Source organism: Heteronotia binoei, chromosome 12 (genome assembly GCF_032191835.1).
Source record: "Heteronotia binoei isolate CCM8104 ecotype False Entrance Well chromosome 12, APGP_CSIRO_Hbin_v1, whole genome shotgun sequence".
Taxonomy (NCBI): domain Eukaryota; kingdom Metazoa; phylum Chordata; class Lepidosauria; order Squamata; family Gekkonidae; genus Heteronotia; species Heteronotia binoei.
Window position 1 is genome coordinate 51,562,015 of NC_083234.1, and position 144,179 is coordinate 51,706,193.

Here is a 144,179-nt window from a genome sequence, read left to right on the forward strand (position 1 = left end):
GAATTCCTTCTTACTCTGGAGTCTTGTCTTTATCTTGTCACGTTTCTCCTTAGGGGATTCTCCCGCCGGAGATTCCTGAACCTCATCTGGTTGTTCGCCCCCTGACTCCGATCCACTCCGTTCCACATATTGGGTCCAAAATTCTTCCATCTTTGCCTCAGTAGTGATGTTGTACCTCTTCGCTTGAAATGTAAAAAAGAGGCCTTGTGGAAATAACCATCTAAACTGAATTTCATGCTTGATTAGCCATGTGGACAATTTCTTGAATTTAAACCTCCTCTGTCTTACACTCCAGGGTATCTCTTTCAAAATTTTTATTTTGTTTCCCTTCCAATTAATTTCACACTCTCTAGTTTTTCTCAGAACTCTTTCTGTTGTTTCTGATCGCAAAAGTTTAACTTGGACCTCCCTGGGGAGTTTAAACTTCCTTATGTAGCTTGATGAGACTCTTTTGGCCCATAAGATGTCTCTTGGACCTTCTTCTAGTAATTCTTCCTCATCCACTGTTAAAATATCCATTATTTTACTGGGTAGGTCTTCATCCCTCTCTTCAGGTATATTTTGAAACCGCAGAATTGTTGCTGCTTTCTCCATTTCCAATTTCATCAGACGGTCTTCCATCTCCACCAACTCTGTTTGGTTCCTTCTAGCTATGTCTCTTGTCTGTTTGTTCCATTCTTCCACTCTGTCTACTTTAGCGGTTAATTCATGTACTTGTTGCGTATTGGCCAGTACTTGTTTTTGAAATTCTACCAGCTGATCATTTGTCTTCTTTATCTCGCCCATCAGATCTGTTCTTAGTTCGTCCATTGTTTCATGGCTTTTCTTAAATCCAGCTGTGACGCTCTTCTGCAATTTCTCTAGTGCATCTTGGGTGGCAGCGCCTGGAGTCATTTTACTTCCCCCCGGCGATGGGGTTCCTTGCTGATATTTTTTAATCTTTGTTTCTGTCATTTACAACCTTGCTAAGCCAAATCTAATGGCTTGCTTCCTTCTCAGTTTACTCTTCACCCCAACCTACCAATTTCTGCTTGGAATAGCCTATAACAATTCAATATTCATAAAACCAATCCCTTCAATTTAAGATAAATCAACTCCACCCGTTAATTCACCCTTCAAAAATCAGTATTTCAGTTCATAAAGTGTATATCAAATTTCTCAATTAATTACATATCAATTAATGCTTAAAAGGCTCTAAACATTCAATAAAAAATGAGATTTCCCAATAATCAATTAATCCACCAGCTTATTATAGTTTGACAATAGTCAAATACAGTTTCACAAGCACTTGTACCAATATGCCATTATACAGACAGGCTCTTTAAAAAGTTTATTTAAAGTCTTATCTGCTCCTTGTCTGCTGCTTCCTCTTCTTTCTTCCTTCTTCCCTTGCTTCTTCTCTTCTGGCTTCTGTGTCTCTGTCTCTCAAGTCCTATTATTCTATGAGTCTGGATCCAATTAAAAAGTAATCCCTATTAGTTCAATTATGATCAGTTTCTGTTATACTGAGTTTGTTTGTATTCAGCTCCTGTTATGTTCAATGCCAAGCCCAGAGTACAGGTGAACTAGCTGTTCTAGAAGAGACCATAGAAGATAAGAAAATCCGGGAAAAAAGCCAACACCAAGCAAAACAAAACCTCCACCAAAGCTTCTCTCTGCTCCTGCTGATTATCAACCCAGACACAGACACAACACCCGGCTCTTCGGTAAAGTGCGGCCGCGTCAAATGCCGCTAAGAACCGCCTCTTTACCCTTTCAATTCTTCCACCCGAACACCCAATACAAGTAGAAAAAAAAAATAAAAAATAAAGATAAGCAGAAAAAGAAAAAATATAATCCAACGACCACCGACCACCACTAGATCTTGCCAGCACCAACACCAAGACTGTAGATAGGGGGGGGGAATTTCTTCAGCCCGGGGAAGCAAGTTTCTCTGCCCCTTGCCTTCCTAAGAGACAGCTAGATCCCGTCCGCCATTAACACTCCTTCCAAAATGCCTCCCCCGGGCCAACAACGGTCCAAAACCTCTTCTTCCCTCCACGCTCCTACTTCTTAACTTTTAAACCCCTTCCACCGACTCCGCTCACCCGATCAGGCTTCTGCTCAGCTCCACCGCTTTGGTTTCCGTTTTTTGTCCTCAGCCGGCTCCCGAGGCTCGCGCCGCCACTCACCCCCTCTCTCCACCGCTTTTCTTCACAGCCTCACTTCCGCGTCTCTCGGATCCCCGGCCCGAAGACCTCTCCTCAAGCTCAAGCTCTTTATAGCTACCTGGGAGGAGGGACCCACTCTCGAGCAGTCTTTTGGGTACAGCTGTTAGAAGCCTCGCTCCCCCTCCACTCTCCTTCACTCCGGTGGCACAGTTTAGCGCCGAAGCGTTGAGGGGTAACGGCCAGGAGGAACCGGCGTCTGGTGGGGAACCTCCGCTCCCCCCCGACAACCAGAAGCCCTCCGACTCCGGAGCGTCCCCTGACAGCTCCGATAGGGGTGTCTCCCGTCCGGGAAACCCCCTCTGTCACCCCCCAAACAGAGTTCCTTCTCGAGCTCGAGTAAGGAGCTCCGCTTCACTCCGCCATCTTCCGGAAGTCTCCCGATCCACATGTGATTCTGAAGTCACTTGCGCCTTTTCTGAGCACCATTCCTCGAGGGGCCCCATACTTTCAGATAAGTGGGCAAGGCCCTTGTGTAGTGGGCCTTGTGGTTGGCAGATGGTTTTCACCTTGAACTTACTGCCACTGAAGTACAGGTGAGCTGCAGGCCTCCCTGAGGTGGAGGCCTCATGCCAGAAATGGAAGTAAACATGGCTCTTTTGGATGACAGTAATTGTGATCACTGACTTATGCATGCTTTTGTGTGTGTTTGGTTGGCTCCAATAAAAGGTGTGACATTGCTTTTAGGTTTGGGATCTTTCTTGGGACCAACAAGACTATTTGTAATCCCGTATTTGGTTTAGAGAGCCAGTTTGGTGTAGTGGTTAAGTGTGTGGACTCTTATCTGGGCGAACCAGGTTTATTCCCCACCCCTCCACTTGCAGCTGCTGGAATGGCCTTTGATTAGCCATAGCTATCGCAGGAGTTGTCCTTGAAAGGGCAGCTGCTGTGAGAGCCCTCTCAGCCCCACCTCTCTCACAGGATGTCTGTTGTGAGGGGAGAAGATATAGGCAGGGTATAAATCTGCAGTCATCTTATTATTATTATCCACCATCACCTCCAGTTTTTTCTCTGAAGTGCTAATTTCAGCCAGCTTATTTCCCTTCCTCCCCACTGGTTCTGTCCAATATTTATAAAATATTTTCATCCTGCCATTTCCCCCTATCAAGGGGAGGCTCAAAACATGTTCACCTGCAACATTTTTATCCTGATTACCATCTTATTAACTAACATTGAATCTTTAGCCTATTCTCTAATTGGGGTTCTTCAACCCATGGGTTGGGACCCAGAGATGGGACATGGAGTCCCAGTTGCTGGGTTGCAAGCAGCTATGCAGCCTCTACTTTTTTTTCAGGAAGGACCTGCTGGTGGTTTGCATGCATCGAAAGAAGGTGCCAGGTCTCCTCTTCTTCCATGCATGTATAGAGGCACAAGCTAAGGAGTTGAGATCGCTTGCTGATTAAGCATGTTCCTTTGCAGCTCTGGCCCTTGGCTTGTTCCTCACAAAGGCAAACCTTCTGGTGTCCAAGGCTTGCTTGTTCTCTTGTACACAGACCTGGTCTTAATCCCAGTGAGCTCATAACTTTGGCTTCCCTCTTTCTGTCATATTACTCTGTCGTGTGCTTACAGCCCAGTGGATCTTATGCTCAGTGGTTCTTTGGTCTGGAAAGGCTGAAGCACACAGCTCTCTTAGTTGCAATCCCTTCCAGTTTAGATTCAGATGGGTAGCCATGTTTGTCTGAAGCAGAACAACAAAGTTGGAGCCCAGTGGCATCTTTAAAACCAACAACATTTTATACAAGATATAAGCTTCTGTGTGTAAGCACACTTCTTCCAATTTACTCATAGATGATACTGGTAGTGCACCTGAGCACTATGAAATGCTATTTCATAGGTCAGGCCCAACATGTTATCATTTCCTGAAAAATCACTGAATGAAAAATGACTACTTAAAGCAAACCATAGCTAATGGCAGCTTGATTTAAAATATTTTCACTTTTAAAAGGCCCAATGAGTTCAGTGGAGCATATCTTGCTGGCAAATATGTCTAGGTTTAAGGCTTTAGTTGTACGGTAGATGGCACTTTTGTTCAAAGTTGCTTTCCTGAAATTAAACACCTTGTATGAGGCAGAGACTGAAAGAATGTGGTGCATTCTGCCATGGACATAAAACAGGCCTGTCAAGGAGCAATATCAGAGAGGCATGCATTACTTCAACTTCTTGGGTGGAAGACCAGGCTATATGTCATTAATGTCCTTGTGATTCAGGGTGGTTAGCTGGAAAAATGGGAGGTTCAGTGGGAACTGATGTTCAGGCCAAGTGAAGCAAGCAGCTGCTTTGATTCTGAGGTTTAACAACTGCATATAGTGTGGCCAGTGACAAAGAGCCCCAGTCAATCCCCACTTTCTATACAAGGCTAGATCAAGACGTTTTGATGCTTGTAAATCCAGCAGTGCAGTCCAAAAAAATCCAATAGTACAATCCAAGGCAGAGTCAATTCTAAATCAGTTTATGACAGTGGGCATACAGGTAAGTAACTGTTTAGGATTGCATTGTAAAGGGATAGTGAAAAGGGATAGGTTGAAAGAATTACCTATACTTACCATGAGATATGAATTTACCAGGCTCATTAGTGTGATCAGAATGGACTTGATACCTCAAACATCCAGCTAAACTGGAACAAATGAAAAAAACATTTCCATCAATAGAATGGGGTAGTAGAACAGGTAGTAGAAAAGACTATGCCATTACTAAATGGCACAAAGAAGATCTATCAAAGAAAGAAATTAGCAAACTACAGTTTGCTTCTGGAGGGCTAAATCCAGTCCTTAATTTCTAACATGATGGATATTGGAGATTGTCACGCCTTCAGACCTGGGAGCTCTTCTGTCAAGATATGGGGGGATGGCCTTGGTGATAGACTTCTGTGTTCCTGCAAAAGCTGTTTTGGTGGGTAGGGGCAAAAAGTCCTTGAAGCAGTTTCATGGAAGTTCTAGTTAAAAGAAGATTCCTGGAAAGACTTTCCTTTGCCTGAAATCTTGGAGACCTAGGCAGAGAAGAAAATTATTGTCAAGATAGCTGTTAGGGGAATTAGGAGTACAGGAGCCTTTCCTGCAACTCCCATTCCCAAAAGGTTCAAAAGAGAGGGAGAGAAACAGGCAGGGACCCTAATTGCATTCAAGAGAGACACAGTTCTAGAGAATCTTGTATTTATTGAACTTCAAAGCCATAATGCAGAAACCTTCAAATGTATAACATTCTAATATGCAGCATATGGAATTAATCAAATACCTAAATAGAACGCACTGTAGTTCTATAGACGATATGTCCCGGTGGTTCTGTCAAGACTAATAAAGAGGGTGGTTGGCCCAGAACAACAACAGACACAGAAATCACCAACAATAAATAACTTTTGCAACCATAGAAGCCAATAGCTGTCAATTTGGCCTGTGACAAACATCTGACGCATTTAACAAATTCCATCCCCTCATACAGCAAGTATGAACTTTGCCTGTAGTTATCTATAAGGGCAGAAAGACCCAGATTATGAGCACCACTCCAAGTGACTATCTATATTGTATCCGTTGGTCGAGATGCTCCAGACATGTAGTATGTCAAGGATATCTCAGAAGCTGGGTAATCTATATTTAGGCTTAGAGACTGGCACAATGGACTTGGGAAAATATAAACTGTTTTCTAAGGCAGAGTGCATCAGAGAATCCACTCTTGCTTGGAAAAATACAACACTTAATTAGACTGCAAAGCCTTGTGGGATGTTCAGCCAAAGAACTAACGGACTAGAAGCCAGAGCTAATTTCACATGGCTAAGGGAAAACAGGACCCAGTCTCACTTTCTAAATTTCCTGACAATAGCCCAGGCTAGCCTGACCTCATCCAGATTTCAGAAGCTAAGTAGGGTTGGCCATGGTTAATATTTAGCTAGGAAACCACCAAGGAAATCCAGGGTTGCTATGCAGAGGCAGGCAATGGCAAACCACCCCAGAATGCCTCTTGCCTTGAAAAACCCCATGAAAGCTCACCATTGGTTGGCTGCAACTTGACAGCAAATAAATACAATGGGCTTACTATCGGGCAGCTTCATTTTGCATGGCATGGCAAAAAGAGGATCTGGCATGGATAAACCTGTTTATCCCTAAGCCAGCCTTGTCTTTCTGTCTTCCTCTAGGCAAGCAATGAGCTGATACCAAAAGTGTGATACATTACTGTGCCGGGGGGGGGGGGGGGCGGGACACTGCAAAAGCATCATGGGTGTACAAAATTCCTTTTAAGTCCTATTATCATAGCAAGTACTTTGTTTTGCTCTAGCCTGGGCCCCATGATAGAAGCTTTAAATGCTGCCCAGCGCGTAGCTTTAGATCATGCAATAATAATAAAGAACAGATGGTTTCCTTGGTTAACTGTACAGGTGTAGTTACAGTGGGATGACTTGGAAGATGAGTTGAAAAATCAAATGCAGCATGTGGTGGTTGTACCGTGTTAGAATATGGCCAATCACAAGGCACTTTCCCTACTGATGGAACGATAACCTACTTGTGCCTCCCACCATGGCTGATGTGATTGTGCTTTTGTCTGTTGTAGTCATACTCTGACCTGATTGCTTTTATTCCTGCTTGGGGCAGGATTATAGGTTATGTGTAAATTTTTCTGAATATGAGCCATTTGGGGTGGCTTTTGCCACCAAGAAAACAGCAAAGGAGGAAATTAAGTTTCCCTCCTTTTCCCATGGCATTCTCTTAAGCAATCCCAAAGGCTGCATTTGCAAAGAAAATGATCATTTAAAATAAATACCAAAGGAACCTCTCCAGAATTTGTGCTCTGCTCTTCGTCATCACAAGAACATCTGTTACGTCTTTGTTTTTTAAAATTTTTAATCTGAATTTATAACATGCTTACAACAATAAAATCAGGAAACAACAGAACATGGCCTTTTCTACAAAAAGACTAATCTTTGGCTTTATCATAAATTACAATGAAATCCTTATTGTTATGCTTGTATTATCTGCAGTACAATACATTGTGGCAATATTAGTTTTTGTTCATTGTCTCTTGTCTCTACTGGACAAAAGGGAATATGAGATGACATAAAAATGGTGAAATTGACTGCACTGGGAATCCCGCTGGCATCCAACAGTGTTACATTAAGACTGAGATGACTTGGAGAACTTGTCACTTTCTTAATGAAGCTTATACAGATGTATTTAATGTGTAAATTAACTTTGTCTTTTTCTGTATTATGTAATACAGCTGAACTATAATTTTGTTTTAAATACAAATACATATCAATTGTCCTAAATTTATAGGGCTTTATATTCTTTTACTGATTCTGCATTTGATACTTAAAGCAAATTTTCTAAGAAAATCTGAGGTGTAACCGAATTCTCTGTACTTTTCTATTTTTATTCATATCTGTTATAATGATTTCTCAGATTTTATTACACCAGCATGCAATGTTAAGTGATTATCTGCCTAAACCCCATTCAGTCTGGTGTCACTGAAAGTTCGGTTGCTGCAGTAACAATATGATGAGTTCTTACTTCATTAGAAGGATCGACATTCTTTATGGCAGGTGTAGGGTCTGCATGAGTTGAACTGGGGTAGAGGATAAAGAACAACCCTTCAGACCTCTTCGTTGCAGAGATATAAGGGGTGTGTCTTTTCCTTATCTCTGCAAGGAATAGTGGCATCCAGTTGTAGGTGACTTACAGTGACCCTGGAAAGTTAAGTCAAGGCGTGAACAATGGTGATTTGCCATTGCCTGCCTCTTTCTAGCAAATGTACACTTCCTTGGTGGTCTCGCATCCAAGTAATAGCCTGGGCAGATTCTGCTCAGCTTCTGAGTGTTGGCAGGATTGTGCTATCCTCGGCCTTCCAAGTCAGGAAAAGGCTAGAAAGCTGCCTATTTTTGCTAGTTTCAGAGGGTATCCCTGTTGGTCTGCAGCAAACAGATTTCAGACTAGTAGTCATCTATGAGGAAGGGAACTTTGACTCTGAAAAGCTTATTCCCTGAAACTCTTGTCAGTCTCCAAAGTGCTACTCGACTCAAACTAATTATTTTCTAGGAATTCACAGATAGCAGGTAGTAGAATTACACCATTATAATGTTACAGTGCAGGGGTGGCCAAACTATGGCTTGGGAGCCACATGTACATATTGTGTGGCTCTCAAAGCCCTCACCACCCTGTCAGCCAGCCTGGAAAAGATATTTCTCTCTTTAAATAACTTCGCCAAGCCAAGCAAGCCAGCAGCTTGGAGAATACATTTAAAGTTAACGTTGCTTTCTTTCCATCTCTAGCTCCCTTCCCCATTTATTTGCCTGCCTGCTGCCTTCCTCCGTTCCCTCCAGCTCTCAAATATCTGACGTTTATGTCTTATAACTCTCAAACGTGTGATGTTTATTCTATGTGGCTCTTACATTAAGCAAGTTTAGCCACCCTTGTTATAGTGCCACATACCCATCTAGCAGCTGACAGTTCTGGAAAACCAACCCCCCCAAAGGGGCAGTCGGGAGAGGACCGCTGCAGTGGGAAAATTCAGCGACGATACTTGCCATGTTACAAAGAAGTTTTTACTGGAACACTCAAAGCTTGGCTGACTCCCTATTTGCAGGCAATTCCAGCACCCCACCCTCTTGCACGTGTGAATGGAGCCCAAGAAGCGCGCCTGTTCCCTACCAGTTTCTCGTTCACATGTACCAAAGTGCCACGCGCTGGGAGCAGTAGTGCCTGCCACACACTGGAGTTGTGCCTTTTCCACCCCCCTCCCCAACCCGTTCTCCGACCTGAGCGCGTGGAGGCCCGGACCGCGCCCCTGTCCCTCCCAGGCTCTCGTGCGCGCTCGCCAGCCCCTGCCCGTCACCGAGTGGGAGGGCGCTGGAGCGGGCTGGCTGGGGCTGCAGGCGGAACCTCCAGAACAAAGAGGCGGCGGCAAGAGCAGCGTGCTCCTCAGGGCCCTGCAACCGCCCGCTCCCTGCCTCCCTTGCCTTGCCTTGCCTTTCTTCTTGGACTCTTCTCTTTAGGACAGCCCACCGGCCCCCCTCCCCGCAGTCTCGCAGAGCGCGTTCGGGACGCCTCTTCCGCGGCCCCCTTCCCGGCGGCCGTCCGTCAATGGCTCTTTGTGTCTTGTGAAAGGGGCGGGGGCGCCCAGGGGAATCTCCACGCGCTTCCCGAGAGCGATCGGCCGGGGGAAGTTCGGGGGAGGTGAGAGCGCGTGTCGACAAAGTGATCTGGGGCGTGCTTCGGCTTGGAAACGGCGAGGGATTTGTCTCCTGCTGAAGAGTCGGGCTTTAAAGTTTGCAGCCAATGTGGGAAGAGGCCGCCTTCCTTCTGGGCGAGTTGCACGCTCTTCTTTGAGGGCTGAAGGGGCTGTGGCTGGTCGTGGAGGGAGTGTGGCTGGAGGGATCCGCGCTCATTCATGTTGGGTTTGCAGTTCTTCCTGGTTTGGCCCCTTGCTAGTTTGGGACTGTCTGTCCTGAGTGGAGACTTGCACTGAACCGCCTATTTCAGATTCACCCTGTCCGAAGTTGTTTTTGTACCCGGGATGGTTTCTTCTGGGGGCGACATCTCGGACCTCAGTTGTCCTCAAGACCCAGCTGGTTGGGAGGGCGGCTCCCAGAGAAGAGGGCAAATATTAGCAGGAGAAGGCAGATGAAATTCAGCAGGAAGAGCACAATAGAGCAGTTAAGTCTTTGTATCTCAGAGCAAGCTGGACTCCTGAAGTGACCAAAAGTTATTTTTAAAGCTGTTGATTTTTCTCCCTTTCCTTCTAAAGAGGCTGCAAAGTCTCACATTGAAACTGACAGTACAATATTTAAGGACCTCTATGTGCTTTGCCAAGGCAGAGTCATGAAGAAGATCCAGTTTCTGTCACCACTGAAGGACACCTGCCACTACCCAGACTACAATGAGATGCTAAGCAAGTCCAATGGTGACTTTCCCACAGTGATGCGGGGTGATAGAGGTGGCATCGGGTCCCATGCTTCCACCCAGCCCCGGAAGAAACGGAAGCCTTGCAGGGTCTGCATCCCATGCCTGAGGAAAGAAAATTGTGGAACTTGCACCCATTGTGTGAACCGAAGGACCAGCCACCAGGTCTGCAAGATGAGAAAGTGTGAGGTCTTGAAGAAGAAGAAGAAGAAGAAGTCTGGGGGCATAAACCAGGTAAATGTCCCTTCATTCTGAATGTAAAATGCTAGCAAGAGATAAGTGCTGGTTTACATCCAACAGTTTCTATTACAACTTCAACTTGCAATGAACTATATTAATCTATTGAATCACTTAATCAGAGAGTTGACTCCAGAATCCTATGCAGTCTCAGAGATTATTCTGATGGTTGCGCACAGCCTGAGAACTGAGTTCTCAGCATCCTCTTTGATAGTGCTGAAAGGTGTGAGGAACACAGTGGAAGAAAATGCAGAGGTTCCTTAGGAATTTCCACAACATTCTCAAGTGCCGATTTCAGTGTTTAAAGGATGCAGTGTTTAAATAGCAAAAAACCCCTGAGTAGTTGTTCACAAGAGAACAGAATTTGAGAGACTCCCCTTTGTGCCCCTGCTTGCAGTCCTGTGGGTACACCTCTCAGATTGCGCTCTGTCTCATCAGTGTTCATAACAATGTGTAGTTGTCTAATCAGATGTGTAAGTTGCTCCTGCAGTGGGACTGCCAAAAGGGCAGTTATCAAAGAAAAGTTCAGCTTTGTGTCTAACTGCCACAGTAATCAATGCAGACATCTAGAAAACATCTATCTCCGCTTTTTGGACAGGTATTGAAGTACATAGCTTATGTGCTTTGAAAGATTCCTAGGATAAGGTTGGCATTGATCTGCAATGGTATGGTCTCGCTGCAGAGATCTTCAGCCACATGAACTGGTGTGTGGATGCGTGCTTAATGATGTACCTGTACCTATGTAGGGTGAAGATTGTATCCAGTGCAGCCTTATGTCAGGTGCTTTGGTCATGCATGCTTATACCCAATATCTCATTGCTTCATGACTCATTTCTGAGCTATGAGTCATCAAATGACATCTTGCTTGCTCAGAAGTAATACAACCCTTCCGGGACTTTGCAGTCCAGACTGCACGTGGGGGCAAGCATGAAGGGAAAATAAATCAATGCATGTAGAGGGCCGTCTCAAAGGGGTGAATGTAAATGGGCACTGGCCAGTACAGTGCATTGGTAAGGAAGTGGCCAAAATGGTCCCTCCTAGCTTATGTTTTGAGCCCCCTAGAGAAAAATGCCATCAGACATATTTCCTCAGTTATGTATTTGTTAAAGTTAAGTCTTCTGTTTGATACTGTTGTTCTCCATGGGTCATGAGGATTTGATGTGAGGGAGAATTTAGATGTGTGATCTTGTATCTATATTTGGGAGTGTATTTAAAAGGGCTGTTCTGTGTGTTTTTACTGAACACATTGATTACCCCTGAATATATGGACATGCCATTGAAAAGCATTATGTTTGAGGTGATCCAAGAAGAAATGTAAGTTATTTTTGGCACTGGTTGATTTGTGATGGTGAATTCTCACAAGTCATCACTTGATGCTTCAGTCAGGGCAAGATGAACACACTCTTCTGAATCAAATGTAGGAGTCATGCCTGCCAACATCTTATTGGCAGGCAGAATTGACAATAATGAGCAAAACCACTGCCATTGGTGTTAAAAGGATTGTGCCAGAGTAGTCTGTATCCCGTGTGCAGATGATTTGTACATCCTTGAACATTGGCACATGTTATGTGCAACATGGTCCTTGTAGGGAAAGGCTGCAATTAAAGGGCTGGAATCCAGGCACCCAGAAATTGTACATTGAAGGGATCACCAATATTTGGAGAGCCAGTTTGGTGTAGTGGTTAAGTGTGCGGACTCTTATCTGGGAGAACCGGGTTTGATTCCCCACTCCTCCACTTGCACCTGCTAGCATGGCCTTGGGTCAGCCATAGCTCTGGCAGAGGTTGTCCTTGAAAGGGCAGCTGCTCTGAGAGCCCTCTCCAGCCCCACCCACCTCACAGGGTGTCTGTTGTGGGGGAGGAAGGTAAAGGAGATTGTGAACTGCTCTGAGACTCTTCGGAGTGGAGGGCGGGATATAAATCCAATATCTTCTATCTTCTATTTAAACAGTGTGTTTACCAGCATAGTAGCTGGTGCTGCTCCAGCAACCTTACCAGTAAGAAAGGTCTGAAGTATTCTGTCCACGTGGATTGCTGTTTTGTTGTGGTTAACAACCAGGCAGGCCATGTCTGACCCACTGGGAGGTGTGCCACATGCATGACATAATAACAACCAGTATGGATAAAAGACTTTGAGATTTTCTTTTATTGGTATTGGAGCCACAGCAGGAACAGCTATAGCCACATGGCTGATAAACTTCATGTTTAAAGGGATCTCCAAAAGGACACACATCTCTGATCTAAACCTGGTAGCCCTACTAATTGCACATGCAGTAGCTTCCAGTAGCAAGCTTTTGTGCAACTGAGAAAGTGTACTATCCTCCCTCAAGGGGTGGCTGTTAATTGTATTTCATTAAAAGGTAATGCCTCTTCCACTTCTGTAGGCATCAAATGCATTTGTACAGACTCCTCCCCTTTGGTACCAAAGGAACTGCTAGTGGCGGCAAGATTTGGGGAAATATATCGTCAGTTCTTCTAGTAACTGGCAGCAAAGTGGAAGGAAGTCACTTAGCGGGTATGCCAGAGGCCTATGGACATGTGGGAGTGGACACATTGGGCAACTTGTCCTTTAGTGCATTCTGGAAGACAAAGTGTAGCCATAGTGCATGCACAGAGAGGTGGTGCACAGGGGATAGAGTTGTAGTCCAGGCTGTCAGCACACTATCTGGATTATTTTGTCGTTGCAGTCATGAATTCATTATCTGCCTTCTTTTGAAGCCTTCAGCTTCTGCAAAGGGGTTTTTTTTTGTGTGACTTAGAATCATAGAGTCGGAAGGAACCTCTAGGGTCATCTAGTCCAATCCCCTGCACAATGCAGGAAACTCACAAACACCTCCCACAAAATTCACAGATCTTCAGTGCTGTCAGATGGCCATTGAGCCTCTGTTTAAAAACCTCCAAGGAAGGAGAGCCCACCTGACTTCTCAGTGAAAGGTCTCTATAGGATGATCCTAGAATTAAATAACTTTATTTGAAATGTGTATACTACTGTAGGCTAGAAGGTTGCAAGTGCTACCCCTTTTGACAAACTGGAGGACGGTGTTTACGTTCCTTTAGCATATGCAGGAAGATGGTAGGCAGAAGGGGAGTTATTCACACGGTGGCAGTGTCTGCCACAATGCGCTCACTAAAGCCAAGGAAATCTTTTGTTGAAAGCAGGGTTAATTTAGTTTGATTGTGCTTCAGTTTCCTTGACCTTGCAGCCATAATACCTTACCTGTGGTTTATTCAGGTCCTTCCCCCTGTTAGTAACCTGTGGAGACTTCATTCTTCCTTTGGTGCAGAATTTCACAGAATTCTGAAAGGTGAGACCACCCTTTTGTTTAAAAAATCTGAATTAGAATTAGGCATGCTTCACTTTTACCACCAAAGAGATTTGCTTTAAGTATTGTCTTACAAACTACCTGTCTGCAGAGGAGACTAGCTCTAATGTTTCTGTGTAAGTCACTCTTCTGCATGTGTTTCCAGCAAGCCCAGAACAGAGGTTCATGCAGAGATGCAATACTCATTCTTCTCTGCATTAATTTGTCCACTTAAAGAGTTGGATCCTATGATCTGTCCACAGAAAGCATTTTCCCGTATCTACCCCCCCCCCCCCCCCAGTAGTCTTTTCTGACTCCAGGAAAGTTTGTTACCAAGATGGAACCTGTGTGCGGTGATAACCAAGCAGGACTGGAGGAAACAGTGGTGAGGACCAAAGGAACAGGGGAATCTCCCTCTTGCTTTTTTTTGCCAGTATAGTTTCATTGATGGGAGTGTCCTTCTCAGTCTCCAGACTCTTCACCCCACCTCTTTTTCTACATCTTGCTGCTTGTCTCACTCTTGCAGATTTTTTTCCTTCCCTCCTCCTCACTGGTTCCCTTACCTTCCAGCTCCCATGATATTTCCTTCCCTCCCCTTTGCTCTTCTTGATATGGCTTATATCTGACAATCCAAAATGCCACCTGAAGCCTTCTATGCATGTGTACATAATGACAGTTGTTAGTGTGGTTTTTTTTAAGCCCTGCCAGCCAAAACCAACATTTTCCTGCAAACCTGGGCTTTCTCCTGGGTTTTTGGGAACATATCCCTTAGCCTACAGTGCCCCCTACCATGGATCTGGGGGACTGAGATACTTATGGCTATAAAATATATACTGAAAATATACATGGAGATGGAGTAAACTCAGTTAGTTTGTTGTGTTAATGAACTACCTGCTGAACATAATAGACAATCATTCTGCATAGCTGCCCCATGCAGGTCTCTTGAAAGGTTGTATATAAATCCTCTGTGTCAATTAATTAATTAGCAGCCCAGTTCTGGCTATTTTGACTTGGGGTAGCGCTCTCCATGGTCCCAAGATAAGCCTTTTCCAGCCTTGGTTCCCTTTAACTGGAAATGCTGGGGACTGAACTTTGGGCCTTCTAGATGTCAAGCTGGAACTCTGTCAGGGAGCTGTGAGCCCTTGAGAAGCTGAAGTTAACAAATTTATGAAAAGTAGTATAATAAGGCACAAGTAGTATATATAGCATTGTACCATATTATGGTATATCAGTGTGGAAATGTACATACCTGGAGTGTTAAATTACTTGACTCTTTGCTTAGGTAGAGAATCTTGCATGCATAGCCATCCAGTCATATTACAAGGACTATGTATTTTTATACTTGAAGTTAAAATAAAAAAACAGAATAATTCAAGAAAAATAATTTTAAAAGTTAAAAAAAAAACCCTCATAACTCACTAGGATTTTGTCCTTTCCAAAGATAGAGACTTCTCTGTTTGTACTTTCTGTCATGTAAGCCACAGTTGCTGGCCTTCTTGTCAGTTAGTGACTAATTTTCCAGTTTCTGCATGTTTGTGTAGCTGGGGGAAAGTAGTTGCCAGGAGGAATGTTTGACTCATGCTGTTCACCGTGGAAGGAGGGTAGGAGGAAGGAACCTCGTTTCTCAGGGTTTCTTCACATGTCATGGTTGCAGTGGGTGCATACTGCAGACCCATATTGTGTTGGCAAGCAACATCTATGGACATGTATGCCACAAGTTGAGTCGTGTGAGTGAGTGGTGCTCACAGCATGTATGCAGCCTCTCAGGTATTGGTGTGGTTTTGCCTTTGTTTATTTATTGAGGAAACTATAGAGATCTTCTTGAGGTGACCAAAAAAATCAAAACAATAAAGCAGTAGCATAAAAACCACTGTACAGATGCTCTTCCAACAGGTGAATGTACTTGTCTGAAGCAAAGTGTGTTTTCCAAATCTCTGGGTAGCTCTTTCCCCTCCTGAATTAGAACTGAAGACAAGCCTTATTCCAAAGAAGGTTCACTTTTAGAGCCAAAAACACTTCCTCCTCTTATTCCTGAGGAAGTTTGTATTTGGAATTGAAAAATCATTCCCCCTGAGAGGAGCTCCCTTTTTGTGTTTCACTGTAAAATGAAGCTGCCGGGACCTCTAGGAGTATATTAGTGTGGTTTGTCCACCAATTCTACTTCTAACCAGGGCTTTATTTGAGCAGGAACTCACTGGAATGCAGTTCCAGCTGGCTTGTCATCAAGGGGTGTGGCCTAATATGCAAATGAGTTCCTGCTGGATTTTTTCTGCAAGAAAAGCCCTGCTTCTAGCCATCCTTGATTGGGGGTGGGGAAATGCCCTGTGATGTTTGTTTGGCATGGTATATGTGAAATGATGCACATGATTTCAGAGCACTGCCGACACATCATCCTATACTTACTAAGCATACCAGCTCACTCATCAAAAATATGCTTAGATCACCACCTACACTGTCGATTTCCAAATCCACCCACACAGCAGCAGCAGCAGGTCTGTGAGCAGGTCAGCACTTGCTTTTACATGCTCACTCATGAGGGGACGGCACCAGAAACTTCTTTTTCTGTGTTCCTGTTTTCTTTTTCTCACTTTTCACTTTCCTTTTGACTTCCGTTTTTTGATCTCTCTGCAGTCAAAGACCGTCAAAGGCATTTGGAGCCTGAGGTAGGACCTCCACATCCAATCCCCCATTGGGGAAAAACATAATAATAAACTAAATATTTTACAATTTGCTGCCCTTTAATGGCTTTTTTCTTTATAATTTGCTTGTCAGATTCTTTGCTTTGATTTTATGTCACTCATCCTGTTTTTTCTTAACTCTGACATTTAAAACTTATTTTCATAAATGACTGCTTAAAACAGAATTTCTGGGGTTTTGCTAGATGATGATGATAATTGGTGCCAGGGCTTTTTTTGCGCAGAAATGCACAGGAACACAGTTCCGGCTGGCTTGGTGCCAGGGTATGTGGCCTCATATGCAAATGAGTCCCTGCTGAGTTTTTTCGACAAAAAAACCCTGTGCAAAGCACTGGTGACATCAGGGTGTGTGGCCTAATATGCAAATGAGTCCCTGCTGGACTTTGTCTATACAGAAAGCCCTGATTGGTGCTATATGTGTGGATATTAGTATTGTTTTTATGCATTATTCTTCTGGTTTGATGTTGATTCTTCCACAAGACAGCTTGGAAACCAGTTTGAGTTGATGGCGGGCAAGACAGAAATATTGAGCACTCTATCTCCTATCACTTTCCTTATACTTTAGAGCAGGGGTGTCAAACATGTGGCCTGTGGGCTGGATCAGGCCCCTGAAGGGCTTGTATCAGGCCCGCGAGCAACACACTGTTGTCTGCTTTCCTCTCCCTCTCTTACTTTCTTCTGCATCATAGCTTGCTTTGCCAGGCTTGTTCAGTCAAGCTACAGAGCAAAGCCTTTATTTTCTCCATTGGCTGACCAGCACATGAAGCATCTTATGTACGAAAGCTTGCAATGCACAGCCATTTAATGTTTTTCTCTGGGTCTCAGGCTCAAAGCATTGACCATGAAATTTCTGTAATGAATGCCAGTAAATCAAAAGTAGGTTTGCAACTTACAGATACACACCTGAACAAAACCTGAACAGCACTCTCAAGATTGGTACAGCAAAGACATTGTCTCCAAATTTTGATGCAATAATTCGGATCAAGAGGTGTCAGTTACCAGAGATTGTTAAATAAACAAAATATTGCAAAAGTGCTAATATTTTAAGCATATCTTTTAAGTTAAAAAAAATTAATTGTGTTTATGTAGTGCAGAGTGGTAAAGCTGCAGTACTGCAGTCGCAGCTCTCTGCTCACGACCTGAATTCGATCCTGGTGGAAGCTGGGTTCAGGTAGCTGGCTCAAGGTTGATTAAGCCTTCCATCCTTCTGAGATTGGTAAAATGAGTACCAGCTTGCTGGGAGGAAAGTGTAGATGACTGAGGACGGCCATGGCAAACCACCCTGTTAAAAGTCTGCCGTGAAAACGTCGTGATGCGACATCACCCCAGAGTTGGAAACAACTGGTGCTTGCGCAGGGGACTACATTTTCCTTTTCTTTTTTTAATATCCTTTATAAAGTTTATATCTCTGCTACCTGGCATTACATTTTATGACACACATGGCCCGGCCTGACAAGGTCTCATTTATGTCTGATCCAGCCCTCATAACAAATGTGTTCAACACCCCTGCTTTAGAGCATTCAGGCTTCTGCCTCCCCGTACACTTAAGCAATTCAAACTTGCCAGTGTTTCTGTATTGGTTTTCAACCTCAGTAGCTTTGGGGGCAAAGAAAGCATATGCGTTTCCCTGTCTGAGTTTAACCCCACTCTCTCTTGAGGTGAGGGGGGATCTGTCTCAGGAGCTCAGAGGTATGAAGTGGCTGAGAAGTAGATAAGGCCTCCGGTTTCCTCTGAAATCTGCCTCCAAAACATTGTGGGACTTTAGTTGTCAAGATATGATCCTGTTGTGGATCTTGAACTGGTAGTCTAAACGAGGGCAGATGGGGATTCACCCATATGTAAGGATTTAGTTCTTGATCATTGTGCAAGGTTCTCAGAGGTCGTTTTTGCACTCACCTTCCGCCGGCGCGACCCCCCTCTTCACTGCGCATGATCTGCGTGGATTTCGCACTAAACGCTGCGGAGCAGCCAGAAAAGCCGGAAGCTCCCGTCGCAAAAGCCGCGCAAACGCCAAACTGCTTTTTGGCGGTTTCGGTTTGAGCGGCTTTTGCGCCGGGAGCTTCCGGCTTTTCTGGCTGCTCTGCAGCGTTTCGTGCGAAATCCACGCAGCGTTTAGTGCGAAATCCACGCAGTTCCTGCGCGGTGAAGAGGGGGGTCGCGCCGGCGGAAGGTGAGTGCGAAAACGACCAGAGTCTTGAATTTTATTCATTTAGATATTTATACTCTGTTTCTTTCCCCTTCATCTAAGTTGGTGTTTATGTCTAATTGTTTGCATAGTATTTATTTATTAGATTTCATTCTTCCCTTCCTCCAAAGAGCACTGGACAGTGGACATGGTCAAGTCTAACCATTTTATCTTTACAACAGCCCTGTGAAGTAGTTCAGGTTGAGAAAGGGTGATTGGCTCAAGGTCTCCCAGTAAACTTCCATGGCAGAATGAGATTTGAGTTTAATAGCACCCTAGAGAGTATAACCTTTCAAGAGGCAAGCATCCTTCATCAGGTATCTGATGAAGGGAGCTTTGACTCTCAAACGCTTATACCTAGAAAATCTTGTCCATCTCTAAGATGCTGCTGCTGAACTTGAATCTAGTTCTTCTGCTGCAGACCAATACAGCTATCTTCCTGAAACTATCTTCATGGTGGTTGGAGGAGTTCAATCCATATCTCCCTAGGCTAAAAAAAATACATAACATTGGCTGTCATTTAAATGGCTTATGTTTAATTCTTTGCCTTTGAAGATACAAATCATGGCCCTGACCTGAATAGTCCAGGTGAGCCCGATCTTGTCAGATCTTGGAATCTAAGCAGGGCTGACCCTGCAAGTAATCTGATGGGAGACCTCCAATGGAACACCAGGGCCAGGATGCAGAGGCAGGCAACTCAGCCAGCCAGCCGCCTGTCTGAAATGTCCAGGCCCCACTAAGGGTCACCAGAAATCAGCCATGGTTCACAGGCACATGCATGCACGTGCGCACACCCAAATACAATTTTTTTTAAAAGAGAGAAATTATGGTAAAATCAAATGTATAGGTTTATTAGGGAATGAGGCATTTAGGGCTCTCAAACCTGTATCTCTGGTGGATGCGTCTAGAGCTTTATGTTCCTCTCCGTGAAGCTCTTTCCTGTCTACTCTATATCTGTTAACTTTTTGTGCTTCCAGGGTTAAACTTCCTTAAGTGCATATTGAAAAAGCCTCATGAGATTTATAATAAGCAGCAATAATTGTAATTTTGCCTTTGCCACTCTCCATCTCTGGCTTCATGCCATGATCTAAACCAGGGCTGTAGCCAGGATATGGAAGGTTGGGGGACCTCTAAATTTTTCAGGGGGGGCACTCAGCAGCCTCACCCCATAGCCTTTCCTCCCACACCCTTCAAATCAAAGTACTGCCCGGCACCCACCCCACACACAATTTGGGCGATGGGGAAAGGAAGGGAGCAGCAAATGAGAGCGCCACTCAAATAGAGGATGGGGCTGGCAGCAGAAGCAGTCCCCAGCCTCTCCCTGCGAGTTAAAGTGCCCTGCCTGCTATTTGAGTGGCAGGGAAGGAAGGGCAGCGGGGATGAGAGCTCTTCTCTTTCCTCCCTGCCACTCTCGTCGCTGCTGCCCTCCCTTCCCTATCATCCAAATCCTGCGCTGGGTGGGTGGCAGAAGCAGCCCCCAGCCTTTGGCCTCAGCCTTTTAACTGGCATAAGAACATAAGAGAAGCCATGCTGGATCAGGCGGGTCTGGGCCAGCCTGCAAGGCAGAGGTGGGGGGGTGCTCCCAGGAGGCAGGAAAGGAAGCTCCGCAGTGCCAGCCACCTGGCCGGGAGGACTAGGAGGAGTCCCCAGGGAACTGGAGAGTCTCCCAGGCAGTGGGAGGTGGACTCGACCCCTCCCAGGTTTGCAAAGCCCCCTCTCCCTGTGTTCCACCCAGCCCAGGGAGCGGAGGAGAGCCAGTGACTGGCTGCATTGTCACCCAGGACGGAAAAGAGAGCAAAAAAGTCGACCCCCTCCGCTCCCTAGTCTGGGGCGGCTCAAGCGCCTTTTCACCTGCCCTCTGCCCAGAGCCATTCCTCCCCCACCCCTCTACACACCCGCTTCTAAGCAGCAGAGGGGCTGGCTGCCTCTGGGCTCTGGCTGGCAAAAGCCATGTCCAGTGCCCTCCCCGTCCTCCGGGCAGCGTCTGGTGGAATCCGCAGGCCCAGCGGCCACTGTGCACCCAAGAGGCAACTGCCGCAGGTGGGGGTGGCCCTGATTGAGGCTAGCAGCAGCGCAAACCCCAGGCGCAAGGGGGGCCTGGGCAATTCGGATCACTCTGGCCCAAGGCCAAGCCCAGCCAGGCTGATCGGTGCATCGCAGCAAGCGGTGGGGCTCCAACTTGTAAAGCCATTCATGCAGCAGCCCCGCGCGATTGGGTACTTGGCACTTCCCCGCCGACAAGGACCAGCCGGCAGAAGCATTCCCAGCCTTCCACGCATTTAAAGGGCCCGATGATTAACTGATTAACTGATTAACTTTAACCGGCAGCGGAGGCTGAGGGCTGCTTCTGCCGCCCACCCCGCACAGGTTTTGGATGACAGGCAAGGGAGAGCGGCAGGAAGGCGACCAGAGGCCTCAGGGGCTGGTGGAGGGCCCAAAGTCAGGGGGCCTCACCCAGAAGTCCGGGGGCTGTGCCCCCACAGACCCCCTTGTAGCTACGGGCCTGATCTAAACTGGCTTTTCTCCAGGTTGAAGTGCTGTAGTTGGCAGAAGTCCCTCTTCCCTGTTCAGATGCTTCCTGCTATGCCTGTTTTTGGGTTTTGTTTTTTTTTAAAATCAGCCTCTCTGGAAGTAGTGAGGCACTTTGTCCTCTTTATTTGGCTAGCATGTACCTGACAGGTTGCCTCTACTTTTCTGTAATTTAATTCTGTGGCTGAATCATTCCCTTTCCTTACCGCCTCCTGTGTACACAGATTGATACAGTTAAGGGTACCCACAATTGTCTCTTCCTGCTGCTTAGCACGCAGAGGGGCTGCATAAGAAGAAAAACGCCTTGGTCAAGGTTATGTGTTTTTCCTAAAGCAATTATTAATTTAGGGCCAGGATGGCTGTACATATTGTACATAGAGATGTGGAGGCGAGGGGGGGGGGATAATGGGAAAATGGGGGGGGGCAGTTTTTTTTCTCTGAGGCCTTTGTTTTCATTTTTTTTCTGGTAGAAATTGGTGGGAGTATTGAAATAAACTCCTATGAAGTATTTTCTCTTTTCAAATGAATGAAATGCTTTTAAAGACAAGGTGGTCATGCTATAGACATATACATAGGGTTGCCAGGTCCCCTTGTCGCTCTGGTGGAGGAATTTGCAGGGGCTTTCCAGGGGTGGGCGGGGAAGTTGCATGATGTGAGGATGTCCCCAGGAAGTGATGTCATCTGTTCGGCAATGCCAGGGGTGACACTCTGAGTTTTGGGTGAAACTCTATGGTAAACTTGCCCTCAAACCATAAAGTTTTGACCCAAAACCAGAGTGCCCTCATGTGACATCCCCAACGTGATGATGTCACTTCCAGGTCACTCTTTAGGGGAGGGTTTCTCCATTGGCTAGCTGGTCTGTGGTGGAGAGAAGCCCCCAAAATGGAAGGATCCTCCACCCAGATGTGGGGGCTGGGAACTGTATATTCAGTATGTCACAGAAGTGAGTACACCCCCTCACATTTTGCAAATATTTAAGTATATCTTTTCATGTGACAGCACTGAAGAAATTACACTTGACTACAATGTAAAGTAGTGAGTCTACAGCTTGTATAACAATGTAAATGTGCTATCCCCTCAAAATTTTGCAACACACAGCCATTAATGTCTAAATTGCTGGCAACAAAAGTGAGTACACCCCTAAGTGATAATGTCCAAATGGGGCCCAAAGTGTCAATATTTTGTGTGGCCACCATTATTTTCCAGCACTGCCTTAACCCTCTTGGGCATAGAGTTCACCAGAGCTTCACAGGTTGCCACTGGAGTCCTCTTCCATTCCTCCATGACAACGTCACGTAGCTGGTGGATGTTAGAGACCTTGTGTACCTCCACTTTCCGTTTCAGGATGCCCCACAGATGCTCAATAGGGTTTAGGTCTGGAGACATGCTTGGCCAGTCCATTACCTTTACCCTCAGCTTCTTTAGCAAGGCAGTGGTCGTTTTGGAGGTGTGTTTGGGGTCGTTATCATGTTGGAATACTGCCCTGCGGCCCAGTCTCCTAAGGTAGTTATAACTTTTACATTTTGTAATCATGTCAGCTATTGCAGTTTGTGTTGTTAAAGAGGGGTGGAGCACTTTGGGTTGATGGGAGCGGCCAGTCACAGGGGGAAGTTGCTGTTGCACATCACAGCTAGGGGAAGGGAAGGGCAGCTCGGGAAAGCCCCATTGACCTGTCCTGGCCTGCCCCCTGACTGAGACCACAGTGATGACAGGCATACAGTTGCTGTCAGTTGTTGTTTCTGCTGGTCAGCATGTCCCATGACCAACCCCTCCCCAACCCCCCCCCCCCCCAATATTCTGAGTCTGCCTGCTGCAGTGGCTTGCCCCCCACCAAAGATTCATGGCACCCCAATGATCACCTGCCCCCTCAAGGTTTCTTGCACAGATGCCTTGCATGATACAAGTGGGGAATGGAATCTAGGTCTCCCAGGTCCAGTTTCATGCTCTAACTGGCGTGAGTAAGTTGGCTTATTCACCTGGACCCTCCCCTTTCATGCAGATACTTGCAAGGTGAGCAAGGGAACCTGCATTTGTGGCTGGGTCCCTGCAATGTATGGCATAGGAGTAAGTCAGCTCCCAGAGTGCTTTTACTCCCCCTCCTAGGATTTCTCTACCGGTATTGAATATGTTTCAGTTCCCCCCCCCCCCCATTTCCATTTTTCCCTGGGAAAAAAATGCTCCCTGCTTCAAAATTTCTGGAAATTTTACATATGTTGTTGTCGATAGCACAAGTGACATGTACATATGTTCCATAAGCATCAAATGAGAAAGGGTGGCTGTGTTTGCACCTGTCAGCATCAGTGAACCTGTTGATCTTTGGTGACTGGAACTTGTTAACTCTTGATGGATTTTTGTGTTACATCTCTTCTTTTACTGTGGTTTCTTGGAATGTGTTTCCCTTGTGCCAAGGGCAAGTTGGGCCCCCAGACCTACCAAAAATCTTCTGCTAGCTGAAGCTGGTTGTTTATTTCAGACAAACTTACAAAAACATCTGGTTAGCCTCTATTTGAAATAAAATGCTAGAATAATCAGACGTGTTTTTACAGAGCAGCACTAGGTATTGGTGGGACAACAAATCCCAGCACCCAGTCACTCTCTTGTGCTATTTTATTTTAGTAGAGAGTGTTTGTCAAAGTGTTGCTGTTTTCATTCAACCCTTCAAACAACTCCTCAACTCAGTTTTCAAAGAGCATCTTTGCAGCGTGCCCAGGATCCTTGCTGTCCACGTCTCTCTCCCCCATAGTCAACAGATTCCTATAAAGAGCTATCACCCACTTCTCCCCACCCACTATGCCACTGACGTCCATGACTGTTTGTGAGTGATGCTCAGCTCAAGAAAGTGCGAATGTAGTTACCATGCCGACAGTAATGGTATTTTCAAATGGGCTAAAATTGCTTTCTGGCAAATTCATATTGGTACAGATCCTGGGTGTGTCATGAAATCCGTCACCCCAGTCAGTTTATGGAGGCTGAGTGTGAGAGAAAATAAAACTTCTGGGGCATGCTTTACTTTATGTTATTTTATTATTACTATACTATATTGATGCATATGGCACTTTATAGAGCAGCTTAAGCAAAAGGACAGTTCCCTTTCCCTAGAAGGTTTCAGTCTATGTTTTGGCAGAGGGAGGCAACAGAGGAAAGGGAAAAAAGGTAGACACAAGGATGAAAATGAATGAATGTGAGCAAATATTCATGTATGTATAAGCATCCTTATTATTTTCTTTGTCTCCTGTTGTGGATTAAGTTATGTAGCTCTAAAGAAGTGTAATTTGGATGCAAAAAGAAATGTTTCATAGATGCACAGGCAGGGAAATTTCCAAGTCTGCCACTGCCCTAGCGGGCCACTGGTGGCCAGGAATAGTAGCCCTAGATGCTGTTTGTCTTGCACCCTTCAGCAGCTGCATTGCTTGATGCCAGTTCAGCAGCTGCCTCCTGCACCACTGCCACTGATGGGGGAGGGGAATGGGTGGGCTGGTGCTTATCATTGGTGCCACTGGCTGGCACTGAGCTGAGCAGACCCGGAGGTGCTGCTTTGTAGGCTCCTGGGCCGTTTTAACTTTCCAGTCCACCACTGTTCATAGGTCCAGAATCCTAGGGACAGTAGTGTTCCAATGTAGAGGGAGGCATGAAATCCCATATTACTAGATTGTCCAGAAAACATCAGTGTATATTTGAAGTGTGTGGAGGGGGGGAGTCACAAGTCAGGTCCAGAAAATGTTTCCTGTGTTATCAATAAATGTGTGTTCATATTTATTGGAAGTGGAATATATCCTCCTCTGATATGCAAATGGTTAGGGCTTTTTTGAGCAGGAACCCACAAGAACGCAGTTCTGACTGGCTTGGTGTCAGGAGGTGTGGCCTAATATGCAAATGAGTTTCTGCTGGGCTTTTTTCACAAAAAAGTCCTGTGCAAAACAATGGTGATGTCAGGGGCTGTGGCCTAATATGCAAAAGAGTTCCTGCTGGGCTTTTTCTACAAAAAAGCCCTGCAAACTGTTATTTTTATTGTATGACTAATGGTTTTCTTAGGTAGCTTCATTTCCAACAGCTATTAGGTGCTTATTTATGGAAAGTTGGAATTGCTTCCATATGCAACAGCATCCATGTTCCTTTGTAACTGAGCTATCATAGTGCTATAGCAATTATTCCCAACTGGATTTAGGGGCAAATGGCTGCTGTAGCGTGGTGATAGTGCAATATCCAATGATATGTGGATGGACCCCTTAAATCCAGAAGACTAATGTAAAATTCTGTTTTAAAGGCCAGTGCCTTCCAGGAGGGTGAGACCAAGCTGCTCACATAGTACAGTTCTAAACAAAGTGTCTATGAGCCTAGAAGGGTGTAACTCAGTTTAAGATTGCACTGTCCAAAATGGGAAGTCTGTTTCTAGAAAAGATTTGCTACTTCATTTCTAGAAAATTGTATGCTTCACACAAAACCAGACATTTAACATAACAGCTGTTTAAACTTTAGATCTTTCTACCCCTTTGCCTTTTAACTCGACTAGTTCAACATCCTTTTTATAACATATGGGTTTTTAAAAATTAGGGTTTTTTCCCCTTCAGTTGCTTGAGTCTGCAAAAGAGTTCGTATAACTCAAAAATTTGCTTCTAGCAATTTATCTGTTAATGGTTCACTTGCCCTGCATCTTTTGTTCAGCTGGACAACAAGGCTATAAAAGATGGGGGCTTAGGCTTTGATTTCTGGATCACATGACTCTTTCAGTGTTGTCTTGAGTGTTGTTTAAATACAAGGTGGGGGAGATTGTTAAATGCAAAATGTTTCTGTGGCTAATGGGAAAGATTTTCAGTTGTGGGTGTGTTTGAGGCAGGCAGGGGCCAGAGACCTCTGCAATAGAAAAGGGGAATGGACTTTTGTTCTGGAGGTCACTCTTGATTAGAGGGGAAAAGGTGAATGGTCACTGCTTTATTTTTTCCCCAAAGGTTCACAGCAGGGGTGGGGGGATAGTCAGTGTGGGATACTAGTATTCCCTGACCCATGAAAACCAATTCCCCTCCCCCTTTACTCTTCTTCCAGTGAGACTTTCTCATTCGCTTGCTTTGAGAAGCTGGTGAATGACAAATCAGTCACTCAGCTAAAAGATTCTTTCTTTGCTTAGTGGGTGATGGTTGTTGGCCAGTTGGATCTGTGAATACTATCATTGCATTTTGCTGCTATTGTATGTGGCTTGTGTGTGTGTGTGTTTTAAAAACATAACCAGGTCTGCTAGAATATCATTCTTGAGATAGATGATAATGGTCAAGTGCTATTGTTTCTGCTGTTGTTCAGATACCAAGGGGGCAAAGAGATTTGCTGTTAGTTGGTAGCAGCAAAATAAAACAGAAGTTCAGTGGTGTCTTGGAGACTAATAATTTATTTCAGCAAGATTGAAAGTAGTCTGGTTTATGCTAGAAAAATGCTATTAGTTTTGAAGATGCCACGGAAATCTTGTATTATTTTGGTTCTGGTGACAAAACATCTCATAACAATTAAGCCAGTAATTTAAAAAATGGTGGTGGCAGCTAAAAATCCAAATACCATTTACTGGTTCATGTCTTGGGCAGGCAATGAAAAATGAACTTAGTGCCTGGTGAACAGAGAATGGAAGGATATTCCAAAATTGGGGTTCTGCACTCAGGGAGAGGTCGTGGTTCAGCAGTAGAACATCTGCTTGGTATACAGAAGATTCCAGGTTCAACCCCTGGCATCTCTACTGAAAAGGATCAGGTAGAAGTGACATGAAAGACCTGTCTTGCAGCCTGAAGAGCTGCTGCCACTCAGAATAGACCGTACTGGCCTTGATAGACCAGTGCTCTGATGTGGTATTAAAAAGTCCAATCTCATGTGGCTACCTGCCTGCCTCACTTCTGAAGATGTGTGTGTGGGGGGGGTGACAAAACAAGGTATGCAGTGAAAAGGTAATACATTCACAGGCTCAAACAGGAAATGTCAATTCTTCAGGTATTTTGGTTTTACAGTGTTTAATTTTAAGGACGAAAATTAGCACTTTGAATTGGGCCTTGCCATGAGTAGAAAGTTATTTGAACCTCTTGAAATACTTGTGCAATATGTTGCCTGCAGTGAATGCCTGACAGCCATTCAGCTGTGGCATTCAGGACTAGCTGAAATTCCCAGCAGGTGCATGTGGAAAAGTAGGGGATTAAACCCGTTTCTCCCAGATAAGAGTCTGTGCACTTAACCTCTATACCAAACTGGCCCTCTATTTGCTCAAATGGAATACTAGGTCTTGTTTTCTAGTTACACCACCCCAAAAGAGGGTGTTGTCTTACATTTGCATACGTTAGTGAATTGTTGTGGGTGTGTATATAACATTTTCAAGGGGGTCATCCTACCTCTGCTAGGAAAACCAAAGAGGAGTAAGAAAGGGTTTTTTTCTGATCTTTCACTGGCCTTCCATACAGTTGACTAGTATCTTTCTGGATTGGTTGGTTTCATTAGGCGTGGGGGCATCACGCTCCAGTGATCTGGTTGACTGGTGCTGGGACAGCATTGTTTTGCCCCATGGCATTTATAATATAGGGTTTTGACAAGTTCAGTTTGCTCCTCCATATTGTTTAACATCTACATGGAGCCACTCAAAGAGGTCATCCTGACTTGTAAGATTAAATGCCATCAGTATGTAGATTGTATTCAGTTTTCTCTCCTTTCCGTCTCATTCAGGTGAGGCAGTGGATGTTCTGAGCAGCTGCGTATCTGTTTATTTAATTGCCTGCAGCTCCTAAGTATACCAAGGAGGCATCAGGGTTATATAAATGGGCAACTTCTACACAGCAAGGATTCTCCATGTTGCTTTCATTTTGAGGTGAATGCCGAAGCACATGCATTGGCCATAGAAATTCTACAAAGAATTTTTTTGCATACTTTTCTCCATCAGTGCATCATGGCCACCATTTTCCCTGCATTTTTCCTACTGTGCTATTGGAGGGCTTTTTGAGGGCTCTTAAAACAATATGGTAATCGCTATAACACTATACTGATTAGATTCCTTTAAAGCCATCAAAAAGCCTTTTGCTAGCGTGGCCATAAAAATGGCAGCCATAAAGAGCTGACAGCAGGAAAATGGTGCCAATGCAGACAGGATCTTTGCAGAGCAAGAAAATGGATATCTTTCTATCCTTGTGCTATGATAACATGCATGCTGTGGTCTTCCCAAAAAGGTTGGAGCAACACAGGTTTGGGAAGGAGCTATGGGGAAAGGATTATTAGAGTATGATTAGAGCTTTATTTTGTGTAGGTGCCCTTTTTGTTATAGAGTTATAAGGAGAAATGTGCAATCTGCACATTTCCTTTTATCATTCTGCAAAGAAAAGGGCTGAAGGTTTATTTTTTTTAAAAAAAATAACAGCTGTGGACTAGTAGCTTATTATAATGATATATTGCCACATTATGATACTGTCGGGGGAATTAGGAGTGCAGGAGCCTTTCCTAGGACTCCCATCTCCATGAGGTTCAATGGGGGGGGAAAGAAACTGGCAGGGACTCCAGTTGCATCCAAATGAAAGAGAGACAATGGTTCCAAAGAATCTGTATTTATTGTTCAACCCCATAATGCAGAAACTTTCAGATATATAGCATATTCTAGTAGGCATCATACAGAATTAATCCAACACCCAAATTAGAGTGCACTCTAATTATATAGGATAGAGATATATCCCAGTTGTCTGGCAAGACTCACAAAGGGGAGGGAGGTTGGCATACAACTGTGAATAAATGGAAACTCAGACATTAAATACCTTTTGCCATCTATAGAATCCAGTGTAGCTGTCAATTAGGCTTGTGACGAACATCTGACACTAGGGTTGCCAAGTCCACTTCAAGAAATATCTGGGGACTTTGGGGGTGGAGCCAGGAGCAAGGTTGTGACAAGCATAATTGAACTCCAAAGGGAATTCTGGCCATCATATTTAAAGGGACTGCACATCTTTTAAATGCCTTTCCTCCATTGGAGATAATGAAGGATAGGGGCACCTTTTTGGGGGGCTCATAGAATTGGACCCTCTGGTCCAATCCTTTTGAAACTTGGAAGATATTTTGGGGAGAGGTACTGCAAATTTGGTGCCTCTACCTCAAAAAACAGCCTCCTAGAGCCCCAGATACCTGTAGATCAATTCTCCATTATACCCTATAGGACTCGGATTCCATAGGGAATAATGGAGTGCCCAGCAGACATTCCCCCCTTCTCCAGTTTCTGATGACCCTGAAGCAGGGGGAGGGCCTCCAAACCGGGGGATCCTCTGCCCCCACCTGGGGATTGGCAATGCTATCTGACACACCTGACAAAATTCAGCCCCTCATATATGGCAAGCATGAACTGTGCTTGCAATTCTGTGAGGCAAGAAGCCCCAGACTATTATGGCACCTCCTCAAATTGTGATCTATATGTTATCAGTGGGTCAGAAGGCTTCACTCTCTCTGCATCAAGGAGGAATCGTCAAACCACATACCTTGATATCTAGATGTTTAGGCTTTGAGGCTGTTATTCTGGACTCTGGGAGTGTAAACCATTCTTTTAGGGCAGAGTGCATTAGCAAGTTAGTACTAGTTTACAAGATTATGTCATCAGCTGTGCTGCAAAGCCTTGTGCAGGACCGGATCTACATGTTTTTTGAGGGGGGGCAAAATTAAAAAATGGCGCCCCCTTATGGGCCATTCTATCTTACAGTCCCATAGAATATAATGGACTCCATACGCAATTTGGCACCTCCCTTCCTTCGGTGCCCGGGGCAAGCACCCTCCTCTGCCCCTCCCTAGATCCGGCCCTGGCCTTGTGGGATGCTAACCCAAAGAACTGATAGAATAGAGGCCAGAGCTAATTCAAAATGGCTAAGAGAGAACAGGACCCTGTCTCGCTATAAATTCTCTTACAGATACTATCTAGCAATTCTGTATTATTTTTTTTTTAAACTATCCAGAAGAGGGAAGAAATGGTAACTGTTGGGGGCTGAGACAAGGAAAGCGTTGGGGAAACTGCTATGTGGTTGTTCTGTTGTCCCAGGCTGATTCCGCATTAGCCTTTGCTCGGCTCCGGCGCTGTCTTTCCCCCGGAGCAGATGTTGGTTTCTGCATATCTTGACCCAGGGCGGCAGTTTGACCCATCTCCGAAGCGGTGTTGTCTCACATTTAGGAGATCAGCAAAATGCAAGAAGTTTATTTTTGATGCGGTTTCGGGGCTCGAAATTTATGTGCGGAACTCATACCAATGCGCTGTCAAACTTCTCGCATCGGTAGAACACACCCACATAACTCCATGCCCATGATTCCGCCCAGTTATTTTGTCATACTTCCTTAATTTTACTCCCTTTTAAAATTATCCAATATTTTCCTGAAATAGAGTAATTTTTAAAAAAACAAATCATGTTTCGTGTTACAACGTGAAAAATATATAACGATGTAACGTGATTTTCTTTTACTGACTACATCCCTTGCTTCCACCCGCCCCCATTCTTTATGGTATTCCATGTGATTTTGATAATGTGTCATTGCATTGTGATTACTTTCTTCCCCCCTCCAATAAAAATCACTCCTGACTATTATAATTTTTTTTTCAATAAGATTGTTACAATGCAACTAAATAAATAGCGATGTTACATGAACTACTTTAAAGATGTGCGATTCCCACCTTTATCGATCCCCCCCCCCCCCCCCGTATGGCCTCAAACGGGAACGGGAATTTGATTATGTTTATAGGTTTATATTTTTGATAGGTTGGGGAAACTTTCTCCCTTAACCCCTCTGCATAAATCTCCCCCCACCCCCCATCTTCATGCATCTGTTTGTAATTTGTTATAGCTTTTAATGGAAAACTGTGTGCTTAACATTCAGCGTGTGTGGATAAAAATGGTGGATCACCGACTCAGATTTCCCGGGGCTTAGATAACCTGCCAATGGTGTGACTTTGCCAGTATTATGCCTTTGATGAATGAATGAATGAATTAATTAATTAATGAATGAATGAATGAATGAATGAAAAGCCTAGAGTTCCACAGAGAATGACTCAACCAACAACAAAAAACTGGAAAAATAATGAAAAATTAATGGAAAATACTTCAAAATTGTAATAGAGAATTCAACTTCACACACTTTCACATATCATTACATATAACAGCATATTATTAAAAATGCAAAGTATAAAGTACAAGGAATAAATATTCAAAAGTGCTGGCAGTTAGTCCATATCCAGTTTGAAATCCTTGAAAACTTTTGCTTAAAGTGCCAGTGTCCAATGTGTTGCAATTGCAGATAATTCTTGTTCTTCAGCAAAGAATTTATGATGTTAAGACGTTGCTTTAAACTTCCTTTCTTTAAAGGCGTTTATTATATAGTGGAAGGTTTTCTCTGGAGCTGGTGTCACAGGAATGTGGTATGCTGGAAGTTGATAAGTGGAACACGTCTCTCAGATGAAGATATCTGAAACAGTGTTACAAGCTTTACTGTTAGAGGCTTATGACCTTCCACTATATAATAAATGTCTTTAAACAAAGGAAGTTTAAAGCAACGTCTTAACATCATAAATTCTTTGCTGAAGAACAAGAATTATCTGCAATTGCAACACATTGGACACTGGCACTTTAAGTAATAGTTTTCAAGGATTACAAACTGGATATGGACTAACTGCAAGCACTTTTGAATATTTATTCCTTGTACTTTATACTTTGCATTTTTGATAATATGCTGTTATATGTAATGATATGTGAAAGTGTGTGAAGTTGAAGTGTTTAATTCTCTATTACAATTTTGAAGTATTTTTCATTATTTTTTTGTTATTTTTCCACAATTTTTTGTTGTTGGTTGAGTATTATGCCTTTGGCATTACATTGTAACGCAAACAAAGACAATCGCGTTGTAACGTGAATGCGCATGCGTGTTAAAAAAAAAAAGGGAAACGTATGAGGGAGGGGGAAATTGCTACGATTGTGGGGGAAACTCCGGGAGCAGCAGTAATGCGGAATCAGAACACTCGGAACAGATTGGGAATTGAATCCGGGAAAAATCTTTTCGTGTGGAATCGGGAAATCACACCTGCATGGAACAACCTTGGAGCGAAAGGGAGGCAAACGCCAACTGCAGAATCAGCCCCAGTGACAGCTTCATAGAGAAGCAGCTCCATGCAGAAGCAGCCTAAGCCTTTAAACAACATTTGCATTTAATGTTTAAGCAGCATTGTTGGTTGTTAAAAGTGCTTCATATTCTCTTAGTAAGGAACAGGGAGAAAATAGTATGGTTAATTTTTAGTCCACTAATGTTGGTGTAGAAACCTGAAATTGTTTTGTGGGCTTGTTACATTTGTGACCTTGTAACTTTTGTAAGACTTCTTCAACTGCATCAGACATAGATCCTATCTTAGGGTTGCCAATCCCCAGATGGGGGCAGGGGATCCCCCAGTTTTGAAGCCCTCCCCCCCCCTCCCCGCTTCAGGGTCATCAGAAAGCGAGGGAGGGGAATGTCTGCTGGAAACTCTATTATTCCCTGTGGAGACATTGCCATAGAAAATACTGGAGAATTGATCCACAGGTATCTGGGGCTCAGGAGGGCGTCTTTTGAGTTAGAGACGCCAAATGTTTACTATAGAATCCAGTGCCTCTCCCCAAAGTATTCTCCAAGGTTCAAAAGGATTGAACCAGGGGATCCAATTCCATGAGCACCAAAAGAAGGTGCCCCTATCCTTCATTATTTCCTATGGAAGGAAGGCATTTAAAAGGTGTGTGGTCCCTTTAAATGAGATGTCCAGAACTCCCTTTCGAGTTCAATTATGCTTGTTACACCCTGACTCCTGGCTCCACCCCCAATGTCTCCTGGCCCTACCCCCAAAGTCCCCAGATATTTCTTGAATTGGACTTGGCAACCCTATCCCATCTTTAGGGCCCCCTCCCCCCCACCAGCCAGAAATTTCATGGTGAGGGAACATGAGTCCACTGAAGGAAGACTAGAGTTGTCAGGTCACCATAATTCAAATTCCAAACCCTGAGATTCAATAGGTAGGGTCTGATGATGTCATGGAAGAGGGGGGGGGGCTGATGATGTCGCATTGAGTAGTTGTAATACCAGCAGCATTCCCAACACCCCTAAATGCATAATCTGTGTGTAATCACAGTCATGCCACTTTGAAGAGATAGGCTATTTAAAACAAAAATAAGTATTAAATGAAAATTAACTACATGCTAAATGTAAAACAGAACTTTTGCTGCTAGCTATTGCCTTCCATCTTCAGTTTACATGTGTAGGAGCTGGCATAAGCAGGCATGCGTAGAACTCTTAACTATATATATATGAAGAAAGAAGGTAAATCAACAAAGGACTCATAGTGCAATCATAAACAAATTACTTTCCTCTGGATCACTGATGTACTCTGTGTGTGTGTGTATGTGTGTTTTCATAAGAGGTGTTGAAGAGCATAAGACTACACAGCAGGATTCAAAACTGTTCTGGAAAAATTGGGAGGTTGGGGGAGATAACAATTAATCAGTGCCTTAATTACTAAAATGAGAAATACTTAAGTCATACCTGCCTGCAAATAATTCCCTCCAAGGTAGAAATCAATATATGTAGTGCTCAGTGTGACCCTATGTATAGATATTTAAATCTAGAGATTGGAAAAATGAACAGACAAGACAGATCTTTCTACAAATGCAAGAAAAGCCCCAGGTTTGCAGAAAAGTCTGAAATATAAAAAAGTCGGTTAATATCCTTCCCCCTCAAATAATAGAAACAGCACACGTGCCTTTAAGAAACTGATGATCTCTGAGACCTCAGTGGCCATTGTGGGGGTTGATTGGTAACCACAACAATATTGTCAGCCTTCAACCCTTGGGTTCTGTCAGTAAAAGGCAGGAGGATGACCTTTTCCAGGGCTATTTTGACCTCCCAGTCCATGCCTACTCACCTCCCTCCTGCCCTGGAGGGAGGACTCATGGGGCCAGGCCTGGCAGCAACTACCAGGCAACTTGCTAGCATGCAGTTTGCACAACTCATGCAAGTGCAGTGGCAGGTACAACTTAATACAACCTTGGCCCAGTGGCAACCACACATAACTTGTGTGACTTGGCTGGGCCTGACAGTGGCCACCACACAACTAACTTAAACCACTTGCTACCACATGACCTGTGGAATTTGGCCAGACTTCTCCCAGAAAGAGACTGCCGAAAGGAAAAAAGGGAGGAAAGCTGATAGCAGTAAGGTGTAGTGACTAGAGTGTCAGATAACGTCTGGGACATCCTGGTTCTAACCCCACCTCTGCCATGGAAGCTTGCTGGGTAACCTTGCAGCTGTCACTCTGTCTCAGCCTGATCTACCTCACAGGGTTGTTGTGAGGATAAAATGGAGACAAGGAGAATGAAGTAAGCTAATTCAGGTCCCCAGTGGGGAGAAAGGTGGGGTGTACATGACATTAATAAATTAAGCTTAAATCTCAGAGGGGGAGATAAAAGAAAGGCTGGTTGGTGAATGGGAATAAGAAAAGGAAGCAGAGAAAGGAGAGAGGATGGGGGCTGCCAGGAGAAAAGACAAAACAGCACCAGGAAGAGGATACAAGGGAATTGTGAGTTCTGCACTTGTTATCATACAATATCAAGTAGATATAGGGCTGCCAGGTCCCCTAATCTGGCAGGGGGATTTCGGGGGTGTTCTGGATACTCAAATCCATAGAGTTTGCCCAACTACTATAGTGTCCCAATGCAATGCTCCCAGCATGATGACATCACCCAGAAGTGATATCATCATGCTGGGGCTCTCTCTCACACAGTGATGTCCCTGTTTGGGCATGGGGTTTCCAGTTGACTGGCGGCAGTCCAAAGCTCCTAAAAGCAAGGGAACCCCCTCTGGCACCTGGGGGCTGACAACCCTATATGGATATGGTTACCATGTAGAGAGGGAAAATGGTGGAGTGTTTATAGTCTCTACATTCAAAAAAGTAACTACTTTTGCTATAAATTTATTTACATCCTTCCCAGAACCTATTTTTATATAGTGAGAGCTAAGGAATTTGAGACTGCAATAATATTATGACCCCCTCTACCCTTTGGTCTTCCGTAGTAAAATGCTTTTTCTGTCAGATATTAGTATTTAGGGGGATTGCCCAATCAATCTGAATACATGGTGTATCAATTTGGTTACATATTATGTATTATTATATACTTCCTGTGTGTAACTCTGCCATACGCTAAATAAATGTCAGCAAAAGTTCTGGAACGTAAACTTGCCTGAGCACTCAGGTAAGAATTAAGGTGGGAATTCCAAGGTGGGGAATGACACATAAAGAAGGTAAACTAAAATTCTCCTTCAATAAAAGTGGAACTTTGCAATTTACCTAAATTATAAGATTTGGCCATTGATGTGCATAATTTAATCTGCTGTCACTAATCATTCCTAAAGGCAAAGACTGATCTAGGGCACTTAAATTTTTTTTTTCTGGGCAGTGAGAGAAATCCTACAGATTCCTTCCCAGGCTTCAGAGATGTTAACAGACATTGCCCGGTCATCCACTTTTGTAGCTTGTCTTATCAACCACAAGAACTAGAAACATGGTTCTTTTAAAAAAGAAAGAAAAAGAAACCTGAGGTTTTCTGAATGCCAATTTCTGTGGTCAGCATCAGGGTATGATGTAGTGGCTGAAGAACACTGAGCTATGAACTGTGGGAGCCAGTGTGGTAGTGTGGTTACAGTGTCATACCATGAGTGGGGAGACTTGCATTTGAATCCCCACTCAGCTGTGAAGCTGACTGGCTGATATTAGGCCAGTTATTTTTTTCTTAGCCTAACCTGTTGTGAGGATAAAATGAAGGAGAGGGGAGCTATGTATATTGTCTCTGGAGGAAGGGCAGGATAAAAATATGATTGAATTAAAAAGCCCCTGATATGAATCTTCTCCTTCAGTATAAAGACTAGATCCACACGTGGAGGATCCCAAGTAGGAACTCCCTACATTTAAAGAGAATGCCCACACAAGGTTGTGCTCATTCCGGGTTTGACTCGTGAGGTTCCCAAGTCTTCCCTGTTTAAACTGGATCAAAAACAACCTCTGTTTGATTAGGTTCAAGGGGGAACTTTGAGTGGCTGCATGGACCCTGCACCCTCATTCAGGAACAGGGAAGGGCACTTTTAGAATGGTGTCAACCAGTGTTCCCTCTAAGCTACAGAGTCTTGTGAGCAAAAATTCTACTGTGTGAGCTACTGGCATTAAAGTTGTGAGCTACTGCATAACTTATTGTGCTCTGGGGTCATCCTTCCTGAACTAAGACAAAAATGTGTGAGCTGGAGGCTAAAAATCTGTGAGCTAGCTCACACTAACTCAGCGTAGAGGGAACACTAGTGCCAACCAGCTTGAGGCAGTGTACAGCCCTTTAATGACATTGATCCAACTGCACTGTACCTTATCCATGTGGTGACTGAAAGAGGGAGGAATGGAGGTTGGGGTCAGAGCAGGTGCATTTTCTGCACTGTGCAGGGGGTTGGACTAGATGACCCTGGAGATCTCCTCCAGTGCTATGATTCTAGATGTGTGCAGACTGTTTTCACCTGTTCCTACCCAGCTTGCAGTCGCTGCCATAGCAAGGATCAGTTTTTGCACTCCCATATATACCTCACCAAATTCTTAGGAGATGGCCTTAGAAAAGCCACTCACTTATTGTCAGTTCATCATCTGGAGCATGAGGATAATAGTACTGACTTGCCTTGCATTGCTGTTGTAACAATTACACCTGATAATGCATGTGGTATTTTTGGTCACTAGAAAGCACTGTATAGCTGCTGGGGTGTATCAAACCACTCTACTTGGCAAACTTGAAGCCTTCCTCTAGCTATGGAAACTTATAGCCCAATCCAGACATAAGTGGCGGCCGGCCGCAGCTTTGCTGCCACGCTGCTAGTAGACTTCCTGAGGACTTTGGCACACTGGAGCATGGGGAGGGGAGAGGTGTAGCTTGCCATGAGGGAGACGGTCGCCCTGGCAATGGCCCTGGCATAGGCACAAGGGAGGCGGAGGCAGCCAGAGGGGAGGGCCAGCCCACCCACCCCCCCATTGGCCAGTCCTGGCGCATGCGCTGCAGCTCATGACAGTCAGGGCTGGGGAGGGGCGGCCCCAGAAAGGCTGATAGCCATCCCCAACCCGCCCCCAAACAGAGAACAGAGCCAATGATGGGCAGACCATCACAGCCAAAGGAGAGATGTCCCACCAACACGGGGAGGGAACAGGAGTGAGGCTGGGCATGCACGCACGAGAAGCCTGGCTTGGTAGCGGGGTGGGGGTGAGACAGGCCCGCACAGGACCATGGAGAAGCCATCAATCCACTCACACCCTCCCGCTGTCAGAGACTCTGCAAATGGCAGGCAGACAGACAAGCAGGAAGTACGAAGTGCAGGAGTTTGCTGTCATAGACAGCAGCTGGAATGTGTGTCTGGGAGTGAGCAGCCCAGCAGCAGACACCCCCCCACCCAAAGACCCCCTGTGTTGCCCTGACACCTCCTGCCATGTGCATGGAACACCTCCCTGGGGGCTGCAGAACTCAGAGTGTGAGTGCATCAGCCACAGAACTCTACCTCATCAGCCCCCCCTTAGCGCCCTGTGCACAACAGCCTTGTGGGGTCGGGTAGGCTGTCAGCCCAGGCAGGCCGAGGGGCGGGGGAGGCTGGGGGGGACAGTGGAACTTACCCAGCCATGGTCAACAGCCCTTGCATGCAGAGCCTCCGGGAGCCCAGAACCTGTGGAGACCTGGAAACAAGAGCAGTTAGCCCCAGGGGAGAGACCTCTCTCTCCCCGCACAAGTCAAAGATACTGTCAAAGCAACCGCCCAGTGCATAACCTGTCACTGACATGCCTGCCTGTTCCTCACTCTAAGTCTGTATGGCCGGGAGCTCACCGGCAGAGCTTCCATCATGCACTCCTCTCCCTAACAACTGAGTTGTGTGAGGCCAGAGTGGATGTATTTCTAGGAGGGGGGAGACCGTGCTGGGATCCTGGGGAGGGAGCTCGTCAGCCTGAGGCGCGAGGGGATTGGCGAGGGAATCACACCGCTCCCTAAGGGGTTTGCGAGCTTCCACAGCGGCGTAGGCAACCTTTGTATTCGGGCCACGCTGCCATTTTTGCCAGTGTAAAGTTGCGCCTCTTGGGGGGGGGGGGGACGTGTCATGGACCAAACTGCTCAGGAAGCCGCCTAAGCCTGGCTGTGCCCCCAACTCCACCCCCTCCTCCGCTTGAACGCTGCACTCCGCCTCACTTCCGCTCATGCTCGAGCAGCCCCCCGCCCACGTAACTCCCCCTGCTGTTGTGGCGCTGGTTTTACATCGGTGCAAACCCTTCCTGCGCCCACGTAGTGGCTCATCTGCTCCCAAAAGACTTCCTCTCCCTCCTGGATTGTGCTGTAACTCCAGTTTAAGGGGCTCTTCCATTGAAATTGAATATACCATACTAAAGATCAGGGCTGTTTTTGAGTAGGAGCGCAGTTCCAGCTTGCTTGCTATCAGGGGGTGTAGCCTAATATGCAAATGAGTTCTTTCTGGGCTTTTTCTACAAAAAAAGAGCCTCGTGTGAAATAATGGTAACATCAGGGGTGTGGCCTAATATGCTAATGAGTTTCTGCTGGGTTTTTTCGACAACAACAAAAGCCCTGCTAAAGATTATTCTTCTTGGGCTATGTGCAGATCTGGCGATATCTATCCTGGTGTATCACTGTTTCTTAAGAGGTACAAAGTAGATAGAATGACAGCTTAGTTAGTCCTTTGATTGTTGTAAGAATGTAAAAGCTTTGGAGTTTCACAGGGCTATTTTCCAGACAGCTATGTTTGCCATATATGTTGATGGCTGCTGCTCCCCAGTTTCCTGAAAAACTTTCTCATCTGTATCCATGAGCTGCATTCAGCCTCTGGCGTGCACAAACAGGTTCCACAACCAGTTGACCTGCGTCTGCTGATCCTAGCAATGTGCCAAGTTATGAGATGGTGAATTCTTTTAGAGCAGGCAGCTGATTTCAATCTGGGAGTGATTTCTACAGATGATGGGACAAGTCTGAGCAAATTTCATAGAGTAGAATGTGCCTGGGTGTAGAGCTTTCTCTTTAAAAACACAGTGCCATGTAATTTCGCATGTCTGTCTGAATGTACATGACAGACTGAGAGGAACCCTTGAATATGCTGAGGAAATGTATTTGGAAGGTAGGTGCCACCCTTCCTTTCTGCTCTGTTCCTGTAGAGCTCTTTGTACAAAGAAGGGGCATATGTATATTTTGGGATTAGATGGTAGTCCTCTTGCATTGTCTATAAAAATATGCTCTGTCATTCTGTTTATGAAGAGTAGAATTTTGTAGCATTCTTATTAATAGCTCTGTCAGGAGGTGATTGTGTTACCTCCGTGGATTGCAAAAGTGTGAGAGGTCTCTAAGGAACTGCAGACACTTGTCAAATTCCTGCCTGCTCCCTAACCCCAAGCTGGTTTTCATCTGTGTGCTACTTAGAGGCAAGAGATGGGATACTGCGGTTCCCTCCTCCCAATCAGTCTTCTCAAAAGGCCAATTTATACATTTCTCTGTTTGTTTATTTAGATATTTATGCATTACTTCCCCCCAAAGTGGAACCAAAGCAGCATATCCCTTCCTCTAATTTATCTTCTCAACAACCCTGTGAGGTAGATTAGGGTTAAGCCGAGAGACAGGAGTAAGTGGCCCAAAGTCATCCAGCAAGCTTCCAAGGCAGATTCAAACCACAGGGATTCGAACCTGTGCTGGGGAACCTCCATGGCATGTGCTTCTTGTATAGTTAAGACACACATCTCTCTTTTCCCTCTTGATGCCTGTTAACAGCAGCACGACCAGACTAAACACAGTCACTGCAATAAATGGAGTCACCCTCCTGGGTTGTGAAAGGTGGCTCCTTTCTTGTAGTGTGTGCCCTCCCTCCTGTCTTTGATAAAATTGGCCATAGAATGTGTACATTCAGGAAGAGAACCAAAGCCTCTTCCCCATCCATAGCAGAAGATCTTTGGCTTCAGCTGGTTCGATGGGTCAGTAGATCAGTCTGTCTTTGGCTGTGCTCTCCGGCAGGTGAGAGCTCTGGAGAGAAGAGGCTGCAGCAGCCAGACTTCAGCCCTCCCTCTCTGCCCTCCTCCTTCTCCTATGTGCTGCTAAGTCTGCAAGGATTGGCTTAGGCTGGGCATGCATGTCACGTCCACCCTGTTTGTTTCTTGGGGAGGGGAGGTGTGGGGGGAGGGAGAAGGGCTGGGAGCTCAGCAGTATGATAATGACTCTAGCGTCTGGCAGAAGAAAAGCCCCTGAATGCACCAGGGTGTCTGTAACGCGGCTTCAAGGAGAATGAGGCAAGATGGCTGCTTGGTAGCTACGATGGATTTGTGCTGGGGCTGAGGAGGGCTGGGGTTGATCTTCTGGGGGGGGGGGGAGTGTGAGGGCAGCAAAGGAAGCTGGCCAGCGGAGTGGGAAGGTGCGGAGTAAAGGCTCAGCCAGGTAAGAAATGGGTTCCTTTGATGTCCAAAGACCTTTTAAAATGCAAGTGTTCCCCCCTCCTCTTCTGAAAGGATTATTCTAAATGGAGGATGCATATTTAAATAACCCACTGAGGGCCTTGTGAATAAAGCCTCTCTGTTCTGTACTGATGGACAATGGGAGTCTGCAAAGAGAGTTTTGGACTTCAGCTGATTTTAAAAACAAAAATATGTTGATAGGTTCCTTCTTTGCAGGTGGAAATAAAGGACAATAAAGGAACCAGGGAGCAGGGGCCGGTGCCAGCAGCAGAGGTATTGTTTCTTCTCATTTTTGTTTTGTTTTTTTAAACTAAACTATTGAAGGTGGTTTGGGGGAGGGAGGAACTGGACCACCCCTGAGCAAAGGGCATGGCAATTAAGTATTAAATCTCTGAATGTCTGAGCCTTGCCCCCTCCTCTGCACTTGTTCATGTGTTTAGGTTTTTTGCTGACTTGTGGTGGGTTTCTTGGGGTATAGTTCCTCCTGCAATAAGTAGATTGTTTCATTCAATATATTACTTTTTAAAATTCTGGGGTTATGACAGAGAAGTCGTGATGTGGGCTCCCCTCCCCCCAAGTCCTAAGTATGGTTAGCAAAATTAGCAAAGAGGAGCCTTGCGTGCTTTGAAGCAGGCATGACGACATCCTGACGTAACCATGGCAATTGTCTTAACCTTTCTGTAAGGTAGCTGGAGATGATAGATGTGCAGAGGAGGTACAAAACGGCAACTTTGACTGACTTAATTTCCATTTTTGGTGGGGGGGGGTTGTGCGTGTGTAGAAAGGATGTCCCAAGGGGGAAGGCTCACTTAGTTTCATCATTGTGCTTATTCAAGACTGAAGCTCCCCCCCCCCCCAGTGCAACCTTGTGTAGTCCTGCTCCAAGCAGAGAGTAATTTGACAACTGAAGACCCTGCTTTCCCCACACTGAGTGGCCATGGGAAAATCCCTGGGAGTAGGCAGTAGTGATGATGAAATACTGAGTGCAACATTACAGTTTATGTTAGTAGGTGTTCTTGGTTAATAGAAAATGAAGGGGGGGATGAGTCTTAGAGGCTGGCTTTTGTGAACAGTTTGTTAAAAGGCAACACAGAAATTATATTTGTTTGCTCTTCTACAAACAGTGTGGGGAGAAGCATGGGGAGCATCCCTGTTGTCAACCCATACTGTGTTCTCAGAGGCTTTGTCTTCAGCCAAACTGTCACTCTGTCATGCAATGAGGCTTCTGTTTCTGAATTAGTAAAGACCACCCCATACGTTTTGCCACTGGAAGATTCTCCAGTTTCTGGGACAAAGGGGGGGGGGGCAGTCATTTGGGGATGGCAGTTATTGCATCTCCTTTAATATTCTTAGAGGATCTGAATATTTCCTTTGTCATTGTTTTAGTTCACTATGGTGATTGCATCTCCATGTTTTCAAAGTACTTAGTTACATCTAAAAGGCATTTGGGGAGACCAGTTCAGAGACATTTGGAAATGATTATTTGAAATTTTGAAAAATGGCTAATAAATCTTGTAAATTAATTAATAAGTAAAAATAAAATATGTATCTAGCATTTCAGGAAAAGCAGCTAAGAAAAGGGAAATATGGAAATTCATTGTAATGCCATGCAGTGGAATGGAGAACTTTTTTGTTTTTGGCTCAAGCCTTCAAGCAAAGTGCTCTCCCATTTTCTCTCTGCCCCCACCCCCTTATACTGGGCAATTGTTGCTGCAGCTATTTGAAGAATTTGGAAATCCATCAGGGTATAATGAGTATGGCTGAACCTCGGAGCACTTATTTGTGTGTTCTAAATTTGGCTGTGCAAAAAAAAAAGTAGCTGAACATGGGAAAAAGTTTGTGCTTCCTTTTTAATTGCCCCATGTTTTGGTCCAACAAGTTTGATTGTGACTTTTTAAGGCTAGATGAAATGTGTTGATAAAAACAATACAGTATTCAAATCATGGATTTAAAGTGTCCAAAGTTCTTCATGCATATGTTCTTATAGCCCAGTTCTAAAATCCATTGAAGTCAATGGGCTTAGAAGGATTCCACTGTTAGTAACCCTAACAGTAACTTAGTGGGAATTAGTATCCCATTACATGTTTCAGGAGGCGGAGATGCCAGACTTGCTAGAGGACCATCCATAGAATCATAGAGCTGGAAAGGATCTCCAGAGTCATCTAGTCCAACCCCCTCCACAATGCAGGAAGTTCACAGAAACCTTCCACCCCACACACCCAGTGACACCTGCTCCATGTCCAAAAGCTGACAAAAAGAGAGGGAGGCTGTGCTCTTTCATCAAGTAGTGCAGCTCCACCGAGCAGAAAGAAACATCCTGGACTGTCCCCAGTTCTTCCAGAAGTGCTAGTGAGTTTGTGCTAGTGAGTTTCTAGTGAGTTTGTGGGTGAGGTGAGACCAGCTCTTATGTTGTCTTGCTGGATCAGGTTCTGAGACTTGCATCCTGATTTTCCTACTGGAAGATAAGGCACCAGAAAACTTTAAAAAATTGGGATAATATTTTTGCAGTGAAAACCTTCAGTTCTTTAGGCTGGCTGACCCTGGACATAAAGGCTTTTTTGTGTGTGCTGACCCAGTGGCTGATAAGAATCCACAACCATGATGTTACATTTTACAGTGACAAAAAGTCAAACTGAGGAGTCTCACTTTGCAAATGTTCCGGTCAAAAGAGCACATAGTACTTCTGGAAGAAGTGGGGACAGTTCAGGATGTTTTTCTTTTCCCCCTGCCCTGTGGAGCTGTACTGCTTGATGAAGGACCTGATACAGTACTCTGAGGTGTCTGATGGTTTTGATGGTGCCCTAAAAACATTGCTACTCCAAACAGCTGTTTAGCTTCCTTGAATAGCTCTAGCCCTGGTAAGAATGCTTTAAATTACATGTACTACTTTACTATATTACAGCTGCCTGATAGCAAAACAACACACACACCTCTCAAGAGAAAGACAAGGAAGAAGTAGGAATGTCATTTAAAATTGTCTCATCCAATAGAGAAGGCAAAGGGGCTATAAACAGGAGTCTGCTTTTATAGCTCCTCTTCTTCTCTGCTCTCATGTGCTGAGAAGTTTAGCTATGTTGAAAAAGCCTGCACTGCTATAGTGTCACAGAAGGGCAGAGCAGGGCAGGCTGAAGGAGTTTTAGCTTCTATTGGCCAAATTCCTTTTATCCAGAGAGGTAAGAATTGATATAAGGCTAGGCAGTAATGGACTGAGAAGATAAACAGCTACAGAAAATAGTATGTTTGGGGAAATGAAAAATTGGGGGTACAAATGGGCAACCACTGCAAGGATAAAGTTCATTTGTTGATTTAAAGTTATTAACCAAATCTCAGACTGTCAAAATCTTGGACTCTTTATGTAGTCAATTTTGTAGAAAGGTTAACTTGCATTCAGTTTGCATTCAGTCTAAAGAATTACCAGAGACCTTCGCTATTTGTGTGAGTGGGAGTCCATTCCAAATCACTCAGACTGCAGAATCTGTCAATACCTGAAGGCAGGGGGTAGCAAAACAAACCAAATTTTTCACAAGATATAGCATTATAATGATTCCGATGATGCCTTGGTGGGAATTAAAATAGGCTGGAGACTGCATCATGTGGTTGGACTGTGAATAAGTGCAATTATGAGTCATAAATCTGTGAATGGTGAAGGTCCGTCGTACTGTTCTGCAGTTATGGGGGAAATGATGCTACATGAATTGGTACCCCTTGGGCTGGCTGACTCAAAAGTGAGCCACACAAAGGAGGAGATGAGAGTTGGTTCTGCTTTGACTTCAGGAGTACCATCCTCTGCACAAAAGACAGAACTCAATCCTTCAGAACCAAACAGTTATGTGGAAGTTATATTGCAAAATATCCAATGCTATTTTTAAATTAATATTTTATTAAACAAAATACTGCCAATATTTTTTGTTGCACATTTTCATTAAATTTGTTATGATTCTGGTGTACAATAAACTATTTATGTTGATCAAGTTGTAGTATCTGGTCTGATTTGTTCCTGCCCATCCACAAATGTTTGTAATATATCAAGTTATTAATCACTATAAGTTGTCAAATGCTGCATCACCATTAAAAGTAACAGATTCTTTTCTCACTACATTGCTAAAACAGTATTCACTGTTATCAACAAATAGCACTCAAAAGCTTTGTTCAGTTTCAGGTAACTGGAGAATTACTAAAGGGTTTAATTACATATTGTACCCACTTACATATTTCTTCTTTATCTGCTAGAAGTCTACTCAATGCACAAAAAATGAAGGAACCTTCCCAAATCGCTGTGGTCCCTTCTTGCCTTTCTCTCTGCTTGAGAATCTGGGAAATAAGCTACATTTAGTAACAGCAGAGTAGAAGATGCTTTACAAAAGTGAAGTGGACTAATCATTTTGGCTAAACAAATAGCCATCTTGTATCTCCTGAATGATCCTTTTTGAATCAATTTCATCGAATGCTCACAATACAAGAACTCGTGGGCATTCGATGAAATTGCTGAGCAGAAAGGTTAAAACGGATAAAAGGAAGTACTTCTTCACCCAAAGGGTGATTAACATGTGGAATTCACTGCCACAGGAGGTGGTGGCGGCCACAAGTATAGCCACCTTCAAGAAGGGTTTAGATAAATATATGGAGCACAGGTCCATCAGTGGCTATTAGCCACAGTGTATGTGTGTATATAAAATTTTTTGCCACTGTGTGACACAGAGTGTTGGACTTGATGGGCCATTGGCCTGATCCAACATGGCTTCTCTTATGTTCTTATGAATATCTTTCAGAAAGATTCCTGAAAGCAGGCAGGGGAAACAAAGCAGCCAACTTTTATCTGTTGAACACCCTTCCCCTTCACAGCCATAGCAGACCAGGCAACAAGGAACCACTGCAATTTAATATTAAAATCTGCAGATCGATGGCTAGGTATTTTGGGTTTCAAAACCCTGTTGAGTGTTAGGAGTTTAGTTTCCCCATTATGTGGATCGCAGAACCTTCATGGGGGAGGCTGGTGAGGAGACACAAGGTGAAGGCAACACCCCCCCACCCCAAGGCAGGTACTTTACTATGATCACATGGAAGTGTGGACCTAAGACCATTCAGTGTCTTTCCCTCTCATTGGTTTTAGCATTTATTAATCCAGAGGGTATTGTATTCTGGCAACAGTCATGTTGTTGGCATAATCCTATGTAGATTTGAAACTGCCTTTTATAGAGTCAGACCATTGATCTGGCAGGGGCTGTCCCATGTCCCAGGTAGGGATCTTTCCCTGTCTTAGTTCCCTGAGACCCTTTTAATTGGATGGGATGCCAGGAATTGTACCCTGGGACCTTGTGCATGCACTAACCACTGAGTTAAAGCTCCTCCATATGGAGTGGCAGGAAGAAGGAGGGAGCCAGTGAGGGATGAAGCCAACCAATTGAATGCAGACTAAAGCTTCAAAGTTCCTGCGTGTCCCAGAGTGGGTGTGTGCATGCACTCCAAGATCAAAATGTTGTCAAAATAGCAAGTGGTCCTTGAATTCTTCAGTCAGCGGCTTCCCTTTCTGCAGTCCCTCACAAAGCAAGTTTATATGCACAACAAGCAAGCGTGTAGGGAAATGTTTACAAGGACCAGATATCCTACTTTTACCTAAAGAACAAGTCGGAGCTCAGTGCATGTGCAAATAGAATGAATCTTCCTGCCTTTGGAGCCAGACTGTCCCCACACCCAAGATGTGATCACTTTATTTATGCACGTGCTTTGATTTAGTCAGGGCTGTGCTTACACTGCCATACTGTGCATAGAAATTGGCTCCTTGAGGAGCTTATGTTTCATCTTTTTAAATCTGTTTCTAGACCATATGCTTGAGAAGGTATACTTAAAGGTGTGGGCAGTGTTTGGTGGATTCCTGAAAGCCAGAGTGTTCTGAATAGGCTTTCCAGTAGCTGTGGATAAAGCTTTGGTGCCCTTTATAGCTTCTTGTAGCTCCCCAGCCCCTAGAAGCACAATAAATTTTGCAACATTATCGTGAAAATTTCTGTGATTTGCTTAAACAATGCAGGTCAAGGAACCTAAAATCAGACAGCTTTTTAAAAAATGCCCTGTCAGTGAAGGAAAGCAGCATTTCTACCTAAAAAGCTCCCAATGAGACCGGCATTTTGGGCCAACTCAGAGACCTCTGAAATCAACTCAAAAAACCCTTCACACACAAACATCTGCCATCCGTCCTCATCCCATATTCACCTCGTCCTCTGGCCTCCACAGTGTGACTCAAAAAGCTACCACTTCCACGCAACAGTCACCTCCTTGGCATCCAAAAGCGGAATGGCACAAGCAAGGCGCCTTGGCGGTGTGAAACCGCCAAGCCATCCTAAGTTGCATCTGGCTTTTTTAAAATAAAAACTGTTCAGTGTGCATGTGCTCATGACTACTGAAAATGTATGGGGAAGCTGAGTGACAGGAATGGTGCGCAACAGCTATCTGAACATACCCATGTCGCCCCATGGACAGGACGGGGACGGCTTGCGGAGAAGCGTGTGGAGGCTTCAGGATGGCTCTTTTTGAGCCATCCCGATTTGGGACGCCTCCCATCTGCCCCAAAGTGCAAATCTGTTATCACCCTATGAGTAGTAAATGAGTGCATTAGAGAACAAGGAAGGCTTCATTTCACTTTTACGGTTGCCAGGTCTGACTCAGGAAATATCTGGGGACTTTCGGGCGGGACCAGGAGCAAGGCTATGACAAGCACAATTGAACTCCAATGGGAGTTCTGGCCATCATATTTAAAGGGACCACACTGCTTTTAAATGCCATTCCTTCATAGGAAATGATAGAAGATGGGGGCACCTTTTGGGACTCACAGAATTGGACCCCCTGGTTCAATCTTTTTGAAACTTTTTTAAGGAGATGCATCAGATGCTATGCATAAAATATGATTACCTCAAAAACAGCCCCCCAGAGCCCAGATTACCTACAGACTGGTTTTCCATTATACCCTATGGGGACCAGTCTCCATAGGGCAGGGGTGGCCAACAGTAGCTCTCCAGATGTTTTTTTGTCTACAACTCCCATCAGCTCCGGCCATTGGCTATGCTGGCTGGGGCTGATGGGAGTTGTAGGGAAAAAACATCTGGAGAGCTACCATTGGCCACCCCTGCCATAGGGTATAATGGAGTGCCTGGTGGACATTCAAAAACCCCCCAACCCCACTTTCTGATAACCCTGAAGTAGGAATAGGGCCTCCAAATCAGGGGATCCTCTGCCCCCACCTGAGGATTGACAACCCTATTCTGGGAGAGTTTGTTGCATGCAAGAAGTTTTTTTCACTTTTTTTTTAAAGCAGAGGAACAATATAGCACCCATCAACTGCGGTCTGAAATGGGGCAGTCGAAAATTCTACAAGCTTCTGATGCATACAAAAGGAGCAGGAAAGGATAGAGTCGGGTTTCAGTAGAGTCTTCCATTCAGGTTATGGCCAGATCCAGCCCTGCTTAGTTTCAGCAAGGTGTTCCTTGATGTTTGTTCAGGGCATACCCTATGCCCTAGAAAGATTTCCTTTTCAAAATCTAGATTCAGTATTTCTACATGCAACAGTATAACTTGCTATTACAACAATATTATAATTTTTTTAAAAAAGCTGCAACTTGCATTCTGTTCACTGAATCACCGTCCATCTTCCAACCATTTTTGTTAAAAGGAAAAGAGTGGGAATGGTTCCTTTAGAATGTTAAACCTACAACAAATCAGCTTGGATGAATCAAGGGAATGGGTTTCCACTCCTGTCGTCTCATGCTCGTTTCCTAAGGCTGTGCTTCTGATCAAATACACAGAAGGACATTGGAGGTGGCTGCACCTAATTTTAGACCATTGAGCAATTGAAGGAGCACCTTTTCCTCCCCCAGCCCTTTCTGGAGATGCGGCCTCCATATACAGTTGGCAGCCCGTGCTCACAACTGGATGGCAGTGCCTCCTCGCACGTGGCTTTTTAGGTTTACAAACATTGCAGGCTGTGCGTACGCATCTCCATGAGTCAGCAAACCCTGGCACAGTAGTGGGACTTGCAGATTATGGACGGGAAGCGGGAAGGTAAAGTGGAAGCAGCATTTTTTCCCCTTTTCCAGGTTCATTCTTTGGGATGATTGTGGCACTCAAATTTACCTTGATTACAGTGTTCTTATTTCAGTGGCCTTCTTTTGAAATACGGGAAGAGATCTGTAGAAGCAGTGTTGCTACTCAATGGTGAATTGGACTTCTGTTCATGGAAATGGCCTACGAAGGCAGGCCAAGTTTATTTTTCTTTCTTTGCATGGGAAACTGTTTTAGCTTCTTCTTTTTCAATGTTAACCTTCATCATTTTGGAACATAACTCTTGGAATACGGGAGTATGTGTGGAGTAATATATGTGTTGCATTGTGGAACCTGTACAACACCGTATGAGTTATTCTCTATAGCAAAAAATGTTTTAATAAATATTCTTATTGTGTGTGCATGCATGTATATTTTAATTAACAGATTTTGAGCATTGGAGACGGTAATGTGTTTTTTTTTAAGTGAGATTTAATAGCTTCTAGTTGTTTCTTATTTTGCTGGTTTTGTTTGTTTCTGGGGAAGATAAATTTAAGAATGGGAAAGGAAAGAAAGCAGAGAGCAAAAAGGAGAAAATAATATATGTAGGAAGAAGCCTGACCAGCTAAGAGTCATAGTGCTGCCTAGCAAATTGCGTCTGTTCACCCTCCCTTATTGAAAAGGGAGCGAGGAGAGATCGGAATCTAGTTGGTGCTTGAAGGACGTGGCCTGCATCTTCCGAAGAAGGCTGTGTTCTGCATCATATTTTATTTGCAGCCCAAAGCTTTCGTACATCAAACGCAAGCAAAGGCCCTCGTCTCCCTCCCACCACTGCAGCATTGGAAGAGTGCTTCTTTCATCTGTGCTATTTTTAGACACCCGTCTCCAGGCATTAATGGCGAAAAGAGTGACGGCATCTGTCTCTCGTGCGTGAGCAAGATTTCCCTTGCAGCTCACAGTTGTTGCTGTTGCTGTGGCACGTGGGGGAAGGAGGAGAATTGGGAAAGCTGGTTCCGTGGTTTAGCCGGCACCTGTATCCCATCTCAAGGATAGACTATATTTTTGGTCCCTTTGGCATTGGTGACATTGCCTGTTCAAATTCCTGTTCTGCTTGGAGAATATTGTCACATACCAGTTTTTTCTTAATGGAAGCAAGATGGCTGTTTGGGAGGGCAAAGGAATTCTGCTCACAGCCATTTCTTTAAGGCTGCTCAGGCATGTTAATTGTTAAAATGTACTACCGGTTGCTCAGTTTCCAGCTGCATTAACTTTTGTGACTGCCAACCTCAAGTGGTGGCTGGAGATCTCCCACTATTACAACTGATCTCCAGGTGACAGAGATCAGTTCACCTGAAGAAAATGGCTGCTTTGTAAGGTGAACTCTATGGCATTATGCCCCATTGAAGTCCCTCCCCAAACCCCCCCTCCTCAAGCTCCACCCCCCACCCCCCAACCTCCAGGTATTTCCCAACCCAGAGCTGGCAACCCTTGCTGGGCTGTATGGAACTCTTTTGCAGAGGTGACCTTAATATGAGACAAGGTGAGGTGGTATGTTCTGGGGCTTATGCAGGAGAATGTCCTGGATGATTGTTCCCCATAAATTAGTGGGAGGAAGAGAAGGATGTGATGTGATTTGGATTGGCTTGGGTGCCATCCCTGCCTGTTATCACATGGCAGCTAAAATGTGGCTTTAGCAGCTGCAAAAGAATTTCAGAATGTTTAGTTCTCAAGTTAATCTTCTTTTTCTTAGATAGTGGTAAATTTAGTAACATTTAGTATTTATAGAATGTGAATGCATGTCTCGCATACATTCTTTAGAACTGGATTCCAACTTGGAATGGTTCATACAAGGATGTTTGTTGTTCGTGCATCTTCATTTCAGGGGCTGGTGCATATATGCACGCTCCTTACTTCATGGCTGTTGTATGTCTTAAATGTGAGAATGGACCATCACAGGTCTACTGCCACTTTCATAGCACAGAGCATTCTGTGCAGTTTTCACATATTCAGCTGCCAGTCAACTGCAAGCATAGAGCAATCAAGGGGTGTTCCATGTGTGTTTGAAGCAGACCAGGGGGAAGGCTGGTCAAGAAGGGATTAAGTCAACGGACTCTTAGCTGGGTGAACCAGATTTGATTCCCCACTCCTACACTTGCAGCTAGCTGCTGGAATGGCCTTGGATCAGCCATAGCTCTCACAGGAGTTGTCCTTGAAAGGGCAACTGATGTAAGAGCTCTCTCAGCCCCACCTAAGAACATAAGAACATAAGAGAAGCCATGTTAGATCAGGCCAATGGCCCATCCAGTCCAACATTCTGTGTCACACAGCGGCCAAATATATATATATATATATATATATATATATATATATATATATATATATATATATATATATATATATATATATATATATATATGTATATACACACACACACACACACTGTGGCTAATAGCCACTGATGGACCTCTGCTCCATATTTTTATCTAACCCCCTCTTGAAGGTGGCCATGCTTGTGGCCGCCACCACCTCCTGTGGCAGTGAATTCCACATGTTAATCACCCTTTGGGTGAAGAAGTACTTCCTTTTATCCGTTTTAACCTGTCTGCTCAGCAATTTCATCGAATGCCCACGAGTTCTCGTATTGTAAGAAAGGGAGAAAAGTACTTCTTTCTCTACTTTCTCCATCCCATGCATTATCTTGTAAACCTCTATCATGTCACCCCTCAGTCGACGTTTCTCCAAGCTAAAGAGCCCTAAGCGTTTCAACCTTTCTTCATAAGGAAGGTGTTCCAGCCCTTTAATCATTCTAGTTGCCCTTTTCTGAACTTTCTCCAATGCTATAATATCCTTTTTGAGGTGCGGCGACCAGAACTGCACACAGTACTCCAAATGAGACCGCACCATCGATTTATACAGGGGCATTATGATACTGGCTGATTTGTTTTCAATTCCCTTCCTAATAATTCCCAGCATGGCGTTGGCCTTTTTAATTGCAAACGCACACTGCCTTGACATTTTCAGTGAATTATCTACCACGACCCCAAGATCTCTCTCTTGGTCAGTCTCTGCCAGTTCACACCCCATCAACTTGTATTTGTAGCTGGGATTCTTGGCCCCAATGTGCATTACTTTGCACTTGGCCACATTGAACTGCATCTGCCACGTTGACGCCCACTCACCCAGCCTCAACAGATCCCTTTGGAGTTCCTCACAATCCTCTCTGGTTCTCACCACCCTGAACAATTTAGTGTCATCCGCAAATTTGGCCACTTCACTGCTCACTCCCAACTCTAAATCATTTATGAACAAGTTAAAGAGCATGGGACCCAGTACCGAGCCCTGTGGCACCCCACTGCTTACCGTCCTCCACTGCAAAGACTGCCCATTTATACTCACTCTCTGCTTCCTATTACTCAGCCAGTTTTTGATCCACAAGAGGACCTGTCCTTTTACTCCATGACTCTCAAGCTTTCTAAGGAGCCTTTGATGAGGAACTTTATCAAAAGCTTTCTGGAAGTCAAGGTAAACAACATCTATCGGGTCTCCTTTGTCCACAAGTTTGTTTACCCCCTCAAAGAAATGTAACAGGTTAGTGAGGCAAGATCTTCCCTTACAGAACCCATGCTGAGTCTTCCTCAATAACCTGTGTTCATCAATGTGCCTACTCATTCTGTCCTTGATAATGGTTTCTACCAACTTTCCCGGTATTGAAGTCAGACTGACTGGCCTGTAATTTCCTGGATCTCCTCTGGAACCCTTTTTAAAGATGGGGGTGACATTTGCTACCTTCCAGTCCTCAGGAACAGAGGCAGATTTCAATGAAAGATTACAGATTTTTGTTAGAAGATCCAGAAGTTCAACTTTGAGTTCTTTCAGAACTCTCGGATGTATGCCATCCGGACCCGGTGACTTATTAGTTTTTAATTTGTCTATCAGTTGTAGGACCTCCTCTTTTGTCACCTCAATCTGACTCAGGTCTTTCAACACCCCTTCCAATATTAGTGGTTCTGGGGCGGGCAGACACTTCTCATCTTCCACGGTGAAGACGGAGGCAAAAAATGCATTCAGCTTCTCAGCCATTTCCCCATCCTCCTTCAGTAATCCTTTTACCCCATGGTCATCCAAGGGCCCCACTGCTTCCCTGGCTGGTTTCCTACTTCTAATATATTTGAAGAAATTTTTATTGTTGGTCTTTATGTTTTTTGCAATATGCTCCTCATAGTCCCTTTTTGCCTGCCTGATCACAGTCTTGCATTTGATTTGCCACTGCCTGTGTTCCCTTTTATTAAGCTCACTTGGACTGGTTTTCCACCGCTTAAAGGAGTCCTTCTTACCTTTTACAGCTTCCATTACTTTGTTTGTTAACCATGCTGGCCTCTTCTTATACCTGTTTGTGCCTTTCCTAACTTGTGGTATGTATTTTATCTGAGCTTCTAGGATTATAGTTTTAAATAGTCTCCAAGCTTCCCCAAGGGTTTTGACCGTATTTACCTTTCCTTTCAGTTTCCTCCTCACATGCCTCCTCATCTCAGAGAATTTACCCCTTTTAAAGTTAAATGTGGTTGTGGCGGTCTTTTTGGGCAACTCCCTATTTATACAAACGGTGAAATCACTCCTATACATTGTATTTATACAAACGGTGAAACCTACCTCACAGGGTGTCTGTTGTAGGGGAAGAAGATAAAGGAGATTGTAAACCACTCTGAGACTCTGATTCAGAGAGAAGGGTGGGATATAAATCTATGGTCTTTTTTCTTCTTCTCCTCCTCCTCTTCCTCATAGTTTCTGGATATTCCACATTCAAGACCTGTATGAGTTTGACAAGGTTTCTCTGCTGTTCTGGAGTGAATCCTGTGGTATACATGCTTGGACATGAAAAAAAGCCCCACCAGGGACTGGATTCCTGAAAATTAGGATTATCAGAGAACAAACTGTAATGAACCATATAAATTAGACACTTTCACAGGGGTGCATCCATGCAAAGTACTCCAAGACAGACCTTTTAGATTCTAAATATTGGATTGGAACTGACTGCAGACTGCTGCCCTGTTGAAGATGAAACCCAAAGCCAGGATGGTTGATTTAAATCACCAAAGAAAAAGATAGCTGGTTTAAATCAAAATTTACAGTTATTCATCAGAAACTTCTAAAATAGAAGTGTATAGGAGCGTTTTTTACAACATCAAAGGGTTCACCATAAGTTTTTAAGAAGTGTCAAAATATCATTTACACTTGATAATGTAATTTGTCATGCAATTTAAGATATAATTTAAAGCCAGATTCACTTCTTGGAAGTCTAGGTTGTTATGCAGAGAAAGGCAATGGCAATCTACCTCTGCCATGAGTAGGCTGCGACTAATCATAGGGTTGCCGTCAGTAGTCTGTGACTTGACAAAATCTTTGTCTTCTTAGATCCGTGCTGGGCTTAGAAGCCAGGATGTGGGTTGTTATGGTGTGTGTGGGGGGGGGGGGAGCTTGCCCCACATGCAGCAGAAAAAAGTGCACTGTCTCCTGTAATGAGCTATTCCTCCTTTTTAAGGAGCAAAGAGAAGATATAAATATTTTTAATGAAATAGATTTCTGCAAGTGCCTAGGAATGTTTTTACCTGCTTCAGTAACTGTAGTTATTTCAGGAGAAAAGTCATGGAACCACCATGGTATCTTCTTTGGTAACCTGTCTTTCAATTTGGGCATTGCTGTTTTCTGAAAGTATCACCCTGTCTTTGAGGAGAATGAGCTGAAGGAAGAATATACAGCCTCCTTTCAAATAACTACTTTTTGATTCCTATCGGCTTCTGGGCACATTTTAAGCTGGTGTTGACATTTATCTCCCTAATAGACCAGGGTCCAAAATACCTGCTGAAGCTTTGCAAGCTTCAATGAACAATATTCAGATTTAACCCTAGGTCTGGAGAAGGATTGAATCCTAAATGGGGTGGAACTGCGAGATTCTGCTTATCCCTGATTTGTGTGAACCCATGTTTTTCTGGCAGTGTCGTATCACATCACTCAGTAAGATCATTCTTGGCCTGCATGTGAGCCCTTTCCATTATGGCCTTGTCAATCTGGAACATCTCCCGGGGGAGGGGAGGCAAACACTGCCTATTGATGTTTAGAAGGGACTGCAAAGCAATATTTTTCAGAAGGCTTTTTGTTGAAGGGATATGGTTGTGATAGGCAGTTCATAGTCTGTTTTGTCAGTTGATCATGAAAACTTTTTGGGCAAAGTTATGTTTTTTAAGGTATGCTTGGGGGAAGGAGTTTGCTTATTATGCTGTGTGTGTGTGTATATGTGTGTGTGTGTGTATACTGTCTTTGTCTGTTTTTTAGGGGAAGGGGTAGGGTTTAAATAAATAAGGGCTAGGCACAATTCTGTATGGTCTCTTGGAAATAGCTTTCCCAATTCCAGCTTGAGACACTTCTGGGAATTTGGGTGGTGGTGGGGTGAGAGCTTACTTGGGATATGATGCCAATAGAGTCTGGTTTCCAAAGCTGCCATTTCTTCCAGGGGGTCTGATCTTTGTAGTCTGGAGATCACTTGTCATTCCATTACATAGAAGTGGAGGATGTTAACTGTATTTCTTGAGGGAAAGGTATGTGGTGGAAATCAAATAAATTTCTTTCTTCTGGAAAAGGGCTGAGAAGGGAAAATAAAATCTGTTTGTTCAAACTTTGATTCCAGTGTTAAAGAGGTGAAGTATAAGTAAAAACTTTACAAGTTTTCCACATCTGTTTATTCATCTACTTAATGACTAGGGTTCCCAGCATGAGGCTGGCAACCAGTGGGAGACTTGCTGCTGGAAGGGGGGGGGGGGTCTCACTGACAACGTAATGATGTTGCTGGTAATGCACTGATGTCACTTCCAACACAACCAGAAATTATGTTAGCACATCAAAGTGTTAACCATCACTTCCACCCATATCCCTCTCCATTGTCTTACGGTGCCCAGCATAATAGCGGGAATAGCCCTCTGGGGGCAGAAGTTTCCCCTCGCCCATTGACAATAGAAACTTGGCAACGCTTGGGGTTTTGCGACCTTGGAGACCCTGTATTTGGTGGAAAGGTGGCACAGAAATGTTTTAAATAACAGGACCAACCCAGATTACTTTAGAGGATTTCCTATAAACTGTGCTCAGAATCCCTCGCTAGAAGGTTTTCATCAGAAACCATGTACAGGATTTTGTGATTTTTTGTTTTTGTTTTGGAGGGGAGAATTTGTCTGTGGACCAATGTGTCTTCTTGCAGTCTTGGTTTTTCAACTTCTCTGTCCAGTTCCTTGTTGAGATGCCTCCTACATTTTCTAGAAGATACCAAGCTGTGTGTATCTTTTCTAACCTACAGTTTCAGCTGAGCCGGGGGAGGGGGGGCGGGGAGTTGAGCCCCCTGAAAAGCCTGCCAGTGCATTTCTATATACTATTGCAGATATAAAACTGAGGTAGTACCACATTTCAAAAATATATGATTCCCCCCCCTCAGGTGGAAAAAGATTTCTCTTGCCAATATTGTGAAAATATTAAGATAATTACTCTTCTGTTTGAATACTTGAAAATAAAATATTTTGTTATACCTTGTTAAAGTATAAAAAATGAAAATTATATTTGATGAATGCAGATCTTTTATATATCTGATGTTTGTTAATGCATGAAAATAAACTGGGAGAAAGCACCATAGTAGAAAACATGGATTTTTGGATCCAGTCTTTAATCAAACTTTTGGCTGCCACTGGAATATCATTGGCGAAGAATGCAGAAGTGTGCTGCTGCCAGGTCCGTTGGAACTCTGAGTTACTTTCCCATGTGGAGCAGCAGAAGTGTGTGTGGGGGGAGATCCATGTAGATGAGTGAGTCTACTGTCTACACATACAAGAAAATGGAAGATTTAAAGAAATTTTTTTTGTTAAAGGCTAGAGTAACTTCTGTTGTTCTCTCTCTCTATGTGCACCTTTTGTGCTAATTTCCTTAATCTGCCTTTTTCACTGAGGCTCAAAGTGAAATACATGGAATCAACAATGTAATAAAACTAGATTGCAAAGAGAATGGTACCCCAAGAACAGTGTAATACATACAAAAAAAGAATAAGGTACTTATAACAAACCCACAAAACTGGATTACAAAATCAAAGAAACTGTGCTAAAGTATAATATATATACAAAAAGCAAAGCAAATAATATGTGTGTGTGTTTTTAAGCAAGTGGAAAGTTGACATAGCCACACTGTCCATGTAGCCATACTAAGTCCCTTTCTTAATGACCTGATATTAGCTGTTTGCACCCCTGCCCAGTCCTGCCAACAATAAGAACTGAAATGCCCATTTAGAATCAGACAGTATTTCTGTTGCAGGAGTTGTGTGTGAGGAAGAGGATTGACTCAAAAGTCCTTTTAATTCTCTTGAAACTTGCCCCATCAAGTTCTGACTCCAACAGCTGCTAGAAGGAGTCTGGAAAGCCAGAAAGCTTGCCTGCCAGTTGGCTTCCCCCATAACACAGTTGTTTCTGCTGTGTGCTTTGTGGGTACTATGATGAGGAGCTCAAGTTACGCTTTGGGCATCAGCATAAATGACCAAGTTTTTGAGAAGATCCTTCTTCTCCCTGACAGCTCTTTGTTTTGACATAGCGGTTTCTCTCTGTCAATACGGGGCTGGTACACATGATATTGCAGTAAGATAGATCCACCACTTCCTTGCTGAGCTAGAATGAAGACTCTTCTATCTAACCCAGCCCCATCTGACAGCAAGCTGCTGTCCAAAGGTCTCAGCAGAATCTGTTTTTATGGCTCACCCTGAAGATTAGATTCACATGGAGGACCACCAAAACATCTTTCATTGAAATCTGCCTCCATTCCTGAGGACTGGAAGGTAGCAAATGTCACCCCCATCTTTAAAAGGGGTTCCAGAGGAGATCCGGAAAATTACAGGCCAGTCAGTCTGACTTCAATACCGGGAAAGTTGGTAGAAACCATTATCAAGGACAGAATGAGTAGGCACATTGATGAACACGGGTTGTTGAGGAAGACTCAGCATGAGTTCTGCAAGGGAAGATCTTGCCTCACTAACCTGTTACATTTCTTTGAGGGGGTGAACAAACATGTGGACAAAGGAGACCCGATAGATGTTGTTTACCTTGACTTCCAGAAAGCTTTTGATAAAGTTCCTCATCAAAGGCTCCTTAGAAAGCTTGAGAGTCATGGAGTAAAAGGACAGGTCCTCTTGTGGATCAAAAACTGGCTGAGTAATAGGAAGCAGAGAGTGAGTATAAATGGGCAGTCTTCGCAGTGGAGGACGGTAAGCAGTGGGGTGCCGCAGGGCTCGGTACTGGGTCCCATGCTCTTTAACTTGTTCATAAATGATTTAGAGTTGGGAGTGAGCAGTGAAGTGGCCAAGTTTGTGGATGACACTAAATTGTTCAGGATGGTGAGAACCAGAGAGGATTGTGAGGAACTCCAAAGGGATCTGTTGAGGCTGGGTGAGTGGGCGTCAACGTGGCAGATGTGGTTCAATGTGGCCACGTGCAAAGTAATGCACATTGGGGCCAAGAATCCCAGCTACAAATACAAGTTGATGGGGTGTGAACTGGCAGAGACTGACCAAGAGAGAGATCTTGGGGTCATGGTAGATAACTCACGGAAAATGTCAAGACAGTGTGCGTTTGCAATAAAAAAGGCCAACGCCATGCTGGGAATTATTAGGAAGGGAATTGAAAACAAATCAGCCAGTATCATAATGCCCCTGTATAAATCGATGGTGCGGTCTCATTTGGAGTACTGTGTGCAGTTCTGGTCGCCGCACCTCAAAAAGGATATTATAGCATTGGAGAAAGTCCAGAAAAGAGCAACTAGAATGATTAAAGGGCTGGAGCACTTTCCCTATGAAGAAAGGTTGAAACGCTTGGGACTCTTTAGCTTGGAGAAACGTCGACTGCGGGGTGACATGATAGAGGTTTACAAGATAATGCATGGTATGGAGAAAGTAGAGAAAGAAGTACTTTTCTCCCTTTCTCACAATACAAGAACTCGTGGGCATTCGATGAAATTGCTGAGCAGACAGGTTAAAATGGATAAAAGGAAGTACTTTTTCACCCAAAGGGTGATTAACATGTGGAATTCACTACCACAGGAGGTGATGGCAGCCACAAGTATAGCCACCTTCAAGAGGGGTTTAGATAAAAATATGGAGCACAGGTCCATCAGTTGCTATTAGCCACAGTGTGTGTGTATACATAAATTTTTTTGCCACTGTGTGACACAGAGTGTTGGACTGGATGGGCCGTTGGCCTGATCCAACATGGCTTCTCTTATGTTCTTAAAACATGGTTTGGTGCTGCAGTGCTTCAGGTTTATGTGCTTTTCACTAGGGTGAGCAGATTATGTAGACCAAAATCACTTCACCAATGTTGCTGGTTGCTGCAGATGTGGAGTTCTGACCTGGAGATTGTCTACATGTAACAGAATAACAGGATCCTCTTGTGACAGAGTTTCAGTGGCCTTCAGTTCCACGGGGGATATAACATAATCTCTAGTTCTGCCACCTGCAAATGGTGACAATTGAGGACCAAGCTGGACTTAATATGCAGTAGTATGTATATCTCTCCCTTGACCCATTAAAAACAAAGGTGGAAGGATGACACACTTGGAAGTGGGTGACCAGTGAGGGACACATCATATCTTAACTGTGGATCAAAGGATGGGTGTGGGAGCAGGTGTTTGGGATGAGGAATGGCTTGAAAAAAAAAGAGTTAAACAGCTTCTCTTTCTCTCTTCTGCTCCTGTTAGAGGTTCCTTTTTATTAGTAAAAAACCCAGAGACTAATATGCATATTTGGCACGTTGGATTTTATTTATTTATTTAATTAATTTATCACATTTATATCCCATCTTCTCCTGATGGGCTCAGGGTGGCTAACAACAGGTAAAAATGACACAAATTGAAAAAACAAAATATACAGTAAAACCATAAATACATAATTTATAATCTGCAGAAGGTCCAAGATGTATATCAATTTTACTACTTATTACTTAGCGCTACGCCCATTGGTGTTTCCAGTTATTATTTAGCACTCTGATGATCCATATACTGGTATTAGTTAGGCTGCCGATGCTGTGGGATGATTGGCGCATCCCCTTAGTTGTTAAAAGCATGTCTGAACAATTCAGTCTTGCAGGCCTAGCATCTCATTTGATCCTGCACATGGGACTTAATTCTGCAAGTACTCTGCTGCTGTGTTGTGCTGTCCTCTGTGCTGGCGTCTTACCCTCATTTACCCATTTTAAAAACAAAAAGGTTTGCTCCTTGTGTTTAAGCAATATCTTTTTGCTTGGTTATGTTTTGTTTCATCTGCCTTGCAAAGTACTAATCCTACTACATTGGTAGCAGTGATGCCTTGACAGTGGTCTTGCTCACAAGTTACAGTGAATGCATGTACACTCTGCATACAATTGTTCTTTGTTATTTGCATTGAGTTCTTTGCTACGTGCATGAAATCTGAATCATGCAGGAAACCTGGGGTTGTATGGTGGGAAATAGGGGTTATGATACAGTTTGGCATTGTTTCACCCGAAGGGGCTGCCTAGCAGAAGTCAGATGACAGTCTTTTTGGAAGCAATCTGCAGTGTGTTCCGTGTGCAGATGAATAAATGCCATTCTCTGATTGAGATCTCTTTACTCACAGTTAAAGAGACCCTTGAGCAATCTGTGTGTAAGAAAACACTCTCAGGACTATCAAAACAGATTGAGGCAGGACAAAAATCAAAGGCAATATTTCTTTAAATATGGGTGATTGCAAACTTAGCAATGCCACTGTTCACCTGTGACTTCATATTTTGAAGAATGTGAAATAGCACTCACTGTGATGCAGATTTCTGGAGGCACCAAAGGGTCTAACAATATGGTTGCTGGTCATTAGTGGCAACTAATGTTGCCAGCTCTGGGAGATTTTGAGAGTGGAGCCCGAGGAGGGTGGGGTTTACGGAGGGGACAATGCCATACAGTCCTTCTTCCAAAGAGACAATTTTTTCCCTATGAATTGATCTCTGTCACTTGGAGATTAGTTGTAATCTCAGGAGATCTCCAGCTACCACCTGTGGGTTGTCAACCCTAATGGCAGGGGTGGAATTCTAGCAGGAGCTCTTTGCATATTTGGCCACACACCCCTGATGTAGCCAATCCTCCAAGATCTTACAAGGCTCTTTTTTGTAAGATCTTACAAGGCTCTTTTTTGTAAGCTCTTGGAGGATTGGCTACATTAGGGGCGTGTGGCCTAATATGCAAAGGAAGTCCTGCTAGAATTCCACCCCTACCTAATGGCAACCATAATTTGAGTCCTAGAAGCATCAAGACATGTGTGATGCTGATATGGACCCCTTTTTTTAAAAGCTGGTGGCAGCATAGGAAGACCACTTTAAAAATGGCCCCTGGTTTGGAGGAGGGCCTGCTGTACACTTTACCAACCCCACCCTCTCTGTGTATAAAAAGAGATGCTCTTTAAAATGTTTATACTCCACCTTCCTCCCTATGGAGGGATCCTTGCACACAAACTTAAAAAAATAAAAAATTGCACACCTCTTTGAAGCAACTTATAACAGCTACGCAGCAAAATAAAAACATATTTCGATAATCACCAAGCATTCTGAAAGGCAGCTAGTGTGAGCCAAAGCTTCTGTGCTCTCTTTCTCTGACCACCAAGTGTGGGTGTGTGGGGATTGGTCTCTTCCCAACCTTAGCCAGGAATGCTTGTGTGGGTGATTAGCTGGGAGCACAGAAGATCATGCTGGCTGCAGGAATCAGCTCCCAGAGGATCTTTGTCTTCATTTTTACTGTCTGTGCTTGGAATTGCCTGCTGAAATCCCAGAGGTCAGTGCCCCAACCCTCTCACTGTTAGCAAAAACAAGAATAAGTTGTGGAAATGTGCAGTTTTGATGTTGAATTTAAAAGTGTGTGCATTTGTTCAAATTGTCTAATTCATATATACCATGGAATTTGAATTTTCTTAGCATAGAATGTAGTGGGCTGGGCAAGCTTTTAAGAATTTTATAGTCCTGCCACAGGGCAACTTCAGGATCAGAACAGCCTCTTCAGTGGCAGGCACCACCCTTCTTCTCATGGCAAGAGCACAGAAGTTTTTACAGTAATATGTAGTACACTGTACAGGGCTGCAATCCCTTCTTGCAGAATGTTTCTAGCAAGCACTGAGCAAAAGCTTAGCATGTGAATTGGGCATAGCAATGACTGCAATTTGTGGGACTTTAGATGCCTGCCAGTTGCTTGTGTTGCCCGGAGCTTTCCAAGATTTTTTTAAAGCCTACAGAGCAAATTAATAACAGATGACTTTAAATACCTTCTCTGCGTATTGGTAGTGGCGAAGGGAATGTTCCATCCAAGCCCTGCAATCTCTGTTTCTAGCTTCTGTATTTCCTTTGTTGGATCCAGAACTTTGTTGTCTGCTGCTTGGGGAGTCCTAGAATTGCTTTCAGGTTGTAGCCTTAAAGAACATGGCTTTTGGGAATCCTGGAAGGGCTGGAATAACAAGAAAGCTGGGCAATCCCAAGGAAGTATTTCTAGTTTAGAAACAGGATTGCCACTCATTGTCTCCTTGCTGCTGTGCAGAAATTTAAAAACCTGTGAGAAAAAATGAAAGCAAAGGAGGAAAGAGTAACTTGTGTTTCAAGCTTAAGAAGTAGAGATGCTTCTAAATGCTGATGATGATTTTTGCTGAATGCAAATTGTCCAGCAGTGTAAATCCACCAAATATTTCACCAGTCCGCACACCTGTGTTAGTAATTTGTGAATGAAAAGGACCAGCTTGTGTGAAGCTCACCAGAGGCAATTATCAAGTACTGCAGGCAGAAACGTTCAACCAATAGGTGCCTTCTTTCACTCTTCCCCACCCCCCCCACACTATTATTGGTTGTCACAGATACAGAAACAATTGATCACTGCAGTACTGATTCTCTCCGTACACAGTAATTCCTATCATAACAACATTATGGTTCCTATATTATAATAATGGACTACTCAACAAGCCTTGGAAAGGGATTGGGCTACTAAGGTGTGACTCGAGGGGCAGTAAGCCTGACAGGAACCTGTCTCTTCCAGGTTTCTTGAGGTAAGATAAGGCAGTAGTTTCATCCCCAGTTATTTGTAAGGGGAGGAGAGGGAATCTTCATTTGCCTTAAATGAGTTCCTGACCAAAGCAACATTTAAACTAGAGACTTCCTAGTTGATATCTCAAGCCAACAGGTCTTGTCACTGGTGGTAATTTGCCACTCATTCATTACTTTTTGGATGGGTGAATGAGGAATATGTCATGGTGGGCATTTTCATGTTGGGGAGGAAGGCAGTGACAAAGTAAATACATAAACAAATGCTCTCTTCTTGAAGCAGATTAGTACTTGGTCTCCCATCCACCTGTCCACTTTATATCTTGTAGTCCATGGAAAGGATGACATATGTTCTTCTTTTATTCTCCAAAGGGTGAAGCAATGAGATCAGTATTTTTTGGCGGGACAACTAATGATAACTAGAATTTACTTCCTCTCTTATTACCTAAGCATCTTCCCTAAATCCATAATATAGAGATAGTTTGAGAGTGGCAGAAAGGCTGTGGACAGTGGATTCTGGCACACTAGAGAGACAGATTCGCTCTAGCCCACCCTCTGGCATATTAGGATTTTGGGGGGGAGTGGTTGTGCATAAGGAATGATGTGGGGGGTGGGGTTTTGTCACACAGGCTTCAGGCTTTGGCCTGCAGTCCAGAAAGGTGTTACTGCTTGCTTTTGTGTTTAGAAGAAAGAAGAGAAAGACAAGTTGTACTAAACTGCTTTTATTAGCTCTACTAGAACAAGAGTCACACAGCCAACCCTTGTGATGAAATGGTGTTAAGGGTGTCACTCTAGCCCATCCTCTGGCATATTAGGGTGGGGTTGTGCATAAGGAATTATGTGGAGAGGGGGTTGTAGGGAATCATCCAGTCACACAGGCTTTAGTCTTTGGCCTGCAGTCCAGAAAGGTTTTACTGCTTGCCCTTGTGTTTAGAAGAAAGAAGAGAAAGACAAGTTGTACTAAACTGCTTTTCTTAGCTCTACTAAAACAAGAGTCATACAGCCAACCCTTGTGATGAAATGGTGTTAAGGGGGCCAGTTTAGAGTAACCACAGACTCAGGGTCTGGTCTGGAGCAGCTCCATTTTTTCTGTGTGTGCAGAAACCTCCAGCAAAGAGCCAAAAGGTCTCATGCCTTTTGGAAGACTGAGCTGTCTAATGGTGTGTGTGTCCTTCCTTGTCCTTCACTGACCTCCTGAGTATCCTCTTGTGGTTAGCCAGTTTCCGTCTGCTGCCAGAGTTGCAGCACAGAACAGAACTTCGCTTCTAACCAGTCAGTGCCTTTATATTTTGCCTCTTGAATGTTACCTGGACTTCATCTCTGTCCCCTGCTAGGTGGGGGGGGGGGGTTAGTAAGGGAAAAATTATTTATATTGGCCGTACCAAGAGATGTATAAAAATATCACTCCGGCCCTTTGTATTTGCAACCCATAATAGAACTAAACTAATTAAATGGAAAACAGCTATGGAATTCAGTTTGTCCCCTCCCCAAGGCAAACCAAGGATGATGCCAGAGGTACTCCAGGTTAAGTTATTGATTTAGGGCTAACTCATTCATCCATGTTCATCACTTGATAACTTGCATGTGTGAATGGGTCATCAGAGCTAAGTGTTTCCCACCACCTTGTGCAGAGTGCTTCCCTATGGAGCCCATTCACATCAGCTTCAGAGCCCATGAGTCACTGAGGTGTATAATTGTGATGATCATATATATGTGAACCAAATTGGGTTGTGTATATCTGAGTTAGGGTTGCTCTGGGTTGGGAAATACCTGGAAGTTTTAGAGGTGGAGCCTGAGGACGGTGGGGTTTAGAGATGGGGAGACTTCAGGGGCGTATAATGTCATACAGTCCACCTTCAAAGCAGTCATTTTCTCCAGTTGAACTGATTTCTCTAGCCTGGAGATCAGCTGTAATTCTAGCAGATCTCCAGCCACCACCTGAAGGCTGGCTACCCTAAATTTCTGAGTCCTCCTTGTTTAAGACTCTTCTTGAGACTGAAGGAACTGGCAGGTAAATGAAGAAACGGGGGGGGGGGGGGGAGTTGGGCTGGAGTAGACAGATGCCCCCCCCCCCCCAGTTCTGTAGATACCTACACCTCCCTTCTTGTACTCTCTGGCTGGTCCTCTTACATAGCTCTTGTTTATTTCAGTGGGATTTGCACAGCAGCATGGCCTGGTGGATTGTGCCCAAAGCGGGTGACCTAACCATAGTACTGGGCTTGCCTCCCTTCTGCTTTCCTTATGCTGGCTCACTTCCATTCCCTTCCCCAGCCTCTTGTGGGCTGCTTGTCTGACTGAGTGTAGTATCCAAACCAGCTGGTGCAGCCCCAGCCCATTAGAATGTTTCATTTCCCTTTGTTTTCTTTTGGGGAGTTGGCAGGAATGCTCTTTGGCTCTTTAAAGGCTCAAAGCTTGCTGAGGCAGCTCCAAGCTCTTGCCCTCTTTGTCTGTGCTCCGTGATCTAGTGTTTGCATTTGCCTTAACAAAATAATAATAAAATTAAAATAAGTGAGCTATTAACAGACTTGGTTCGGCTTCAGAGCTGCAGTTCCAAAGTTGCTCCTGATTAGAACCATGTGGGGAAGGAGGAGACTCTTTCAAGGCTACAAATTCCAGCCTTTAGGCTGATCCCGTAAGGCAAGTTTCAAAGTTCTCAGGATGGGGTTCCTGTGAAAATGAATAGCCCAGGTCTTGCAATAACTGTTTGCAACCGATCTTTAGGCTGAAGACAGAGTATTCTTTTCCAGAAGACTGAGATTTGAGGAAGGGATCCTTGCATCTCTATATGCCATACCCCATTGCCTGTTGTCAAACAGGTTTGCATGTTTTCCTTCTTGTTTCAAAAAGCAGCAAAACATGTTCAACCAGAGGTGTCCATGAGACAAAAGAGGTGTGTATGCATGTACACCATGAGAAGTGAAGCCTCTTTCAAGCCAGATATCTATAACTAATGCCTGCCTTCAATCTTACATTAATGTGCAAATGCACTGTCAAATTTTAATTTTTATTTTGCTTCATTTATACCCTACTTTCTCCTCAATGGGAACCCAAAGCAGCTTACATTGTTCTCACCTCCTCTATTTTATCTTTACAAAAAATTCTGCAAGGTAGGTTAGTCTGAGAGTGTGTGATTGGTAGGCCACCCAAACAAGCTTCCATATCACAGGTGGAGTTTCAAACCTGAGTTTCCCAGATTCTGGTCTGATATGCCACACTGGCACTCTATAGTCTATTTAACTTATTTATCAGTACATTTATATCCTGCCTTTCTTTCATCATGGAACAAGATAGCATACATGGACTGGTGGAGTTCCCAAGAGGCCTCCCTTCCAGATACTGATCAGACTCAGCCCTGTTTTTAGTTTCAGCGAAATGCCCTCTAATCATGCCCCTAGACCATCACCATTTTTCACCATCTTGTGATACGCAGCATGAAATGATAATTGCTGTTTATTGTTATTCTTAAAATGTATATAGCAGGCTGAAAAACAAATGAACACTGAACCATAGCCCCAAAACTGGTTCAGAAAGGAAACAGAGATTGATTCTTCTTCCATTGACCTTTTCCATTTAGGTGTTTTTCGTGTTGGTCTACCATGAGTCACCCTCTCACCTTGCCTATAGGTGGAGGATTGAATACCAATCTATAATTAGCAACATCTTCTTTATTCAGCAATAACTTTTTCAACAGAAGCCATACAGTTCTTCAGGAAAATGACCTTGCACCAAAGAAGGATTTCTGTTTCTGACCTAAGGGGGTCACAGCAGTTTCCTCATAAGCTTTGACAAGCCAGGAAGGGTAAGGATCAAACATATGTATTGTGTCCTTCACAACCCCAAGGATCCTGTCCATTTCAGCCAGGGAGAGAAAGCTGAAACTGTCTATATTGTGAAGACAAGTGGCTGCTTCTGCTATAGGATCAGCTACTATAAACTAGCATCTGATTGGTTAAGAAAGTTTTTATGAGCAGAGTATTGGATTAGGTAATAGATAAGCAGAAAGAAAAATGTATTTAGCACATTTTCAGTTGTGCAAGCAATAGCAAAAGCAGTAGTACCAGCAGCACATAATTCAGTGTAATTTGTAACAAGGTAACAATGTGCATTTGGAACCAGGAAGGTACAACAGATGATTCACATGATTTTGTTTGTTTTTTAAATTGTATCAGAAGAAATGCCTTGTGCTGTCTTGCACATGTGGAAAAAATAGTAGGGATACTTTCACTTAACACTAACAGATAGTAAGGAATAATTTTTGTGCTTCCACTGTTGCACACGTGGAAATATTCTATAGGTTCTGTCTGATTTGGCAGGACACTTCCAGCTGCGTCCCAGGTGGGAACTTCCTGGTGTATTCAGGATAGCACTTCCACAAAATTAGGGGAGAGGGCACTGGGCATCCCTTGTCTATTGCCCTAGTCAGCTCTACATTCCTACCTGCCACCAGAGACTCAATAGTATCACCATTCATACTTCTAAAATCCCCTAGAGTATTCTGGAAACCATTTTAATTGGCCCACCAGTCTTGAAAAAGGGAAGGCTAATATCACCCAAGCCCTCAACGGATAATGAGTTGACCATGACAGAAACCCAAGTTCTGACTTCTTCACCAGATGATCAGAAACTTGGTGTGGAACCTCCTTATCCCTTTTGTGTTTTGATCTAAGCAACCTGCCTGATGAAGAATTCTGGAAACTCACATGTCCACTTACTACCTCATGATGTTTTAATTGGTCCTAATAAAAGTTATGGGAGCCCCATGCGCAGAGTGGTAAAGCTGCAGTACTGCAGTCCTAAGCTCTTGAGTCATGAGTTTGATCCCAGCAGAAGCTGGGTTCAGGTAGCCAGCTCAAGGTTGACTCGGCCTTCCATCCTTCTGAGGTTGGTAAAATGTGTAAAATGAGCTTGCTGCGGGGGAAAGTGTAGATGACTGGGGAAGGCAATGGCAAACCATCCTGTAAAAAAAGTCCGCTGTGAAAACGACATGATGCGACGTCACCCCAGAGTCAGAAACGACTGGTGCTTGCACAGGGACTACCTTTACCTTTGAAAAAATAAAAATAAAATAAAAGTTATATGACTGTTCCATCATAACCAATTACTTTTTGTTGCAACATCTGACATAGACATTTTGCCAAATTGCAGTTTACACACTAGGATTATAAACCTCAAGAACTTTGGCCCATTTTTGTCACAGGCAAACTAAGGTTTATTTGCATGTCTGAACTCAGCCAATACCTCTAACCTTAGGTGTCCATGGCCAGGAAGTTGTTTTATTGCAAAATGTACCAGAAAATGTCCCCCCACAACACACACAAAAAGAAACCTCCTCAGTTGTCATTGTTCTCTTGAACTCGTGCATGTTCAGTCAGGTTACTAATAAATCATTTTGGTTAATTTTATACTCTTTCTTTTGAGGCTTCTGGGACAAATGACTATGCATCCCTACCACAATTCTCCACCCCCCCCCCCCCCCCGTGTATCATATTTGTGTATTATTTCACACAATGCAGACTTAATTTATAGAATCCACTGCTATAAGATATGGCAATGCCCACTTGTTTGCTGATTGTCGCGATCATACAACTGTCTGTTGGTGATTAGTAGTCATGGTTATATAGAACACCCATATCTAGAGGCAGTCTACCTCATGGTGTAGTGGTTAGCATATCAAACTGTGACTGGAAAGATGTGGGTTCAGATCTCAGCTCCAAAAAATCACTAGCTGTGCAATTCTAAACAGAGTTACACCTTGCTAAGTCCATTGAAGACAATCGGCTTAGAAGGTGGTAACTTTACTTAGGACTATACTGTAAGTGACAAGTGGCCATTTGCTGTCTCTCAGCATAGCGTACTTTATAAGGTGAATCTGAGAACAAAATGAAGGAGGAAAGAGGCAGGGTATGGAGATCCTTAGAGAAAGGGCAGGATAAAAATGAAATACATGGATCAAATGGTCTCTTTTTTATTTATTCCCATGATGACCTCTGTATCCTATGGGTGCAATCAGTTGAACAGTTTGTCCACCATAGCCACCCCTCTCCTCTGGATTAAATGGGCATGATCACATGCATACATCTGGCTCTCATACCCCACTTGCCCTTACTTCACACCAGGGCTTTTTTTGACCAGGAACACACAGGAATGCAGTTCCAGCTGGCTTGGCACCAAAGGTATGGCCTAATATGCAAATGAGTTCCTGCTGGGCTTTTTCTACCAAAAAAGCCCTTCCTCACACTAAAACAACTCCCATACGGATTAAATAGCCACCAGCAAATTCTCGTGGCTTCCCCAGCAAACCGCTTCCACAGTAGGTTTCCAGCCATCTGTTTGCCCCAGTGTGGCATGGAAATGCAGGAGCGATATGATCCACTGTTTCTGGCACATCCTTTCCCCCCCTCAACTCCACTCCAATGTGTGCTTCAACACCCCCCTAGAACCAGCCAGGAGCATGTGTGCACTTACCTGTTTTGGTACGTGCACGGTGGGAATTTGGGGGGAAACCCAACCCAGCTGTGGGTCCATGGTTGTTGTGCATTAGCAATGTGGATAACCAACCATGAGCCCACAATGTTTTGATGCTGGCTTGGCAGCCACTATCCAATCAACGTGAAGCAGTGCAAAATCAAGCAGCTTTTAAAAAGCTGAGGCCCTGCCACGGCAACCTGTCCATCTGATTCCACCCTATGCGTGAACTTCTGAAAACATGTTTCTGACCACTTTTAGAAACAGAACTAAAGAGTTCATGCATTGTTATGAATGGTTGCTGGCATTTTCTTATATGCATGTATGTGTGCACAAAAATAGTACTGGTACATCAGGGAAAGAAAAGGGGCAGGGTACTGAAGGCTTAGGCAAAAAGGAGCTATTGCAGGCAGGGACAGCACACACACACACCCCGTATCTGCAGACACTTGAAAGAGTATCTGCCACTGTGCATAGCCATAATGTGCATAGATTATTTTATTTTGTTAGCTGCCCTTGGATACTTAATATAGAAAAGTGAGATAGAAATATTTTTAGTATTGTCTCATTAATAGAGATTATTTATTTATTTACGTTATATTTATATCCCACCCATTCTGTACAGACTCAAGGCAGCTAACAGCATAAAATAGACAGTAAACAAAAACAATATTAAAACAACAAAACAATCAGATAAATGACAATGGTGCTACTTCAGGCAGATCATGTAATATTTTCTTTCTCACGCACACAGATCCTAGGCAGTTAGTAATAAAAGTGCTATGGATCCAGATTAATTAATGTTTGGATTTTATGGACTGTTAGGGAATCTGAGATTGTTAGGATTTTGCCTGATTATCTAAAATGCCAAAATCTGGTAAATATGTTGTCCAAGACTTACCAATCTCAAGAAAAATCTGACAACAGGACATTATTGTTTCTCTCTTCCAAACTGGAAAATTAAAAGAGTCGGATCAAATGTTAAAAGCAATTGCAACTGTGCAGGGGCCCCAATAGAGAAGGGATTTAACCTTTCACCCTTGCATGGTTTTGCTAATCAAAACTGATCTCCCACACCGTTGTTACCCTTTTAAAGGGAAAAAATATGGGCAAAGAGTGAGGCTTGCCTGTCCATACTCTTTATAGAGTTGCTAAGTGCACGCTTGTGGGGAGAAGGTTGAATTAATAAAACCTTGTGGAGATGGAAGAGTTAAGTTCTTTCCCTTCTCCTCCCCACCCATGGGTGCAATTGCCCTTTTAATAGTTGATGTGTAGGCCTAATTAAGGTACTCCCACACTAGTAGCACAGAAGTCAAATTATGATTACGAGAAAACTCAAAAGAGTGTATTTTTCACCTAATTGTCAAAACATGGGGGACGAACAGGCCAACATTCTGACAGAACAAACCCAGCAGCCTGTGGGGCAGAATGCTGGCTGGGCTGGTAGGGGGACATACAAATCCATCACCTATTCACATTTGGGTGCAGACATTCAGCCAGCAGATCTCCGTACTTGCAGAATGCAGACTTCAGTCATTAGTATTTGTATATCCGATAGCAGCCTTGAAGTGGAGGCTAATAGCGTGCGCGTCCTTGGATGGGTAACAACTTGGCTGCTTGATACAGTGGCAGATAACTGGCCGTAGTGGGGAGATCTTAAGCTCTGGCCTCCTGACAATTCATGATTCGGCTCTTGCTGTAACTTGACGTACTTTGACTTTTCCCGCCAGTAGTGTCAGCAACTGCGTCTGAAGTCACATGGCTTGGGACTCCATGTCCATGATATGTGATTGGAGGTGTAACTGTGTAGGCGTTTGGGGTGGAGCATTTCCACAACCCAAAGATTTCCAAATTACAGTGGAGAAGGAGGAGAGAGAGAGAGAAAATGAAAGAGAAGGAAGGGATTGTGGCGGGCGTTTGTATTCCTGCATCGCTCCTTGATACGGCCCTGTACTCACCTTGGGAGGAGGAGGTTTGCATTATGAAATGATGCTCGCCTGCCTTAAAAAGAGTCAGGGAAAGAGAGAAGGAAACATAATCAGCTGGTGTCATGTTACCACATTTCAGTTGCAATGAGGGCAACCGGTGCCTTGAATAGAATGGTCAGGCGGGTCATCTGAGGTAGTTCTATTAAAAGTCTGTGGCAGAAAACCAGTGTTTGCAAATACACTGCTGTTAGATTGGATGGCTTCTCATATATTTGCCTGTTGTCCCCCCCCCCTTTTCTCATAGATTTAGATTTTTAAAAAAACAAAAAAACCCCCAAAAACTCCTGGTGTTATTTTTTGCTGACTTTTTAAAAGATGAAGGCCTTCCTGCCCTGAGCCTCCTGGGGTGTGGTTCCCCCCTTCCCAGTTTTGAGAGGGGAAAGTGCCTTCCTGCTTCCTGCAGCAATCCAGTCCTCTGTGCAGTACTGCAGCCATCCTGGCGATGTACGTGCAGTGTTCAAGAGGGATAATGGCCCCCACAGCTGTTCGGAGAGGGGAGGGGGAGGTCTGTGTAGGCTGAAGAACTGGAGCAGCTTTGCCTCCTCTGAGGTCGGTCTTTGGTTGTGGTGAATCGTGGTTTCCTCTGGATTCCTTCATGCTTCCCTTTTTTTCTGCTTCTCCGGGTTTAGTCTTTTCTTGGCAGATTCTGCAAGTGTAAGTGTGACCGTGTGGTATGCTCCCCCCTCCCTTTCTCTTCCTTGCCTGCAGTTTCCCAAGATGTCTGTCTGTCTCTTTCTTTGTGCTGCTACAGAAGCTATTGACTGGGCTGTGCAGTACATGGGGCAGCTAGCCAAATGTTGCTGCCTTGTGCACACAGGACAGGTTTCTCTCTTGTAAATGGAGTTCCCGAAAACCCAGTGTGTAAGGTAATAACAAACAGGATTTGCAGTTCTGTGGCAGAACTGGTGGAGAAAATTGAGGTACTGTTGGGGGAGGCAGAGTCCACTTTGGAAACAGTTCAGTGTGAACCTTTAAATGCCACTGTCAACATTTTTGCCTGCAGTGTAGCATGGGATCAAGTGTTTGGGCAAGAATGTCTGCAGATAACATTTCTAAACCCAGAGAGTTAATTGTGCCAAAACAATGCAGAATATGAGAGAAGAAAGACAGGCATTCTGGTGTGTGTGAAGGTTACTCTGTCATTTTTTTTTTAATTCTCTCGCATTTATGCAGTGGAGTTTTCCCATAATGACATTAAACCACAAATGGTTGCTAACTTTTTGAAGTAGATTTGTTGGATGTAGAATCTTTGCCAAAATCCTCAAGGGGTTTTTCTTTCTTTTTTTAAAGTTGCCAGCTCCTTTTCTTTTTTTAAAGAATGTGAAGCATTAATGTTTAATTTTGGGGGGGGGGGGGGTACAGTTTTTCCATTTTAATTTTTTTTTGTATCATTTTCCTCTGTAATCAACCAATACTTATTTTTCAGAATGAACAATAACCTAGAATGGAGGGGTTTTATTTTACCAAATGAGGATGACTTTGTCCGTGGGTTATTGATTTCTCCCAGATCAATTAGGCAAAGGAAGGGCATGCATAATTCTTTCTTTGGGATGCACATGCTCTCCCAGTGGATTTTTGGACGCAGCTAAGCAGAGGAAACCAAAAGGGTTTGTGCTGATTGTGGAGTTTTTGAGGGGGGTGAGAGTGTGTCAGGGAAGGAGATGAATGCACAAAAGCCTCCAGTAGGTCTTGCTCTGCTACGCTGGGAAGGAACAAAGAATCTGATTGGGGAAAACCATGGATGTCCAAAATTTACTGAACAAAAGAGTGTATTTGATAAGCTTTGTGTGCAACCTCCCCCCTCACCATTGGGGAATAAAGGACACTATGTTCATAGTCATCGTTTTGTAAGCTGCCCAGCCCAAGTAAAAGTGTAGTTCTAAGGCTTTAGAAATTCTCTCCACTTTGTTACCAGGTTTGGACTCCAGCTTGCAGTTTTATCACAAGAGGAATATATTACTGTTAAAATGCTTTCTTTTTCTTCCTCTTCTGTTCTCTTTCAGTATGGGCTTCCAGGGACAATTTTGAGTTTTGTGAGATTTTTTCCATATAAAGTTGCACCATTTATAAGTATAAATCATCTGTAAAAATCCAAGTTTTGGGTCTATTAGGCTTCCTTACATATGTGGAACTTTCTCTGCCCAGGGGCTGTATTGTCTACTATGTCTTTGGCACTAATCCTTTGTATGTTCAACAGGGAAATCCCTGCTTTGTATACAGGGGGTTCCCCAACATGGAATCTTTCATATGCAGAGATCAATAGGTGTTCCTGTATGCACTTTGCCCTTGATTCAGGCCTAGTGGCAGTGTATTTGGAAGGTGCTTCTTTTGGTAGATTTTAGGGAAGTTTCTGTTTTTTCTTAAGACAGTATTGATCTCACTGTGTGGCATATCAGAAACATTTAATATAGGTATCATTGGTACCAAGTAATATCCTCGCAGGGGCCTTTGTTGGTGAGTCTTATGGTCACCAGTGACTGTCCCAGTCTCCAGATGGCTTCCAAAGCCCACCATGATGTCAGGATGAAGGCATTACCTTCTTCATACCAAGATTCAAACTCATGGGGAAGATGGTGTATGTGCACATGGACATGTGTTTGCACATGCGCATGTGTGTATGTATGGCTTTCCTCCACAATAATTTATCGGTAGGGAGATGTAGCTCTCCCTCACAGTGACTAGCACATCATTGGAAATAAGTGGACAATCCTCCCTTCCCTGCAAAAAGAAAAAATCTGCATCATTTTGTGATTTCTAAAAAAACAAGTTTTCAGATAGCTGAGACCACAGCAAACAGTGATGTACTTGTAAGGTAAGTCAGCATTACTACTGCTTGGTGTGCTGTAGTGGCTAGATTTTTGGCCTAGGACTGGAGAGATCCAAGTTCTCATTCCCACTCAGCCATGAACCTTACAGAGTGACCTTAGGCTATTCCCTTTTTTTCAGCCTCACAGGGTTGAGTTAAGGATAATGTAGAGGAATGAAGAATGTATGCCATCCTGGAGGAAGGAAGAGATAAAAATGTAACGGATGGTAACTTCATAATGTGAGCCTAGGACATTTTGCAGTGTTATCTTCAGGCCTGGCTCTTATGCTGGCTGCTTGGATTGGAAACATTTTTCCAACCTTGGATAGTTTTCCTCAGATGTAATTTTAACTTGGGAAGGAAAAATACAATTGTTTGGCGATATTTTTGTTTCCTTTTAAAGATCAAGTGTTGCATCTCATGGCTGCCCTTTTATGTTACAGCACTGGGCAAGGGCAGAGTTTTTCCTGGGCCCCACAGAGCCCCTTTTCTGATGAAATGGCTTGCTGATATCTTTTGGCACTGCCTTTTATAGAAATAATAGACTACTTGTATAGCTTACACTAGAGTACAGTATGCATTTACTAGAAGGAAGTTGCCATTTTCTCACCCTACAGGCATGCTCACAAGACTGCTTTTTTTGCTGGCTGTTCTAGGGGAGACCCAAAAATCAATTTCTTAACTGAGGTAACATTTAGCATTCTGGAAAAGGAATTGCACAAGAGTTTTTCTTTTGGGGAGGCCTGTTTCTTTGCAAGGTTGGCTTGACTGTACAAGTCATCTAACTGGTCACTTGGGGCAGCAGTTTTTGCAGAGGTTCTGGTGAGCAAGCATCATGTGTCCCCCAGCCATATCACAGAGGATGCCTGAATACACCTCTCAGATCAGATGCAGCTGTAGCTACTTCCCCATGTATGTTTTGCTCCCTCTCAACTTCCATACAGCAGCATTGTCTTTGAGAGTATCCACATGATACTGTCTTCTGTTTGTCTTGCTTCTATGTTTCCCCTGCTTTGCTGACTTTTCCCAAACCTTGTTTGGTCTGATCTTTTGGGAAAGATCACAACAAAGCACCTTTGGACACCATTTGGGTGGGAAGGGGTGCATTAATGCAGATCCCAGCTACCAGGGGTGGAATTCTAGCAGGAGCTGCTTTGCATATTAGGCCACACCCCCTGATGTAGCCAATGTTCTTAAGAGCTTACAAAAAAACCTTGTAAACTCTTGGATGACTGGCTACATCAGGGGTGTGTGGCCTAAAATGCAAATGAGCTCCTGCTAGAATTCCACCCCTGCCAGCTACAAAGGTGGCATTTTCTTTGTCTCAGTCCCTGTGATTGCCACTTTCTTCCCTACACTGGAAGCTTTTTGGGGAGAAAAAATTGGGAATTGCTGAATCAGTGTAGTGTTACAACATTAAAACAATCTTTTGCCATGATCTACTAGCGTTCTTTTTTACAAAGTAAATCATAAAAGACTCCTTTCTTTGTGGAGTTGTAATGGGAAAGGTAAAGGATGTCCCCTATAATTGTCTAAAATGAAAATACACTTTTAAAAATAATTGAAAGCTGGGGACCAGTAAATCATGGTAACAGATAGTTATATCATTCTAATCCTACCAGTCTAGCAAGTCCTGATTTTTTTTCTTTTAAAAGCCTTCTGGTCCATGGAAAAATGGCGAGAAGGATGAGGCAGGGATATAGGGGATATGCCTGTTCTGGTCAGTGTCAAACTCCCTAATAATTTGTGCCATGACTTGGGCATCCTCTAGGATTGGTTGTTGCTTTAAATATTTACATAACTTCAGTGGCCAGGAGCATATCATGTTAGCTCCTGCTGCACTGTTCAGCTGAGAGTCAGTGGGTGCTATCACATGAGTGAGTTGGTCCAACATAGCTACCCCTCCCCCCTGAGTAAAATTGGCAAAATCACGTGCATATCTGACTCCCATGCCCCACTAGTCCTTACCTTTTGCTATGACAACTCCCGGACAAATTAAATAGCCAACAAGAAATTCCCAGTGGCTTCCTGGGGAAGTGCTTCCTTGTCAGGTTTCTGGGCATCTGGTCATCCTGGCACGCTATGGAAATGTATGAGGGGTGTGATCACTCTACTCTGTCTCCAGCCAGTTTGGTGTAGTGGTTAAGTACGTGGACTCTTATCTGGGAGAACCGGGTTTGATTCCCCACTCCTCCACCTGCACCTGCTGGAATGGCCTTGAGTTAGCCATAGCTCTGGCAGAGGTTGTCCTTGAAAGGGCAGCTGCTGTGAGAGCCCTCTTAGCTCCACCCACCTCACAGGGTGTCTGTTGTGGGGGGAGAAGATATAGGAGATTGTAAGCCGCTCTGAGTCTCTGATTCAGAGAGAAGGGCGGGGTATAAATCTGCAGTCTTCTTCTTCTTCTTCTTTCGCCCCCTCCAGCCCCACTCCAAGGAGTGCTCATCCACTTGTGCACATGCACAGTGGGACTTTAAAAAAATTAAATTCCCCATGGGTCCATGGTTGCAGCATGTTAGCAAAGTGAATGGCCAACCATGGGCCCACGCTGTTTTGATGCTGGCTGAGCATCCATTGTCTGATTGCGGTGGGGAGGTGCAAACTCTAACAGCTTTTCCAGACACAAGATGCTTCCACTGTAACCTGCTCATCTGATCCCAACCAATGCTGCAACAGCCATCACTGTCAGCAGTGAGGTTGTCTTTGACTGGCATTTCCTTAGGCTGCATCCAAATGGATGCCTTGATGTCTAAACCACAGTTTGTTTGTTTGTTTGTTTTGGCACATCCATTTTCTGGGCTTTCTTTCCTTAGTGTGTTCTTCCTCAAACGTGGTTTGATACAACAAAGTTGGAGTCCAATAGCATCTTTAAGACCAACAAAATTTTATTGAGAATGTAAGCTTTCATGTGCTAGAAGCATACTTCATCAGACAATGAAATGAGGTACAGTTAGTAGTGTTACATATAGCTTATGGGTAGGGTTAAGCAATAGTACAAAGTTAAAATCCAGTGGCCATTGGATTCTAACTTTATATTATTTCGCATGCTTAAGCAATCCAGTTGCCCCTTTGTACTATTTCACATGCTTAACCCTACCCACAAGCTATATGTAGCACTGCTAACTGTACCCCATTTCATTGTCTGATGAAGTGTGCTTCTAGCACACAAAAGCTTGCATTTTCAATAAAACTTTGTTGGTCTTAAAGGTGCTACTGGACTCCAGCTTTGTTCTATTGCTTCAGGCCAACACAACTGCCTACCTGGTTTGATACAACCTCTGCAGAAACAATGTAGTTCAGTTGTGCTAACAAACCATCTGATCAGGAAGCTATGAATTTTAGAAGGCTCTGCTCACATCAGTGCCCTTTTCCTTTGGTCAGCTCCTAACAGCAGCCATTTTGCCAGCTGCTCCACTGGTTTTCAAAACAGTAATTGCTTTTTTTTTGCAGCAGTGCAATAACCAATGTAGTGATCTATTGCCACAATCTACTTTCCTCTGAATTTTCAGCTTTCATTAAAAACAAAAATATTCCTCTAGCTCTTTTCATTGTAAACATTCCACAGAGAAAAGGGTCTCTCCCCCCCCTTGCTCCCCCCCCCCCAATAAAACTTGGGAATTTAGAGGAACTAGTAAATTGTGGCAATAGATTGTCATAACATGATTGGGCTGTATCTCCATAGCAATGACCAGTTTTTAAAAAGAGACCTAAAAAAAGGTCTCCAGTGGCACACCAGGGGAGAAGTGCAAGGGAAATGGAAGCAGATGGAAGGAAGTGTGAACAAAACTCCCATGTGGACACACTCTGTTGCCAGTGTGGATGACAGAGAAATCGAGAATCATCCTTACATAAATGTAGCCTTAGTGCTGGCACAGGTACTTTGGAACTCTGTCCTGAGAGAGCCATTAAACCTCCTTTTAGTGGTGAAAAATGGCCTTTCTGTCAAGCCTTTTCAACTCAGTTTGTGTTGCTGCTTCTGTTTTCAGATTTTATTGGTTTTTAGAATCCTGTTACAATGTCTGATTTTAAATGGGTTATGATACAGTTTTGTTGTCTTTCAGGTTGTTTTCAGGAACTTTTTATATTTTTATAGTAGGAAAGCAGCATGTAAATTGAAATATCAGTCCATCAAATAAAATGGGACTAAATTTGTCCCCTACTTTAGTCATAATGCCTCAGGGAGTGGGGTTGGGAGAGGTCATGTGAAGCTTCTTTTTGTGTACGTATTTATGTGGGAAATTTGGAGCTGGGAAAATAGGATGATCTTCTGAGCTGCACAGTTGGGTTGTATCCATGCAGTGGTTTCCTGCATTGTTGGCTGTTGATTTAGTGCTGAATCATACACATGAGGCTGCCCTGCAAAAAAGGGTCAATATTATGTGGGGCTTCGTGGGGAAATTCCTTAGAACTGACTGGAGAGTGTTGGGTGGGTTGAATTTATTTTGTTGTGCTTTTACTTCATTTATACCCAGTTGTGACCAAAGTGATTCAAAGCAATTATTTTCCTCCATTTTATCCTCACAGCAACCCTGTGAGGTAGGTAAGGCTAAGAGTGAAAATTGGCACAAAGTCACCAGGCAGGCTGCTGTAGAAGAGTGGGAATTCATACCTGGGTTTCCTAGATCCTAGTATGATACTGTAGCCACTACACAATACTAGCTCAGTGTACCTGCGAGAATTTTCCATCCAAGAAAGACTTCAGTATTGCACCAGGAAGGTTCTCATATATTTCCTGGCTGCTGTAGCTCAGATGCCTATTAGAGCAAGTCACCACAGAATCCCCACCAAACCAAGGAGAGTCCAACAAGTATTTCAGGGGAGAAAGTGTTTGGAGGGGGTTTTGGTCACTGTCAGCTTGCTTGCTGTGAAGCAGTGACTTCCTGCTCTCTACGAACAGACTTACACACACCCTCTCTCTCTGCATGAGTGCTTGCCAAGGTTGAGAGAGCAGATAAAATAGGTCTGGAGCTTCTTGTAGCTCATCCAAGTCGGTCAGGGGATCCACCAGCTGTCTGGGAGTCAGCCTGGCCTTCTTCCCAAGGAAGCTTGTTGGCATTCCAGATGCATCATGGGTGCTAGAATTTGCCATTTGTAGGTGTGGCAGCACGTTCTGGTGGACTAGGGCATCAAGGGGTGCGCCCACAGCATTACAGGTATTCCCTGACTGGATAACATTTAGAAACTGTGAGTCTTGGCAAGAGTTGCTGTTTTGTTTCTGTTTTGCTGCTTGGAGCATGTAAGTTGCTGTATCTAAGATACCAAGGGCAGCCTAAGAAACATTGATGCCTGAGGCAGAGAATCCAAACAGCTCTCCCCCTTAGCAGCACAAATAGTGAACAAAATAAATGGCAATGATTTGCTTTTTAATAATGTTCCACATTCTGTTGTTAGAGACTCCTCCTTCACCCTCATGGTACAGCCAGCTCTGCAAGAGTCTAAAGTTCTTGGTTCAAATCTCACTTTTGCCATTAATGCAGTAAGATGACTTTAGGTAACGTAACATACTTTTTCTGTTATAGCTTATATGCAGTGTGGGGAGGGTAACACTGGCCCTAAGAATTGTTGAGGTGACATATGCAAAGTGATTTGAACACTGGAGTATTATGTGAATGCAGAGTGTTGGCTGTTTTAAGAAAAAGAAGAAATTAGGTTTATAGCTTGCCCTTCACTTAAAGTCTCAGAGTGGCTTACAATCCCCTTTCCCTTCCCCTCCCCACAACAGACACCCTGTGAGGTAGGTGGGGCTGAGAGAGCTCTGACAGAAACTGCTCTTGAGAGAAACAGCTCTGAGAGAGTTATGACTGACACAAGGTCATACCAGCAGGAGCAGGTGGAGGAGTGGGGAATCAAACCTGGTTTTCCCAGATTAGAGTCTGCACACTTAACCACTAGACCAAACTGGCTCTCATCTAAGTTATATCTAAGTTCATTCACACAGTCCCCTTATATCACAGAATTGCCTGATAACAGAATCTGTGGGCTGTGTACCTGTTTGGTGTGGAGTAGGGTGTGATGAAAGGGACAGTATTGGTGTAGTCTTCAAAAGCAGGTTGGTGTAGTCTTCAAAAGTAATACCAACTATAGGCAAGAGTCTCGTGAAGTGAATGTAATGCAGCATCTATTGACTATTCCTGGGGAAGTGCTTTATGGTTTTGCTTCTCTTGGTGGAAACCTCTGATCAAAATATTTAGTAGAACTAATGAACAATACCTTTCTCGGCTTGCAAATAGATGTAACTTTTATAAAGCAGTACTATATAAGGTACTACATTCCTGCTACAGAATGAACTATATGTGAAGCAGTAATCTTTCCCAGAGTGCAAAAAAAATGCAAGGTGGACCTCTCTGGATGACAAGTTTTGGCTGCTTCTTTGTAGTACTGCCCTCAACCTATTTTTTTTATTTATTTAAAAACATTTATTAGCTGCTTTTTTCCCTAGCTGGCAAGCTGAAGAGTTCCACCCCAATTAACTAATAATAAACATATACCAAAAACAGTAAAATGGAGCTACTGGATGGTAGTGATAGATACATCCCCAATCTGACTCTTATTGAGATATGTTGGCTACCATTTCCAGAGCTGAGATGCACAGGCAGGAAAGCCAGAATGGGAGAGGATGAGAGGGGCAGGCAAAAGGACCAGTCAGGAAAGGTGGGATTTCTGCTGAGAGGATCCCATGCTTATATTTGTGCGTAGATAATGCAAGTTCAGCATCTGCATGTCATTGGTATATCAGAAATTCTTTTTTTTTTTTTTTGCGATTTTCCATAGCAGGAATGTCATTGGCTAACATTTCAGCCACACAGAACATGATGCCATCCAAATCCTCAAGAACAACTTTGACATTATAGGTCTGTAGCTGCTCAAAGAAGTCCCACAGTGGTCATGACTAAGAAATTACAAACAGGAGTCTGACAGGCGATTCTAGCACCATCTTCTATACACCACTGTCCTGGTGTTTAAAAGTCCCAGTTTGGGAGAGCTGTCCTCTGGAATATCAGGATAATTTCTTCCTAAAATAAACCACTTTGATCAAAGCCACTCTTTCTAAGAAATATAAAGTGTATCAAGAAGCAAAGGAATTTATGCTCACTTCCCAAAAGCTTGGGCCATAAGCAGATTGTTCATCTTTAAGGTGCTCTTTGTTTGCTGTAGTTGTTATTGCAAGAGGTGAACATGGCTACCATTTTGGAACTCATTTCTTTCTGTTCTTCTTCTCTCTTTTCAGACTGGTTCGGAGGGCAGCTCAGTTGATGGACCCAAAACAGGCCAAATGGAAGAAGGGCCATTTAACCATGTTGAAGAAAGAAGGCTGAATGAGAGTGATGGGCCTGGCCTGGCTAATGGTGGGAGGGAGCAGACAACTGGAAGAGGGGCTATGATAATGGAAACAGGTGCATGGCTTGGCAGCCCTCACGCTGAGCAAAAAGCCAACTGGGAGGCCATGCCAGCTGCTCTTAGCCAGGGTGATTCCACCAATGCCGACTTGGAGGATGCTCAGAACCTGGTGGCTTTCTCCGCAGCAGCTGAAGCAGCCATGTCTGCACATGGGATGGTGCCTCCGGCTTCCCCTTCCTTACTGAGCATGCAGCTGTATGAGAAGTTTAATGCTGAGATGAATCGAAGTCAGGCAGGGGATGGTCTGGCCATTCCTCCTTCCAACAGCTACCCTGGCATTGAAGATCTGAATGCTCTGAAGGCTGCCCTCGCTCTGGCAAAACATGGTATGAAGCCACCCAATTGCAACTGTGACGGACCCGAGTGCCCAGACTACTTGGAGTGGCTGGAGAAGAAGATCAAGTCAGCCACCGGAGAACACCAGAGTTGTGCCCCCCAGCTTATCAACCAAGCTTCTGAACCTCCCTTAGACAATGGTGCTAACCAAAAGCAGGTGCCTGCTGCAGATGAGAAGCCAACTCTGTGTCCGTCAGAGGCCCTTCCCTTTTCCCAAAGTGCACTGAATATTGCTAAGGAGAAGAACATCAGTCTCCAGACAGCCATCGCCATTGAAGCCCTCACACAGCTATCATCCGTTCTTCCTGAGGCAGCCCAAGAGGCTCCGCCCCCTCCCCAGAGCCCTCTGCCAGTCATGGCTTTCACCTCCAAGGAACAGCTGGTCCAGCCTTCCACCTTCCCGGCACACATCCCTAATTCGGTGCTATCTGTGTCCAGTGCCGAACTGTATCAGAGCCAGGTCACGAAAGCGTATTCCAGTCACAGCCTGCTTCAGGCTCCCACATCATTGGCTTCCTCCTCCTGGCAGCAGGGGACAAAAGTTGCTCAGGAGATGGCTCCCTGTTGCCTTGATCGCAACAACGGCCACTTGGACACTTCAGGTTTGTTTCCCAACTGCACCTCCACCCCGCAAAAAGCAGACTTCCTTGAGCAGTGGAGTGAAGAAAGCAAGCTCAAAAGCAACCTCTGGGGCTTGAACTCCAACCCACACCCACCCTCCTTGGCAAGTGATCCCATGGCCGAACTGGAGCAGCTTTTAGGCACTGCCGGTAACTGCATCAAAACAGTATTCAAACGACCTGACGTGATGCCTGGCAAAGTGAAAGCCGTCAAAGCAAAGCAGGAGCAGCTATCCCAGAATGAAGAGAACCCTGGTTATCCCAAGCCAGCCTGCTCCAGCCAGCAGTTATCCCAGCTTCTGCAAGAGACAAACTTCCATAAGAAGACCCAGAAGGTTCTACAGCAGCACCTTCACCACAAGCGTAGCCTCTTCCTTGACCAGAACCTGCCTCAGGGAGGCTCCCAAGAGCAGCTGCCAAGCTGGTGGGCACCCAAGTCACAGGCCCAGCCACAGAAATCAGCAGAGAAGTCCCCCAAGGAGAGGAAGAAGAAGATCCCAGTGGAAAAAGGTGCTCAGGTCAAACCAGTCCGTAAGCAGGTCCAGATCAAAAAATCTAAGCAGAAGGACTCTCTGCCCCTCTTCATGCCCGTGAGACAGATCAGCTTGGAAGGGTTCCGCTCAGCTGCCACTCCAGAGCGCCTAAGCAAAGAGATGCAACCTGAGCAGCTGCTCTCTGCAACCCCTACCAAGCTTTTGTCTCCTGCTCCGTTTACATCCAGCCCTGGGGAGCTGTCTCCGTTGCAGAAGCTACTTGAAAACAGAAGTCCGGCTCCCAACTCTCAGGAAATGTGCCATCCCAGCCAGGAGGAGAGCCACTGCTACTACCCAGAGAATGCTGCATGCAGTTCTAACTCCCTCAGCTCTCCTGTGCCAGGCTTTGCCCCATACCCATCCACAGGTGCTTGCAGCAATGGGCATGAGGAAACTTTCCACAGGCCAATAAACTCGACAGATCATCCTCTGTTCACCCACAATCCCATCATGGGGGAGGACAAGTTGGAGGAACTGATCAAACAGTTTGAGGCCGAATTGGGAGAAAACTTCAGCTTGCAGAATTCTGAGCTTCCAGCTCCAGTTCTGCTTCCTGATGGGCCGTTGCCAGCCCAACCTCCTTCTCCCCCACATCCCTTGTCTTCTCTGAGCCGCTCTCCAGAGCCTCCTGGGGGCTTGGATTCAGCTCTCCGACCTTTGGCTGCTAATGATTGCACACCGCCTTTGATGGGCACTCCCAATGCGGGTCACAAAATGTTCTCCCTCTTGCAGGGTGGTGAGCAGCCTTTTGAAAACCCTTTTGCTGCTCGGTCACCCAAGCAGATAAAAATTGAATCTTCTGGTGCTATTACGGTGGTATCCACCACGTGCTTTTACTCTGATGAAAACCAAAACACAGACACTGTTTCCATGGAAGGGACCCCAACCAAGGATAAAGTGCCACTCACACCTACTCTCAGTGGATTTTTGGAATCTCCCTTGAAGTACCTGGACACACCAACCAAAAGTTTGCTGGACACACCGGCCAAGAGAGCGCAGGCTGAGTTCCCAACTTGTGACTGTGTGGGTGAGTCATGGCATGCAAGAGCCTCTTGTAAAGGGAAATTTCCTAAGAATGGGGTTCAACATTTTTCTGTGTGTGCACGCGCACCCACTTTCTGCCTACATGAAATTCACCCCCTCCCTGAGACTGTATTGGGATTTTGTTTTGAGCTCTTTCAGCATTATTCTGCTGAAAGTGAGTGTGCAGACTACTCTGAAATGGTGTACATGGCAAGTCCTGTCTAAAGAATTCCTTCATGAAGGCTGTTGTAATATAATTCAACCAGGAGTGCTTTGGGGAAGAAGTCTGTTTCCTAGGCTTACTTCCTTTAAACAGATCCAGGCAGTAGAATAAAGTGAGAGTCCAATGGCACCTTTAAGTCCAACAAAGTTTTATTCAAGGTATGATCTTTTGTGTGCATGCACACTTCTTCAGATATAATGAAATGGAAGAAAACCATTATAGACAGAGGCTGAACAGCAGATTAGCATATATCTTCATCATGTTATGTGCTCTTAATGAAGTACACTACAGCAGCCTTCATGAAGGATTTTTTAAGACAGGACTGGCCATGTACACCATTTCAGGACAATCTGAAAGAGCTCAAAATAAGAATCCTGATACAGTCTCAGGGAGGGGGTGAATTTCACGTAGTACAATTCTATAGCACAAGCTGTTCAGCCTCTGTCTATAAGTTTGAATGGTTTTCTCTCATTTTGTTATATCTGAAGAAGTGTGTGCACACACAAAAGTTCATACCTTGAGTAATAATTGGTTTTAAAGGTGCCACTGGACTCTAACTTTATTCTATTCCTTTAAACATTTTCACATTCTCAAGAACATTTAAATAGTCTTGTTGGACCAAGCCATCTAGTTCAGCATTCTGTAGCCATTATTGAATACCCAGCTGCTTCTAGGAAGCTTACAGCAAAGCATGAAAACATTACTAATTGTCATTGTTGCTAACAAGACCCTGATAGAACCTCTCTGCTAGAGTTTCTCTAATCTCTGCAAAAAGCATGTGATTGTGAGTTGGGTATGTTCTTTATGAAGAAGTACCTTTGTCTTGCAAGCAAAGTACTTGTTCCTTTGTGCTATATCAGGGGTGCAGTGGCACCATTTCTGGTATGATCTGAAATATGAGTTCTGGTTTTAGGTGTGGGATTAGCCTGTTGGAGAGTGTATTTGCCTCTATGAGTAGGGAAGGGAAGAGTCACGGCTCACTGTTAGAGCATCTGCGATTGAAGGTGCCAAGATCAGTCTCTGCTTCTCCTGTTAAATAAGGCAGCAGGGGATATGAAAGAACTTTGCTTGAGCTGCTGCTGCTGCCAGTGTGAGTATACAATACCAGCCCTGAGAGACCATGAATCGAACCTAGTGGTCAGCAGTTTCTGCATGTGTTCATGATGACTACTGGAGAAGGAGAGGCTGTGTATTTGGGGAAGGACAGGACAAACCAAGCATGTGGAGCCTCCAGTCATGGTGATTGATGCTACTTTTAGAGCATGTGCAGCTTAATAGACACAAAAGGATAGAATTCTAGTTTGTAAAGTATGCAACACCTAAGAAATTTCATTTAACTGGTGTGTGTAGGAATACATTTGAGGTTTGCCACCTGGGTCTTGAGTCTTCTTGGAAACTGACCCTTTGTGGCTTCCAAGAAGTGGCTGCACTGGGACTGTGGCTACTGTGCTTGAAATCCTAAACTGAGGTGCAGCAGGTTTTCCAGCCCTTTGTCCTTGCTATCTATTCTTGGAATGGAGACTCACACTAATGCAGTGGATGGGGAGCATCTCTCTCTCTCTCTGTTTACTAGGTAAAGGCATAAGGCAAGACTTCCCAAGCTCTGTCAATCCAGAGGCTTTACACTGGGTTCTGATTGTAGGACTCAATATGCATCCCTGTTTCTTTCTTTGCCTAAAGAGGTCTCCAAAACTGGAGCACACACAGTCCCAGATCACTTCCGAGCCTCAAGTCACGAGACTGCACTTCTCTTGAAAAGAGTGCCAGTGCCTTTGATGACAGCATAGCTGGGAGAAGTTTTAGCAGCTGTATCTTTTGATTGTCATTTCTGTTGGGAGAGGGGCAGAAGAACTCACATCTGCTTGATTCCTTTCCCTGCCAAGCAACCTTTTCAGTTGCACAGGCATCTCTTTGGGTTTGGAGTTGGCAGCTCTGACTGCTCCCCTCTTCACCTACTGATTGGTCTTCTAGGTTTATGGTTGCAATGGGGGAGTGGGCTGGGAATGGCCTTCCCTTTATGCTGTAGAACATAGCATGTTTTTGCTATGCAGGGAAAAAAATAGTAATGTATGAAGAGGGAAGGCAGCCAGCGAAGAGCTGAAACCAGGGGCTTTGGCCAGTACCTTTGCCATCATCTGCCATAATAAAATCCAAGGGTACTGTATGTCCGTTATTGATCTTTGTCTGAATGGCTGCTGTCCAGCTGAGGCTTGCTTTCTCTTTCTCTTGACACTGTGCCACAGAGATGTGTCTGGAATAAAAATTAGAGTTGGGAAAGAGAAGAGGGAAATGCATTAGCCAAAGCCCAGTCCCTTCTGTTTGGGCAGAGAACGTGCCAAGTTAATTTAGAGCCGGCTGCTTCCAACCTGGAGAACACCACTGCCATTGTTTAATGTTTCTATAGCACAAGCAATGTGACAGGTGCTGTATAGGGCGAGTTCTCAGACTCCCCCTCCACACCAAAGATTTCTGCTCCAGCAGCCACAAGTATGAAGGGACTGGTCAGGTCTGACAGAAATAGCTGTCGCCTCCACCATGGACAGTTAATTCTGAAGGTGTCCATAGGCTGAGCCCACTTACTGGCCCAGTGCAGACATAATGCTTATAGTTTGTTTTCCTTAGTCAAGGGTAACTATTATATCTGAATGCCGGTACATCATGGTTTCAGACTGGCTGTCAATCAAGGTATGGGGTGATAGTTTGAAGTGGATTGTAATAATGGTTGTGGATTGTACTAATGATGGGTAAGTGTTCTGTCTGCACTATGCAAACCTTGGTTAAGGTTGTTCCTACATCTCTCCAAGCTCTTGGCTTGCATGGTGGCGAGTATGGTCTTGCTAGTATCACTGTATGTATGTGTGTGTGTGTGTGTGTGTGTGTGTGTGTGTATATATATATATATCCTCCAGAGGCATGGTTTATGGTCTTGCTAGTATCACTGTATGTATGTGTGTGTGTGTGTGTGTGTGTGTGTGTATATATATATATATATATATCCTCCAGAGGCATGGTTTAATTCAGAAGTTTTTTCTTTGTCTTTTTGGGACCCTAACTGGAGATAAATGCTAACTACAATGTTGTGCTCCAGGATAATGGTAAAGATATGATAATGCAACTGGTGGCACCAGCTCACCGGTATAATTTCTATAACACAAGCCCCCAGTCTGATGTTCTTTAGGAAACTTCTTTTACTGGCACACTTGTTATATATACAAGTAAAAGGAATTACATAGAGCATCTCATTACTTCCCACAGAATAATCTCATGGTATTAACATAGGGAAAAAATTAAATTGAATTAAAATATGTTTAAATTTGATAAAAGTTAAATACCACTACAAACATATATAAGTAAAAACAAAAGATACAGCAAGTAAAGGTATTTCAGGAGTGTTTCTTTGAAGTTATTGTAGTTCACAACTAATAGTTTTAGATCCTGAGTCTTGAAGGCTGCAAGAGGAATTGAACAGAGGGGGGAAAGAGATTACCTTGAGTTACTGCAATCTAATTAAACAATATATGGTTCTGGGGTCTCCTTGTAAAAGGCAATAGTGTTATCTCCAAGATAATTTATTTTATTTTCTTCTTTTCTTAATGCCCTTCCTAGAAGAAAAACTTATCTGTTACTAAACCCAAACATTCTAAGCTCATAGCACCTCCCAATTAGAAAGAGTAATGTCTTACTTACATGCACCATCTGTCTTGAAATTTGCACTCTCTGCTTAAAAGTTTGCAAAGGAAACCCTGTCTTCTTACAGACCTTTGCTTTAATTTGCTGCTGATGAAATAGCCTACTATAAGTGGGCCTAACTTTTATGGACTGAGATATGTGTGAGGACATAATTTTGAAGAGTTGCCTTGTGTGTGTGAAAATGTTGTTTAGGAGTTGATGATTCACTGAACTTCTCGGAAGTTGAATCTGCAAGCACAAATATAGGAAGCTGTCTGCGAAGCCATATAAGAAAAACCATGTAGATAACCTCATGTGATATTCTCATTTTGTGCTGAGGTTGCCAACCTCCAGTTGGTGACTGGAGATCTCCTGGGTTCCTGACCTGGATAGCCCAGGTGAGCCCAATCTCATCATAAGCTGAGCAGGGTCGACACTGGCAAGTAGTTAGACGGGAGACCTCCCTGGAATACCAGTAGTTGGGAAGACAAGGGCAGGCTTTATTCATCTGCCTCTCCGAATATCCTCCAGGCTCCCACTAGGGGTCAGTCACCAGACTTCCCCATGACTTCCAGGTGCAGACACATACACACAAATACAAAAATGCACCCCCAAAAGAAAAGAAATCTTGGGTTTATAACTGATGTCCTGGAATAAAATAGATCAATTCCCCTGGAGAAAATGGTTTCCTTGGAGTGTGGAGTCTATGGTATTATATCTATTGAGGCTCCTCCTTCCCAAGTCCCACCCTCCTCAGGCTGCACCCCAAAAATCTCCAATAGTTTCCCAACTTGGATCTGGCAACCCTATTTGGTGTGCAGGGGTGGAATTGCTTTTAAAAATGAATTCTATGAATTCCAGGCATTACGTCAGAAGTTTCCAATTCAAATTGTGGTATATATTACTACTCCTGAGTTTACATGGAAAAATCTGCTGCCATCAATTATGAATGGAACGTGCAGTTTTAAAATTCTTCAATTAAAAAGTTGTATTAAAAAGGAAAACATTTTACCCATACACTAAAAAATCCCTTAGCATTAACAGTATCAAGAAATCTTTTAAAATAAATTAGAGTCCAGTGGCACCTTTAAGACCAACAAAGTTTAATTCAAGGTATAAGCACACGAAAGCTCATACCTTGAATAAAACTTTGTTGGTCTTAAAGGTGCCACTGGACTCTAGTTTTATGCTGTTGCTTCAGACCAACATGGCCACCCACCTGAAGAAATCTTTCAGCATTCCTAGCAATAGTTTGCTGAATTACAAAAATCTTAAAGCTGAGATTCCTGTATTCAATGCCATTTTTTGATAGAATACCAACAGAAAAATCCTAACCTGTGGATTGTCTGTAGTTGTAACTAGCTAGTTGATGCAATCTTTCCAAAGAGCCGTCTACATTCCTGCTAGAGCCTGTTTGGCCCACCACTGAATATGACTGTAATCTCTCTGGCAGCACTTGCTCTATGAGTGATGCAATCTTATCATCTGAAAGAGTAACCAGCTGCACACATCACCCTGTCCATTCTGAATCTAATGTGAAGTGCAGTCTTCAGTCACAGGATGTTACAGCCAGAAATGTAATGAAGGACATTCAGCTCCCCAACAGAGATCCTAAACTCTTAACTGAATATTAGAAAAAATTTGTAAATACAGTTGTTCTATTTACTTCATAGAGTGGCAGCCCAGTCCTAAGATCTCTGTAACTTGTTTATTTACTTCAGTTATACCCTGCCTTTCTTCTCAGTGGGAACCCAGAGAAGTTTACCACATTCTCTCCTCTGTTTTATCCTCTGTGAAATAGGACTGGCCCATGGTCACCCCACAAGCTTTCATGGCAGAGTGGAGATTCAAACCTGTGTTTCCCAGATCCTAGACAGACACTTTATTTGCTATATCATTCTGACACATAGTTGATGCCATTGCAGCATTTGCATTATCAGTATCTTGTGTTCACTCAGTAGAGAAATAAATTGTCAACAATACCAAACCCCAAGAAGCCTGCATTAGAGTCCTCAGCAACACAACCAGCACTTGTCAATCATAGGGTGGGAATCAGATGGGCAAGTTGCCATGGCAGAATGTCAGCTATAAATAAGCTGCATGAGTTTGGGGTGGTTTATGCTGATCAGACAGCACTCCCTAAGCTGGCATCATAACACTGTGGGCCTGTGGTTGGTAGTCTACATCGCTAACACGCTACAACCACAGAGCAGCAGCTGGGTTGGATTCCCCCCTCCCAAATTTCTGCTGTGCAGGCACAGAAGCAGACAGGTGCATATGCACTCCTGGCCGGTTCTGTGGAAGCGCTGAAGTGCACATCAGAGTGGGGTTGCAGGGGAAAAGGATATGCCAGAAAAGGAGTGGAGTGATCACACTGCTCATGCATTTTTATGACATGACAGGGCAATCAAATGGTCAGAAACCTGCCACAGAAGAGCTTCAACAGGGAAGCCACCAGAATTTGCCAGTGGCTATTTAATCCACATGGGAGTTGCTTTAGTACAAGTTAAGGGCGAGTGGGGCATGGGTGCCAGAAGTATGTGTGTGATCACGCCCGTTTAATCAGGAGTGGAGGGGTGGCTATGGCGAACCAGACTGCTTGTATGTTCGCACCCATAGATATGGAAGCAGCCAACCAATGCATGGTGATGCCAACATTCCTTCTAAGTGTCACTTTGCCTCCCCCACCCCATGGCCACATACAGAACATAACAACGGAAGGAACAGCACTGCACTGTGTGGAGGATTGTGGCATGACCTGTATTATCACACAGCAGTAAGGGGATCAGATTTCACCAAGGAAGAAGGCAGTAAGAAAACACCTTTTGGCCAACAAGACAATCAGCAGCAAAATAGGAAGAGAAGGCAAAAGAAGACACCTCACAAGGTACTTGGAACCCTCCACTGGCTCTGGTGTTGAAACTAGCCATATAGCCCAGGGCAGAAAAGACAACAGCAAAAGAGATATGTCATGCCTGAGATCCCTTTTTCATGCCTAGGCTTAGCTACCAGAGAGGATTGGAAGGAATTTTATGCATAGCTGAGATGTTGCATCATTAGGCCCAGCCATTCTGAGAGAGATGCTCTTGCTGATTACCTGTCCCAAGTTTGTCATTTTACTTAGCACCTTTCCCTTGTTGCCATCACACAGCTGGATTTATGAGGCTAATTATTGCTGCTGTTCATCTTGTCAGCCTTAGCTCTCCATCTCCCCTGCCTGCCATGTAGCCTGCATGCTATATCAGACACCAGATTGGGAGGGGGACGGATTGTGAACATTCAGGAGCGTGTTCCTCACTTGTAACTGTGCAGACACTGGAAGACAATTTTGGCCACCTCTTGATGTAAAGACAGCTTAGGCTGCTAACAAGTAGGAGGCAGGCATATATCCCTGTCTTTTCAAACAGTAGCAATAGAAACAATGCAGACATTTATTGAATATCATCAGGAATGGAGTTCTGAATGGAGGTCATACTAAAAAAGTTGCCAGCTCTCTTCTTATACATAGCAAGGTTCCTGTGTCTTTAAGACTCATGGGGGCTCAAGCACTCTGCCCATGGTATGAGTTACAGAACTGAAATAATGGCATCACTTAGGTTCCCTACAGCTCCAGTTGGATGTTTCCCATGCTTTAGGGCTTACCTGCTGGTGAAGACAATGTATTCATTGGTCCAGTATTTACCTATCCATTACTTAGTTTTGCATTGGAGCTTTGTGCAGCTCTATATGGGTCACTCCATGAAGCTCTCCAAGGCAAAAGGGGGAAGTGGTTCATGAATACTTGGAAAGAAGCAGCTGATTTAGTTTAATTTAAATTTAATTTTTCCATTTATACCCCGCCGTATCTCGCAAGCAGGATCTTGGGTGGCTTACAACATTAAAAAACCTAACAAAAACATTAAACAAACTACATCCAAACTAAATAATATCATTACAGAATTAACAGAAACCATGATCCATATCATTGGCAACAAGTCCTAAACCACATATAGGCTGGTAGTGTTCAGCATAACATAAGCACCTATAAGGTAAGGTGCTGGGGGGAGCGATGACTTCAGGGGACACCCACATATCATCTAGATATGTGGTTGTGTCCCCTAGTTGCCTTACTTGAATAGGTCACACTAGCATGATATCATGATGACATCACAATGATGCTCTGTCAGTGTATCTCCAGGGGGAAGGTCCCTTCTTCATTGTTTACTATGCACCCCCTGTGCTGGGAGATACTTCTACCAATTATTGATGGAAGAATGGCTGTTCAGCCAGTATGCAATAGGTACTTATTGCAAGGAGGGGCATTTGCAGCAAGCAGAGTTGGAGGTAGCAGATTACCCCTCCATTGCTTATCTGGGGAGGGGGTAACAAAAAATGAAAAAGGGCCCCGTGAGTCACCAAGATACAGTAAGCAGAAAAGACATCTCACTGGAAACAAAATAGGTAATGATGTGGTATACTTAAAGGCACATAATAATAAGTCACAAAGATATTGAAACCATAGAAAACATATTATATATCTCTAACAGAGCACTCTTTCTAAACCTATACATAGAGGCAGAACCCAAAAGGGGTTCTCAGGTGTACAGAGATATATAAAAGTCCCATCAATTTCACCAGCCCCCAGCAGACTGAAAAGTGCTTGTATAATATTCTCCAAGGTCTCCACTGCCTGACAGCTGTTTTGACAAATGAAATGGAGTCTTTATCATGGGCCAGGAGTAATTCTCTTAATGAAATTAATCCTGGTACAGCTACACCTATTTTTTCTTCAATCGTCAAAACTTCTTTTTGCTAGCAGATAATGGGTGGCTCTGCCATTCTCCACGGCAGTGAGATGTCTTTTCTGCTTACTGTATCTTGGGGGTGTGTGGCATTGTTGTTGTGTTTCTGGTTATAAGAGTTCTAAGCAGAGCACTGTTAGTAAGATGCCATGATAATGTTTGTTTTCATCTGTGGCTGATTGTGCAAAGTGCCCTTTCTTTAGAATTTCCATCACCAGCATCTCTCCCCCTCCTGTGTATGTTTTCAGTATGCACATAATCAGGCCAGAGAGACACAACCCCATGCCATGTATCCTGTAATATGTGACATCATTACTGGAGCTTATATGGTATTTAGGAGAGCTGTGATTGGTACATACTTAGTTGGTATCCTAAACTGTACAATGCCTGCATAGGCATGATGGAAGACAGGTTAGGGAGAGGATTTGTTTTTTGCTTATGCCAGTTGTCTCATTGGCATAACATTATGCTGGCATTGAGGGTGGGATGTGGGCTCAGGATTCTGGATAGCTCTTGCTCTGTCCCTGGATGTCATGAACCTCTTTGCCAGTGTATCCACACATCTACTGGCTATACACGGGTGTGCTGTCAGCATGTGTCCAATTTATGCTGTTGTAAAGATTTAATAAATGTTTACAGGAAGTCTTCAGGACTTTGCCCTAAATCAACTGAAACGCTAGATGTTGAGGGGGAAATTTAAGTGAGGGGAAATCTCAACTGGTAGAGTTGAAACTTATGTTTGGTTTTTGCAGCTATTTTTGGTTCTGACTGCTGACATGCTGCTTTAAAGAAATAGGAAATATTCTAAGGTAGAGTTTATTTCCAACAATGAGTGTAAGCTTTTTACAGCTCCCCTTTAAAGTTTAACTTTAACTACTGTAATTTGCTGTAGGTGGGCCTAACCTTGGGACTGACCTGAAAGCTCCAGCTGATCCAGAATGAAGCCACGCAGGTCCTTATTGGTACCCCTCAGATGGCACACATTTGACCTGAGCTGTGCAAGCTGTGCTGGCTTCTAGTGGAGTACTAGATCAGGTTCAAAGTGTTGTTTTTGACCATTAAGGCCCTAAGTGGTCAGGGACCCTCATACCTTCAGGACCACCTCTCCCAGTGTGCCCCAAGAAGGGCTCTTTGCTCTGAAAATAAGAACTTACTGGTGGTCCCCAGCCTGAGAGAGATCCAGATGTCCTCAACCAGGACTAGGGCCTTTTTGGTGGAACTCTCTGCTGGATGACATCCGTGCCCTGTGGGATTTACTTCCTTTCCACCAGGCATGTAAGGCAGAGATGTTCTGCCAGGCATTTGGTTGAGGCAGCGGCAGTACATTGAGTAATCTGGCACTCTCATACCCTACCCCCTTCTCTGTAAGCCTCCTTCATGAGGCACTGAAGAAATTATGTTCACCATCTTCAATATAATTAATATTTACTATTTTGTTTTTAACTTAAGATATTGTATTTTACTATGTTGTTAGTTGCCTGAGCCCTACTCACAGGGAAAGATGGCCTGTACATTGACTATAATAAATAAAAGAATAAGACAAGTCAGCCTTTATTGGCATAAAAATAACAGTACAGAAGCTCAAAGGGGAACAGATTTTGTTAGCCAGACTATTTAACTTCTGAGCGCCAGAAGTTAAATAGTCTGGCTAACAAAATATGCTCCCCTTTGAGCTTTGAGATTCCTCTCAGCACAGGGAAGATGCTCTCTTACCTATCTTCCTTGCAGGTGACACAACAGTGCAGAGCATTTTCTCTCGCTAGATGCAATGCTATGCCGTCTGCCATTCTTGATGGCAGATTCAATAAAATAGCCTATTTAGCTAGGTATTGCCCTTGTAAACAAAAATGTGTTGAGTCAAATAAAAGAATAAATAATCCAATTATAAGTTATTTTATAATTCCTGCAGTATCACAAAAAGGCACGAAAGTATTGGCAATGTGTGTGTGTGTACACATTTATGAATTTCATTTATCAGTTAAGTCAGAGGCAGATCATGAATCAACAAAAAGCCTCTTTAATTAGTTCATAGCCCTAATTAGACATAATTATAGTTGCAGGACATAGAAGCTGTTTGCAGTGGCCTTTTGCTGCTTCTTTTCTTTAAAGTTCCACTTTTGTTAGTTCCTGAAATTTGGGGGATGAGATGTGAATGAAATTACCTTCTTGTGATATGATTTCTAGTTACTACTGCTTTGGCTGGCCACAATTGTTGTATGTTAAAGTTCTGGAACCTGGGCTTTTTTTTAAAAAAAAAGCAGGAACTCACAGGAAACAGTTCTGGCAGACTTGGCATCAGGGGTGTGTGGCCTAATATGCAAATGAGTCCCTGCTGTGCTTTTTCCTACCAAAAAAAACACTGTCTGAAACAATACAGAAAGTGCACTGCTGATGTTGAGATGACTGGTATGAAGTTTGAATGCAAGCTGTAGATAGCAAAGATGTATGCTAAAGTTACTTTCAGCTCCTAAGTGGTCATTGATTCAACAAAACTATCATTAGGTTGAAGTTTCTTGCAAAGAGAGAATGAAACATGCCACTTCCTGTTCTTCAGAATCTCACATTTGGGGTCTTCTAAAGAAACGGAAAACAGAAAACTTTTTATTTTGGGAGAAATAAATTAATCAGATTTTGAAACCAAATCAAAAAGATGCTTGGAAAGTTATGATGCACTAGCATTGCAATACTAAGAGCATTTCCCTGGTAGTACCGTAAGCCCCATTGAACAGACCTGATTCTTGGTAGACTTGGCACTGTAAACCAGAAGCTATTAAACCATGGTCAGAATCTTGCTTAGAACCTCCATGGCTATGTACAAAACATGTATGTAGAAACAGAAACAGGTGCAGGCCTTGTTTTCAGCTCCCCTTCCCCCACCTTCACTCCTCTAGTGACAAATGGATCTGGCGCTGATCAAAAGATGTATCTCCTTCCTGTCTGCTTTGTGGCTTTTTTTATCTCGTGTGCCTGGCATAGTTATGCAATCCGAGTATGCTTGTTTTATTGTTTTTAAAGGTTCTCTTTCTCTGTGTTTACCCTTTCAAATGTGCCTGGAGAAAGGGAAGGTGGCTTGGTGATTGAGACAAGGTGCAGTCAATCCAGTTTCTGGTCTAGCAGGGAAAACAGGTTTCCCTTGAAGCTGATCCTGGGGTGAAGATACTACATGTGTTGTAACTGTGATGAGTGTTTTCCTAGAGCAGACTCACTCTGCTTACACCGTGCATGCCCATATGCACTCTGGATGCAACTTTTAGGAGGGTAGAAACAAAGCCAGGACCAGCCTTGGCACATTTGCCACCCTATGTGGTGCTCCTCTCATTAATCTCACACAATGCAGCAAAGGTAGTTTCAGAGGAACGCTGAGATTTTGTAATAGAGAGTTATGCCACTGCATTCTTGGGATGTTGCAAAGGATCCTAGACACACCTCTCAGCTGCTTTGCTGGCGCCAGTAAAAAATACTAAGATGGAAAGTTTTGAGATTTCCTGAGGGTCAGCCCCTGGGACTCAGTGGATAGATCCTGGTGCATCAGGCGATGGAACCTGGTAGACATGGAGAGGAGCCTAGTGAAACTTAATGAGGAAGTGCAACTACTAGCAAAAACTCTCTTCCAAGCTAATAGGCATAGCCTTCTACTTCTTCTCTGCCTCAGATAATATCTGCACACTGAAATCAGTGTATATATTCAGAGGGAGCTGGAATGAGCACACTAGCTTTGCCCAACATCTGAGCACAATTGTCAGATCATGAGCACAGCATCTCTGTAGGCTCTGCCCCCATAATTAGGCATGCTCCTTTTTTAAACAATGCTAATCGGAGGAATGGAGCCTATGCACATATACTTTATACGCATGTAGATGCTATGCTCTGAATCAGAAATCATATATTGGTTGGTCCAGCTTGCTCATTCCTACTTCCCCTCTATTAACCTTGATTTCAACACAGATACATCATCTGAAGAGGGCTAGTGAGAAGGCAGCTCAAACTGAAGTTTCAGGGCAGACGGAGACCTGGCAGTCACCACCTGACTGCCTGCCAGGGCTTCTGTGAACCTGGGAAAGGTTGACAGCATTCAACAACCAAAGTTATAGGATTGTACACCAAGATGCCATTGCTTTGCTCCCTTTCTTTTGTGGCATTGGTGGGTCCACTAACACCCCATTCAACAGTTCCTGTTCCCTTTAAGCATAGAGAGGCTGAATGACATAATTGACTGTTTTTTGTTCTTTGTTTTAAACAGAACAAATAGTTGAGAAAGATGAGGGGCCCTATTACACTCACCTGGGGTCTGGACCTACTGTGGCATCCATCAGGGAACTCATGGAGGACCGGTAAGTCACAGAACGTGTGCAGTTCATTAAATGTAAGGAGGGAGGTAAAAATTCACTACTGTCACAATTCTGCACAAAATGGTTTACCAGAATATTAACCCTCTGGTTTTCAAGGGAAGAGGTAACAGAGATGGTGTGCCATTGTCTACCTGTGCATAGCAACCCTGGTATTTCTTAGTGATCTCCCATCCAAACACTAACCAGAGCTCATCCTGCTTAGCTTCTGAGTAGGGGTATACATTTGGTACGGCCAAACCAAATACAACCGTATACAGCTGAATCAGATTCTCTGATCTGATTTGGTGCAATATACAGCTGAATCAGATTCTCTGATCTGATTTGGTGCCATAGACAGCTGAATCAGATTCTCTGATCTGATTTGGCTGCTGAATACAGCAGTCCTGAATACTGCCAAATCTATTCAGCAGCTATTTGGTTCCATTATACCCTATGGGCCATTAAAGTCAGTGGCAAAACATAGGGTATAATATATGGGGGCTGGGGGGAAGAGGGGGTTTGAGGGAGAGGCACCAGATTTGCAGTGTAGCTGCAGGAGTCTCTCCTCCAGAGAACCGCCAAGTTTAAAAAAGATTAGACCAGGGGGTCCAATTCTAAGGGCACTCAAAGAGGGTGCACCCATTCACCATGCTTTCCTCTGGCAGGGGGAAAGTTGATTTCCCCCAGTGGGAAAATTGACATTGTGGAAGAGGGGGTTTGAGGGAGAGGCACCAAATTTGCAGTGTAGCTGCAGAAGTCTCTCCCCCAGAGAACCTTAAAATTCCAAAAAGACTGGATCAGGAGTTTCCATTCTGTGGGACCCCAAAGTGGTTGCCCCTGTTCCTAAATGTTAAACTTAGGCAGCAGTCATATTCTCCTAGACAATTTCTGCAGTGGGAAATCAGCTGTGGTGAGGATGCTTGTTTGCAAGGAGCATAACCGAACTATGTGCGCAGCAGAACAAATGCCACTGTGGCAGTGCCACATACAGGACCTTAGTTCAAATCTGAGAATCTCTCTGAATTACAGACGGGAGGGGGGTGCTTTCTGCAAGGACCGCAGCACAGAAATAATGCATTGAATGCACTGGTTCTAAGTAGCAGAGCCCTGTGCCAACCTAATAGTGACCAGCGCAGTGGCACAACCCTACCAACTACTGCCCAGCAGCTGAAGCCAGTGTCCTTGTGGCTTGGGTATACCAAAATGTGAATGGACACAAATCTGAAATCAAGATTCACACAGCTGAGTGATGGCTTTTGATTTTACTGCAACATCATTTCAGAAACAGACTGGAACAGGAGTATTGCCCTGAGTTTTGTAATGAGTGTAAAGATTGTAATTCTGCAGTAAAATTCACGATGAGATGGAGAGAGTTGACAAAGAGAAATTTCTCTCTCCCCACCCCCTTCAAAGTACCAGAACTCAAGGACATCCAATGAAACTGAAGTAGGTTATGGGCAGATGAAATATTGCTTTACACAGAGAATGAATAAAACCTGGAATTTGCTGTCAGAGGATGTACTGATCGCTACAGGAATTAACAGCTTTAAAAGGCAGTTAGATAGATTCATGAAGGACAAGTCTATCAATGGCTTCTAACCATGGTGACTGAGGGGAACCTCCACATTCGGAGGCATTAATCCTCTGAATCCCAGAGCCAGGAGGCAACATCTGGGGAAGACCTTGGCTTTTATGCCCTGTTCGACTGTCCAGTGGTTGGTCAGTGTGTGAGACAGGGTGCTGTACTAGATGCACCATTGGTCTGATCCAGCAGGATTCTTCTTATGTTCTTAATAAGGCTCTTTAAAAAATAAACATTTAGTTGAGGTATATTGGAAGGGTAGTTGGGATACTAGAATAATAAGTAATGAAGGGAATGGCAGGGAAAGATTGTTATGGAACTAAAAAGCTTTACAGAAAGGGAACAGATAGAGGTAAACAGTTACCAGTTAGCCAAATGTGATTTATACCAGTGCACTGAAATAATTGTGCAGGATGTGCTGGTGTATATTTATCACTTACTGTGAGCGCTGTATGTGTCATTTTCTAATAGAAGACTAACAACAACTAGGTTGGGGACTGTGTAAACTTTATGGATTATTAATCAACATAACATTTATCAGTAACGTAAAGTTGCATAGATTATGCAAACAGTCTATCTTATACTGGCTCATTGATCTCTTCCCCTGAATTTTGGTATATTTAGCTCTTTAAATGTAAATAAATTACAGACCCTTGAGTTAAAGGAATATTACTTTGGCTCATTGCCTCTTTTGTATATCAGAACTACTCTGCACCAGCCTTTCTCATGAGGAGGTGTCAATTCAGTACATTTTGAAAATGTGAAATAATATGGACACAATCCAGCCAGTCATATGCATTTTGACTCCCCAGTGATTTCATGATGGAGATTTAAGTACTTGTCAGACTCTCTATTACTGAAATAAATGGGGCTTCAAAAGTGCATAACTTTGTCTGGGTTGTAGTTATTCTGTGGGAAAATATGTTTAAAATGGGGTTTTAAAGAATCTTGAACAAAATTTGGACTTGGCTGTACTGCATTTTGAATTGTACATATATCGGAATATTATATAGTGAACTGAAACTTGATATCTGCTCTGCCAGATGGCTTTTGATTCAGTCATCTCTAAATAATTTAAAGAGGAATTGAGTCATATACAGAAGAGAATGTTGTTCCTGAACATTTTGATATTAGAAATGCCTTCATTGAAGCTTGTTTGAGATTAAGCTGTACATTGCTTGGACAAAGGAGGCAAAGAAGTGTTAACCTTGCAAACTGTGTGCAGGTAGGCACTCCCATTAAAACTGGTGTTATTAGACCCCTGCAGTTGACTAATAGCCTCCTGAACATGCTGAGTCATACCTTAAGACAGTGCTGCTGAGTCATGTGCACCCTGTATCACCTGACTCAACTTCCAGGGTTGGCAAGCTGTCACTGGGAGGAAAAATGTGGGTTGGAAAAGAACCTTTAGACAGCAATTGCTGTTGCTCCCAAAAGCTCCCACACAAAGCAGATTTTGTTCGCTCTGTATGTTGCAGCTCAAATGCCACCTCTGCCAGTAGCAGCACACTCCTTTTCATTTATTTTGCATAATGCTGTTGATGTATCTGGTCCCTGTCCCAACAAGCTTGCAGTCAGATTTGACATGAGGAATACTACAAAGGGAGGGGAGGGAGAAAAGGAGCAATGGTCAGGAAGAGAGGTGTATTCATTCCCGTTGCACATGTTTCGGCTCAGTTTCAGTAGGGGAAGAGGGCTGTAAAGGGTGTGGTCAAAATTTAATGGAAAGGGGCAGTAGGTAAGGAAGGGTAAAGTTGTTGGAGAAGGCAGGAGGTAGCTGAGGGGGTTGGAGCTGAAAATTAGAAGCAGAGATGTATCAGCACAGGAGAATGGAAAGAGAAGCTGGTGCCATGGTGCTATAGTGCCATGAAGGGATAGAGAGGCACTAGTAGCCATTGTAGGGATTCTAGGTAGGATCATTGAATGGTCAGAACAATGGCAGAGAGGTATGGGGAGACTGAAATTAAATAGTGGAGGACCAGAGAGAAGGCGAATGCAGTGATCAAAATGACAGATCACTGATGTATGAATGCAGAACATGTTTTTCATTGAAGAAGTACAAATGAATGTATTTTTGCAATACTTTAAATGGAGAAGTGACAGAACTTCAGAGAGAGTGAGAGAGAGAGGCCAAGGCCTTGTGCTTGTTCTGAAGGGTGGATGAGGATGTTACCAGTAGGAAAGATGAGAATACAAATGGGGGAAAGAGAGATGAGAACTTCAGCCCTGGATATTTTAACTTCAATATGATGACAAAAGGTATACCAAGAAATATCAGGCAGGCAGTTGGAGAGATGGCTTTGAATGGACATAGATAAAGTTCAAGGATAAAGAAGTAGAGCTGGGTGTTGTCAACAATAAATCTATCCTTGAAAAAATGGTGCCAAAGAGTAGCTGTATTATTCTGATTCTGGAGTAAAACAGCTAAAATCAAGTCCAATAGGACCTTAGAGACCAATAAGATTGCTGAGGAGTAAGCTTTTGAGAGTGAGAGCTATTTGACGAGGGGAGCATTGACTCTTGAAAGCTTATACCTTGAAAAACTTGTCACTCTCTAAAAGGCTACTGAATTTGATTCTTGAAAAAATTGCATGGGTTGGATCCCATCAGTTTTGTCTGTAATTCAATCTCACCCAGTTCCATTCTGTGCTGCAGCACCTAGCCGACACATGTTTTTGTTTTGTTGTTGTTGTTTAGATTTATTACCCACCTTCCCCAAAGGGCTCAGGGTGGTGTACATATTAAGCATAGTAACAAGTTAAATACAGTAAATAAATTAATAGTTAAGTGGATTAAAACAATATGCAGTACAACATACAGTACACAGCAGATGGCATACAATCTCTTCGCTCCCCATGGGGTGGATACCCTGTAGTAAGGTTTAGAGGCCATGGTCAGGAACCATTGCTGTCCTCAACTGTAGGCCTGGTGGAACATCTCAGCTTTGCATGCCCTGCAGAATTCAGCAAGGACCCACAGGGTGTGGATGTTACTAGGTAGAACGTTCCACCAGGCTGGGTCCAGGGCTGAAAAGGCCCTGGTTGCAGACAGCTGGACTTCTTTTTGGGTCAGGAATCACTAGTAAGTTTTGGTCACCCAAGCATAGATCTCTTTGGGGGGACATACTAGGTAAGGTGGTCCTGCAGGTATATTGACCCCAGATCATTAATGGCTTTGAAGGTCAAAACCAGAACCTTGAAACAGATCCAGTACTCACCTTGAAGCCAGTACAGGTGGCAAAACACAGGTCAAATGTGTGCCAGTATTGGGGTGCCTGTAAGCAGCCTTGCTGCTGCATTATGAACAAGCTTTAATTTCTGAATCAGCCTCAACGGTAGCCCTACATAGAGCAAGTTACAGTAATCCAGTCTTGAAGTGACTGTTGCATGGATCACTGTGGCAAGGTTGGCCTCTACTGGAGAAGTAGAGGGCAAGTTGCTTGACCTGCCAAAGTTGAAAATATGCCAGCCTGGATAGTCTTACATAAAAAGCTTTATGTTACATATTCTATAAAACCATGTCAAAAATATTTCACTCGATCCAAAATATTTCATAGGGGTTTTTCAGTGCTTCCCAATATTTTTGGTTTCTTCAATGGAAAAAATGGGAGAAAGGGCCTTGCAGTCTTGCAAAAAGGCATTGCAGTCAGGGTTTTTTTCTCTGTCCCTAACCAGAGCCTTAACATCTCAACTCCATCCCCATTTTAGTTCAGGCCTTAATGATTCTGGGCAGGCAGCCAAATATTAGAGAGGGGGGTTAGCAGTCCACCTCCCCCCCAGCAACAGAAGTCCATGGCCCTAATTGAAAACAGTAATGATTCCAGGATACTGAAACTGTTCACATTGTGGCCCTTTGCTTTGAAATAGATATAGAAAAAGTCTGAGTATGCAAAAAGTTATGGTGATTCATTTTTCAGTTCCTGAAAATTGGGTAATGGGAAGTCTGCAAGGTGAGATAATAATATTTACATACTTTATTGGGTTGTTCCTAGGGGTAACGGAGCTTACACATAATATTAAGTATTATTGCTCTCTTGTTAACAGGGGCTGTCCTATCGTATGATTAAATTTGCTTTCTCTCTCTGTCTCATTAACATCTTGCCCTTCATACAAGAAGCTAAGGGTGGCACATGTGGGATTATCCCATTATATCCTCACAGGAAATTCATGGTTTTCCACAAGGGGACAGGCTTATGTGGTTTCTTCACTGCTGCTGTGGCTGGCAGTGCAGTGCAATAGCAACAGGGTTTCTACAAAGTAGGTTTCCCTGTGTTTCTCCCTGGCTCAGTCCCCTGGCAGTAGCCCCCACCCTTGCACTACTGTTTCCAGTGTTGTTGTTGTTTTAAAAAAATCAGCAAGTCAATGCTACTATAACAATATTCAGCTTATGCATCAGGTTTGCTGAATTCTCAACTTTATTTTTAAATTTGCATTGCAGAAATACACCTTTTCTTTTATATCTCCACAAAGAAAAGGACTAGAAACTTACTTTGTTAAAAAAAGCTGAGAATTTAGAGAACTTGATACACAGATTGTTATAATATATTAAATTAGCAATTATCCTGTCCTTCACTTGGAGAAAGGCCACCATGAGGGCAAGGACAGGGGAAATGGCTGCCAAACAGGCAGGACCAACAAAATCCAAGGCTTTCATGTAATCTTTTCCAAACCTTTGCAGCAAAGCAGGTTTGGGAAAGATAGATGAAAAGCTAGGGGAAATCTGAGAGGTACACAAATATCCCACAGTGCTGTGAGGAGTTGCCAAAAAAACCTGCTTCCCAACAGTATCATACCCATGTGGAAAAGGTCTTTGCAAGGGATGTTGTGCTATAAAAACGTGCCTGGCCCAAGATCACCCTGTGAGCTTTGTGGAGGAAAAAGTGCTTGAGCCAGATCCTTCACTATATTGACATTTTGCAGAATAGTGTGGTTATTGCTGTTTATTGAACATGATCCATTGCAGTGCCTCTGCCCAGAGTCTGATGTGTTAACTTGAGAAGACAGCACTGTGTTATAGAGGTGGAAACAAGTCTGGGAGACTTAACTTCAATGCACCTATTGGAAAGCCACTATTTCTCTGTCTTTTAGGAAGTGATTTCTGTTTGGATAGACCTGCTGGAGCAGAGCTTTCCATCATAGACACCATTTTTGTTTTTCCTGCACAAGAACTGTGATTTTTCCCCCCCCTTTAACCAGGTATGGTGAGAAAGGCAAAGCCATCAGAATTGAAAAGGTGATCTATACAGGGAAGGAGGGGAAAAGTTCCCGTGGCTGCCCGATTGCTAAGTGGGTAAGTGGCTGCAGAGCAATATGTTTCCTTTTTCTTTCTTTTTTAAAACACCATGCAAGAAAGTTCTCAGATCCCACCCGCAGTCCCCTGGACCCAAAATTCAAGAACACTTTTAGGGGACTGATGCAAAACAAGCATTCACTGTACTGTTCTAGCTCATTTTCTTTGATCTCCATGGCAAAGTATAGGAATCATCTTGCATAAAAGGCTGGTTTGTGCTGCAGAGCACTACTTGGGTAGCTTCCATGTGTGTCATTTTCTTAACCAGCCAATGTCCTCTGCTGCCCTCCAGGTCATCAGGAGACACAACGCAGATGAGAAGCTGTTGTGCCTGGTGCGGCACCGTGCTGGCCACCACTGCCAGAATGCTGTCATCATCATCTTGATTCTGGCCTGGGAGGGAATCCCTCGCTCCTTGGGGGACACTCTGTACCAGGAGCTCACCGACACCCTCACAAAATATGGAAACCCCACCACTCGACGCTGTGGACTGAATGATGAGTAAGTGCCTTGAACGCATGCCCAGTGAAAAGAGCCAGATTGCTGGAAGGAAGGCACTGTGATAGAGGTGTTACCTTGAATTCTGGCCTCCTTGTCTGGAGTCCAGAAGGAGCTATTCTGTTTTGCTTTTAGTCTGGTGTGGTTTTTTTAATGTATTGGTTTATGCCTATATCTGCAATGTGAGGCTTGCCTGATTTACGAGCTCTGTGGATACCTTTAGTAAAATATGCCTTGGTTTGAGGTGGCCCATTGAAAGCCTGGGCAGGTAGGACACCTTTCTGCTTGTTTCAGGCTGATGTTCATTAGTCTGTAGGGGCCACTGATGCATGGCATTGCTTTGGGTTGGTGTATGTGGAAATCTGCCATGGGACAGGCAGTTGGATTGGAGCCCTTTTAGATCAGCACACAAGCGGATCCTCTCTCTCTCTCTCTCTCTCTGTTTCATATTTCTATTCCAACCTTCCTCTAAAGAGCTCAGGAAAGTATACATGATTCTCCTCTTCTCCATGTTGTCCTCACAGCAGCCTTGTGAGGTGTGTTAGGCTGAGACAGAGATTGACCCAAAGTCACCCAGTGAGCTTCATTGCTGAATAGAGGTTTGAACTCAGGTCTCCTCAGTCTTGCCCTCTAACCAGTAAACCACACGAGCTTTCCTTAACCTGCAACATGGGACTTTTAGGGGTTTTTTATTGTTGTATAAGACCTTCCTTCACTTTCTTTCTCTCACTCTTGTTGATTTTTTCATTCTCATAAAAAATGGAGCTGCTACTTGAGCAGCTGAGTTCAGGATGAGCTGCAGACCAATGGATTAGAGCAAAGGCCTCATGGCATCTCCAGCTGTACAATGCAGTCAGAGGGTGCTCGCCCAGGATTGCAGTCCCCAGGCACTGCTGAGTGGTGGAGAATTTGGCCCTCTAGCTTATTTGATACCCTTGAATTAGATTGGAGCTGCTTCTGCCACAGGCCTGCCTGTGATTCTCTTCAGGCTAATATGCCCAGTGACTGAAATGTGCTCTTTTGTATTTACTTCCAGCCGGACCTGTGCATGTCAAGGCAAGGATCCCAACTCTTGTGGTGCTTCTTTCTCATTTGGTTGCTCTTGGAGCATGTATTTCAACGGATGCAAATATGCTCGAAGCAAAACTCCTAGGAAATTCAGACTAATAGGAGACAATCTCAAGGAGGTAAGACACAAATACCTGACTTGGTCAGGGTGGGTGAGTGGGTTTTATTCCAGGAGACAAGGCAAGATTAAAATAATGCAAATTGAGGCCAGCATGTTGGTTAAACAAAGACTGTATTCAGACTTCACCCTTCACCTACTTCAGTTGAACATTAGGTCTGAACTGACTTTCTGGCAACTCTGTGCACATAGACTACCATATGAGGGATAAAGTTGATGCAAACTACACAGTACAACATTCTTCTTTTCAAGTCAACTCAGCAGTCACTATCTCACTGTCTCCAGAAATAGTCTTATTTCTGAAAAGGAAGATCTCAAGTTTAGATCCAGATTTGATTTTCAACATGCTCCTAGACATGTTCATTTCAGCATCTATAAAATGGGAATAATAGTGAGTGGCCAAAATGGATTGTGGTGAGGTTAATTGCTTCCTGCCTTTAAAATGGTGGCCACGTCTATTACATTTGTACAGCCTCTAAGCTCTGTGTACATCCAATTGCATTTGTTTTTTCTGTTATTTTGGCTGTAGGAAGAGCAGAGGCTCAGTGGTAGGGCCCACACTATGCAAGCCTAAAATCCAGTTTCTGGCATCTGCAGTTACGCACGGGCTCTGTTATCAGAGTTGGGAAATTTGTCTGGGCAGGAAGACTTAGAAAGCTGCTGCCAATCAGAGCAGATAGAGGTGGGCTAGAGTGCCAGGAGTTATCTTCCTTAAAAAAGGTAGCGTCATATTTTAATGAGCGAACCTTGATTCTTGTTGCAGGAAGAAGTACTCAGAAGAAGCTTCCAAGACCTGGCCACAGAAGTTGCTCCACTTTATAAGAGGCTGGCACCCCATGCTTATCAAAATCAGGTGCTGGAGATTACCTTCCCATTCGTCTACTGTTTGCTTTAACAAGAATTGGTATTGAGAAGCCAATTTCCCAAGGTGGCTTTTTTTTACAGCCTGGTATAGCCAAGTAGCAGCACTCATGATGGGGCAAAGTAAAATGAGCTGCAGTTTGTGATGCAGGTGAGAGAAGGCTACACTAGATGCTGGGGCCCACAAGGACAGAGAGCAAAGCTACCCCTTCCCCCGGAGATGTTCCTGAATGCACCCTTTCATTTTCTCCCATGAAAGTAAGTGCTCCCCATTCATTCCTGTGGTGAATTAAAGAGGCAAAACTTCACCTCCCACTTCCAGATTTGGCCAGAACAGGCCAGCTTCCCCTCACCTCCAGGAAGCATCCTATTGGTAACTGCAGCATGTTTCTGGGTGACATCCTCCAGGAGGACTTACAATATACAGCCTCACTGCCTTTTCTGTCAAAATAGAAGTCTTTGTCTGCCACAAGCTGCAAGCATTTTTTTAATTAGACAACCACATGGGAGACTTCATACAGAGAAATGTGCTGTAAGAGAAGGCAGAGGGATGATGTAGCATTTGTTGGGGCCATCTCACACCCTCTGATTTTAGCCATATTGTCTTGTTACACTATGTTGTTCTCACTGTAACGAAAACTGCTTTTGTGTGTTTTTAACATTAGGTTAACAATGAAGATATAGCAATAGACTGCCGGCTCGGATTGAAAGAGGGGAGGCCATTCTCTGGGGTGACGGCATGTATGGACTTCTGTGCTCATGCTCATAAGGATCAGCATAACCTCTATAATGGGTGCACTGTGGTAAGAAAGCATCCTTGCACTGGGGTGTTTTTTTCCTTAATTTCTCCATGAAAATTGCTTGAGTTGGGTAGGAAAGCACCAAGATAAATATTATTAATGCAGTCTATCCATTCATCCATTGAGGGGGGTGGGGAGAAAGAGAGAATGTAAGGCTCAAAATCACAAAGAATTCCCAGAACTCTTTGGGCAAACTCACTGTGCCTTGAGTTTATTTCAAATTGTTGCAGTACCCGCTGGACTAAAGTTGTCATTGGAGTAGTGAAACATAGGGTGCTTTCACACAGCAACTGTTTGCAAGTAGATTTTGCTATTCTTACACTGTAAAAATCCAGTTGCCAAGCATGTTATTTAGTGTATGTGAACACACCCATAGAGAGATGGACTTGAGTAGATCCAAGGGCTTTGTGCACATAGTTACTCTTTTATCTATGGAGCTGCACAGTAGAACTTGCCTTGGGCCTGAACCCCTGAAATGAGGCTTGGGAAAGTAAAATTAGAGAAGCCCTTTGCCTTAAGAAAAGTTTGTGGCTATTTATAACCAGTTGTTAAAGCTCATAGCATATGTGCAATGAAAGCATGTATTCAACTCTGTAATGAGAGGTTTCATCTTGAATTGGAATCTTTCTGGACCAGAATTCCAAAAACTGTGCAACTTGCTTCATGCATTCAAGAGATCTTTGGTCTTATGTTTCTTTAGCTAGAGTTTTTGAAATCAATATGGAAAAGCAGTTCGTGCTATAGCACAAGGAACTGATTGAATGCAGCTTTTGGTCATCCCTAAATTAGCTCTTTGGATTGTGGTTGTGGTTTCCCATGTTCCATATTGCATAACCAATGCCTTCTTTGCACATAGGTGTGTACTTTGACAAAAGAAGACAATCGTACCATTGGGCAGATCCCTGAGGATGAACAACTGCACGTTCTTCCACTGTATAAAATGTCCACAACAGATGAGTTTGGAAGTGAGGAGAATCAAGCCGCAAAGGTGGGCAGTGGGGCAATCCAGGTGCTTTCTTCCTTTCCAAGGGAAGTCAGGAAACTTCCTGAGCCAGCCAAGTCTTGCAGGCAAAGGCAACTGGAAGCCAGGAGGGCAGCTGCAGAGAAAAAGAAGATGCAGAAAGAGAAACTGATTACACCTGAGAAAATCAAGCAGGAAGTCCTTGAGATCCCATCACTCCAGCAGAATGCAGGTAAAGACAACAGGGCTGATGAAGGCTGACTTCCCTTTCGTTTGAGACATTATCCTTGGCTACATTAGCTTATGAAAGGGGGACTGGTGATGCAGCTGTTATTTGGTTACACTCTTCACTAGCATTACTTTTGACTTCTTGTTTTCAGAAAATGCTTTCTGTGACTTTTCTTCTGAGGGTACCAATGCACTTCTGTCATGGAAACCTCGCACATTGCATAGGATTCTGGGACATCATTTAGAGTTCCGTCAGCTAACTTGGAGTCCTAGCCGGGCCTGCTTGGTCTTCTCATTGCCCTCTCTGTCCTATCAGTGCAATCTGGGAGATAGCCAATGTTCTCTAATAGATGCACACTGGAGGGGAAGATTGGTAATGCTGGGCCAAGATTCTCTTCTGTTGTTGATGTTCCTATTTAGGAGACCCTAAGAAGCTACCACAAGACTTAAGGATTCATCAGAATTTAGTTTGAAAACCGCTAATGTAGATGATTCAGTGAATGGTTCTTGTTTGTTTCACTTCCTTGCTTTCGGTGACAGAAGTGAAATGCAGAAAAGGAATCCTCAGTACTGCTAGAGAGGTCCCACAGGACAGGAAACAAAATCTGTTCTCCATTACAAAAAAAACTGGCCCTCAAAAAATTTACTTGCACAGCTTGAGAATTTACTCATTTATGCCTCATCTTTACCCTGAAGGGATCAGATAACAGCACTATTCCAGTTGTTAAGGGTTAGGGTTAAGAGGATCATGCCAAGGAAGTCATGTGGCTGGGGTGTACTTTGCAGGACTGTGTGGTTTGCATACCAGTCTGTGAGGGCATAAAAAATGAGGATGTTGCACACAGTTGCAGCAACTCAGAGCAGAGGCACAGATGCTAAATAAGGCCTTCAACAAGTGAGATACTGGAAGAGAAGAGGCACATAGGGAGAAGGAGGAAGATTCCCAGATTTAAAAAAAAAATAGGCTCAGAAAGGGGTGAATTCTTCTTACCTAGACAATCAGCTTACCAGCCATTACATGCATACAGTGGTAAGTCACCACCTGGTAAATGGTTGTCTGTATCCACCCTAGATGAGACCTAAGAGTCACAGACATAGTGTGAATGTGTCCTTCAGCTGAGGGCAGTACTCCCTCTAAGCTGTGGAGTCTTGTGAGCAAAAATTCTACTTTGTGAGCTACTGGCATTAAAGTTGTGAGCAAGCGATTTGGTTACTGAATAAATTAGTTTGCTCTGGGGCCATCCTTCCTGAGCTCTAAGACAAAAATGCATAGGCCAGAGGCTAAAAAACTGTGGGCTAGCTCACACTAACTCAGCTTAGAGGGAACACTGGCTGAGGGTACAGCTTCTGCCTTCAAAGACTTGTACTAAGGAAGTGATGCTGTTTCTGCAAACTGATCTTAACTTTGGTGCTGTGCCCACAGATGCAGCCTTGAAAGGTGGATTCCCGCAGCAGTCGGTCAAACCTTCCATCAAGGTGGAACCTCAGAATCATTACAACAGTTTCAAATACAATGGAAATGCTGTGGTGGAAAGCTATTCTGTGCTGGGGAACTGCAGGCCCTCTGACCCATACAGCATGAACAGTGTTTACTCTTACCATTCCTACTATGCACAACCTAATCTGCCTTCCATGAATGGGCTGCATTCAAAGTTCTCACTTCCATCTTTTGGGTACTATGGATTTTCCAGCAATCATATGTTCCACTCTCAGTTTTTGAATTACGGCGATACAAGGACCTCACCTTGGCTAAGCAACACCTACGAGAAAAAGCCTGACGTTCAGATGTTGCAAGATAACCTGAGCCATCCTTACAGGAATTCTGAATTGGCAGATGAAATCCCTCCCAAAGTACAAAACAAAAACCACCACCAGCGCACCTATGAGAGAGCCAATAGGCATACAGGTAAAACAGCAGCTGTGCCTCAGAGGTCTAACTCAGTCCCTGCAGAAGTCCTGCCATTTGCACAAAATGCAAACTGTTTCAACAACCGAACAATCAAGCAAGAGCCAATGGACTCTTTGTCACACATGGAGTCTGTTCAAAGGGCCGCTTCTGTTAGCGGACAACATTGTGGTCTGAAATCCGATTTGCCCCTGTCATCTCAGAATGGAGGATCAGAACAACGATGGAGCCCTTTTAAAGCCAACAAAAATGAGTCTTCTTTCAGCAGGACTGGTGACACTGAGAGCCCGTGGAACATGTTTACGCCTAGTGACAATGCCAGTGTGCTCGGTGCAAACACACAGAATAAATTGAATTTCTTCAGTTCCCACTCAAACACTACCAGGTTACCACAGTCCCGTCTACTGGAAAAACAGTGGAACTTGTTTCCTGGAGAAGGGCAGCCGCTGCCACTTGGCCCTGATGTACTTGGAAAATCATGGAGCCCTTGCAAAGCCAATGAAAATTCTTTGGCATTTTCCAGTTCAGCAAATTCAAATTTTCAGGAGAAACCCTGGAACCTTGGGCAACTGAACTTTGGTTCCACCCAGGGAAGCTCAAGGCTTCAAGAGGAGCTTTGGGGTTCTGCCAAGGTGGATGACAGGAGAACACCAACACCTGGCACAGGATTACACAATAGGTCATGGAGTTCCTTTGGTTCTTTGTCAACTATGGCATCAGCGGGGTGTGGAGAGAAGCCATTTGCTTCCTTGAAAGCAGAGGGCAGTGCGACGTTGCCAGATGTTGGTCACCAAGAAAGGCCCCCTTGGGACCCTTTCAGTTTAGATGACAGCATGGAAGAGTCAGCTGACAAGAGCATCAAGGAGGAGGAAGAGGAGGAGAGGGAGGAAGAGGAGGAAGTATGGTCAGATAGTGAACACAACTTCCTAGATGAAAACATCGGTGGAGTGGCAGTGGCTCCAGCCCATGGATCTATCCTCATTGAATGCGCGAGGCGAGAGCTGCATGCCACCACCCCTCTGAAGAAACCCAACCGGTGTCATCCCACACGCATCTCTCTGGTATTCTACCAGCACAAGAATTTGAACCAGCCCAATCATGGACTTGCTCTTTGGGAAGCAAAAATGAAACAGCTGGCAGAGAGAGCAAGGGCAAGGCAAGAGGAGGCAGCTAGGCTCGGCCTTCAGCAGGACATCAAAGCTTTTGGCAAGAAGCGGAAATGGGGAGGCGGCCTGGCTGCAGAGCCTGAACACAAGGAAAAAAAGGACTCTGTCCCAACACGGCAGGCCCTGGCCATTCCAACAAACTCTGCTATCACTGTGTCCTCTTACGCCTATACCAAGGTAACTGGACCGTACAGTCGCTGGATATGAGAAAAATACCACTCACATATGGCCATCTTACCTCAAAGTCTGCAGCACTGGAAGACAGTGCTGGTTTGTGGTGCTTTTTCCTAGCGGATGTCAGAGAGAAAACAAACGAAATCTAGCCAAGTGCGGCATTTCTGAGATCTACACTTAGAAGTAGAGTTAAAGAAACTTATTGCTATTAACATTTTTTTCAGTAATCCAATATTTATATCTCTGCATTTTTAAGGAAAAAAAATCTATCCTTGTTCATCACAAGAATAGATAAATTTATAGTGTCCTTTCACAAAGGAAAGCTTTTAAATTCCATTTCAAGTACATATTTATTGGATTTTTAACAAAATATTATTACAGTTCTGAAGAAGCAATTTTAAATGGAAAAAATAAGCCCCACCCCATACTAAACCAGATAAAAAAATCTGTACAATTCACTTCTGTGCTGGTGGAAATCTCAGCCTTGGAGGCCACCTGAAAACACATACTTTCAATTGGGGGGGGATTTGTAATGAAATGAGGTGCTTAATTTGCTGCCTGAACGTTTCTTACAGATACAGTAGATTGTTGCAGGGAAAAGGTTTGGTGGAGATGATATAGAGATCCAAGCTGCGTGACAATGAATTATATCTAAGCAGTTACTTCCTTTTCAATGGGTCTTTGCCATCTTTGAATAGAAACTTTTGTTACTCCTTGTCAGAATCATTCACTCTTTGTAAAACCAAGGAACAGAGAGACATTTCCCCTGCCCATTCTACACACACATGCATGCAAGTAACTGAAGCCTAAACCTCTGAATCTCAGAGACTGTGCCCTCTGTCAGGGGCTGAGTATTAACATGGATGTGGTTTATGCACGTTGATGCTTGAATCTCAATAAGGACTGGCACAAAATGATTCTGACCCAAATTGGCTAATAAGGCTATCACATTGCAGTAGTTATGGAATTAACGTGGATGTGAATTTACCTCTTTTGACCTGGTTTAGGTGTTTGTTAGCCTGAAGAAGAACAGTGAGATTTAAAAAATACAAAAATAAACCCCCTTCCCTTGTGAAAAGATTAAGTGAAAAAAGAATGAAAAGATTAAGTGAAAAAAGTTGCATGATGTGCCTAAAATGAAGCTAGTTTAGTTTTTCTCCATCAGCAGTTAAATCTTGCTAAATTCATATAAAGGGGAGGGAGGATAAACAACAGAGAGAAGTTAGTCATAGAGAGGGAGGAAAGGTGGGTTTGGGGGGTGGGGAGAAATCCATGTAGAATGCGGTCCATATCAAACAACATTTAAAGGAGTATACCTAGTTCATATGTTTCGCTTTGTTTCATTCTGTGGAAAGAACACAGTAGGATACAGAGAAAGTAGTCTTGTTTGCCTTCCCACAGCTGCATTTCACAACTTCTAAGCCTGTAGAATAATTCCCACAGAGGAGAGAAAAGCTGGTTTGGGCTATTTCAGACTGTTGTCCATATCAGTTTGTATCCTTCTGCTCTATAGCACTAAAAGATGTAAATTAGACTTTGTAAAAACAAAAATCTCAGGATGAACTACTGTATCTTTCAGAAACCACCCCAAAAACCCATATTGCAAAGTTTGGTCGGATTGTCCTGGGGTGGGGAGGCCATGGCCTGTTTTTATCATCTCTGGTGCAGAGTCCAAGAGAAAGAAGGACTCAGCTGATCTTCTTTGCACTGCATTTTCCACTGGTGCATGCTTACCAAATGAAAATGTCCTCTCTGTGCAAGTGGACATTTTCAAATGCAAAAATGAAATCAAGCAGCTTCTTGTAAGTTAATTTTTTTTCTGGTGCCATTTTGGGGTTTTTTTAAAGGAAAAAGTCTACAATTACGTGATGTCAAATTATTGCAACACAGTTGGTGCTTTTAAAACTTTAAATCATAATTTTTAAAGCAACCCACCCATCTCAATCAATTGTGCAAGTTGTCTTAGGAATGCTGATTCACATAAGTGGCTAGACCAATTTGAAGCCAGATCTCCCTTGGAGAGAAGCTTTGGTTAACTAAAATTATAACGGCCATCCCTAAATTACAGTGGAATTTACTCCAGTTCACATCTCATGCCACCTAAACTGCACCAAAACCAGTTTGGGGATCACATTTGGTTTAAATCAGTTATGATCCTGGTGGGGAAGACTGATTGATAAAAATGTATGGTAATAGACTGATGTGTATGAGAGGGACTTTGGGCAAATAGGTCTTTAAACTGGGTGAATTTCACTCATACCAGAAATATATTGAGCTAAAGAATGAAATTCCTAATGGACTTAAGGTGCTCCTATCAGATCCATTGGGGAAATCCTGGTTTAACTTTCATAGGATGGAACCTTCTAATCTGGAGGTGGCCCCTAAAAACATCTCTGCAACCTGAAATGGGGTCTGTCTTCAGATTGGATGGTGGTAAACTCTAGTGACAGCAGGTAAGAGTCTATTGCCATCTTTTTCTGCAGGTCTTTCTGCAGAAAAATGAGACTTCTTCAGCAGAGCAAATCCCACTGGCTTTGAGGAGCTTGTGTTTGTGCGGTTTCTCAGAAGTGCAGAAGGCCACAAAAGCAAAAACCTGTTAGAGATTTGAAACTGGATTATAATACTTGGTCACCTTCTGCACTTAACAGGTGCCTTTTGAGAAAAAGACAGCTTGCAAATGAAAACCTGTACATAGCATTTGTTTACTAGAAAACCTTCTCAATCTTAGTGCACCGGCACAGAAAAACAGGATCTCTCTATACAGCATCCTGGGTGTTTTATGTGATTCTGATTTTAAACTGTAAATAGAGAAAGATTTTTTAAAAAAAAAGCACTTTCACCAAGATTTAAAAGATAAAAATACCCAATAACTTGAAGAGCAGTATGTTTTAAAACAGATTATTGTGGGAGAAATGTAAATAGAGACAAAATATTTAACATGCTTTGTCCGTCCTTCATTTAATTTTTCTTCTTTTACTGTATTCTATAAAGTTCCTTATATTTGGCAAGGAAAATCAATGAATGATTATCGATTTTGTAAAGATACCCATAAGAATATTGCAGTTGTAGGAATTAGTCTGTCAGATTATAGGTAATATTCCTAGGTCACAGGACAATTGAGAAGGCAACCAACCACTCAGGGCCCAATCCTCCACTGGTGTAAATCAGCCACTGAATTCCATGGTGTTCTGCAGAAGGCCAACATACCACATTTAGCAAAGTCATGTGGTATAGTCCTATCTAAATTGTACCACTTCAAGGTGGAGGGGAATAATGTTTTAAAGGCTTTCTTACCGTTTAAGAACAATAAAAAATAAAGCTTTCTGTATGTAAAAGCAAGTGAAGACAGTTCTAGTCTAGTCTTCTGGGTTATCTTTTTTACATGCAGGGAGGTTTCTTGTGTTGAGCATTCTGCAGTGACCCCCCCCCCCCTCAGTTAAAACTGCTAAAGTCTCAGAAGGCCTCTGTCTGAACACGTATGCAAGCTCTTCATTAAATTTCCACAGACTTCAGTCTAGGCTAATGTAATGGTCACTTATCACTGACAGATGTGGGATGGATCCCTTAACCAGCTGCAATTAAAAAAAAAAACCTGGGCCTAAATTTCCCCAAGAAATGTTAATTTTTGGAGGGCAGGGGGGAACACTGTTCTTTTTTTCTTGTCTGAATTCTTTGTTAGTGTCTCATTTGACTTCCCTATTTTGAAGGTGTTGCAGGGGTGCCTTGGATGCTTCATTCAGATTACTTTAGAGAACAAGAAATTGTGATATATGCAGGAAGAGAGCAGCTTCATTTTGGGGAACATGATAGTACATATGATCTTTGGAAATCCTGTTGGGCTTGTAAGCTTCTGTTTGAATCTTTTTTTCCCCGGACCTATCCAGTTTTGGCATATTATTTTTCCCTGGGGTTACAGCTTTCTGTTCAAGAGATGGTTGCCTTTAAGATCTTTAGGGAACGGGGGACATTTTGTCAAGTACCTTCTTCTTGGGCTCTTAAAGAACCAGGTGCTATCTCAGGAGGTGGCAACAGGGTAGGACCTGTGACTGCTTCTATGTTTGGCCTATGTCTGTTTACATTATTTTTTCACAATAGGAATAGAGGAAACAGGAAAATCTAATTAAAAGCCCAGAACTTTTACTTGTTTCACATACACATATTACAAAGGACCAAATTATGATCTCCTTTTACATTTGTGTAAGGCTTAATTGAAGTTCCTAATCTATGTTGAAATCATAGCCAAAAGCAAAATCCTCATGTGCTTCAGCAGAGACTGAATTTAAGAGTTTTGGTCCAGGAATACATATTTTAAATTCTGGTTCTTTGACCCATTATTCTGATCCATGTATTTAATAATTAAATTGGTTGGCCAAGGTGTAGGTGATCTATATACCATCTGATCCTGGTAATGTCAGTATTTAATCTATAGCAAATGTTGGACTTCAATGAGCTTAATTATTGGCTTACAACAATATGTGAATGTCATCAAAATCTGAAACATGCATATTATAAAACAATTACAGATTCACTCACTTACATGTTTGATTTAAAATAAGGCCTTGAAAGGAAAGTCAAGATCCTCTCTATCCCAGATAAATGGATGACATTACAATAAAGAAGGCTGCAATCTGAGGTTGCGTTGCACTACAAATATAACCTACCTCGAATCTCGGTTGTGAAAAAAAAATCAGCATGCTTCTGATGTATATGAGAAATACAGAACTATGCACAAGGATATCTACTTCTGCTTAGTTGCCAGAAGTCTGTTTTTAAGTTCTACATTGGCACTGTCATTTTTCTGCTTACATATGGATGATTGCAGTTACTGTGTTGTGCTTAAGGTATTCAGAAAACTGTAACAGTATGAAGCAGACATTATTTACAACAGTGTATTTATATGGTATCCTAAGAGCTCAAAGTTGCCCCAGCCATACTAAACCGCATGGGGTGGTATTGGTATGCTCTGAATCATCAATCATGGCAGCATAGACATGCTGCTTTGGTGGTCGTTGTCAGCCTGGAGCAACATCAGTAGACTTGATCATGCTGTCCATTCCTTAAAATGAAGCTTGATGAGTCATTGCCAGTTTGCACATGACCAGTGGCTGTGTACCTATTGATCATCCTCCTAAGAGCTATAGGAAGCCCCAGCCAGTAAAGTGCCCTAAGCATTATATTGACCTTTGCATGTTGACCTAATTGCAGCTCTTGTGTTTTGAGCAAATGTTTAAAGGCAAAGCAACTTTCAGAAACACTGTAGAACAGTTGTGCTTGGAATAGGGATGTGAAGCAAGTGAACAACAACCAAACCCAACACATGGTGCTGAAACAAAAACTGAATCCATAATCCCTGGAAAAATCCCTGACAGAAGGCCAAATGTGTGTTCCCTATCCAAGTCATTAGTAAACAACTATTAACATCTTTAGAAAATGTGGTTCTCTCGAGCCACTTTTTTGGATAGTTTCCTGTCTCCTCACTTGTAATGCTTTGGTTTGGCTTTGCTTTTGGGACACTGTGGCATGTTTCAGTATCCCTGTGCTCAGGCACTCAGTTTCCTGTACTGATCCAGAAGAGGTTAAACTCTTATTAAAATTTATTTACTAAGAAAATATTCAGGGATCAAAGAGTGAAGGAGACAAATAAGTGATTTGTGAATGATTACATTTTAATTGCACAGGATCAAATTAACTCCATGGCCAAAATTAGCCTATGAACTGGCTAAATGAAAGGTTTTCTTTGTGTAAAAGTGTTGTGTTGTCTCCTATGAGAAGCAGGGAACTTTAGCCCCACTCACATCTAAAAGGGGATTATATGCCACAATAAATCAATGGACACCCCCACCCTGCCCACACACACTCTTTTTCATTATATTCCATGACTGTGTTCCATTTAGAAAGGCAAACTGAGGAAGGGAAAGGAATAAAATGAGGTGCCTCATTTTACAATGTTTAATTTTGGAGAGTGCGTTGTAGTCTAGAAGACATATTTGTATCAACTGAAATCTTCTGAGGAAATGGTGCTACCTTGGTAGATTTAACAAACAAATAAAAACATAGGGGAGAAACTGGCCAGAATTCATCCTGCTAAGGTGCTATTGAATATGTCAAACCAGAGAACTGTATACAATTACCTGAAAATCACGTTTCAGCATTTTAAGTATTTGTACAGATAGTCTCTGCTCTAGGTCTGTAATATACAACCAGATGACTCGGAGTTCATTTACTTGTACGTAGATCCAGAGGCGGTAAATCTGGTGTAAATGATAACTATCTTCCTTCTAGGGCTAGTTCTTCAGCTGGTAGAAATGGAGTTGCAGAGCTCAGGCTCTGGCACTGAGCTTGATCATTTTACTCTTCCATCTACTCCTGCTGGTCCTTTCCTTGACTGGATTGGTTGCTGGTAAAGCTCTGTGAGTGAAAAGGGCTTGCAAGTTCCAGCCATGATAAACAGGACTGTGGATGAGTAAAATGTGGGGAAAATGCTTTCCCTTCTTTGACTTTCTTCAAGAAGGTGGGGGAGAAAATACAGTACTACAAATTGTACTCAGAATTTACACTTGTGCCAAGTTAGCAAGTGTGCATGGTGCAACAACTCATAACCTTGTGTATTGGTCATTGTTATGCAAAAATGAGGGGTGCTATCACTCCGAGACAGAGCAGCTATTTATAAAAGCAGTGTAGTCGCCATTCTCTTCAGCTTGCTTGCTTTTATTGTTAATGGGGGGAGGGGGTTTATGACAGTCCTATAGGGCCCTAACTTTGCTCTCCTGATCCAGGGAATGATACTTATTGGACCATATTTGCATCTCATTGTAAACACAGATTCTATAGATGTCAATACTGAATATGGGCCCAGCCTGTAGGAAGGTTGGGGTGTGGGAGGGGTGGGGTGGGAAACAGGATCTGACTACACAAGGATTTGCTAACCTTTAGTCTGCAATGCCTGCTTCATTCCGCTTCTTTATGATGGCTTTTTTGCTTTATGTGTCACTATTGTGAATAGATGTATCTGAAAGTTTTACAAAATGCTCTTTTGGTGCTATTTATTTTCTCTCTCTCTTTAGTTCACAAGCATTGTTGTTATAAACATGTATAGAAGCCAGGGTTTCATCATATAATAAGCTTGCTGTTATCACAATACATACAGAAAATACCTCAAAAAACAGAGTATTGTGGCAACCTGTGATTCAGTTATAGCTAATAAAATGTTTACCGGTACTAGAAACAAAGGTAAGCATTTTATTATTTCAACACTGTACTTGACATTTTAGAAACTATATGGTCTTTTATATTCTATTCTTGGGCAACTTCTCACTTCATGGGAAAAAAATTAAACATTTGAACAAACAAAGTATACAAAATGAAGCAAAATGAAGATAAACAGAGTTGGGCATGTTTCAAGTAAGCAGAGGCTTCCAGAAGCATTTCTGAGTACAATGTGGCTCATATGATAAAATAATTTCAGTCTGCTAAAAATCTTATTTCTATCAGAAGTCATTTTGGCATATTTAATTAAAAATCTACTATGTGGCATATTTTGCCAGAATGTTCTTCAATAATTTAATGGCAAACTTTGCAAAAATTCCCAAGCGAAGAACAATGGGGTCTTGGCTTAAAAGCTTTTAGAACCTAGTTACATTATTCTGTGAAATCATTATCAGAAAGAAGGCAGAGTCAGCTCTGATTGAAGCTCAACAGATTCTCAGGATATGCTCTGTAGCCAATGCAAAGATGACATTTTGGTGCTGGATTCAGTCACATTCCCAAGCAGAAGATCCATTTAGTAACCAGGCCCTCATTTCTCAGCAGATGAATTACATAGCTTATGATGATAGCAAAGGGCACCTGCTTGCCTGTGGAATGTTGCTTGACGCTTGCCTGCCTACAGAATATTACACAGTGAAGAGCTATATTGTCACGTTTCTGTTGTTTTGCCTAAGAATAGTTAGACAATTGGCCAAATTCTTCATCTGTTCCAATATCAGGGATGTTACCTTTATTTTGCCTTTCTTTTTCTCTATTTTAAGCACCCATTGCTTGGAGATTACTCATTGCTATTCCATCCTTGGAAAATGTGTATTGTCTAGTTGGCTTTCAGCATTTATTTTTAATGCATCTTTGTGTGTAAAAGAAAGTATAGGTATAAACCTGTCTTAAAAGATTTTTTTTTAATTTAAAAGAAATTAGGGAGGGGAAACAGGTTGGATTTGGCAGACAAATTCAGTTTAGTTATTTGGAGGCTGAAACTTCTCAATGTATTTGATTTCTTGTCTCTTTGAATTCACATTTGGAAAACGAGACCTCCAGTGGAGGCCACCTTGTGGACCACACTTGAAGATTTCTTTGTTGATTTGTGACTGTGGCTACTTGAAATGAAGTTTTATCTGGGATTGGTTTGACAAATGGTAGATTTTACAATGTTTCAAGGCAATAGGACATGTGTATTAAACTGTAGATATCCTTAGTACAGTAAATTTATGCTGATGATTTTATTTTGTATAATTTCCCCCTTTTTGTCTGTATTTTTTTCCTTACACTCTTATTTTTTCCTTCAGTGTCTCAGCAAATTTATTTTTAGGATGCCTAAAAATTGCAAGTATGGATCCTTCTCTTTTTTTAATTTGTATTTTATTATGTTACACAACCAACTGGTATGTGAAATGTATTATTCCTGATATCTTTAAACTATTGTGGGTGTTTTAATAAATTTTATATTTATTTTTTGCACTCAAATTCAGTGTGTTTTTTCCTCCTCTATATTTAAACTTTAGGGTGTGTCTCATATTGTTGCAAGTCAAGTTATAGGGGGCACCCTATTCCCTTCATTCCCCTGTGACTAGGCCTCAGAGAAGGCCCTGGGAGGTAGCTATGGCTCAGCAGTAGTACAGCTGCTTTGCATACACAAGATCCCAGGTTCAATCCCAATCTGTATCTAAAAAGATCAGATAGTAGTAGGGAAGCCAGCCTCAAGATGGGCCTGGGGATCTCATGGAATTACACCTCATCTCCAGACTATAGATATCAGTTCCTCTGAAAAAAAAAAAAGATGCTTTAGAGAGTGGACTCTATGGCACTGTATCCACTGAGTTCCCTGCTATCTCTAAGCTCCACTCCCTAATCTCCAGAAATTTCTCAACCTAGACCCGGCAACCCAAACTCCCCCCCAGGGGCAGTGGTCAGGTGGGACCTGGCAACCCTAGGTAGTAGGTGGTGTGAAAGCCTTCAACTGTAGGCCCTGGAAAGCCACTTCCAGACAGAGTACATAATGCTGACTTCATCAGAACAATAGCATAAGGAAGCTTCAGGTATTAATAACACAATCCTTATCTGGAAATCCATGTCCTGCCCCATCCTTAGCTAGCCAATGTTGGGTGTTTGTCTGTCTCGTCTCCTTTTTATGACAGTGCTCAGTTAAGTTAATGCTGAGATCCTCTGAACCTGCTTCACCCTTCAGGGGTGGCACTATCATAGCTGATGGAGATTCCCTGGTGACCCCTGATTTCTCTGTGGCAGAGTTTGTGAACAATCATAACCCAAACATATTAACTGGGAAAGTGTCAAGCCCAGCAGCACCAGCACCTCTCGCATACTTGTCCTCTGCTTGTCCTTGTGCCACTCATTGATGTTGCATCTCTTTCTTTTTTCACCTATTAAGTTTAGCAGTGAGTATGAAGCATGTACTTTTTATTGCTGAGGAAGCACCAAACTCCCATGTGTGTGGAAAGGCAAAGATGTTATTTATATAGCACACTTAATAGTTTCAAAGAATCAAGAATGACAGGTCCTACTATCCCCATTTCATAGATGTGGATGCTAAGGGTAAACTATACCTCAGTTTGGGCGAAGGGGCTGTGCTTAAGAATTGGCAGGCAGGACAAGGGATAACCTGCCCAGCAGAATCTCCTGCTGCAAATGTCTCCTTATTTACACACTTATGAATCTTGGTCACTTTGCTACACCAGCTGTGCACAATCTGTCTCTTCAAGGGTGTCAAGATCATTATTGGAAACTGGAAGATTTCAGTTCACACAACATCTCATATTGTCTTTCAATCCATCACAAATACTGATTGGAGTGACTTCATGATTTTATATCTGAGGAGCCACTGGGTCCATCTTGATTTCAAAAAGGCCAGGCTTTTATATAGTTCCTTAAAGAACTGTTTGGGCACCTACTGGGCAAAGGAAGAAGGAAGCTGGGGTAAAGAAGGGGGAGCGGAATGAGGCAGATACAGAAAACCAGATGCTGTCCAACAAAGACATCTCTGTGGCCTTGCCCAACCCTTCTCTTAGTGATAATTTATTATGAATTTTTATTTTTATTTATTTATTTATTTGTAATTTTTATCCCGCCCTTCCCACCAGGTGGCTCAGGGCGGCTTACAACATATAAAATCTAACATAAGAGTATAAAATTAAGCATAAAAGTTTAAGCATTTCACAATTTACATAGTTAAAATCTAAACATTTCACACAGTTATATACTTAAAACATTAGAAACATACAGCGATCTTACAAACTACACTCAGTTTCAAGTTTCAGTGCCGGTTAGTTGTAAGCCAGCCGGAAGAGGGCTGTCTTACAGGCCCTGCAGAATTGAGCAAGGTCCCGCAGGGCCCTTACCTCTTCCGGCAGCTGGTTCCACCAGGAAGGGGCCATTACGGAGAAGGCCCTATCCCTTGTAGATTTCAAACGGGCTTCCTTTGGCCCGGGGACAACAAGGAGATTTTGAGTTCCCGATCTCAGTACTCTCTGGGGAACGTGTGGGAAGAGACAGTCCCTCAGGTAGGCAGGTCCTAGGCCATATTTAAAGATATGAAAATTTAAAGATTCAGCTAGAGAGGGGGGGCAAGATATGCATCTGAGAAGACAAAATGTCTCCATAGTCCTTGTTGGTGAAGAGTCTGTTGCAACAGGAGGAATTATTGAAAATGATAGTACAGTCTGGGAGATTATAGGGAAAACAAGGACTGCTGGTGCTGTTTTATACTGAATGAGCATCCATTGGCCTTTAACATCCTAAGGACTGCTAGTAACAAAGTAAGGAGAATCACCATCTCTCCATCTAATTTAGCAACCTGTTTCCCTCCCAGGGAAGAACCAGTTGCTTGTAGGAAGCCCACAAATAAGCCAAGAGGAAAACAGTCCCCACACAGGCTACCATTCAAAAATTAGTACTCCGAGATGACATATGCTACTTCCAACCCTGAAGTTTAACACTCGTTGATACACCTCCATAAATTTGTCGGATCCCTCTTTTATAACCATCAGCTGCTCAGCCATCACGTCAATATAAAACCAACCCTGCTACTTCCACATAAAAGAGGCGGGGATAGGGGTACATACTTACAGGTAGGGGCTGGAATTCTCCTGGAATTACAACTGATCTCCAGACTACCCTATAGGAAATAGCAGCTTTTTGAAGGACAGACTCTGTGGCATCGCATACTGCCAGAGCTAACTCCCCTCCGCTCCCCAAACTCTATCCTCTCAAAGCACCTTCAAATCTCTAGGAATTTCCCAAGCTTGGAGTCGGCAACACTAGGTGGAGAATCTATCTAATCCAGCATCGTATTTCCAGCAAGGTTCAGCCAGATGCATTCAGAAACTCTCCAGCAAAGCAGGTAGGGAATGGCCTTCCGTCGGTATTTAGTATTCAGATAGAGGTTCCAACCCAAGAGGTTCAACTTAGCTCCATTTTCTGGCGACCGTTGCAAGTATTTCAGTGCTTGAAGAGGCACTTTGAGAAAAGGGGGGGGGGGGATAACGGGACTGCATCCAAATCCGTGAAGCCGGGTCATGATTCCCCACGAACCCTCCCAAATGCGGCGGAACTTAAGTTTTTCACTCGTGTTGAAATTAAAAGGGGCGGAGCAGACAAAGGGAATCGGTACTCGTGACGTCATCTCCCGTCGACACAGAGGAGCTCGCGCCCTTCTGAGGTGAAGGTTTGATGGCTGCTGTTCTTGTAGATGGGGCGCCTGCCTGCAGGAGAGAGGTCAGTGGTGGAGCGGCAAAAGCGCTTGGTGACCCCACGACGTGTCCCATCGCCCAGGGAGGCTGCCAACTAACCCTTTTTTTAGCCTGGCGGTTACTGCTTCCCCTGACGGCCCGCTATCTCCTGCAGGGTGCCGGCACTACCTCATTCCCTGCAACAGCCAGCTTGCTTTTCGCCATGCCACCAGTAGTATGATGTACTGTTAACGGCGGTAAATTGTCTATGGCTAGTTAACGATATCTGCATAGTGGATCAAGTTACTTGCCTTTGTTTGAAAGTGGAGTGGGATGCATTTTTGTCCCCGTAATTGGGACACGGGTAGCTTTCTTTTTAGTTTATAGTAAACTAACATAACCTCTTTTTGTACATCTGCTAGATCTTTTTTCTCCTGCGCAGCACAGTGCGAAAGTTTGCTTCACAGTCTGATGGAGAAGCCAGAGTGGCACAGATCCTTAAAGAGAAGTTCCCTCAAGCAGCAGCGATCAAAGTGGTGGATATATCAGGTAGCTTGGTAGATTTCCGGCTCCACACTACTTTTGGTAGGCACTCTGAATCTTAGAAGGGGCATGGTGAGCTACTGAAGTCTTAATTACCAACTTGTGTTTAATGCAGGTTTGAGTAGTCAATTTTGACTATATTTATTTATAATTGTATCCACCTTTTTTGTATGCCCAAGGCAGCTTACAACATATAAGCATATATAATTAAACACACAAATTAAAATACAAGTTAAAATACTGCAACGTTGTCACTTCCAGTTGCCCAAGGCATTCATTAATTACTTACACTAAAAACATTTTGCAGTAATTCCATTTTACACTTTTTTATGAAAGGAAGAGCGTACAGGAGCTTTCTGAACTGCATGTGGTAGGCCACTACCAAGTGTGAGCACAGCCACTGAAAACAAGCCCCATAGGCTTGTAGCAGAACAGGCCTCTTAAGTAAAGGGGACTGTCAGAAGTGAGGGTTCTCATGGCCTTAATTGGCGGGCGGGATCATATGAGGAAAAGTGGTCTATTAGATAAGCAATCCCAGGCTTTGAGCGTCTTTAAAGGAAACCACCAGCACATTGAATTGTGCTCGGAAACAAATGGGTTGCCCATGGAGCTGCCAAAGCACAGTTGTTGTGTGTCAGTTTGTGGCATGTGTTGCTATAACTGTACTGATACATGCATGAGACTATAACTCTGTCTTGCAAAAATTAAATATTTAATAGAAATAATGTTAAATGGCCCTTTCCATTATACCTTTTAATGTTTCAAAGAGATTATTCCTTATATTTTGTTGCATCGTGCTAGACATGTATTATAATTTTTGAGGACAATGGAGTGACTACCCCAATAGAGCTGCTATATATATTTGAAACATTTAAATGCCGTCTTTCCACCCAAATGTACTAAAGATTGTTTACCATCAATAAAATCAATAATGGATCACCAAAAGGAATTATCTATCCAGCAAACCTAATCAAGAAAACAGTTTTGTATCTCTAACATCTGCACCAAACTAACCCTCCTCATAACCTCAAGGTGGGGATATACTAGAAAAAGTGCCTAGTATGCACTTAATCATCAGGGGAATGTAAAGCCTTCTAGGACAGGCATGTGTTTCATAATTTCTTGTTTGTCTAGTTTGGCTGCAGCTTCTTAGCCCTTGTTTTATGTAGAAATGCAAATAGTTGTTAAGTTAAGCCTTGTAGATTGGCTGTGGCCTCTGGCTCATTCTGTGTGACTTTTTTTTTCAAACAAGTTGTCTGCCTTTGGCTGAGTATGTTAAAGAATTAACCACCCCAGTTCTATTCCTATGCTTTCTGAAAGTGAGATTGGAAGTCAGAGTGCTTTAAGTGATTGTTAAAAATAGCTGCTTTAAAACAAGCCAGTGGGAAATGGAAATCATTTTTTTTCAAGGTGGCTGTGGAGCAATGTATGAAATTCATATAGAATCTGAAGAGTTTAAAGAAAAGAGGACTGTTCAGCAGCATCAAATGGTCAATCAGGTAAGATGCCTGAAGTGGGGGCTCTCTTTATTGGTTCTTAATCATTTTGCTATGTTCATGCAGTGGGAAGTAAGACCAAATAATGGGTTCAATCCTGTCAAAGTTCTGTGCATAGAACTTCCCCACATCTGCCCTCTCAAAGCAACCTAAAATGTTCCCTGAAATTCTGTTCTTGGGGAATGGGGGACCCCGGTAGCAAATAGATAGGGTAGCTGAAGATCTCCTGTTTTTGTTAAGCCAAATGCAGTCAGAAGAGAAGGAACTCATTTAAATTAGGAAATTGAATCATTTAACCCTTTCCCTCTGCATCATTCCCCTGGTCTAACAAGTTTTCTGTTGATTTTTTAAAAATACTCCTGCAAATTTTGAACATTATTAAATATTTATGTCCTGGCTTTATTTTATTCAATTTATATCCCACCCTCTCTGCAAGTGGGCTCAAAGCAGGTTACAGCAGTTGAAATACAACATACCGTTTAAAATCATACAGATTAAAGGATTTAAAACCATTTTCAGATAAATTCAATTTCTGGCATCCACAAATGCCTCCCACAATTGCAAGGCATATGATGACTGACACAAAACCCATTTAACAGATGCCTCTTTAAAGAGGGCAGTTCACCCAGACAGTATAGGCAGGGAAGGCTGAGATCGTCCGGTGTCTGCCACATCAACGGAAGGCTTGGCAGGTCAGTTCTGTTATACATGCCTTGTGGAATTGCATCAAATCCTGCAAGGCCCTGATCTCAAGTGGGAGCATGTTCTACCAGGTTGGGGCCAGGGTAGAAAATGCCCTGGTCAAGACTAAATGAATGTCTTTCAGGCCAGGGACTACCAGCAGATGTTAAGTTGAACTCAGAGCCCTTTGGGGCACATAGGGGGAGAGGAAGTCCTGCAGATCTGTTGGTCCCAGGCTGCATAGGATTTTGAAGGTTAGAATCAGGGCTTCCTTTGAGCAGGAATGCCCAGGAACCCAGTTCTGGCTGGCTTGGCATCAGGGAATGTGGCCTGATATGCAAATGAGTTCCTGCCATGTTTTTTTCTACAAAAGAAACCCTGGTTAGAACCATAACCTTGAACCAAATCCAGTACTTGTTTGGCAGCCAGTGGTAGCACCACCTGAATGCGTGCCTGTGTAGACTAGCTGCAGTTTCCAGGTCAGGTTCAAGAGCAACCCTGTGTAAAGTGTGTTACAGTAATCCAGCATGTAAGTGACCATTGTATGGATCACTAGCGGAGTCACAGGAGGAGAGATCTGGAACCAACTGCCTGACCAGCTGAAGGAGATAAAAGGCAACACTTGCAGCACAATTTCAACATTTCCAACACAATCCTATGCAGAGGACACTTAATCTTCTAACTCAATTGAAGACAGTATTCCTAAAAGGTGTGTACTTTACTGTTGCACTACTGCTGTCTGTTTATAATTCTTGTTCATATTTTTAAAGGGTTTTTTAGTTCAATTTTTAAAACATTGCTGTTTCCGCACACACCCTCAGTGATCCTTGCTTCATGTCCAGAAGATGGCAAAAAAATCTCCAGGATCCCTGGCCAAACTGGTCTGCAGAAAATTGCTTCCGGACCCTAAAGTGGCAATCAGCATTTCCCTGGGCATATAAGAAGGGGCCACGAGAACTAATCACTGATGCAACCCTTCTTGCCCTCCCTCTCATGATCTGCTTAAGTTCTGCATTGCTGTCAGATGGCCATCTAGCCTCTATTTAAAAACCTGCAAAAGAGAGCCCTCCACCTCCCAAAGAAGCCTGTTCCATTGAGGAACTGCTCTGTCAGGAAGTTCTTCCTAATGTTTAGCTGAAAATTCTTTTGATTTAATTTTAACGTATTGGTTCTAGTCTCCCCTGGGGAACAAAAAACAACAGCAAATGTTACTGCAATTTTGCAGAAGCTGCTAAGAAATCTATTGGTATTGCCACAGTTTTAATGCAAGTGATACTTATTTTACTGTTGTACTTTAAACGTGATTATGCTGGTATTTTAAAAATGCCTATATAAACAACATCAGATTAGTCACAGCTTGTGGGGAATGAAAGTGTCATTTGACCCTTATGGGTGTCTTGAGGGCAGGCTTTTGATAGTCAAGTATGTACAAAGTAATCTGCTCCTTTTGTGGCCAACTTCCATTCCTGTCCCTTCCCAATCTTCATTCCATTTGTGGCCAATCTTCATTCCATTCCAAAATGAATGAGTTCAGGATCCAGATTTTAGCTGAAAAGAACTAGAATAAATGATTCACTGATTTCTTACATGCATAAGCTTGATGGTGATTGGTTACTTGGATGCTCAGATGGCATGATACTTTAAACAATAACTCATTTATTGTGGCACAAGCTTCGGAGGCTCCTTATGGCTCAATAAATATTAAGCATAACACTTTTGTTTTGGCTACTTTACAGATGGCTCTCTGAAATGTGATATAAGAAAAAATTCATTTTACTCATGTCTGGACATAACTGGATTTTTGTGCTGATTTTGTCTTGTACTTTGGCTGTTTTTATAACTCTGTCAAAGGCAAGATAACACCTGGTCTTCTATCCTTTATATTTTTTTTCATGCTGTGTCTCATGATAGTGACATGTAACACTTTATTTTCCAGGCTTTAAATGAAGAGATTAAAGCAATGCATGGGCTACGGATCTTTACTTCTGTTCCCAAGCAGAGAGACTAGAGCTGGCGAGTGATTCACAAGATTTGTGGAAACGGGTGAGGCTCTGGGAGGATGCCTGTGAGCACGGGATTATGCTTGAATCTGTATTAGAGGATTTGTTCTGTTTTTTTCCCCTGGGATCATATTTCAAATAAACTCATTGTGCAAGTTTACAATGAAAAAAAAGTGCCCAGGACTGGTTTGAGAAACACTTGTCTATTTTTGATTTAGCTGCCAGAACTCTTAGTTGTATCAGCTAAGCTGTTTTCCCAAGATGACCAATGTTGTAGCAGACCTCTCTTTGTTTTATGATGTTGAATTTGGGATCAAGTGTAATCAGTACATGAATGATGCCCAGCTCTTTCTCTCTGCTTTCCATCTCAATCCAGGGAACTGCTGGAAGTGCAGAATTAATGGTTGGAGACTATTATAAAGGGCTGGCTGAGGATGAGCAAACTGAAACGTAATCCAGACAGGATGGAAGTATTGTTGACTGGGGGTGGGGGTAATGTTGGTATGGGATTGTTCTGGATGGGGTTATACTCTCCTTAAGGTTTGCCATTTGGGAATGCTTGTAGACTTTTCTGTGATCCTTGGTATGGGGAGGGATGGTGGCTCAGTGGTAGAGCGTCTGCTTGGTAAGCAGGAGGTCCCAGGTTTAATCCCTGGCATCTCCAAAAAAAAAAAAGGGTCCATGCAAATAGGTGTGAAAAACCTCAGCTTGAGACCCTGGAGAGCCGCTGCCAGTTTGAGTAGACAATACTGACTTTGATGGACCAAGGGTCTGATTCAGTATAAGGCAGCTTCATATGTTCATATGATGAATAGCTGACAGATGAAGACACAGATGCTTTTTATCAGTTTGGGTTGGTTTGCCAGTCATACACTTATGGATAATGTTACATTACTGTTACATGCTGCATTATTCAGAATATATTCAGCTGGTACAAAATTCAGCAGCTGGAATGCTTCCAGGGATCTCCTGCAGTGAACATATTAATACCCTACGATGCCAACCACACTGATTTCGAGTTTATTTCCAGACTCAGTTCCAAGTACTGGTTTCAGCCATTAAAGCCCTCAATGGTATGGATTCCAAGTACCTGATGGATTGCTTCCACCCATAGGAACTAGCCCAAGTCCTCAGATCATCCCTGCAGCAACCCAGTGTTCCAGAGACCCAGTTATCAGGGATGTTGGGAGGGCTTTTGCTGCAAGTCTGTGGCCCTCCCTACCCATAAAGGTGCAGGTCTTCCAGAGGAATTCAAAGATATATTTATTCCAGAAGGGTTTTGAAGGTGTTAAGATGTTTTTATTCTTCCTGAGATTAGGAATTTTATTATTTTTATTACTTGTATTATATATTTTTATTGTAAGCTGTTTTGTGTGTGTTAACAGTAAAGCAGGATATAAGTTTTCTAACATAATAAAAATATCAAATTCAATTGCTCTATTTGAGGACTGTGCTGAAAGGAGATACTTTTGGGCTTGTAAGAGTTGCTGGGTTTTGGTTGGTTGGAACTGCTACAGTTGCTGAATGCTTGGTGGATGATTAGGGGAGGATATGTGACATGTATGGCCTGCAGGGATCATGGGAAGCTTTACTAAGTCTCTCTCAAGTGCTCCATTTATCATACCAAGTGCACTTGTGGGATATGCCTTTCTGTGCAAAGACAGGAGCATCACACTTCCTCCCTGTAGTGGTGAAATTGTACCTCTCTTATATACCCTCCTATCCTTTATTCACTTAAGTCACAGAGTCACTGGCAAGTGCAGAATCTGACCTTCTTATGAGTGTTGTGCCACTTTCTTTTTCTGGCTATAGAGCTATGAAGGGGTGCTGAACTTGTGGACTGCAGTTTCCCATGTTCATCAACTAGTGCAAGGTTCCCCTTTTTACACCCTGGCTCAGTATACAGCATGTCACTAGAAGTGGTTGCTAACTGCCCTGACCTGGATAACCCAGGCAAGTCAGATCTTGGAAGCTAAGCAGGGCTGACTCTCGCAAGTACTTGGATGGGAGACCTCCTTGGAATACCAGGAGGCAAGGGCAGGCTTTATTCAGCCACCTCTCTGAATGTCCTCCATGCCCCCAGTAGAGGGTCAGTCACCAGAGGTCACCATGACACACAAACACAAAAATACCGAGGGGGGGGGGAATGGAAGTGGTTGCTTACCTTTCTGAAGTTCTCACATTGAGCAAGACTAATGAGATGTTCAGTTCTGTAAAGAGCAGGAGGAGATGGCTAACCGAGCCCCAGTGTGGGTGGGTAGTTCAGATTTTAGTCTTTATTCTCCCAGCAACCAACCTGTAAGGTAGAGTAAGCAGAGAGAAGGTAACTGACTAACCCAGGGTCATCCACTGAGTTTATGGCTGAGCAGGGATTTGAACCTGGGTTTCTCTGGTTCTAGTCTAATATCTTTACCACTATACTACAGTGGCTCCCCACGTTGCTGCTGTGTCAACACTAGGCATACAGTTCAGTGTGTTCATGCCCCATCTGACTAACATCTTACCTGCTTAGATAAGTTATATAATGTGTCACTAGCAGTGCATTTAGCATACCGCTAACTTAAACACATGTAATATTTTGTTTTGTCTGTACTGAGTATTTTATCTCTCAAAAGCACTACATATTCACAGATCCTACTTAGTGCAATCCCTGTTGGGGTGTGGCTGTACCTTTACTGCTGCCATTCATGTGACATCAGTGGGCCCTGTCCCTTGTACATCACAAGGTATAGGAAGCTGGAGTTGCCATACCTAAGTCTGTTGTGTAAAGGTAAAGGTAGTCAGTCTCCTGTGCAAGCACCAAGTTTAACTTTAGGTCAAAAAAGGAAGTTTGGGACTGAGCAATTCTTGGTTATGGCCACCAGGGTGCATCTGAGACCAGTTCAAAAGTTGTAGTTTCATGTTCCCGCTATCAGTAGTAAGTGATTGGCTGAACTGACATTTTCTAGCCACCAGGGGACCCTAGAGAGCAGTTAAACAGCTTATGGCCACTTAAGGAGTAGCAGTCAACAAAAGGCAAAGCTTTTGACTACATGCTACAGCAGGAAAAAAACTAAACAATGTGTTACTGAGGCTGCTTGATTGCTCTCTGGAACAGACTGGTGGTTATAAAGAGCTATTGAAACCACCTTAAGCATTCTCTCCTGATACAGCAGCTTAACTGTAGCAAAGCAGTTCTCAAGCCTTGGGTCAGGCTCCCAAAAGGGAGCTGTGACTTCTCTGCAGGTGGGTCACAGAGTCAAGAAAGAGGAGGAAGATGAAGGTGAGCTAGAAGAGAACTGATAGCTAGTTCAGGTTTGCCTCTGCATAATGTGTCAAATGCCCGTGAAATACAGCCTGTTGCTCAGTAACGCTATATAAGCACTAAACATAAAGAATAAAAATGAAGCATCCAGTGTTAACTGATATGAGAATGCAGTTACTTTGCAGATGAGTCCTGAAGGGTATAACAAGTTCAGAAATGGGTATCTTTTCAAATGTTTTAGTGCCACTTGGGATCGTGGGTACAATTTTCCTACCTATATAGGCAGGGTGTGGCATGAACTCTCTTGACTTGAAAGTTGTATTAACTCCTACATGATACCTGCCCTTGGTGTGGAGCTGGTGTGTCACACGTGCCATATACGAGCAAGCCCTCCCTTCTAAAGGCAGCCCATCTACAACTCAGTTTAGGGGCATCCAGCAGCTCACTCCTTTAGCAAGCATCCAGTGCCTGCTGGTTTCAACAAAGGCAAGATGGGAAAGTCTCACAAAGGCAAAAGCAACTTGCTCAAGACTCCTCCTTCAAGACTGCTGAGGCCCTCAACAGATACAATTTGAAGGAGACAAAAAAGAAGACAGACTCTAAAAGCATCATCTGTACAAAATGGCGGCAATACTAAAGGATTCTACAGGGCCTGCAAGTCAGAGATGTTCTGCCAGCCTTTTGGCTAAGGACAGCAATGGTTTCTATCTCGCTGGCACCCTCCTCTGCTATTTACATCACCCCCTTCCCCCACCCACCCATGAAGTAGCTGGCGGTTGGGATTATTAGTTACCATCTGATTACTGGAATGTCTGTGAATGTTTTCACTAGTTTTAATTTGTTGTTTTTATTTAGTTTATACATTGCCCAATACCCTGCCTGTGCCAGAGATTGGGTGATTCAATAATAGTAATGAGGAAGAGGAGGAGGAAGAGAAGTAGTAGTGTTCCAGGTTGGGAAGAAGGGCATAACTAAGTGTGCAGAAGCATAGAATGAAGGTACTTTGTACAGCAACCTTGCTGAAGCTAAACTGGATCTGCCTTCCAGCTCAGGTGAGTGGCTTGAAGACAGAAACTGGAGCCAGGAGAAAGCTTATCGTGAGCTTTGTTGAACTGGCATTGAGAATAACAGAAGAAGGCCTTGAAAGACGCTTGCTTGCATGCTCCCTTAAAGAGACAGGTGTTCAAGTGGAGTGGCAAATCCTGGGAGAGATATTCCTACCAGGCAAAGAAGATTCTGATATGGAAAATGTGGTGATTTTACTATGTAGAATTATAGATATTTGCAAACAGGAACTCAGCTCTGTTTGAACTGTATGTGATTTGCTTACAAGTAAAAATAAGCAACTGGCTGAGAGAATGGCCATTGGTAATAGGCATAAAAGGAGTTCTTATCAATACTCAGAATTACCATACATCTAGAAACCTGGTGTGGTGTAGTGGTTAAGATTGCTGGATGAGTATTTGGGAGACCTGGGTTTGAATCCCCCTCATGCCATGAAAGCTCACTGTGTGACATTGGGCCAGTCGTGCATTCTCAACCTAACCTACTTCACAGAGTTGTTGTGAGGATGAAATGGAGGAGAGGTGAACAATATTAGCAGCTTTGGATTCCATTGGGGAGAAAGGTGGGGTACAAATAAATTAAAAAATAATAAGTAACATGAGCCTACATCCCAAGAAACCTTAAAGCATCTTCTAGAAGACTGCTGCCCGGAGATCCATTAATACTTTTTTCACAAACTCCATGGAAACAATTAGCTTCAGAAGGCACTCCACACACCTTTTTCAGGAACACGCCAAGCAGCTTCCTAGTCGTAGAAGTGCTAAGCCCGAGTTCTAGGTGGAGAAAGACCACAGTAAAAGCAGGAGAGAGTATCATGTCCCCAATCCTTCTGCTAACCTGAGAACACAAAGGAGTGTCCCTGAGCATGTACAGAGTAGCTTTTCTCCACTACCAGTTAAGAACAAATGGCCCTTTCTCATCACTGAATATTGGAGAAAGGAGAACTCTCATCTTTGCTGGAGGAATGAAATTCAGTGAAGGGTATAGAATTCCCCTGGTGAAAGCATGAGCAGCAGCATTGGTTGTCATTCAAGTTTAACTGCAACACAGATGTGGAACAATATCCTTGCTGGGTCAGACAACAGATCCACAGCATTCATCCCACCTTCTCTTCCCAACAATCAGACAACACTGGTTACTCCCAGACAAGAGCAGGGAGGAGACAGCCATCAGTTGTGGATTGCCCCTAGCACTGAGCATTCAGAGGTCTTGCAGAACAAGGAGCCATTCCAACACATTATCAAGATTGCCTTTGGGATCTGGGCTACTGATAGAAGCTGTGAGAGAAGGGGGCAAAGGACAAGGGGCTGGCCAGACCAATGAGAAAGAGTCCTTGCTGTCGCTATACTTCTGCAGCAGTGAGAAGAGCTGCCTCCCCTTTGCAGAGAGTGCTGCAGTGAAGCTCTTCCCTGATCCTGCAGATCCTCTCAAAAAGCTGTTTTGTTCAATAGACAGTGAAAGGCACTCTAGATGCATTCAGAGGGACTTTTAGCATGTTCTAGCAGGCTAGAAGAAATTATTGTTGGCCACCAAGTGCAGCAATAGCTCATGGACTATTGAAGGAACAATGAGACCTGAGGGTGGTGGAAAATGGGCAACTTCTATTTTTTTCTGGAGGAAGAATTGGGGGCTGAGTATTTTGGGAAGGAACACAGGGACCAAAATACTCCAACTAACGGGATGATTATTTATTATGAATGTATCATGAAACAAAGGTTATGATAAGAAAACTTCTGTAAGCCACAATAAATACATTCGTGTTTATGGTGCCTTAAGACTGTTTATTGCATCTGCTACTTCACATGGACTAACAGGCTCTTCCTCAGGGGCCTGGAAAACCACCCGCTTGTGTATTTATGAGGGCCAGGGCCTGGATATTCCGGAGGGAAAAACCCTAGGCCAGAGCGTTGGAGTTAAATTGGCAGAAACTCTGTCCACTGGGAAAGAGAGCTCGAATACCTGGACTGGGAGGAAACAAAAGGGGGTGGAGGCTTTCTGTTGGGATGACCCAGAGGGGGAGTGGCATTCCCCGGGGACTGAAGAGGGGAATGTGGTCTATTGAACTTTAGTGAACAGGTTTTCAATGTTTAGTAAAAATTAGACACCAATTTTAATAAAGCTGTTCAGACAAGGATGACAAAATTCCTCTTTGTTTTGCAATTGTATAGTTTCATCACCAGATGGCGAAAGTGCAGTGTTTCCTTGCTGGTATGAGTCCCAAGAGAAATGTACATTTCCTGGGATCTTTAAAATATTTGTAGCTCTGATTGGCCAGTGCCATGGAATCGTGACCAATATTAAAACTCAAATCCTGAGTAGGCAGATATCTAGATTTGAGGGTTTAAGATGAAATGAGCACCCTTGGGAAAATGAGGGCAGAGGTTTCTTCCAGGGCCTTGGTAAAATATCCTCCTTGCCTGCATTTGAGCAGGGAAAATGAATTATAGGGTTAGCCAGCAGGACGGTCAAGGGTTGCAGGGAGAGTTCACTGTGTAGCTTGAGCCTTGGTTCAAAAATTAAACTTGGAGGGCTGGATTTTAGGCGAAAGGGGTCTTTAGTAAACGGTCTTCTGTAGGGCAGCTAAAACCAATACACACTATAAGAAACACTAGTCCATAGCAGCAACAGGCTCATTTTGACAATTTTTGCCTTATTGAAATGCCCTAGAGTGAAATGCGGGGGCTGGGCAAATCCTCTGATGCATCAGCAACCTAGCTGAAGAGGGCATAGAAAGAAAACCAGCCTGCTGCTGCTGGACACGCACATGCAGGGCATGACAATAAGGAGCATTGTGGTTTGTTTCCAAGTCTTGGTATTCAGTGGCCTTAGGGTGGAGAGAAAGACACAGCAAGCGGTCTCAAGACACCATTAGTACCAGCATCTGTCAAAATCAAGCAAGTTCAGTTTATTTTAGCAAGCTTTTGGATCATTTTCTCAGGCAAGACTCATGCTTGATAAATGTGCCTTATAGCTGGAGGCAGAGATGTGTGTGTAAAAGTCATTTGCATAACATGGAACCAGTTAGCAGATTTGAAATAACACCTTCTCCTGTGGATGCAGCTGCATTTTTTCATACACAAAGTGGAAATGCTGGAAGCTCAGCATGCCTGTGTGTGCACAAACATACACATACAGCATCATTCCTGGTGTTTGCTGACCTGCTCTGGTTAAGGGCAAATTTCCCTTTGGCCATACAAAGTATTACAGAGGCTAGTTGTTTGACAGGCAGACGTTTCCAGCCTTCAAAGCTGTTATGTAACACTTCTAGAACATAAAGTTCCCAATTGTTTGGTTTACTTAGTTTTGTAATTTGCCATTTAAACACCAGCACTGTCATAGCCACTGTAAGCATGCAATGAAATCTAAACCCATAGCTGAAAAGGGTGTGTAGTGCGGAAGGGGGAGTCAATGTAAAAAACCAGTTTCTCAAAAGATAGGTGGCATATGTACTGATTTGCCTTTCTGCCAGAGACAGGCCAACTGGTCGCTGAGCAGACACAAAGCAATGATCTCTCAGGAGCAGATGGAGTAAATGAATCTTGAGATGGAGAAGAATGGGCAGGGGGAGAAGAAAAAATCTACTGGGGGAAGGCAACATCCCTATCAGTTCCATTTTAGTGAAATAGACTAGCTATAGCTGATCGGTTTTGTTTATAGGAATCCATCAGCACTCTCTCTCGAAGAGGTATCAATGTTATCATGTCCATACTTGATAATTAAGGCAAAAAGAGATGTTAGTGAACCCAAGTGGTATAGTGGTTAGAGTGTCAGGCTAGGATCCGGGAGACACAGCTTTGAATCCCCACTCTTGGCATGGAAGCTCATTGGGTGACTCTGGAGCAGTCACACACTCTTAGCCTCACATACCTTACAGGGTTGTTGTAAGGATAAAATGCAGGAGAGGAGGATGGAAACTAGTTTGGGTCCCCATTGGGAAGAAAGGCAGGATGTAAATAAATAAAAATTATGGGGGTTTTGAAGCTGTGAATGTTCTGGATGCCACCTCACACAGAGTGGAGGGAAGGGATGACCCTTTTTACTTAACTGTATCTCCTTGGGGTTTATGGATGGCACCTATAAGTAGTAACATGCTTGGCTAGCATTATCAGTAGAAGGCCACACACACACACCATTACATCTATTGCAGATCTGATCCTAGATGAAGGAAAAAGGGACACCAAAAACATTTAGGCAACCCTTGCCTGCTCCCAAGGTCTTATCCTTGTACCTCTCCCATCTGTATGAAAACAGATCACCTACACACCCGCCAGAAGAGGCTCCTCCATCACCCTGGTCACTTTTCAGGATGGGGACAGCATGAAATATATCCTGAAGGTGGCTAGTTTACAGTGCTGAGTGATACAGTGGTACCCATGCCTCTCCGTTATTTTTAAGTAGCACACCTGGGAAAAGAACACTGGCAAAGGTGTGTCCAAGGTGTGGAGCAACAGCTGGTAGTCTAGACCTGAAAGTGTTGTTCTCTCTCATTTTTTATTCAGAGATGGAGGCAATGGTGGGGGGCTAGTCTTCAACAGAGCTGTCAGCTGGAACACTCTATGCTGTCAGTGTAATCAATGCCACATTTAGTCCACCTACACACAAGAAAACCCAGAATGAAAATCACAGAAACATAAAAACCTGTTATCCACTTGCTTTTCAGTATGGACTCACAGGTAGCATGGATGATCTTTTCTACCTTTATTTAGCACCCCAAAGTGAGCCTTCCTTCCTTCCCTGCAGGTAGAGGACAGTGTTAAAACTTTCTACACCCAAGAAATCCCTTTTAAAAGACATGGTGAAGGATCTTAACAGTTCCCTCATGTCCCCACACGGTAGATTTTTTGGTTGCCTCGGTGACTGGGAGTAATAGTTGATTTAAGTTTCATGTTTAATAGTTCACATGCTACTGTCCCTTTAAGAGATAACCAGATGGCATTCTGGGAAAGAAGATGGCAGCTAGGCGATTAAAGGACTGAAGTCTTTTTAATTCTGACAGGGTTGCAGTTCCTAGTCAATGAGTTCTTAAGAAATAAAAATCAGCATTGAACTACACTTCCTGCCTTTCTCCTAGTTGGAGTGTTACATTGTGTTGAGCCAGCCAGGAGAGTTTGAAGTTAGAGGCTTTTGCCCTCCAAAAGACCAACCTACACAAAGCTGAGAGAAAACCACTGACAGAAAAAGGCGGTATGAAGGAGTGACTCACAGCAGTGAGTTTGAAAGTCTGCTTGCTTATGGAGGTGGGTGGGCTTTTATATCACCTTCAACAGGAACAGTTGAGCGAGGTTTGTGACTTTACGAGATTTTCTGAGGAAGGTTGCAATAAGGTTTCAACTGTTTTTGTTTTGCTCAAGTATATAATACAGGATCTCAAATGGAGCAGATCTAAGAGGATGAGAGGCTGTCTACATAATTGAGACCAGATTGCAGAGCTCAGTGCTGAAACCAAGGAGGCAGCACCACAGAAGCAGTATACTGATCAGAAAGTAAAACGACTTGAGGATCAGTTTCAGGAATAGAGATCTGTTTTGCAAAATTATGATTTTATTATTAGGAAAAAAGTGCACCTGAGCTGTCAAAAGCAGTACAGGAACCCCAAGAGTTGCCCCAAAATGTCCTTGACAGATTGCTGGCTTTAAGGGAAAAAATCCTGTTTGACTACCAAGAAGCAACTTTTAGCCTGAAATATGACACTACCGTGATATAATACAGGCTGCTCTTAAAGGATTACAGAGTGATAATGTGATGATCATGATGCAGCCTTATTTAAATGATAGCCAAGTTACCGATTATACTTTGTTTGAAAAACTGGATTAGGTTATCGGAGTGAAGAAATACAGAAACAACAGTAATGGGGAAATGGTGCCTAGATAAAAACAGGGATAAACTTAACAGTATTTGTATGTAGAACCTCAGCATGAGAAAAAAAGCTGTCTCTTGGTCTAAGGGAGCAGCAGTTCTCTGTTGAAGACATAAAGAAACTAAAAGTCTGAATTGAAGAAATCAAAGATGAGAAGGTTGAAATTAGACTTTTAAAATAAGCTTTTCAGAATACCAACCAAAGTACTTATTATAGCAGCAGCATATACATTAGGAGACAATTCTATGGAAGATTCTGCTGGACCTGTCAACGGTTTTGAAAAGGGGGCCTTTTAGTCATCATTTCCTATGTGAAAGCAAGGTATACTATCTGTCAGGGTGCCTAACAATAAGGATGTTTAAAAAAAAGAAAGATGTTAGGCAGGAAACAATGGGTGGGTCATTCCAGAGAGATCATGAGTGATCAACTAAACAGTAGAGTCCCACACAGCACTTGCATCATAGTGGAAAGGAACCAAACAATACAAAGCTGAATGTGGTGGGCACTATTTATACCTGTCATCTCACTCCTAAGCAGAAGACCAGAATGGTTAACTTGGTGGGAAAAAATGTATTATCTGGTGCTTCTTAAATCAAGTCAAAACTTTGTCTTTGTGGAATATAGTTGCACAAATATGCATGCTGTCTAGTCATTGTGGAAAACAGCCTCCCAGGAGTACCTCGAGGAAGCTGGAAGAACTGTTACAGATAAACAAGCAACTTGAATTGAAAGCAGCAAATGAAACACCAGTACCTTATAAAGGATGGATCAAGGTCAACTTTCAGTAATCCCCAGAAGTAAAGTCCCTGCTTGTTTAACCTGTATGATCCTGGCCAAAGAGTTCAAGGGGGCTTACACAAACAAGCCATACAAGCTGTACACCACAGGACGGGAAAACAAGCACACATACAGAAATTCCAGTCTGGATCCTAAAAATAACTTTAGGTGCTGGCCAACAAATAGAACAGCTGCCCTGATGAAGGCAACTAAAAGTTAATTTGATGCATTTTAAGACACCGCACAGAACCCTTCTTTCTCTGCCAGGTTTGCTTTTGCAGAAAACAGTCTCAGGTGATTGCATTTGTTCTTGGCCAAGGCTCTAGCTCCTCGTGCCCAGAAGTCCTGTTATGCGCTCTGCTGCCCAAACAACAGCAACTGCCTTGATAGGGCCACTGCTATCTGCTTACTGGGGAAGGCTGGCAAGGAGGTGAGTTTTCTCACTCTGGGATTTCCTCAATCCTCAACGGTACTGAAACTGAAGCCTGGAAGTGTCACTGTTATTTATTCATTTAGCTTATATCCTGGTTTTCTAACAGGAGTTATAGGACTCCTGTGCAAGTTGCTTAAAGCAGGGGTGTTAAACATGAAGTCTGGGGGTCAAATTAGACCCCCAAAAGGAAACTATCAGGCCCCCAATCAACTGGCTGTCATCTGGTTCCTTCTCTATCTCTCTTGCTTCCTTCTGCATCACAGCTTGCTTTGCCAGGCTTGCTCAATTGCTCAAGAGCTACAGAGCAAAACCTCTTATTTTCTTAATTGGAAGCAACTCCTCCCTCGGAAAGGAAAGGAGGAGGGAGAGTTTGCTTTGTCAGGTTCTCTCAATCATACAGCAGAGCTACTGAGCCATGCCTCTCTTCCTTCTATTGGCTGAGGCTCCTCCCTTTCCTGGTCCCCTGGGAAAGGAAGGAAAGAGACAAAGCTTCGTTTGCCCAGTTCACTGGATCCCATGGGAGAAATACAAAGAAAGCACCCTTAAGAGCAATGAGTACTAATGTTTTAAGTTCTTAAAATCTTTGTTTGTCTGTTCTTTTATCTCTGCTACCTAATCTTAAACAGGTACGCACATGGCCTGGCCTGACATGGCCCGGCCCAACAAGGTCCCATTCATGTCAGATCAGTCCCTCATAAAAGAATGAGTTTAAAACCCTACAGCATCATAATCCCAAGTCCATCACAATTCATTATCTTTACTGTCTTCCCAGTTTGTGGGTACCAAATGGGTAAGAGGTTTGGAAAAGCAAGCAGGGCATGCTTCTGGGGAGAGGCAGAGCTGGTGTTCAGTTCCCAGAGAAGATGCTAAGCTGCAAGTTGTGGACATGTTCAAATCCAGTTATATTCTTGGTGTTCCTGGCATAGCCCTTTATATATCCTGCTTAGCACCATTTGCAGCAGGCTTAGGTGCACTAAGATGTTTACTAAGCTTGCTGAAGCCCCTTTGAAATCAAGAGGACTAGAGTGGGCACAAGTTTTTCAGGGCCATATCCTCATGTTGCTTCCATACTTCTTTGACACCTTGGTGGTGTGTCACATCCAAACACTAGCCAGGGCTGACCCTGCTCACCTTCTGAGATCCAGCTATCCTGGGCTATCCAGGTCAGGACATAGTCCAGTATAATTCAATATTTAAACCCTTCAGGACTTTTTGGGGGGCTGGATGTTCAATAAAAGAATCTAATTAAAAGATCCTTGTGTGCACCATTTGATTTTGAAGCACTGCTCATCTGCTTAGGGAGTAAAGGTCGGAATGTGACTCCCATCTCTCTTAGCAGTGATTTTCCATCTGTTGGGGCTCAACACATGTAACTGATCTAGCATGGATGGCTGCTAATGCATCCCTGGCTGTGTGCTAGATGTATGGAGTTTTTTTTCTTCCTGGGCTTCAACCTGCTTGTTTGTACTATGAATTGCCTTTGCAGTACCATCTTTTTCTTTGCACAGACTTGAGATCACTAGTCACTTCCAGTCAGACTGGGGGCTGTTAGATCCTGTTCTGGACTGATTAAACAGCAGTCTGGTGGCACCTTAAGCTACCTCTCTGGAAGTACTCCTGATTTAATGCAAGTCTCCCTCCTTAGGCTAGGTGGAGCTCCTGATTCATGCATGCGGGTCACTGAAGCTCCTCAAGGGGTGATTTGTAAGGAAGGCAGTGCCTTCCTTGACTCCACCTCAAGATCAGCTAGGAGCAACCTTGTTTGTTTTCCCTTTGTAACTGAAGATGTTCCATGGCGTTAAACTCAATCTCCAAGGGAAATTCCACTTCCATAAATAAATGATTGCCAGCATTCACTGAGAAAGAATCAGAAACAGATGCTGCTTGGCATCATGCCAGCCCAGCCTGTTTCAGATTGTGGCTCCAACCATCGGCCTGGATGCCTTGAAGATGGCTCCAGGCAAGTGCAGGGAGGTGGCCCATCCAATTAGGTAGCACTGGGCAAACTGGGCGCAGCTGCCACATACCCCCTGTGCCTAACATTGCAGAATCATTGCCATCTCAGCTGTCTCCTGCCACAATGCAGGGTGGGGACAAAACATCTAACTAGCACGGTGAAAAGGTGCCTGCAAAGCAAATAGGTAATTCAAACAAACTAATCAAGCCACAGATTGCCTGTGAAGATTGCAAATGACAGAGAACAGAGATTTGCACATACATTTGAGGCCTGCTATTTGCACGATGCAGTGTCTTTCTCTATTTCCTCAAGATACCAGGGCATGCAGACAGTCTGGACTGGGCCCTCCAACTCCTGCGAACTTCCTCCTCCTCCAAAGACCCTCCCCCTCCCCCTTTTTTTTAGCTATAACTTGCCATAAAGCATAGCTTCATTTTGTTGTTTAGAGAAAGTGTTTTCCAGATGCTTTGGTTCATGTATGCCCCTCTTTTAGAGAGATCCTGTTCCTTATTTTAGATGTGAGAGGTTTGCCTTGTGGGGCATGAGAAAGCAGCCATAGCCAGCTTCTCCCTTTGGGATTCAGCAGACAAAGGAATGCTGAGGCTCAGCGTTTTGTGGGTCTCAGCCCAGGCTAGCCCACAATGCTTGTGGCTGCTGCAGATGCTAAATGTCACCATTACTTGAAGAGACAGCCTAGTGTCAAAGAATGCAATCCTCAACAGACTTATACCCTACTAAGTCTTTTAAAATGAATTGGTTCAGAAGGGTATAACTGTGTTTAGGATTGTGCTGGGAAACTGCCAAGGGGCACTGTTTAATCACTCTCCTGAAAGGCACATTTTGTTCCAAGGGACTGACAAGTCAGCCCTGGGAGCGCAACTGTCTCCATGAATACACTCAATGTGTGCAGATGTGTATGTTGGTTTTGGTGATGATGTTACTCTTTCCATGGGTGTTATGGTCTCAAATATTAATTCCATAAGGTCCATATTCAGGCTTCTGTGATCCTCTGTTTTTCCCATGCATCTCTGGGATGTGCACCCAGCAGTTTGCTCAATACTGACTTTCCTTTAACAACAGCTTGATCTGCAGACTAATAAGCAGTAATACGCATGGTGGAAAACGTCACTGTTTTTGAGAAATCAAACTGCTGCTATTAAAAGGACAAGAGCCAGTGTGCTATAGTTTATCAGGATCCAAGAGACCCAAATTCAAATCCTCACACCGCCACTGGGTGGCTTTGGGCCAGTCATTGGATGTGATCAGATGGGTAGGTTGCGATTGCAGCATCTTGCATCTGGAAAAGCCATTTGAGCTGCCCTGCCACAATCAAGGGGAGGGACGGTGGCTCAGTGGTAGAGCATCTGCTTGGTAAGCAGAAGGTCCCAGGTTCAATCCCTGGCATCTCCAAAAAGGGTCCAGGCAAGTAGGCGTGAAAATCCTCAGCTTGAGACCCTGGAGAGCCGCTGCCAGTCTGTGAAGACAATACTGACTTTGATGAACCAAGGGTCTGATTCAGTATAAGGCAGCTTCATATGTTCATATGTTCAATCAGATGGTGGGTGCTCAGCCAGCAGTAAAGTGGCATGGCCCCATGGTTGGCCATTCATACTGCAACTACAGATCCATGAGGAATGGGTTTGGGTTTTTTAAAGTTCCTCTGTGCAAGCGGGCAAGCGGTCCTCAGAATGGGGTTGGAGGTGGGGAAAGGATGTGCTGGAAATAGAGTGGAGCCATCTCAGTGCTCATGCATTTTCCATGGCACTCTGGGGCAATCAGACACCCAGAAACCCACCATGAAAGCTCTTCCCCAGGAAGCCACCAGGAATTTCCTGATGGCTATTTAATCCATCTGGGGCACAGCAGCTAGATGTGTGTGTGTGTGTGATTGCACCCATTTATATTCTGGGGGGGAGGGGTGGCTACATCTGACCAAATTGCTTGTGTGATCACACGCATTCTCTCACAGCCTATCATACTTCACAGAGTTGTTGTGAGGATAACATGGAGGAGAGAAGACCAATGTTACAAGCTGCTTTTGTGCCCCACTGGGAAGAAAAGCAGAAAAGAACAGGCCAGCACAGATATCCCAATCCTAGGTGACCGATGCCCAGCCTCTGGCAAAGGTTCCCTCCCCCGCAACATTGTTTAGTTGTTTTAAATCTTGATTCACCTCTTCCACTTTTGAATGCACAATGCACACCAAAAGCAAGACAAGAGATCTGAGTGCGACGTTATGATCAGATTCAACACCTGTCACAAGCATTTTTCAGGCTCGAGAGAAAAGCTGTAGGTGGAGAGCTAGAAAACTGGTTGCTGCAGCAAAGGTCTCTGGCCCCAGTGCTTGGTAGGTTGGTAAATGAAGCAACAAGAGAAACAGCAGCAATTCTGATCAGTGATTGGTTATTATTGGAGAGCCCCTTCTTTCCAACATGCCATGAGCACAGGCCTTTTTTTTGTAGAAAAAGCCCAGCAGGAACTCATTTGCATATTAGACCACACTCCCTGATGTCAGCATTGTTTCACACGGAGATTTTTTTGTAGAAAAAGCACAGCAGGAACTCATTTGCATATTAGGCCACACACCCTGACACTAAGCCAGCCAGAACTGTGTTCCTGTGTATTCCTGTTCAAAAAAAGCCCTGCATGCTCACAATTTCATACGAGCTGGCCACTCTGTGTTCTTATATATATCTGCCAACAGGATACAAGCACAGA

At 43.5% G+C, this 144,179-nt stretch overlaps 2 protein-coding genes across 7 annotated transcripts; both read left to right on the forward strand.

Annotated features, from left to right (window-relative positions):
* The first annotated feature begins 9,841 nt into the window (after positions 1-9,841).
* Positions 9,842-114,471, forward strand: TET3 (tet methylcytosine dioxygenase 3). 6 transcript variants are annotated; one of them, XM_060251292.1, is made up of 11 exons: positions 9,842-10,324; positions 40,738-40,794; positions 81,124-83,809; positions 96,719-96,809; positions 103,584-103,677; positions 103,970-104,178; positions 105,212-105,362; positions 106,125-106,214; positions 106,888-107,025; positions 107,879-108,215; positions 109,635-114,471. In XM_060251292.1, exons 1-11 carry the CDS (start codon positions 10,010-10,012, stop codon positions 111,488-111,490), a joined length of 6,024 nt encoding a protein of 2,007 aa, XP_060107275.1. In that variant the 5' UTR covers positions 9,842-10,009; the 3' UTR covers positions 111,491-114,471. The 6 variants fall into 6 exon arrangements, with proteins under 6 accessions (XP_060107275.1, XP_060107276.1, XP_060107278.1 ...); XM_060251295.1 differs by lacking the exon at positions 9,842-10,324 and adding an exon at positions 39,023-39,203; XM_060251297.1 differs by lacking the exon at positions 9,842-10,324 and adding an exon at positions 40,250-40,504.
* An 8,855-nt stretch (positions 114,472-123,326) lies between these two features.
* On the forward strand, positions 123,327-128,301 carry BOLA3 (bolA family member 3). The gene is made up of 4 exons (XM_060251236.1): positions 123,327-123,454; positions 123,831-123,957; positions 125,362-125,450; positions 128,065-128,301. The coding sequence occupies exons 1-4, from the start codon at positions 123,410-123,412 to the stop codon at positions 128,134-128,136; spliced, it is 333 nt and encodes a 110-aa protein (XP_060107219.1). The 5' UTR covers positions 123,327-123,409; the 3' UTR covers positions 128,137-128,301.
* The last annotated feature ends 15,878 nt before the right edge of the window (positions 128,302-144,179 follow it).

Coding starts and splice junctions, on each gene's coding strand:
- TET3 (XM_060251292.1), top strand. CDS start 10,010: ATGAAGAAGATCCAGTTTCTGTCACCACTGAAGGACACCTGCCACTAC. Junction 83,810..96,718: donor CCCAACTTGTGACTGTGTGG/GTGAGTCATGGC, acceptor TGTTTTAAACAG/AACAAATAGTTGAGAAAGAT. Junction 105,363..106,124: donor TAGGAGACAATCTCAAGGAG/GTAAGACACAAA, acceptor TTCTTGTTGCAG/GAAGAAGTACTCAGAAGAAG.
- BOLA3 (XM_060251236.1), top strand. CDS start 123,410: ATGGCTGCTGTTCTTGTAGATGGGGCGCCTGCCTGCAGGAGAGAG. Junction 123,455..123,830: donor CGCCTGCCTGCAGGAGAGAG/GTCAGTGGTGGA, acceptor TACATCTGCTAG/ATCTTTTTTCTCCTGCGCAG. Junction 123,958..125,361: donor CAAAGTGGTGGATATATCAG/GTAGCTTGGTAG, acceptor TTTTTTTTCAAG/GTGGCTGTGGAGCAATGTAT.